The sequence below is a fragment of the Bubalus kerabau genome, chromosome 2 (genome assembly GCF_029407905.1).
Source record: "Bubalus kerabau isolate K-KA32 ecotype Philippines breed swamp buffalo chromosome 2, PCC_UOA_SB_1v2, whole genome shotgun sequence".
Classification (NCBI taxonomy): Eukaryota; Metazoa; Chordata; class Mammalia; order Artiodactyla; family Bovidae; genus Bubalus; species Bubalus kerabau.
Window position 1 is genome coordinate 5802226 of NC_073625.1, and position 144179 is coordinate 5946404.

General features: G+C 42.5%; 3 long non-coding RNA genes across 5 annotated transcripts; 1 reads left to right on the forward strand and 2 right to left on the reverse strand.

Annotated features, from left to right (window-relative positions):
* Window positions 1-200: 200 nt before the first annotated feature.
* Window positions 201-12550, reverse strand: LOC129644589 (uncharacterized). Of its 3 annotated transcripts, none has more exons than XR_008710855.1 (4): window positions 12258-12549; window positions 8765-8969; window positions 3512-3669; window positions 201-599 (listed from the first exon to the last, which is right to left on the reverse strand). It is a non-coding gene; the product is annotated as an uncharacterized LOC129644589 (long non-coding RNA). The 3 variants fall into 3 exon arrangements; XR_008710854.1 differs by lacking the exon at window positions 201-599 and adding an exon at window positions 1466-2462 and having other exon boundaries at window positions 12258-12550; XR_008710853.1 differs by lacking the exon at window positions 201-599 and adding an exon at window positions 1466-1898.
* An 18998-nt stretch (window positions 12551-31548) lies between these two features.
* On the forward strand, window positions 31549-60909 carry LOC129644591 (uncharacterized). The gene is made up of 3 exons (XR_008710857.1): window positions 31549-31750; window positions 36312-36390; window positions 60782-60909. It is a non-coding gene; the product is annotated as an uncharacterized LOC129644591 (long non-coding RNA).
* Window positions 47331-58357, reverse strand: LOC129644590 (uncharacterized). Its single transcript, XR_008710856.1, has 3 exons — window positions 57560-58357; window positions 52029-52116; window positions 47331-48849 (listed from the first exon to the last, which is right to left on the reverse strand). It is a non-coding gene; the product is annotated as an uncharacterized LOC129644590 (long non-coding RNA).
* Window positions 60910-144179: the final 83270 nt, after the last annotated feature.

Below are 144179 nucleotides of genomic sequence, written 5' to 3' on the forward strand. Positions count from 1 at the left end.
TGTCAGCTCAGACAATTTTCCCCACATAGAGAAAAATTAGTTTCTCTTGGTTATAAGTTTTTTTGTCATCCTCTCCCATCTGGAACAACCACTCCTGGCACAGCAGCAAGCCCTCTAGAGGTCTCCAGCCATCTGCCATCCCTCGCCAGGAGGAGCTTTTCCCCGGCTACACCTGCATGTAAGTGGACCAGCAGCAGGTTGTCCACGAGGTGTGTGGAGCCCGTCTCCCTGGGCCTCTGCTGCGGACAGCTGTGGGTACTCCAGCAGCCCTCATATCGCACCAGCAGGTGTCAGACAGAGCCATTCAGGGAAGATCGATTTTATTGTCTGCGGGGTTTATGACTGAGGCATGTGCCTCTCCATCCTGCTCTTCATGAAGTCAAAGAGAAGTGCTCAGAATGTCTTCCTGTTAACTGGGTGGGTCCTTCTGATAAATAGCGAGCCCCATGGTGCAGCAATCACAGCACGCTCTGGGAATAGTCTGCACCTCGGGGCATCGGCATGTGTAAGGGTCAGGCATGACTCCTTCAAGGAACTGGCTTGGTGGGAACAAATAGTGGGAACTGCAGTTAAAGGGAGGCAGGAGATACAGGTCATTCCTTAAAAAAAAAAAAAGCCGATTTTCATCACATAGAATGAGTAAAGGAGCATTGGGGGATATTGTGGTTGGTTCTCCTGGGAGCAGAGCTGAGCTGAAGATGTGAATGTACATGGCTTGTTTCAGAAGCATGGGCAGGGACCCGGGGGAAGTTGGATGGGGAAGGGAAGCAATCCAACGCACAGTGTGGCATCGGGCAGGTGTTTGGGCAGCTGGGGGACGCTAGGAGACAGGGTGGAAGGTGCTTCGGGATTACTGCCTCCCTAGCTCCAGTCCCACCAGGTGAGGAAGCTAGATTACTTATTCCCCAACCCTTCTCTGTCATCAGCTGAGGCTGCTTGCTGGAGCACGGCAGGGGTCATCTCGAGGTGCGACCCAGAGACCCCATTAAGGAAAGACTTGTTGCCCCGTGTCTGGGTGTGTGTCTGTGGGCACCCTTCTACTTCCAGCCCATTAAGTAGCTGCCTCCATGCAGAAGCAGTTTTCCAAAGTCCCGCTGTTCCATGGTGGCCCACATCCAGTGCCAGCATGGAAGAGGGTAACCACGGAAGGGCATGACGATTGAAGCAGGCATAGACAGGACTTGTCATTTAAGCTCATCTCAGGAAAACTCTGATTTAGTGCCCGGGCCCCCTGTAGGCAGGGCTGGGGGAGCTAGCAGAGAGATGATGGGGGTGAAGGGCAGAGGTGGAGAAAGTAATGGAGAAGGTCCAGCCTCATGGAAAGGGAGACAGTGAATTAGGCAGAAAGTGAAGAACTAAAGAGCCTCTTGATGAAACTGAAAAGACGAGAGTGAAGAAGTTGGCTTAAAGCTCAACATTTAGAAAACTAAGATCATGGCATCTGGTCCCATCACTTCATGACAAATAGGTGGGGAAACGGTGGACAACTTTATTTTTTTTGGGCTCCAAAATCATTGCAGGTGGTGACTGCAGCCATGAAATTAAAAGATGCTTACTCCTTGGAAGGAAAGTTATGATCAACCTAGACAGCATATTAAAAAGCAGAGACATTACTTTACCAACAAAGGTCTGTCTAGTCAAGGCTATGGTTTTTCCAGTAGTCATGTATGGATGTGAGAGTTAGACTATAAAGAAAGCTAATTGCCAAAGAATTGATGCTTTTGAACTGTGGTGTTGGAGAAGACTCTTGAGAGTCCCTTGGACTGCCAGGAGATCCAACCAGTCCATCGTAAAGGAGATCAGTCCTGGGTGTTCATTGGAAGGACATGTTGAAGCTGAAACTCCAGTACTTTGGCCTCTTGACGTGAAGAGCTGACTCATTTGAAAATACCCTGATGCTGGAAAAGATTGAAGGCAGGAGGAGAAGGGGATGACAGAGGATGAGATGGTTTGACGGCATCACCGACTCAATGGACATGAATTTGGGTAAACCCTGGGAATTGGTGATGGACAGGGAGGCCTAGTATGCAGCAGTCCATGGGGTTGCAAAGAGTTGGACACGACTAAGCAATTGAACTGAACTGAATTGAGTACGTATTAGCGATCACTATTATTGTTATTGATATTAAGGACTGAATTGCACATCCCCTAAATTAATATGTTGAAGCCCAGGTCCCTAAAACCTCAAAATGTGACTGTGTTTGGACACGGGGCCTTTAAAGAAGTTCTTAAGGTAAAATGTGGCAGTTAGGGTGGGTCCTAATCCAGCCTGCCTGGTGTCTTTATAAAAAGAGATTAGGGACACAGAGACCTAGGAACTGTGTGCCCGGAGGAGAGACCCTGTGAGTACACAGCGTGGATGCAGCTGTCTGCTTCTCTCTTGCTCTACTTCACGGATGGCTGGGAGTGCCGAGCCCTGGGCATGCAGTGGTGCAGAGTGTCTGGTTCCTACCCTTGTCCTTCTGTAAGGAAGAAAGGAAATACGTGAGTGTTGACAACCGACAAAGTGCTATGAAGAAGCAGTGCTGAAGATAGGGAATAAAGGCGGAATCGTGGAGAGATCTATTTAGGTAGAATTTCTTCCAGCCGACAGACCTCTCTCTCCTACGTATCTGCCTCTTTTCTGAAACCCAGTTCAAAAGAGTCACCTTCCCCCAAAGCCTTAGCTCTTCCACATCTTCTGCTTTAGAGCCTCAGGAAGCCACTGCCCCCTCTAGTTCGGAATCTGTGCTCTCCCTTCCAGGGTGCCAGGAGAGCGTGAGTTGACAGCACGGGTCCTTGGAGTCAGTCTCCCTGGGTTCAGATCCCAGCATTGTCCTTTACTGCTTGTGTGGCTTTGGGTAAATGTCTGTGGTTCAGTTTCTCCATCCTTAAAATGAAGATAAAACTGTGCTGTGCTGTGCTTAGTCGCTCAGTCATGTCTGACTCTTTGTGACCCTATAGGCTGTAGCCCGCCAGGCCTTCTGTCTATGGGATTCCCCAGGTAAGAATACTGGAGTGGGTTGCCACGCCCTCCTCCAGGGGATCTTCCCGACCCAGGAATCAAATTGGGATCTCCTGCATTGCAGGCAGAATCTTTACCAGCTGAGCTACCCAGGAAGCCTGAAGATAATACTAGGACCTGTGTTATGGCATGGATGTGGGGATTAAATACATTAAACCAAGTTTAGAACAATGCTGGGTATGTACACAGCATTACAAGGGTCATCATGTGTGCCCTGGTTACACTTGCTTGTGTCCATGTTTTATCTCTCCCTCTAGGCACAAGCCTAAGCACAGTTAAGAACAAGAAATTTGGGGTCAGAGTAGAATAAAATCAAATTCTGGTTGAACAGCTTTTTCAGATGCATGAGCTTGGATACAATCACTTGACCTTTCTGAACCTCATTTTCACTGCCATTTAAATAATGAGAGCAATACCTACATGTTGAGTTATTGAGAGGAGTAAATAGGAACCATACTCCAAATGTCTACAGAGACAGCTCTCAGTGCAGACTGCAGGCATTCTCACCTTGATCCAGGAAAGGAGTCCTTATTTATTATTTGTTTTGGTGTCCTCAGAATTCACCACTCATGAAGTCAATGATACTGGTTGATGCTTTTGGACTGTGGTGCTGGAGAAGACTCTTGAGAGTATCTTGGACAGGAAGGAGATCGAGCCAGTCAATCCTAAAAGAAATCAATCCTGAATATTCATTGGAAGGACTGATGCTGAAAAGCTCCAATACTTTGGCACATGATGTGAACAGCTGACTCATTAGAAAAGACCCTGATGCTGGGAAAGGTTGAAGGCAGGAGGAGAAGGGGATGGCAGAGGATGAGATGGTTGGATGGCATCACCGACTCAACGGATGTGAGTTTGGGTAAACTCTGGGAGTTGGTGATGGACAGGGAAGCCTGGTGTGTTGCAGTCCGTGGGGTCACAAAGAGTTGGACATGACTGAGTGACTGAACTGACTGACTGAGTGTCTGATAACTCACTGTATAACAGAGTGAAGAAGTGAGCAAGCAGCAGTGTCTGCAGCAGACCTGGTCATGGGGATGGGTAGACATGCCACATTCCCATTTTGCTTGTTTTGTGCTATGCAATAGATTCTCATTATTTATGTGTGTGTGTGTGTGCATGCTCTCCAGTAAGTTCTCAGTAGTTATCTGTTTTATACATAGCAGTGTCTATATGTTAATCACAGTCTCCCAGTTTATCTCACCCCATCCCCCTCTTGGTGCTCATACATTTGTTCTCTGTCTGTGTCTCTATTTCTGCTTTGCAAATAGGTTCATCTGTACTCTTTTTCTAGACTCCACATACATGCGTTAATATTTGTTTTTCTCTTTCTAACTTACTTCAGTCTGTGTGACAGTCTCTAGGTCCATCCATGTCTCTGCAAGTAACACAATTTCATTTCTTTTTTTTGGCTGAGTAATATTCCATTGTATATGTGTATATACAGTGCACATATATATGTACCACATACTTTTTTATCCATTCCTCTGTTGATGGACGTTTTAGGGTACCACTTCATACCAGTCAGAATGCCCATCAGCAGAAAATCTACAAACAATAAATGCTGGAGAGGATGTGGAGGAAAGGGAACCCTCCTACACCGTTGGTGGGAATGTAAACTGGTGCAGCCACTGTGGAGAACAGTATGGAGGTTCCTTAGGAAACTGAAATAGAGCTACTGTATGATCCAGCAATCCCGTTTCTGCTTCTTTATTCCCTGGAGACAGATGGCAAAGGGTGTGTGGTCTCTGTGGAGAGGGACTCTCACCATCCTCCCCGTTTCCTTCCAGGCGCCTTGACTTGCCCACCCCCGATGTGCTGATTGCTCTTCCCCACACAGAGTCACCAGCTCACGCTGTTCCGTTACTGTTCTGTTCTGGAAATGAACGAGAGCTTTGGTAGGGGCTTGGGAAGCTGGCCCGCAAGCTTGAAACTTCCGTCAGAGAAAGCAGCTATCAAAATGCAGCCAATTATCTGCTTCTGGCTTTGGTTTTCAAGCTGGAGCTCCAAGGAATTTCATGGAGGACCATATTTCATGATGATAAGCTTTGGAAATTCTGACTGTCAATAAAGCAGGTGTCTGCAGCCCTGACAAGACACAGAACTTGTATTAGCAAATGGGACATTTTAATTCAGAGGGCCCTCAGCTCTTTCATGTTGCTGCTGTCATGCCCCTTGGTGACTCCCCATTATATCTGACATCTGGCTTTCTGTCTTTAATCAGGTACTAATTTATTTTGGACAATTTTCAGGGATAGTCAACCAAAAGTCATGTTCCTGTGGCTCCAGAAAAACATTTCTCTCCTCACCTCGCCTGCATTATATCGTTTAGAATAAAATGCTTCATTAAACTAGTTATCAGCGACAGACTCGTGTCACAAGTTATTCCATCCTGCAGTGCTCTCAAGAGAGCAGTGTAAAATCAAACTGAAGCTAATGTGAAAATGGGTCAGATTGAGCAATGAGTAAAATTTAAAAGTATGGTACACTGTTCCTTTTATGATGTCATTTTCTCCCTCTAGCCATTCTCTTTGACAACAAAAATGTCTCTCTATGATTTAGGGCCCTAGTGAAAAGCAGAATAGGGGATATTACACTAAATATTTGACCAGCCACCCCGCTTCTCCACTCCCTATGATTTGATTAAGCCCAAGTCATCTTCCCTTCCTCGCAGGCTCCACTTTGGATGAGGCTACCATTTTCTCATTTTGCCAACATCTGCTGTATCATTGAAAAAGCAAGAGAGTTCCAGAAAAACATCTATTTCTGCTTTATTGACTATGCCAAAGCCTTTGACTGTGTGGATCACAATAAATTGTGGAAAATTCTGAAAGAGATGGGAATACCAGACCACCTGACCTGCCTCTTGAGAAACCTATATGCAGGTCAGGAAGCAACAGTTAGAACTGGACATGGAACAACAGACTGGTTCCAAATAGGAAAAGGAGGACATCAAGGCTGTATATTGTCACCCTGCTTATTAAACTTCTATGCAGAGTACATCATGAGAAATGCTGGGCTGGAAGAAGCACAAGCTGGAATCAAGATTGCCAGGAGAAATCTCAATAACCTCAGATATGCAGATGACACCACCCTTATGGCAGAAAGTGAAGAGGAACTAAAAAGCCTGTTGATGAAAGTGAAAGAGGAGAGTGAAAAAGTAGGCCTAAAGCTCAACATTCAGAAAACTAAGATCATGGCATCCAGTCCCATCACTTCATGGGAAATAGATGGGTAAACAGTAGAAACAGTGGCTGACTTTATTTTTCTGGGCTCCAAAATCACTGCAGATGGTGATTGTAGCCATGAAATTAAAAGACACTTACTCCCTGGAAGGAAAGTTAAGACCAACCTAGATAGCATATTCAAAAGCAGAGACGTTACTTTGCCAACAAAGGTCTATCTAGTCAGGCTATGGTTTTTCCAGTGGTCATGTATGGATGTGAGAGTTGGACTGTGAAGAAAGCTGAGAGTCGATAAATGGATGCTTTTGAACTGTGGTGTTGGAGAAGACTGCAAGGAGATCCAACCAGTCCATTCTAAAGGAGATCAGTCCTGGGTATTCATTGAAAGGACTGATGCTGAAGCTGAAACTCCAGTACTTTGGCCACCTCATGCAAAGAATTGACTCATTGGAAAAGACTCTGATGCTGGGAGGGATTGGGGGCAGGAGGAGAAGGGGATGACAGAGGATGAGATGGCTGGATGGCATCACCAACTCGATGGACTTGAGTTTGGGTGAACTCCGAGAGTTGGTGATAGACAAGGAGGCCTGGCGTGCTGTGATTCATGGGGTTGCAAAGAGTCGGACATGACTGAGTGACTGAACTGAACTGAACTGACCATTTTGTCACTTGGGTAATTAATGCTGACCTTGTGATGTAAGCTTGGACATGTTCCTTCCTTTTCAGTATCTTTGGGCAAGAGTTTAAGAAGCACTGACATTCATTCTTCTTTCAATGTTTGGTAGAATTTGCAGGTGAAGCTGTTTGGTCCTGGGCTTCTCTTTGTTGGAAGATTTTTGGTTACTGAGTCAATCTCCTTACTCATGTTTTTAAAAATTTATTCATGATTCAGTCTTGGTAGGTTAGATGTTTCTACGGATTTATCCATTTCTTTTAGCTTACCCATTTGTTGGTATATAATTGTTCATTATTGAATTGTCTGTTTTTCCCTTCAGGTCTGTTAATGATGGTTTAAAATATTTGGATGCTCATACGTTGGATGCATATAAATTTATGGTTGTTATATTCTTTTGACGATCTGACTCCTTTATCATCATATAATGATCTTCTTTATCTCTTGCTACAGTTTTTGAGTTAAAATCTCTTTTGTCTGATAATAAGTATAGCTACTTCTGCTCTCTTGGTTTCCAGTTGTATGAATATCTTTTCCCATCTCTTCATTTTGAGCCTATGTGCATTCATGGAGCTGTAGTGAGTCTCTTGTAGGCAAGATATAATCAGGTGTTTCTTTCTTTCTTTTTTTCTTTTTTTTTTTAAATCCAGGGACTTCCCTGGCTGTCCAGTGGTTGAGTCTGCATGCCCCCATTGCAGAGGGCACAGGGCAACTGAGATACTGTGCCAGACAGAAAATAAAAAATAAGAAGTTAAAAAATCTATTCAGCCACTCTTTGTCTTTTGATTAAAGAATTCAATTTATATTTAAATTCATTATTGATAGGTAGGGACTCACTAATGCCATCTTGTGTTTTCTGGCTCTCTTGTAGTTTCCTTGTTCCCTTCTTTTTCTCTGTCTTCCTTTGTATTGATGCTTTTCCACACTAGTATCTTTGCTTCCTTCCCTTCTCCTTATCTTTTGTGTATTTACTCTAGGTTTTGCTTTGTAGTGATCATGAAACTTACATAAAACATCTTAGAGATATAACTGTATGTTTCATCCTGATAAGAAACTTAACTTTGATTGCATACAGTAACTTTATTCTTATCCCTGTTTTAGTTTTTTATATCACAATTTAGCTCTTTATATGTTCTGTATTCACTAACAGGTTATTGCAGTGACAGTTTTTTAAAAAAATGCTTTTGTTCTTTAACCTTTATTAAAGCAGTTTCTTAAAATTAATCTTTTTGTCATAAATTTCTCATGCTCACTCTTCCACTCCTAGGAATCCATCTAAAAGAAGTAAAAATCTGTCTATACACAGACTTTTTCATGAATATTTAAGCGTCATTATTTACAATAATCCAATACTGAATAACCCGAAAGTCTACTAAATGGTGAGTGGATAAATAAAATGTGATGTTTCGAAAGAATGAAGTGCTATTCACCAATCAAAAAAGAATGGGCCCCTGGTACATACTACAACATAAATGAACCCCAAAGTGTTTTGTGAAGAGAAAGAATCCAGGCACAAAATGTCACATCTTATATAATTTTACTTATATGAAATGTCCAGAAAAGAAAACTTTTTAAAGACAGATAGTGACTGCCTGGGGTGTAGGTAGGAATTGAGAGTGATTGCAGATAGGCATGGAGAATCTTTTCTGGCGTGATAGAGATGCTCTGAAATTGGATTACAGTGACAGGTATGCAATTCTATAAAATTTTAAAACTCATTGAATTGTATATGAAAAGAGTGAATTTAATGGTATATAACTTACACCTCAGTACAGCTGTCAAAAAGAATAATAAGAAAAATAGAGTAGTTAAAACATTTCTCCAGTTTTTGTAGTAGAAGAATATAGGGATATACACCATTAATGACAGTATGTAAAAATAAAACAAAATGAGACATCTTACCAGACGAAAACTCTTCTGTCTTTTTGGCTTTCCACTCCTCTCTTCTTGGAATGCAGTCTTGATGCCTGGAGGTGCGACAGCCATCTTGTATTCATTGAAATAAAAGCTGGATACCGAGGACAGTGTAGCAGAAAGGTAGAAAGACCTTGGATGCTTGATGACATCTTTGAGTTACCACAATCCAGAATCATCTCTTTTCAGACTTCTGTAAATTGAGAATAAGAAACTTCTATTTATGTCAGTATTAGCTGGATTTATATCATTTGTAGAAGGAAAAAAGTTACATCTTCAAAGGTTTTTTAAAAACTCATTAACCAGACCTTAGTGGTCTGGCTTTGCCTATAGCTTTAAGAGGCTTGATTGAAGGCCTCTAGGTCAGTGATGGAAATAGATTGTTTTCCCTCCGTCTACATCACTCTCATTCTTCTCCTGGTCTCCTGCCCCACTAAGAGCCAAACCAGTCTGGTCTTCAGGCTTGACCTGCTTCTATAAAGGCTCATCAAGAAATAGCAGCCATCCTATAGAAGATTTAAACACCAGTCTTCCATTCCTGGTGGCTCAGCTGGTAAAGAATCCACCTGTAATGTGGGAGACGTGGGTTCGATCCCTGGGTTGGGAAGATCCCCTGGAGAAGGGAAAGGCTACCCACTCCAGTATTCTGGCCTGGAGAATTCCATGGACTATAGAGTCCATGGGGTCGCAAAGAGTCGGACACGACTGAGCGACTTTCACTTTCACTTTCTTCCGTAGCCTCTAGCCATAGGTCAGCACAGCTCACCTGGCTTCTTCCTTATTCCAAACCCTTGGATATTGGTTTTTTGTTGTTGTTTGTTTGTTTGTTTTGAGGGAATGGACAAGGAAGTGATTAGAGGCCTTGTTTAGCTCTAGTTTCCTGTTTCTAATGATACAAGGAAATCCGAGGTGTTCTCCTGCGTAGTCACCCATTGAAAAAGCCAGGGTTGTCACCTGGCACCTCCCCACTCCCCCAGCCACAGACACTCCTCCCAGTCATCCTGGCTGTGTTGACCCTATACAGTGGTTTATGAGAGACATCAGCGAGGCAACCCACTCACCATGTTGTAGAAAGGACTTGTGAGGCACAGGTCTCTTGTCTGGTATTGCTCAGACCTCTAGAAGACCTCATCACCTTTCCCTTCTATCACTTCTAGGGTTTGGAGAAAGATTGACCGACATCTAAACTTTCTCCTTTCTTGTTATAGTCTTCCACTCAAATAGTTGGGGGCAAAGACCCATTTTGCCTGATAACAAATTCATGACATTCATTTTGGTCTTGTACTGGTTTTTAAATATTTAAAGACAGAGTATTGTATGTGTGGTTATCTTGCCTAGTTTTTTAAAATTCATTTTTATTGGCATATAGTTGCTTTGCAATGTTGTGTTAGTTTCTGCCATACTTGGAGTCTGGCTTATGCTCCTGCTTTTCCATGTCCTGCTTTAATGGAGGTCTTAGAAAGTCCCACCCTGGCAACCAGCATCGACAAGAGCTCTACTCTGCACCCCAAAACAGCGTATTCTATTCCTGCTTATCCTCAGTGATAAACCTGGTTTGATTTTGTCCTGTGTCTGTTCAAATTTGGACTGTTTTTGGATCATCTCCTTCTTGGATCTGCACTTGTGTTTATTCCAGAACCCCCATGAGCCCTGGTTTGTTCCTCCTCTTCATCTCAACAGCCATGCAGCTGGTGCAGCTGGGAAAGTCTGTACCATCTTCCTGCTGAGGGATAATTATAGCAATTGAAGCCTAGACTGGTGTTTCAAGGGAGTAGTATTTCCACATCTTCATTAAAACGGGTTCAATTTGCCGTATGATTTGAGTGGTAAACACTTTCCCCAATATTGTGAATTTTAAAACATTCTATCAGTGCAGAAAATATGCAAAATGCATAGCTTATGATAAAGCATTTGGCTAGGATATGAATACCCAGAAAAGCTCTGGTTTACTATATAAATATTATAAAACAATTCGAGTGTCTTAGGAAAGGGATTTGGTAATTTGAGTCAAGGAATAAGAAATACTTTTATCGGGCCCATTAAAAAAACAAACATACATAATGGGATATAGACTGGAAAGAACATTAGTAACAGGTAAGTCACCATCATTTCTTTCAAATAACTTAAAGGAAGTCAAGTAGGAGTCTTTGGTTCCAACATAATTCAGTTCACCACAGAGTGAATTTCTTAGGTTACATGTGAAACATTCATGGACTACATTTCCCTTCAGCATCTCTCCCTGTGATGACGAATTTAATGGAGAAAACTTAGCTAACAGAATGAGAGTCGCCTGTACTTTGATGACCTCCAGCTAGTTATGATCTCAGGGAGTCAATGAATTCCTAAAAGCATTAAACCTATGAGCTGTGGTAATGGGAAAGGGAGAATTAAGTAAAGTTTTTTTCCCCTCCCTATTGATTTTATACTAACCAGACCAATAGAAACCCTAGAAAAGTAATTGTGTATGAGAGAAAAAGAGGATTTTCTCTTGCATAGCTTCGTGTATGTCTATAATCTATTAAGGTAAGTGGTAAACTGGGATCCACTTTTCCTGCGTTACTTGTTGAGGGTGGTAGCTAGTCACTAATAATAGGATCTAAAAATTTCAGAGTTTAGGAAAATCGATCAAATACTTTCATATTACCTGAAAAAAAATTAGCTACATACTTTTTTCTTTATTTGAGCTAATGTTTAGATTCAAGTACTTAACTGTTCTTCAGCAGAAAGAACACACTCCCCTTTCCTGAACACAGCTAGAATCAATCAACTATCTGTGTAGTAATGTTGACAACAAAAATTGTGAAGTCTCAGCAGGACACGTGACTGAGCATCTATTTAGCTCATGATTCAGTGGACAGTCTGGGAGTCAGCTGATCGAGACTGGGCTTGACTGTGCGCTCAGTCCCGCGTCTCTCAGCCTCCTTGCAGGATGAGCAGACTAGTTTGAACCATTCTTCTCATAGCAGTGGCACCATTGAGAGACAATTTGAGTGAAAACACTGAAGGCCTCTTAAACCTAAGCTTCTATTAGCCAAAGCCTTATGTAGCTAAACCCAATGTCAGGAGATAGGAAACCAAGTCACACGGGAAAAGGCAAGAGTACCGGAAAAGGTGAAAAGGATGGGGCTCATTGTACCACCAGACACACGGCTGCGGAGGCATTCAAGTACCAAAGAGGAGGGAACGAGACTTGATAAATACCAAGGACGTAAAATACAGAAAAATATACTTATTGATGGTTTCATCTATTCACTTACTGTGCTAGTTATTCAGTTCAGTTCAGTTCAGTCTCTCAGTCGTGTCCAACTCTTGCTACATAACAAATTATCCCAAAACTTAGCTGCTAAAAACCCCACACATTTATGATCTCACAGTTTCGATAGGTCAGGAATCACATTTGGCTGGGTCCCCTGGGTCTGAGTCTCTTCCAAGACTATAGTTAACATAAAGTTTGACTGGAAGAATCCACTTTCAAGCTCACCTACATGGTTGTTGGTAAGATTAAATTCCTGTGGTCTGTTAAACTGAGGCTTTTGCTCCTCATGAGTTGTTGGCTGCAGGTCTCTTGAAGTTCCTTGCCACGTAGGTCTATCCATAAAACATCTTACAAAATGGTAGCAAGCAAGCAAGAAGGCAAGAGTAAATTCCAGCAAGAGAGAATGAAAAGTAATGTGGAAGTCACAGTCTTCTGTAGCCTAACTGCAGAATGACATTCCATTTGTTAGAAGTAAGTCATTAGGTCCATCCCATGCTTAAGGGGAGGGGATTATGCAAAGGAGGCTTCCCAGGTGTCTCAGTGGTTAGGAATCTGCCTGCGAATGCAGGAGATGTAGGTTCAGTTTCTGGGTCAGGAAGATCCCCTGGAGAAGGAAATGGCAACCCACTCCAGTATTCGTGCATGGAGAATCCCATGGACAGAGGAACCTGGCAGGCTACAGTCCACGGGGTCGCAAAGAGTCCGACATGACTGAGCAACTAAAAAATAGCAACAGTTATACAAAGGGTGTGAAGTCCGAGAGGGCAGAGATCACTGGGAACCATTTCAAAAGCCACTTAATGCTCTGAATCATTCTTCATTTTATGGAGCCTCTGATAGAATCTTGGGCTTGGAATGTGTGTTTGTATACAGAGATGGAGAAAATCATGCGCCCAGGCTTTGAACAGACAGTCCTGGTAGATTCAGTGACATAATTCTAAAAACAGCCATTCAGGCCCTAAGAGCTTCATTCCTGGATTATCACCCTGTAGTAGCATTTTACAGTTTTTATCCTATTTAGAATCCTTCACTGCCCTGATAACATTCAGGATAAAATTCACATTCTTTAGCATTTATCTATAAATTATTTATTTATAGATAAATTTAGACCCAGGCATTTTCCATCTCTATTCCCTAGCCTGCCTGTTCTGTGAGCTGTTCTTAGGATTTCACGTTGTTTGATTAATCTAGTCATAAAAGGTCAAGCTGCTTTGGTTACCATTGAGTTTCTTAGAACTGTTGGTATGCTAAAATATTATTATAGTTTGCCCAGTATGCTGCTGCTGCTAAGTCACTTGGGTCGTGTCTGACTCTTTGCGACCCCATGGACTGTAGCCCACCAGGCTCCTCTGTCCCCAGGATTCTCCCTCCAGGCAAGAGTACTGGAGTGGGTTGCCATTTCCTTCTCTCCCTAAGATATTATACTTTAAAAAAATTATTTATTTTCAATTGGAGGATCATTGCTTTACAACACTGTTGGTTTCTGACATCCATCAGCGTGAATCAGACACGGGGACACACATGTCCCCTCCTTCATGAACCTCCCTCCCACCTCCCACCCCATCCCACCCCTCTACATTGTCACAGAGCTCCAGGTGTGAGCTCTAGAATGTTCTTTTCTCTCCCATCATCTGTTTGGTTTGGAGTAGATCCTTAAAAACTTAGCTCAAAAAATCACCTCTTCCAAGAATCTTACCCTGCTTTCCCCTTTCCTGAGCTTAAACAGTAACCTCTGTCCTGTGCTTATGTGAAGTTGTTAATTGTTTGGTTGTTTCTCACCTCTCTGCATTTTCCTAAATTGTAATTTCCTTCCAGGAAAGGCTATGGATAGCTCAAGTTCATAGCCCCGGTGCATACAAAGTGTCAGATCTGCAACAGCTAGTAAAGAAAGCAATGCTTTTGAATGCTGCTGCTGCTGCTGCTAAGTTGCTTCAGTCGTGTCCGACTCTGTGCGACCCCATAGACAGCAGCCCAACAGGCTCCCCCATCCCTGGGATTCTCCAGGCAAGAACATTGGAGTGGGTTGCCATTTCCTTCTCCAAAGCATGAAAGTGAAAAGTGAAAGTGAAGTCGCTTCAGCCTTGTCCGACTCTGTGTGACCCCATAGACGGCAGCCCCTAGGCTCCTCTGTCCATGGGATTTTCCAGGGAAGAGTACTGGAGTGGGGTGCCATTGCCTTCTCTAGAACAGATGAATAACACCTGGTTCTTTTCCACCTATGGTTCGTGTTTTTCTCCTGCACCCCCAGCCTCACCAGTAGTGAGGCTGAGGACACGTGACTTGTTGAGGCCAAAGGGCTATGGAGATTTTAAGTTGAGATCATGGAAGAACTGCCTTACATATACATTAGATGAATGAGATAGAGTTTCATCTGTCTTGACTAAGCTGTTACACCAAGGCTAGCAGGAGTCTGATGCAGGCAGGAGGATGTACATGAGACTTAAAATCCAGGAGACCCAGGCGAGTGCTAAGACGTTGCTTTGGAGTTGCCTGAACTCTTTCCAATTTTGGTCACTAAAAAGCTGCCAGATGTATCTCTTTAGTAAAAATGCCTGAGAAAAACTTACAGACATGCTAACGATTACTCGATTTTAAATAGAGAACTGCCTAATTTGAGTTATTTTATGCACAAAAATGGAGAAGGCAATGGCACCCCACTCCAGTACTGTTGCCTGGAAAATCCCATGGATGGAGGAGCCTGGAAGGCTGCAGTCCATGGGGTCGCTGAGGGTTGGACACGACTGAGCGACTTCACTTTCACTTTTCACTTTCATGCTTTGGAGAAGGAAATGGCAACCCACACCAGTGTTCTTGCCTGGAGAATCCCAGGGACGGGGGAGCCTGGTGGGCTGCCGTCTATGGGGTCGCACAGAGTCGGACACGACTGAAGCGACTTAGCAGCAGCAGCATGCAGAAAAAATTAAGTATTCGGAAAAGATGGCAAAATAGCCAAGGAATATGCATTGGTTTTATGAAAGAGAAGCATCTGCTGTAGTGAATGACAGCTTGCTTCCTGCACGGAGCAAATTCAGTGGTGTGTTGCTCACCATAGCCCTGGTTTTGCCTAGGTAGCCTAAACTTGAATCTCCACGAAATTCCTCTTGGATTGATTTGATGATAGCTTGGGTGCCAGACCTATAATTCTAAAAAGGAGGAAACTTCCTTCTTCATTTACGGAGAAGCTGAACATTTTTTCCCCCAGCTTGATTGAAGTATGATTCACGTACAACATTGTACAAATTTAAGATGTACAATGCAATGATTTGACATCTGTATATATAGTAAAATGATTACCACAATAAGGTTAGTTAAAATATCTACACTTCATGTAGTTACAAACTGCTTTTTGTGGTGAGAACTTTAAGAATCCACTCTCAGCAAATTCAGATATACAGTGCCGTATTGCTAACTATAGCTGGCATGCTGTATGTTACACCCCCAAACTCACTCATCTTGTAATGAAATTCGTAACCTTTGACCAGCTTCACCCATTGTCCCCACTCCCCACTGTTAGCCCCTGAGAACCACCAACGTGTTATGTTTCTCTGAATCTGACTTTTTTAGATCTCACATGTAAGTGAGATCACACAGCGTCTGTCTCTCTCCGTCTTATTGTACTTAGCATAATGCCCTCAAGTCTCATCCATATTGTCACAAACGGCAGGATTTTGAGAAGCTGGGAGTTTAGGGCTTTGTTTCATAAGGAAAGTGACTGAGTACAAATCCCAAAGACTTTGTTTCTTAGTCTAGATTCTTTGTTTCAAGTAGCAGAAACTGACTGTGAGCTGGAAGGATTTATTGGGAGGAAATGATGTAGCCCACGGAACCAGTGGGAAGGCTGGCTAGAGGACCAGGCTCCAGGGTGACTGGGAGACCGCAGAGACAATCTGTAAGGATGCTTTGTCACTGTGCCTGGCTGCAAATCCAAAAACAGTGAGGAAAATCAATGTCCTCACCAGGATAAGGAGAGTCTAATGTGATCAACCCGCTACAGGATGGCTAGTTGGCTGCTTTGCCCTTGCCTAAGGAAGCGGTTTTATTTCCCTGAGCTGAGGGCTGGTTCCTGCTGCTGCTGGCAGTGGGAACACTCATTATAAGAAGTGACCAGCATGTCTTCATGCGGATATTTCTTTGTCCCTGTTGTCATAGTCGCTTAGTTCATGAGTTTACTGGTGGCAGACCAAAGCTGACTAACATCTAGAAGGATTTTCTGATTGTTAAGAGTCTCCTCCACGGTGGACTCTCTGGTGAGGAGCCACATGAGTCATAAGTACCTTCCTACCCTGGGTCCCCTCGGAGAGGTGTACACGTACACTCCTCCTCAAGTCTCCTAGTACCAGATCTCTACTCGTGACTCAGCTAAACTGTCAGCTACTCCCCATCAGCTGGCCTTTTTTTTAATTAAAAAAATATTTTTATTGGAGTGTAGTTGATTTACAATGTTGTGTTAGTTTCTGCTGTATAGCAGAGTGATTCAGTTATACACATATCTATCCATTTAAAAAAAAATCATTTATTTATTTGGCTGCACTGGGCCTTAGTTGTGGCACACGGGATCTTTAGTTGCAGCTTCTAAATTCTTAGTTGCAGCATGTGGGATCTAGTTCCCTGACCAGGGGTCAAACCCAGGCCCCCTGCAGTAGCCGTGCAGAGTCTTACCACTGGACCACCAGGGAAGTCTCCACGTATCCATTCTTTTTCAGATTCTTGTCCCATGTGGTCATTATAGAGTGTTGAGCAGAGTTGCCGTGTTATACAGTAGGTCCTTGTTAGATCTATTTTATATACAGTGGTGTGTGTATGTTAATTCCAGTCTCCTAATTTATCATTCCCGCCACAATTTCTCTTTGGTTGCCATTGTTTGGTTTCAAGATTGGTGAGCCGGTTTTGTAAATAAGTTCATTTGTATCATTCTCTGTTAGATTCCTCAACCAGGTGTTCTGGAACCATATCCAGTACCAGTGGACCATGATACGCACTGCTTGTGGTAGATTGTATTGGGTTGGCCATATGTTAATAGTCTGTAATACAATGTTAGGAACTTTTTGGCCAACCCAATACTATTTTCCCTAACTAGTCCTTTCCCGTCCTGTTAAAAGATTATATAAGCTACTCATTGTTAGTGATAAAGTTTCCCCTCGAGAGGCCATTGATTCGGCTTCGCCATGTGACATGTCTTGACCAGTGGCATGTGGCCAGGCACACCTGGCGTGTCCAGATAGGCCGTCAGGATGTTGTCCTGAGCTTTGACACGGTCTCTCTTGTCTGACACAAGAATGCAAGGCCGTAGGGGGGCTGTGCTTCCACTTTGTGCACGAGACTAAGAGAACGTGCAGAGCAGGGCCCCGCGCTCCGTTCACTCAGGGCCAGCGTTCCAGTGAGCGAGAGGCAGTCTTGATTGTAAGCGCTCACGTTTCAAGCTTTCTTGTTACCACACCGACTGAGTGAAAGAAGACTATCCTTTTCCATCTTCCACCGAGGGGAGAACTCTCTCTGCAGCCTTTCATGTTCCCTTACAAGGAGCATCATGAGTTTCTTCACAGCCCACTTCTTGACTCAGAGCTGTCTTGAGTCACGCTTACATCCTGCAGCTTGGACCAGCTGGAGCGCCTCCTTGGCCTCACTCAGTGGACAGCCGCTGTGCTCAGCAGGGTCCGAGAAGCGCACCTAAATGTGCCAGGTGTGCCTCGAAAATCCCAAGAGGACCACCGATCTCGGTGGCTTTTTCTTAGCACTAGGGGGCTCAAGGGACAGCGAGTTCCTGCCACCAGGAGGGGACATCTCATGCTACTCCAGACACTAGCTCCCTGAGCCTTCACTGCAGGGCCAGCCCCTGTCTCCGTGAAACGTGCGGGCCTCAGTCTGGAATGCGTGTGTTCAGCTAAGGAATCTAGGACGCTTTCTACTTTCACTTCTCTGGGCCCCTGTAGAGTGAACCAGAGGCTTATTACGGTTTTAAAAGAATTTTCGGTGAACTTTTTGGCAGATGTTTTGGTATTATCCAATGGTTCTGAGGGTTATAAAGACAACTGTTTAGGAGGTGTAGGCTTCCATTTTTAATTTTCTTTAGGCCATGTGTGATTTCTAATAGGCATGAAATAAAAATGAAAGAGAATGTATTTAGTGTGTAGTGTGACTAATTAATAAGTTGGGAAGAAGAGAGGTATGTTATGTGTGGTTCTGACAGAATTAGTAGCTTTTCTAAGAAGCAGTGTTGGGTGTACAAACTTATGGCTTGGCTTGCCAACACACAATCTCCAAGTAGACTATTTAATTTTTCTGGGGTCTTGGAACCCTATACAAATCTAATGCAATCTGTAAACCCTCAACATAGGAATTTTATAAACATAAAGCTCTTTAAACAGTTACAAGGGTATTATCAACTTGTTGAAGGTCTTCATAGAGGTCTGAGGACCCAAATTAGATTCTGTGCTCCCTGAGGCTAACAGCAGTACCTACATGAATGGGAAAGGCTATGAGTAACTTTATAAAGCTTGACTTAGCAGGCTAGAGAATCAGTCACTTTGTTGATGATTAAGGCTGCTTATTTCTCTCAATGGTATAACTTTTTATCACTGTCAACATTTTGCTTGTGGGTCCTTCTTTCTTTCCCTGAATTTAATTATTGTAATTCTTCATTATATGCACACTCTTCGGGAACCAGAGTGGTTAATTCTTTAAATGAAGCCAGATGCTTTTTATTTAGAACTTGACAAATAAAACAATTTTAGTTCAATGATGGAAAAATAAAATATTTATTTCCCTTTGGGTTAGTTTATATTGAGTATAAGAAGTCATTGTGATTCCTAGAAGCCATGCTGGGTGATAGGATATTAATATTGTTAACAAAATTTTTGAGAAAACTAGGTATGGCTAAAATTGGGTTGGAATTTATCCTAAAGGGACAAAGTGAATACTTTTTCTCTTCTTTTCCGGTAGTCATGCAATAGAAAGGAAATAATACAGAATCCTTGGTGAATAGCAATTTTTAAAAACATTTTATTTATTAGTGGGGATAGTCTGGTTATTCAAATAATTTGATCTAAATATATATTTACTAGGAACTTATGAAATTTATGGTTCAAGTAAGTTCATCAGAATCTTGATGACAAGCAAAATTGATTTTTCAAAAACACAAGGAACTTATGGTCACACAAGTAGCAAATTAAAATGTATCAGGATCTGAACAATTAGGGAAGAAGGGAGGGAGAAGTAAGGACAGAAAACTTGGTTTGGTTGACCTTGTAACTGAGAAATTTGCTCTTGGAGTGTCACAGAGATAATTATGTTGCAATCTCAGGGAAAATTTGTTTTCCTATAATTTAATACTTAGCTGTACCATGAATGGTTGGATAATAGTAATGGAAATACTGTCTGTTGGTTTTCAACATTTAGTTAACCTATAGACTAAGTGCAAAATTATAAGTGTTTTAAGACAGTATGTGAATATTATCAACTTTGGCAATGCAAATGTCAAAGTATTCCTAATTGAAGTTGAGAAAAAGACAAAGGGAGAAGATGTTGAAGGAAGATGGGTTGGTAAGATCCACTCCCAAATGTAGGAAGTAAAGAGATTCTATCTCAAGTTGGTGGAAAAAGAACTATCTTGTATTACTGAGCTAAACTCATAAAGGTAACCCAGAAGGAAAAAAAAATAAAACACTAAAAATAATGACATAAACATCAACATTCCTGAGTTTTGGGATCAAATAATAAAATAAATCTTCATCTATCTTTGCAGTAAGGAAATAATGAGATTTTCAGATTTGATAAATGAAGATTTAGTGGTATTAATATATTATTTAAAATGTGGAGACAATCTTTAGAAGAACCCAAAGCATACACTGTTGAAGTAGCTGACTCTGAGGGTTGGGACAATGGACTATTCCTTTTTTGGACATTAACATTTGGGATGTGCTTAACTTTATGCATGCTTTAGTTTGGCTTCCCAGGTGGTGCTAGTGTAAAGAACCTGCCTGACAATGCATGAGACTTAAGAACGTGGGTCTGATCTCTAAGGCAGGAAGGTCCCCTGGAGGAGGGCATGGCAACCTACTCTAGTATTCTTGGACAGAGGAGCCTGTCCATAGGGTCGCAGAGATGGACACGACTGAAGCGACCTGGCACACATGCATACATGCTTTAATTTGATGAGATTAGAATATATGTTTTTAAAGTTTGTATTCCAGAACTTAATCTCTTTTAAATTCATTAATTAATTTAATTTTGGTTGTGTTGGGGCTTTGTTGTTGCTCATGATCGAACAAGTGAACGAGTGAAGTCACTCAGTCGTGTCCGACACTTTGCGACCCCATGGACTGTAGCCTACCAGGCTCCTCTGTCCATGCAATTTTCCAGCAAGAGTGCTGGAGTGGATTGCCATTTCCTTCTCCAGGGGATCTTCCCGACCCAGGGATTGAACCTGGGTATCCTGCTTTGCAGGCAGACGCTTTACCATCTGAGCCACCAGGGAAGCCCATGGTGTTGCTTGTTGCTCATGGGCTTTCTCTAATTGTGATGAGTGGGGGTTATTCTTTGTTGTGGTGCATGGGTTTCTCATTGCATTGGCTTCTCTTATCGCAGAGCACAGTCTCTAGGTGCTTGGGTTTCAGTAGTTGTGGCATATGGGCCTAGCTTCTCCATGGCATGTGGAATCTTCTTGAACCAGGGATCGAACCCAGGTCCCCTGCATTGGTAGGTGGGTTCTTATCCACTGTACTGCCAGGGAAGTCCTAGAATATTTTTTAAATGAACTGGAAGAAAGAACAGATATGAACTAGGTTTTTATAATTTAAAATATTAATTGTAATCACCAGAGCAACCACTAAGAAAATAACATAGGTACAAATCTTTGCATCCTTGGATTAGGCAATGGTTTCTTAAGGTGGCTCAGATGGTAAAAAATCCACCTGCAATGTGAGAAACCTGGGTTTGATCCCTGGGTTCAGAAGATCCCCTGGAGAAGGGAAAAGCTACTCACTCCAGTATTCTGGCCTGGAGAATTCCACGGACAGAGGAGCCTGGCAGGTTACAGGTCAGTCTCTGGGGTTGCACAGAGTTGGACATGACTGAGCGACTTTCACTTTTCTTAGATATGTTATCCAAAGCATATGCAGCGAAAGAAAAAAATCTGTAAATCTGACTTTACCATAATTAAAAATGTTTATACTTCAAAGGATACTATCAAGAAAGTAGAAAGATAATCCACAGAATGGGAGAATATACCTGCAAATTACGTATCTATGAGGGACTAGCATTTTAAATATTTGAATAACTCTTACAACTCAAAAAGACAAACAAAATCCAGCTAAAATCTAGGCAAATGATTTAAATCAACATTTCTAAAGAAGATGTAAAAGTGGAGCTCAACATCATTTATTATTAAAGAAAGGCAAATGAAAGCGAAAACGAGATGCTGCTTCACATCCCCTAGTCCCACACATGTCCATATGAATTTTATGTTCTACTTGACCATTTCTGAAGAAGAAAAACTATGATTTTAACAGGGATGTAGGCTGTCATTTTAAAAGATGGAACAATAGCAAGTGTTGGTGAGGATGTGGAGCCATAGGTGCCAGGATTAGTGGACTGATGAGAATTTATTTTCTTTTTCTGTTCCTGGCATTGTAAGGAGGGCCAGTCCCCTTTGGCTACTAAGATAGCTCTGGATGGTGATGGGGGACCCTTATCACCTCCTGATAGCAGGTGAGGTTTTGACTGATTATTTATAGGAACAAAAGATGTCCTAATTGTAGTCCAAGTTGATGAATAGGGTCGAAGTGATTGCAGGCAGTAGAATTGGGAGGCTGAGAGGTGGTGTTATCGTTGTTCAGTCGCTCAGTCGTGTCTGACCCTCTGCAGCCCCGTGGATCGCAGCACACCAGGCTTCCCTGTCCTTTACTACCTCCTGGAATTTGCTCAAATTCATGTCGTTTGAGCCAGTGGAATATGAATAAACCCTCTGCTCAGAAAACTTCAGCCTACCAAATGGCACAAAACACAGGATGTTAAATGGCTCAATACCCTTTACATATAGCTCAGGTTCTGGGTTGTGTTGGTTTATTCAAACAAAGGAAGGGGTGGCACAGGGTTTTGCTATGGAAGTTGGTGAGGGCATCATTTCTGGTCTGACTTCCATGGTCGCTGGCTGTCATGCTGTCCCTAGAATGTTCCTTTTACTTCTCATAATGTCAGGGCTAGACATACCATCTGAGTGCAAATGTAAGCACGCACGCAGACCACTTCCGCTGGCAAAGGTATGATGGATCAGAGGACAGTAATAGCTTCGGAGAATATTCTTTTCTTTTCCTACAGAGGTCCTTCCGTTTGAGAAACTGCAAATGATTTTGAAATGAGAAGACTGTCCCATAACACAAGCACCTCAGCGCCTTTTCCTGGCAGACAAACCCAGAGCCCTGGGGCCCCTGCGTTTATGGTGCAATCAGAATCACAGCAGATCCATCTCGTGCAGGAGGGAAACGCTCGGCCGTGAACAAAGACCTCTGATGGTGTGGGTGAAAAACAGTGCTGCAGTTTTATCTTTTCTAAAGGCCAGTGATAAGGTCTTTTGTTCTTTTGTTGTTTCTAGAGGTTCTCTGCGGGGAGAATTTATGGACTATGGGACATTTTAAGGACACAGAGATTTCACATAGGCCTGTAAGTGGGTGGGAAAGTTTTTGCACAAATCTTTTCAAGTACTTATAATTAATTTTTTAAAGTCTATTTTCAATACTGACTTACCCTGGCTCTTTTCCAGCTCTAGAACAGTATCAGAAGGAATATGGATCTACAGCAAAGTTTTTTACATAATTAAACAATGGGGGAACTTGAAACAGATTGATTAAACAGGAGTGATCAGCATGCTTGCTTTTCTAACCATTTTTGAACTGAGTTTAATGCCTGTAACCTTTGCTAAAACTGTGGCATGTTTTCCTTTGTGGAAAGCTGCAGTGCCTGAGTTCCCTGAGGTCACGTCCCATGGTGTGAAAGTGGAGAGGGGCTTTGCCCTTCCACCAGGATTGGTGATCCCAGCCTGTCACGGGATATGCCAGTTTAGACGAGCTCTCCCTCAGGGCTGTCCGAACGGGGGACTGAGTGCTTAGCTAGTAAGGACCAGTAAGAGCTCTTTCCCCTCCCCCTCCCCCTCCCTTTGTCATTCTGCCAGTCATCACCACTGTACACTATTTATTTTTAGAATCTCATTCTATAAATTGATGCCTTGCTGCTGCCTTTATCTCCTGCATGTCATTTGTAAAAAAGACAAGCAGTAGATTTCTGATCAGAGGAGTGGCCAGAATGTTTATTGTGGATGGTTTTGTAGCTTGTCCTTCAGATGACCCAAAATTAATAATGTACACAGGCAGAACCCAGCTTCAGTACATATCCTTCTACCTGAGGCATCTCTCGAAGGGGTCCTCAGCTTCTGTTGACCAGGATGCTGCGTGTGTGACTGTCAGATAGCAACTGGAGTCTTCCTCCTCCTTCAGATCCAGGAGATATTGGTCCAGCTCTTAAATAGTTATCCTGGGGAAGTTTACAGGACTCCTGCAAAGCTCCAGAGGGTCTTTCACTCTGTAAAAATCCCAACTTTGAGAAAGAGAAAAACAAATATTGTATATTAAGGCATATATATGGAATCGAGAAAGATGGTGCTGAGGAACCTATTTGCAGGGCAGCAATGGAGACGAAGACATAGAGAACAGACTTATGGACATGGTAGGAGGTGGGGAGGGAGAGGGTGGGACGAGTGGAGAGAGTAGCATGGAAACATATACTGCCGTATGTAAGATAGAGAGCTCGTGGGAATTTGCTTCATGACTCAGGAAACTCAAACAGGGGCTCTGTAATAACCCAGAGGGGTGGGAAGGGGTGGGAGGTGGGAGGGACGTTCAAGAGGGAGGGGACATATGTGTACCTGTGGCTGATTCATGTTGATGGATGGCAGAAACCAATACAATGTTGTAAAGCAATTACCCTTCAATTAAAAATAAATAAATTTTAAAATATCCTGATTTTGAATGTCTCCGACCCTCTCTCCTTGGGCAGCGTGCCATCCGATAAGATCCTCCTTATTTTCTCTACACACGGACCCAGGCATGGACTTCTGTGCTTTTCTTGGTTTCCACAAAAGCTTCTGTCCACGAGGCAATTTCTGTGCCCGTAGACTTAGTGAGGCTTCGAGCATGAGAATGATGGTGGGGATTCTGAATTGGGATAGATGTCTCAAAAACACAACTCCAAGTTGAACATTACCCATTGGGGGGCTTTCCTCCTCCTCCTCTGCCCTCCCTACTTCCGTCTTGTCCCTGTCCTCTCCAGGCAGGAGCAAAACCAGTTTCTTCCCATCTCCTCCACAGCAGGTCAGCCACGCTGTCCCTTGCAGATATTCATAACTTGAGGTGTCACCTATTTCTCCAAGTGGCATATTGCAAATAAAAACACTTTCCTTCTTGAAAATAGTTTTTGTATCAGCTATTAAGACATTGTGCAAAACATATCTGCAAAATATATCACCCAGGTTTCCTGGGAGGTTATTAGCAGAGGGGTAATGCACTCTGAGTGGTGACTGTGTAACCTTGGTGAGCATCAGAATTCCTTGGGGAGGCTGTAAACGTACTGATTCCCCGGTACAGTCAGACACACCCATCATTTCTGAGCAAGATGTGCAGTACAGTTTCATAGAAGGTCAAGTGCCAGTGAACCTGCTATGATGTCTTCCAGCTCACTTTCCTTTCTTCCTCCAAATAGGAAGTTATTTGAAATCTAATCTTCTGGTTGATCAATTTACTGAATTTTTCCCCCCTGTGAAATATATTCTCAAGACCCTCTCCAAACCCTGCTCACCCTTAATTTGTCCAAGGTTCCTAAATTATATTGACTGGCATAGCTATCAGCCTTTAAATCAACCTAGTGATGCTTCACATGGGAACCCACATCCCCTTAGAGTTTAGACTGTATTTGTTGTCTCTGAAGGAAAGTTTATAAAAGGGAATCCTGCATGGAGCTGACCTATGACTTTTTGCTCAATGATCCTGTGAAATAAATCTTTTATTTTTCAGGGACTGTGCTACATACTTTTTTTTTTTTTTTTTTTGAGAAGGTTTAGATTCATAGCAAAACTGAAGGGAAAATAGAGCGTTTCTGTCTGCCCCTTCCGCCACACAGATCGAGCCTCTCCGACCATGAGCAGTTGACACCAAAGTAGCACGTCTCTTACAATCGCTGAACCTGCCCTGACATGTCATTATTACTCAAAGCCCACCATTTGCATTAGAATTTGCTTTCAGTGTACATTTGATGGTTTTGATAAATGTATAATTAAAGCACATATTCACCATCAGAGTATCACACGGAATAGTCTCACAGCCCTCAAAGTCCTTGTGCTCCGCCTTTTTATCCTCCCTCCTTTCAGATCTGACGAGCACTCATCTTTTCAGTCTCCATAGTTTTGCTTTTTCCAGTGTCATGTAGTTGAAATCACACAGAATGTAGCTTTTACAGATTGATTTCTTTCACTTAGTAATGCGCATTTAACTGTCCTGGGTGTCTTTTTGTGGCAATATATTTCTGTTTTAGCTCTGAAGAGTGTTGTTCGGATGTATCACTGCTTATTTATCCATTCACTGAATGGGACGAAGACTCACCTAAAGAAGGGCATTTTGGTTGCTTCCAAGTTTTGGCAACTCTGAATAAATCTACTGTAAACAACTGTGTGCTGATTTTTGTATGGATTTTAATGTCTGATTTCTTTGGGTAAATGCCAAGTAGCATTGCTCATTATTGCTTTTCTGTGTCCTACTTAAGAAAACTTAATCTACCTCAGCCAAGTATTCTCCCATGTAATCTAGAATTTTCATAGTTTTAGCTTTTTCATCTAGGCTTATGATCCCTTTTGAGTTAAGCTTTTGTATAGGATGAGGTAGGGATTAAAATAACAAAGGTTTATTTCTTCCATATGGATATATGTAGATGTGGGAAAATTTCCTACCTTCATTAGATTGATTAGGTGCTTTTGCCAAAAATTAACTGACTGTATACTTGTGAAGTTTTGTCCAGGCTCTCCATTCTGTTTTATGAACCTATTTGTCTATCTTTAAAAAAGTTACTCAGTCACGGCTACACTGGGTCTTCTTTGCTGCACGCGGGCTTTCTCTAGCCGTGGTGTACGGCCTCCTCACTGTGGCGGTTTCTCTTGTGGAGCAGGCTTTAGGCGTGAGGGCTCAGTAGTTGTGGCTGGCGGGCCTAGGTGCCCTGCAGCATGTGGGATCTTTCCAGATCAGGGATCAAACCTGTGTCCCCTGCTTTGGCAGACAGTTCTTAATCACTGGACCATGGGGGAAGGCCAGAACAACTGGTTTGATTAAAGATCACTGAGTAATATGTCTTGTTCCACCCTAAGTAAATTTCACTTTCAGAGTTGTCTTTTTTTTTCTTTTTTAATTTTTGCAAGGATGGTGAAAAGGGATCAAGACCTTAGAAAAAGGAGTCATAAAAAAGGGATTTAAATGAAGAATTTCTCTAAGAGTCATGAGAGGCAACTAATTTCTTTATTAGTTTGAGCAGTAGATATAATTAAAGGACTCCGAAGAAAGGTGACATTACATTCTCAAACTGTTTGGCAGGTTGAATCTTTAACCCAGGGAGCTATGTGTATTTTTTTTTTTACACATTCCATATTTGGTTAATTTGACACCAATTAGCACTTCCAGTTCTAGAAAGGCCTACATACTCTGTTGCTCAGTCGTGTCTGACTCTTTGTGGCCCCATGGACCGTAGCCCACCAGGCTCCTCTGTCCATGGAATTTTCCAGGCAAGAATACTGGAGTGGTTTGCCATTTCCTTCTCCAGGGCATCTTTCTGACTCAGGGATCGAATCTGGGTCTCCTGCATTGCAGGCAGATGCTTTACCATTGGAGGCATCAGTGATTTAGTCTGAAGATATCATCTTAAAACACAGGCTGAGAGCATCACTTTTTCCTCAAAAGCTTTGGAATGCTCCACAATTGTCCCCAAGATGGAGTATAAACTCTTGCTCCTAGATGTGTCTCTTGCTTTAGCTCCACCTGAAAATACGATTCTTCTGTCATACTTGGCTTTCTTTGATACCACGTTACCCCTTTCTCTTTTTACTTTTATCTACTCAAAGTGAGTAGGCTTCCTAGGTGGCTCAGTAGCAAAGAATCACCTGCCAATGCAGGAGACGCAGGTTTGATCCCCGGGTTGGGAAGATCCCCTGGAGGAGGAAGTGGCCACCCGCTCCAGTATTCCTGCCTGGAGAACCCCATAGACAGAGGAGCCTGGCGAGCTACAGTCCATGGGGTTGTAAAACAGTCGGACTTGACTTAGCAACTAAACTAAGTCTAAACCAAGTCTAAGTCTAGTGACTAAACAACACAAGAGTGAGTTGCATTTCACAATTGATCTGTACATTGAATGTGTTACTTTGAGCTCCTATTCTATTGCTAGTGTATCTAACATTAAAGATGAGAAGAAATTTAACACTTGGCCTTCCTGGTGTACGGTGAGTACATCCACAAACCTGTGAGGTTTCGCTAAACCACTTCGTCAATGAGGAATGTCTCTTTTACCTATGTGTCTGTCAAAATTCTGTTCATTCTTCAAGGATCCTTCAAGGTCATAGTTTTTTCTAAAGTCACTGTTTATTCTGGTAGGTTGGAATTAATCTCCTGTTCCCCTACCTTCTGATAATCATTCTTTTTACGTTATTGTAATACTTACCAATTTTGCTTTGCAAACATTGTGTTATGTGTCTTATTGATCTCTGTATCCTTGCTGGTATCTGGCATAGCACATATAGATAGTAGGTTATTGCTTCCTGAATTCCCATGTCACCCATTCATTTATTTCAGTGTCTGATGATGAATAGTTTTAATGTTAATATATTGACCTATTGTGTTAATGAATTGGGTGTGTGAGGCCATTTAATCAAATGATCATTTGAATTACTAATTATCTCTAGCTCCAGAGGATCCAATTGACCATGACAGGAACTTGGGGGTGATCCTTGACTCCTCTTTTTCCCTTAGTTCCTTATCCAATCAGTCTTAAATTTTAATTCCTGTCTCTCAAATCTATCCCTTTCTCTTCATTTTATAGCACCTTATTCATTGCCCTGGATTATTATAACAGAAGCTCTGCTTTCAGGCTAATCCTTCTTCAATCCCTTTCCCCATGCTTCCAGGTGGATGTTTCTATAATTCAAATCTGACCATGTCACTCTCTCGCTTAAAGCCACTTAGTGCGTCTGGGTCCCAAGGGCCATTTTGACAATTGCTTTCCAGCCATGGAGACACTATAAAAGACCCACTAGTCCCAAATTTCTTGCTTCATTTTGGGTACAAGGTGGAATTTTTTCTTTTGTAGTGACAGAGAGATTGGGTGATGGAGATACGGAAGCAGGAGGAAGAGACCCGAGGGGGAAGAGGGAGACTGTCAGTGCTGCGGTGTCTGCCCTGCAGAATGTAGTTTCTGGTGAGGTGATTAGCATGCAGATCAGCTGCATGAGTCCTGCAGGCATTAGCTCTTGAACAGCAGCTTTTCAAGCCCTTCTCCACTTCTGCTTCTTCACAAATTCACATCCCTTCTGGCTGCTCTACCATAGCCCTGGTTCAGAATCCATTAACTGAAGATTTAGTCCATGAACAAAAAATGATTCTGCATGCTTATGATTAATGAGGAAGCTGTTTCAAAATCACAAGGCGCCATACTGGCTAACTACTATTCATTACTTTTATCCTCATAATACTGAGAAACTGTTTCATCATACCAGAAACAATTGTTCAGATTGATCTGCTTGGATAGAAATTGCACTTGCTTTTGAAAGGCAAGTATTTTCTGATGTCTTAGATTTATGAAAATAATAATAATCATAGACAACTATGTGGGCTTATAGTAAGTACTGCATTGCAGTTAAGTTATTTGTTATGTCTTAATTTATTTAATCCTCACAACCACTTTATGAAATATATATAGTTACTATCTCTAGTTTATAGATGAGAAAACTAATGTTCAGAGGTTAGATCCTGCATAGGCGGTAAGAGGTAGACCCTAGATTAAAACAGGTAATCTCATGCCAGAACCCACACTTGGCTCTTAGCCTATGCTGTGTTAGGAGAGGAGGCTACTTGTTCAGTTCAGTTCACTCGCTCAGTTGTGTCCAACTCTTTGCGACCCCATGGACTGCAGCACACCAGGCTTCCCTGTCCATCACCAACTCCCAGAGTTTACTAAAACTCATGTCGCTTGAGTTGGCTGCTTGTTGAGAATGCTTTTTGCTTCATAGTCAGGAACACTTTGGGCTAAGCTGTATCTTGAGACCTTCTAGTGGGGTAGATGAATTGACTGGAACATTTCATGCAAAGATGGGCTCGATAAAGGACAGAAATGGTATGGACCTAACAGAAGCAGAAGATATTAAGAAGAGGTGGAAAGAATATACAAAAGAACTGTACAAAAAAGATCTTCACGACCCAGATAATCACGATGGTGTGATCACTGACCTAGAGCCAGACATCCTGGAATGTGAAGTCCAGTGGGCCTTAGAAAGCATCACTACGAACAAAGCTAGTGGAGGTGATGAAATTCCAGTTGAACTATTTCAAATCCTGAAAGATGATGCTGTGAAAGTGCTGCATTCAATATGCCAGCAAATTTGGAAAACTCAGCAGTGGCCACAGGACTGGAAAAGGTATGTTTTCATTCCAATCCCAAAGAAAGGCAATGCCAAAGAATGCTCAAACTACCGCACAGTTGCACTCATCTCACATGCTAGTAAAGTAATGCTCAAAATTCTCCAAGCCAGGCTTCAGCAATACGTGAACCGTGAACTTCCAGATGTTCAAGCTGGTTTTAGAAAAGGCAGAGGAAGCAGAGATCAAATTTCCAACATCCGATGGATCATGGAAAAAGCAAGAGAGTTCCAGAAAAACATCTATTTCTGCTTTATTGACTATGCCAAAGCCTTTGACTGTGTGGGTCACAATAAACTGTGGAAATATCTGAAAGAAATGGGAATACCAGACCACCTGATCTGCCTCTTGAGAAATCTGTATGCAGGTCAGGAATCAACAGTTAGAACTGGACATGGAATAACAGACTGGTTCCAAATAGGAAAAGGAGTACGTCAAGGCTGTATATTGTCACCCTGTTTATTAAACTTCTATGCAGAGTACATCATGAGAAACTCTGGACTGGAAGAAACACAAGCTGGAATCAAGATTGCCGGGAGAAATATCAATAAGCTCAGATATGCAGATGACATCACCCTTATGGCAGAAAGTGAAGAGGAACGAAAAAGCCCCTTGATGAGAGTGAAAATGAATAGTGAAAAAGTGGGCTTAAAGCTCAACATTCAGAAAACGAAGATCATGGCATCTGGTCCCATCACTTCATGGGAAATAGATGGGGAAACAGTGGAAACAGTGTCAGGCTTTATTTTTCTGGGCTCCAAAATCACTGCAGATGGTGACTGCAGCAATGAAATTAAAAGATGCTTACTCCTTGGAAGGAAAGTTATGACCAACCTAGACATCATATTCAAAAGCAGAGACATTACTTTACCAACAAAGGTCCGTCTAGTCAAGGCTATGGTTTTTCCTGTGGTCATGTATGGATGTGAGAGTTGGACTGTGAAGAAGGCTGAGCACTGAAGAATTGATGCTTTTGAACTGTGGTGTTGGAGAAGACTCTTGAGAGTCCCTTGAACTGCAAGGAGATCCAACCAGTCCATTCTGAAGGAGATCAGCCCTAGGATTTCTTTGGAGGGAATGATGCTGAAGCTGAAACTCCAGTACTTTGGCCACCTCATGTGAAGAGCTGACTCATTGGAAAAGACTCTGATGCTGGGAGTGATTGGGGGCAGGAGGAGAAGGGGACGACAGAGGATGAGATGGCTGGATGGCATCACTGACTCGATGGACGTGAGTCTGAGTGAACTCTGGGAGTCTGTGATGCACAGGGAGGCCTGGCATGCTGCGATTCATGGGGTTGCAAAGAGTCGGACATGACTGAGTGACTGAACTGAACTGAACTGATGCTGTGCAGGAAAGAACCAGGACAATGTATCCTACCCCCATCTGGGGTGAAATCAGCAGTTAATATTATGATCAGGAAAGTTTAGTGAAATCTAGTTAAATTTAGAACTCTCCAAAGGTCTCATTTGCAGGAGGGAGAATGGAAGTATGGTTGTGAGTAAATTAGATTACCTGCAAACAAAGGGTTCTGCCAGAGGGAAGGGAAGGGTTCTAGAAGCAGGGTCTGAGAGGAGCCTGGCTTGGCAGATGGCACCGTGATCTGTGAGCTGGGGCTGGGAGTCACACGGAACAGACATCTGTGCCTTGGCTCAGCCATTCACGCTGTGAAGTTGAACAAGTTCCTTCACTGCTTCACACTTTAGTTTCCTCATCTATAAAAAGAAGTTAAATCTCCCATCCTGAAAGGATTATTGAGTGGATTAAGGGAGACAAGTTTACAAAGTATGCAGCACAGCGCCAAAGCAGGAAGTGGGAACGTTTTAGGTGGAAGTGACTTAATGATGATGGGTTAGAGTTTACTGCCAGGAAGAACTTGCTGAGATTTGGAAAGAAAAGTGAAGGGAGAAGCTCTCACTTTTGGTTCTCAGGAGATTCTCTGACTGGCTTGGAGGATGTGGCAGCTCTGTAGACCTTTCTACCTGCTCCCGCTCCGAGGCCCTGATCCAGGTAGTGGTTCCTCAGAGACCCACATGCACTCTGCTCTCTCCACCCACTCCGGTGCCTCAAGCTGAAGTCAGTAGTGGATGTTCCCTTCATCTTCCGGCTATACCTTCCAGATCTTATGTCTCTTGGCTCCTTCCTCATTCTTGAAAGCCTCGATCCATGTGTCAAATGTTCTATCATCACAGCATTGCAGTGCTTCATTTTGTTGATCAGACTCAGAATAATAACAGCTGGTGTCCTCTTACTGCCTTGGTGTTGCTTGATTACCTAGAGGAGAGGTTGGAAAACCTTACCTAAATGACAATAGTAAGTAGTTTTTGCTTTTGTGGGCCATTTGGACTCCATTGCAACTACTCAATCCTCTGTTAAGAGAATGAATGCAGTCATAGGACATGCATGCTGGAACCGGCATGGCTGCGGTCCAATACAACTTCACTGGTGTTGAAATTTGAATGCTCTGTGATTTTTTTAAAATTATTTTTTAAATTGAAGAATAATTGCTTCACAGAATTTTGTTGTTTTCTGGCAAACCTTAACATGAATCAGCCATAGGTGTACATGTGTCCCCTCCCTTCTGAACCTCCTTCCCATCTCCCGCCCCATCCCACCCTTCTAGGTTGATACAGAGCCCCTGTTTGAGTTTCCTGAGCCATACGGCAAATTCCCGTTGGCTATCTATTTTACATATGGTAATGTAAGTTTCCATGTTACTCTTTCCATACATCTCAGCCTCTCCTCCCCTCTCCCCATGTTCATAAGTCTATTCTCTATTTCTGTTTCTCCATTGCTGCCTTGTAAATAAATTCTTCAGTACCATGTTTCAAGATTCCGTATATGTGCATTAGAATACGACATTTATCTTTCTCTTTCTGACTCCCTTTACTCTGTATAGTAGGTTCTAGGTTCATCCACCTCATCAGAACTGACTCAAATGCATTCCTTTTTATGGCTGAGCAATATTCCATCATGTATATGTACTACAACTTCTTTATCCATTCATCTCTTGATGGACATCTCTCTAGGTTGCTTCCATGTTCTGGCTATTGTAAATAGTGCTATAATGAACAATGGGATACATGTGTCTTTTTCAATTTTGGTTTCCTCAGGGTGGTGGCTTTATTCCTAGATTTTAAGGAATCTCCATATTGTCTACCATAGTGGTTGTATCAATTTACATTCCCACCAACAGTGCAAAAGCGTTCCCTTTTCTCCACACCCTCTCCAGCATTTCTTGTTTGTAGACTTTTTGATGATGGTCGTTCTGACTAGTGTGATATCTCACTGTGGTTTTGATTTGCATTTCTCTAATAAAGAGTGATGTTGAGCATCTTTTCATGTGTTTGTTAGCCATCTGTATGTCTTCTTTGGAGAAATGTCTGTTTAGGTCTTTTCCCCACTTTTGGATTGGGCTGTTTGGTTTTCTGGCATTGAGATGTATGAGCTGCTTGTATATTTTGGAAATTAATCTTATGTCAGTTGTTTCACTTGCTATTATTTTCTCCCATTCTGAGAATTGTCTTTTCACCTTGCTTGTAGTTTCCTTTGCTGTACAAAATCTTTTAAGTTTAATCAGGTCCCACTTGTTTACTTTTGTTTTTACTTCCATTACTCTAGAAGGTGGGTCATAGAGGATCTTGCTTTGATTTATGTCATCAAGTGTTCTGCCTATGTTTTCCTCTAAGAGTTTTATAGTTTCTGGTCTTACATTTAGGTCTTTAATCCATTTTGAGTTGATCTTTGTGTATGGTGTTAGGAAGTGTTCTAATTTTATTCTTTTACATGTAGCTGTCCAGTTTTCCCAGCACCATTTATTGAAGAGGCTGTCTTTGCCCCATTGTATATTCTTGTCTCCTTTGTCAAAAATAAGGGACGCATAGATGCATGGGTTTATTTCTGGGCTTCCTATCTTGTTCCATTGGTTTATATTTCTGTTTTTGTGCCACTATCATACTGTCTTGATGACTGTAGCTTTGTAGTATAATATGAAGTCAGGAAGGTCGATTCCTCCAACTCCATTCTTCTTTCACAAAACTGCTTTGGCTATTTGGGGTCTTTTATGCAAAGATGGGCTCGATAAAGGACAGAAATGGTATGGACCTAACAGAAGCAGAAGATATTAAGAAGAGGTGGCAGGAATACACAGAAGAACTGTACAAAAAAGATCTTCACGGCCAAGATAATGATGATGGTGTGATCACTCACCTAGAGCCAGACATTCTGGAATGTGAAGTCAAGTGGGCCTTAGAAAGCATCACTACGAACAAAGCAAGTGGAGGTGATGGAATTCCAGTAGAGCTATTTCAAATCCTGAAAGATGATGCTGTGAAAGTGCTGCACTCAATATGCCAGCAAATTTGGAAAACTCAGCAGTGGCCACAGGACTGGAAAAGGTATGTTTTCATTCCAATCCCAAAGAAAGGCAATGCCAAAGAATGCTCAAACTACCGCACAGTTGCACTCATCTCACACGCTAGTAAAGTAATGCTCAAAATTCTCCAAGCCAGGCTTCAGCAATACATGAACCATGAGCTTCCAGATGTTCATGCTGGTTTTAGAAAAGGCAGAGGAAGCAGAGATCAAATTTCCAACATCCACTGAATCATGGAAAAAGCAAGAGAGTTCCAGAAAAGCATCTATTTCTGCTTTCTTGACTATGCCAAAGCCTTTGACTGTGTGGATCACAATGAACTGTGCAAAATTCTGAAAGAGATGGGAATACCAGACCACCTGATTTGCCTCTTGAGAAATCTGTATGCAGGTCAGGAAGCAACAGTTAGAACTGGACATGGAACAACAGACTGGTTCCGAATAGGAAAAGGAGTACGTCAAGGCTGTATACTGTCACCCTGCTTATTTAACTTTTATGCAGAGTACATCATGAGAAATGCTGGACTGGAAGAAGCACAAGCTGGAATCAAGATTGCTGGGAGAAATCTCAATAACCCCAGATATGCAGATGACATCACCCTTATGGCACAAAGTGAAGAGGAACGGAAAAGCCTCTTGATGAAAGTGAAAGTTGAGAGTGAAAAAGTTGGCTTAAAGCTCAACATTCAGAAAACGAAGATCATGGCATCTTGTCCCATCACTTCATGGGAAATAGATGGGGAAACAGTGTCAGACTTTATTTTTCTGGGCTCCAAAATCACTGCAGATGGTGACTGCAGCCATGAAATTAAAAGACGTTTAGTCCTTGAAAGAAAAGTTATGACTAACCTAGACATCATATTGAAAAGCAGAGAGATTACTTTGCCAACAAAGGTTCATCTAGTCAAGGCTATGGTTTTTCCTGTGGTCATGTATGGATGTGAGAGTTGGACTGTGAAGAAAGCTGAGTGCTGAGGAATTGATGCTTTTGAACTGTGGTGTTGGAGAAGACTCTTGAGAGTCCCTTGGACTGCAAAGAGATCCAACCAGTCCATTCTGAAGGAGATCAGCCCTGGGATTTCCTTGGAAGCAATGATGCTAAAGCTGAAACTCCAGTACTTTGGCCACCTCATGTGAAGAGCTGACTCATTGGAAAAGACTCTGATGCTGGGAGGGATTGGGGGCAAGAGGAGAAGGGGACGACAGAGGATGAGATGGCTGGATGGCATCACTGACTTGATGGACGTGAAAGGAAAGTGAAGTAGCTCAGTTGTGTCTGACTCTTTGCGACCCCATGGATTGTAGCCTACCAGGCTCTTCCCTCCATGGGATTCTCCAGGCAAGAATACTGGAATGGGTTGCCAATTCCTTCTCCAGGGGATCTTCCCAGTTCAGGGATCGAACCCACATCTACCGCATTGCAGGCAGATGCTTTAACCTCTGAGTCACGTGAGTCTGAGTGAACTCCGGGAGTTGGTGATAGACAGGGAGGCCTGGAGTGCTGCGATTCATGGGGTCGCAAAGAGTCGGACACGACTAAGGGACTGAACTGAACTGTGTTTCCACATGAATTGTGAAATTTTTTGTTCTAGCTTTGTGAAAAATGCCATTGGTAATTTGATATGGATTGCATGGAATCTGCAGGCTGCATTTGGTAGTATAGTCATTTTCACAATATTGATTCTTCCTACCCAGGAGCATAGGATATCTCTCCATCTGTTTGTCATCTTTGGTTTCTTTCATCAGTGTCTTATAATTTTCTATGTACAGTTCTTTTGTCTCCTTACGTAGGTTTATTCCTAGATATTTAATTCTTTTTGTTGTAATGGTGAATGGGATTGATTCCTTAATTTCTCTTTCTGATTTTTCATTGTTAGTATATAGAACTGCAAGCAATTTCTCAGTGTTGGTTTTGTATCCTGCAACTTTCCTAAATTCACTGAATAGCTCTAGTACTAATTTTCTGATACTGTCTTTAGGATTTTCTGTGTACAGTATCATGTCCTCTGCAAACAGTGAGAGCTTTACTTCTTTTCCGATCTGGATTCCTTTTATTTCTTTTTCTTCTCTGATTGCTGTAGCTAGGAATCGAGAAATATGTTGAATAATATTGGTAAAAGTAGACACCCTTGTTTTGTTCCTGATCTTAGGAGGAATGCTTTCAGTTTTTCACCATTGAGAATAATGTTTGCTGTAGGTTCCAAATATAGCTCAACAAGTGGCCTGTCACCCCGTGAACAGCTCGAGAGGCAAGCGGAGTTCCTTACTATGTTGAGGTAGGTTCCTTCTGTGCCCATTTTTTGAAGAGTTATAATGATAAATGGGTGCTGAATTTTGTCAAAGGCTTTTTTGCATCTATTGAGATTATCATATGGTTTTTATCTTTTAATTTGTTAATATGGTGTATCACATTGATTGATTTGCATATATTGAAGAATCCTTGCATTCCTGGAATAAACCCAATTTGATCATGGTGTATGAGCCTTTTGATGTGTTGCTGAATTCTGTTTGCTAAAATTTTGTTGAGGATTTTTGCATCTATGTTCATCACCTGTAGTTTTCTTATTTTGTGTTGTCTTTGTCTGGTTTTGGTATCAGGGTGATGGTGGCCTCATAAAATGAGTTTGGAAATGTTCCTTCCTCTGCAATTTTTTTTATTTTTTTATTTTTATTTTTTTAATTTAATTTTATTTTTAAACTTTACATAATTGTATTAGTTTTGCCAAATATCAAAATGAATCCACCACAGGTATACATGTGTTCTGCAATTTTTTGAAAGAGTTTTAGAAGGATAGGCATTAGCTCTTCTCTAAATGTTTTATAGAATTCTCCTGTGAAGCCATCTGGTCCTGGGCTTCTGTTTTTTGGGAGATTTTTGACCACAGCTTCAATTTCAGTGCTTGTAATTGAGTTGTTCATAATTTCTATTTCTTCCTGGTTCAGTCTTGGAAGATTGAACTTTTCTAAGAATCTGTCCATTTCTTCCAGCTTATCCATTTTATTGCTATATAGTTGTTCATAATAGTCTCTTATAATCCTTTGTATTTCTGCATTGTCTGTTGTAACCTCTCCTTTTTCATTACTAATTTTGTTGATTTGATTCTTCTCTCTTTTTTTCTTGATGAGTCTGGCTAAAGGTTTGTCAATTTTGTTTATTTTCTCAAAGAACCAGCTTTTAGTTTTATTAATCTTTACTATTATTTCTTTCATTTCTTTTTCATTTATTTCTGCTCAGATTTTTATGATTTATTTCTGTCTACTAATTTTTTTTTGTTCTTCTTTGTCCAGTTGTTGTAGGCATAAAGTTAGGTTATCTATTCAGTGCTTTTCTTGTTTCTTGAGGTAGGATTGTATTGCTATAGACTTAGAACTGCTTTTCTGCATCCCATAGGTTTTGAGTTGTTGTGTTTTCATTGTCATTTGTTTCTAGACATTTTTTGATTTCCCTTTTGATCTCTTCAGTAACCTGTTGGTTATTTAGAAACGTGTTGCTTAATCTTCATGTGTTTGTGTTTCTTTCAGTTTTGTTCTTGTAACTGATATCTAATCTCATAGCCTTGTGGTCAGAGAAGATGCTTGACACGATTTCAATTTTCTAAAGTTTACTGAGGTTTGATTTGTGACCCAAGATGTGGTCTATCCTGGAGAATGTTCCATATGCACTTGAGAAGATGTATTCTTCTGCATTTGGATGGAATGCCCTGAAGATATCAATAAGATCCATCTCATCTAATATATCCTTTAAGACTTGTGTTTCCTTATTAATTTTCTGTTTTAATGATCTGTCTATTGGTGTGAGTGGGGTGTTAAAGTCTCCTACTATTATTGTGTTACTGTCAGTTTCTCCTTTTTTGTCTGTTAGTGTTTGTCTGATGTATTAAAGTGTTTCTCTGTTGGGTGCATATTTACAATTGTTATGTCTTCCTCTTGGATTGATCCCTTGATCATTATGTAGTGTCCTTCCTTATCTCTCGTAATCTTCTTTATTTTAATGTCTGTTTTTTCTGATATGAGGATTGCTACTCCAGCTTTCTTTTGCTTCCCATTTGCATGGAATATATTTTTGCATCCTCTCACTTTCAGTCTATATGTGTCTTTAGGTCTGAAGTGGGTTTCTTGTAGACGGCATATATATGGGTCTTGTTTTTGTATCTATTCAGTCAGTCTGTGTCTTTTGGTTGGAGCATTTAATCCATTTACATTTAAAGTAATTATTGATATATATGTTCCTATTGCCATTTTCTTAATTGTTTGGGGTTGCTTTTGTAGATCTTTTTCTTCTCTGTATTTCTTGAGTATGTAAGTCCCTTTAACATTTATTGTAAAGCTGGTTTGATGGTACTGAATTCTCTAAACTTTTGCTTGTCTGAAAAGCTTTTTATTTTTCCATCAATTTTGAATGAGATCCTTGCCAGGTACAGTAATCTTGGTTGTAGATTTTTTCCTTTTAGTACTTTAACTATATCCTGTCATCCCCTTCTGGCCTGCAGAGTTTCTGCTGAAAGATCAGTTGTTAAGCATATGGGGTTTCCCTAGTATGTTACTTGTTGCTTCTCCCTTGCTGCTTTTAATATTCTTTTTTTTTTGTTTAGTCTTTGTTAGTTTGATTAGTGTGTGTCTTGGCATGTTTCTCCTTGGGTTTTATCCTGTATGGGACTCTTTGTGCCTCTTGCAATTGACTGACTATTTCCTTTTCTATGTTGGGGAAATTTTCAACTATAATCTCTTCAAAAATTTTCTTGTACCCTTTCTCTTTCTCTTCTTCTTCTGGGACCCTTATAATTGGAATGTTAGTGCATTTGATATTGCCCCAGAGGTCTCTGAAACAATCCTCAGCTCTTTTCATTCTTTTTACTTTATTCTGCTCTTCAGAAGTTATTTCCACCATTTTATCTTCCAGCTCACTGATGCATTCTTCTGCTTCAGCTATTCTGCTATTGATTCCTTCTAGAGTATTTTTGATTTCAGTAGCTGTGTTATTTGTCTCTGCATGCTTATTGTTTAATTCTTCTAGGTCTTTGTTAATTGATTCTTGCATTTTCTCCATTTTGTTTTCAAGGTTTTGATCATCTTTACTATTTTTATTCTGAGTTCTTTTTCAGGTAGTTTGCCTATTTCCTCTTCATTTGTTTGGATTTCTGTGTTTCTAGTTTGTTCCTTCATTTGTGTAGCATTTCTCTGCCTTTTCATTATTTATTTATTTTTTTAATGTATTGTGTTTGAGATCTCCTTTTCCCAGGCTTCAAGGCTGAATTCTTTCTTCCTTTTGGTTTCTGCCCTCCTAAGGTTGGTCCAGTGGTTTGTGTAAGCTATAGAGTGAGATTTGTGCTGAGTTTTTGTTTGTTTTTCCTCTGATGGGCAAGGCTGAGTGAAGGGTAATCCTGTCAGCTGATGGTTGGGCTTGTATTTTTGTTTTGTTTGTTGTTGAGCTGAGGCGTCCTGCACAGGGTGCTACTCATGGTTCAGTGGTGCTGGGTCTCATATTCCAGTGGCTTCCTCGTGTGAGTTCTCACTATCTGACACTCCCTATGGTTAGTTCTCTGGTGGCCTAGGGTCTTGGAGTCAGTGCTCCCACTCCAAAGGCCTAGGGCTTGATCTCCTCCACTTGGTGCTGGGACGGTGCTGGCCGGGCTCAGTGGCCTATGTGATCTTTTATGTGTGACAAAAGACTATTCTTTTTTTCCCCTTCTACTACTTAAAAATATAAGCCCCATTCTCAACTTCTGACCTATATAAAAACAAGTTGAGAGCTGGATTGGGCTGGAGTTTGCCAACCCTGGCTCAGGAGGATGGGGATGGAGTCAGCCAGACCTGCTCATAAACCTTTGCTTGCCACTCACTGTGTGACTTTGGGGAATACGTTTAATCTCCAAGCCTCACTTTCAAAATGGGGACATTTACACTGACATTGTAGAGTAGGGGTGTTGTGAAGATTAAATAAGGTTGGGATTAGGAGATCAAACTATTACATAAAGGATGAATTAACAAGAAGGTTCCATTATATAGCACAGGTAACTATATTCAATATTCTATAGTAAACCATAATACAAAAGAATATGAAAAAGAATATATATATATATATTTGTATAATGGAATCACTTTGCTGTATAGTAGAAATTAACAGAACATTCTAAATCAACTGTATTTCAGTTTTTAAGACAAAATAATGCATGTAAAATTTTTAGTTGACTGCTGGGCATGTAGCTCATGGTCAGTCATTTGTCACCTTTTGTTGTTCTGGGAGTCGTTATTTGATGTTTGCAGTTCAGTCACACAGTTATGGGGAAACTGAGGGGTTTTTCAGCCAATGGGACTTGTACTGGTTTTTCCACCAGTAAGATAAAATGATGTCTGGGTAAAAGAGAGACTTCCTCACACTTTGCAAATTATCCACCATACTTGAATTGAGACTATAAGAATATTGCTAAAGAGTCAGTAATGAAATCATCAGTCAGGTTGTTACCAGTGATCCTCTCTGATGCAGTAGTGGGAATTAGCCACAGGAACACAGAGATGGGAAAGATGGTACGAACAGAAAAATGGAGAACTTGAGCTTTGTTGCAGGATTGTGTGTAAGTGCTGTGATATGGGTGAGATTTAACTTCTTAGTGTGCTTCTTTCTCTTCAAATAAAATGTTGAAATTATGCTATGGGCAAGTATTTAAAAACAGAAATACCTTTATAACAGATTGAGTAAATATCATGTTGTAAAATTAAAAAAGTATAAAAAACATTCTAAGGTCTTCAAAGTAGTTTGGCTACTAATCTTTCATTTTCATCTCAAATGTCACCTTCCATAAGGGGATTTTCTTGATCTAGCAGCAACATGGATACAGCTCGAGATTATCATACTAAGTGAAGTAGGTCAGATAGAGAAAAACAAATGCCATGTGATATCACTTATATGTGGAATCTAAAATATGACACAAATGAGCCTGTCTATGACACAGAATGGAGAAGGCAATGGCAACCCACTCCAGTACTCTTGCCTGGAGACTCTATTAGACAGAGGAGCCTGGCGGGCTACAGTCCATGGGGTTGCAGAGTCAGACACAACTGAGCGACTGACACACACACACACACACACAACACAGAAACAGACTCACAGGGAACAGAGTAGTGCCTACCAAGTGAGAGGTTGTTGGAGAAGGATGTGCTGCTGCTGCTGCTGAGTCGTGTCAGTCGTGTCCGACTTTGTGCGACCCCATAGACGGCAGCCCACCAGGCTCCCCCGTCCCTGGGATTCTCCAGGCAAGAACACTGGAGTGGGCTGCCATTTCCTTCTCCAATGAATGAAAGTGAAAAGTGAAAGTGAAGTTGCTCAGTTGTGTCTGACTCTTAGCGACCCCATGGACTATAGCCTACCAGGCTCCTCTGCCCATGGGATTTTCCAGGCAAGAGTACTGGAGTGGGGTGCCATTGCTTTCTCTGCAGGATGTACTAGGAGGTTAGAATTAGCAGATGCAATCTTTTAAAAATAGGATGGGTAAACCACAAGGTCCTGCTGTATAGCATGTGTGTGTGTGGGAATTTGCTTCAGTTGTGTTCTCCTGGCAGGACTGTAGCCTGCCAGGCTCCTCTGTCCAATTCTCCAGGCAAGAATACTGGAGTGGGTTGACATTTCCTTCTCCGGGGATTTTCCCAATCTAGAGATCAAACCCACATCTCTTATGTCTCCTGCATTGGCAGGTGGGTTCTTTACCAAGGACCACCTGGGAAGCCCCCTGTATAGCACAGAGAACTATATTCAATATCTTATGATAAACCATAATGGGGAATGATATATATATATATATATATATTTATATAAAGAATGTATATGTGTATATATGTGTGTGTGTGTGAGTGTATACCTGTGTCACTTTGCTGTATAGCAGTAATTAACACAACATTGCAAATCAACTGTACTTCAATGACAAAATAGAATGAAGAGGATTTTCTTGATCTAAAATATCTGAAATAGCCATCCAACTCCATCCCTTGATTACTGTGCCTCATTGCTCTATGTTTTTCTCTTCGTAACACTTTTTGCAGTCAGACATCGATTTGTTGACCTGTTGATCATCTATATTTCTCCCACTAAAATGTGAATTCCGCAAGAGCCACCCTCTCTCTGTCTCCTGGGAACTCAGAATGGCATTTTTGACAGAGAGGCTGCCTGTCTGTCTGCCTTTACTAGGAAAGGAGGAAAGTAGAGCATCAGTGTTCTGGGAGGTCAGATTCCTGCTGGGCCAACAGTCTTCTCAGGGCCTGGCTGTATTTTTTTTTTTTTTCCCCTCAACTAACTTTTAAAGTGGAGGAAACATCTGGAAAACTATCCTGGCCACAGAAAATAAAAAATAAAACTCAGGGCAGATGATACTGTCTAGTAACAACATCTGGAGGTGAAAATTCAGCTGGCAACAGGGGTAATTGTCAAAATATTTAGCAACTGCCCAAATTGTTCATGTTATATTGTTTATCTCAACCCCTGACAAATTTATAATTCGGCCTGGCAGATAACTGATTGACTTTCCCCAAGTGCATATGGAGAGTGGAGCCCTTTTTTCCCACCAGCATGAGAGCCAGTCTCACTGCTAGATCCTGTTCCAGGTCCAAAATAGGAAGGTTTCCTGAAAAGTCCTTTTAAGATCAGCCTCTACCTTAGGGAGGAAAATACTCTTAAGATATAGGCTTCAGTGAGCATCTTTAGCAATGAACCTGCTGAAAACCCTAATCTTTTTCTCCAAGGAGATGTATCTTATTATCTTTAAAATCATCTTCAAATGTCCTGTTAAAGAGGAAATGAGGGAGAGTGGTGAGGAACGTGAAGCGTTTCCCCTTGCAAGGCTGTACCTTGCTGACTAGTGTATTTAGTTGTTGAATTACTGGAAGGAAGGTGGTTCCAGATTCAATTCTTAACATAGATCAGCTCACAGGTATAAAGGGCTTCCCCCGTGTCTCAGTGGGTAAAGAATCTGCCTGCAATGCAGGAGATGTGAGTTCTATCCTTGGGCCAGGAAGACTCTCTGGAGGAGGGCATGGCAACCCACCTCAGTATTCTTGCCTAGAGAATCCCATGGACAGAGGAGCCCTGGGGGGCTACATAGGGTTGATAAAGAGTCGGATGTGACTGAGCATGCGTAGGTATACATAAGTCTCAGTTGCTGCCCAACAAAACACACACATTTCTGGGTTGTGGACATTTCTCTGGTGTCTATAAGCTGATTACTGGTTTTTGCTCAGATAAAATGGGCTTACATTTTATCTGCTGTTCCTTGCAAATAATAAATATCTTCTGAAGTCCCAAAGGTACTCCTGTCCCATAAGGGAGTGATATTGGGTAAAGAGGAAGTTATAAGGGAAGTTGATTTTTTGAGGCTGATTAACAAGAACTGGTTCAGACTATATTTTACTGTATGACCAAGGGCAAGCAAGAGCACAGTTTGAAAATGGAGCTATTAGACTATCTCTTGGAAAAGTCTTAATTTACAGAATTCTCCAGCTCCCAAAGCCTAGGAAATGATACTTTCCTCTCAGACTGGTTTCAGCTGAGTAAGTGGCACTTTAGGAACCGAAGTCCAGGGTCAGGCTGCCTGGGCCTAAAGCAATCCCATTTCCTAATGGCTGTAGCGATGGTCTCTTTTTCAAAAGTCTCCTCTTTTTGTACTAAGAAGTGTTACTTAAAAAGACTGTGGTGTTAGTGTTATACAGTTTCCTGTGGGAATTTTCTTCACGGTGGTCTCTGAAGCTGGATATCTGTGTTTGTTCCACTGCTTTGCTTTTGGTGTTGCTTTTCCCCTACCTGTCTGATGTGGCTGGTAGAAAGCGGGAACCCTGAGAAGCCAGCAAGTTTGTAAAACCACATTATCCAAAGAGTCTCAAACCAAAGGTTGGTCTCATGGCTCCACAGTCTACCGACCCTGTCTGTTTTGTGCAAACACTCTAAAGATACAGTTTACCCTAGAAAAATATGAAGTCAAAAGTGTGCTTTCCAATCAATATTTGTTGTATTTTTTTTAAAAACCCTTAATTTAATTTTCCCTTTTACAATATTCTCAGTCATTAAAAATGGCATTTTGTTTTGTTTTGATGTAAATAATGATGAAAGGATGCTTTGAAAATATCAAAAGCTCCTACATGTCCATCGCCTGATGAATAAATAAAGAAGCTGTTGTGTGTGTGTGTGTGTATATATATATATATATATATATATATATATATACACAATGGAATGTTATGCACCATAATAAAGAATGAATCTGAGTCAGATCTAGTGAGACAGATGAACCTGGAGACTGTTATACAGAGTGAAGTGAGTCAGAAACAGAAAGACAAATATCGTATAGTAACACATACACATGAGATCTAGAAAAATGATACTGATGAGCCTGTTTTCAGGGAAGCAGTAGAGATGCAGACGTAGAAACTAGACTTGCAGATGCAGCAGGGGAAGGAGAGGGCGGGAGGGACTGACAGAGCAGCGTGGAAGCGTGCACACTGCCATATGTGGAACGGAGAGCCAGTGGGGAGTTGCTGTATGATGCAGGGAACTCAGCCTGGTACTTTGTGACAACCGAGAGGGGAGGGATAGGGTTGGAGGTGGGAGGGAGGTTCAAGAGGGAGGGGACAAACGTATACCTATGGCTGATTCATGTTGATGTATGGCAGAAGTCAACACAGCATTGCAAAGCACTTGTCCTCCAGTTAATTGTTTTTTTTTTTTTAATGAGAAAAGAAAAGAAAATGCCCAGAGCTCACTGAAGTTTGATAATGCTCAAAGGAAAGTGAAGGACTCGAGCTGAAGGCATTTAGGTTGGAAGATTGCCGTCTGTGAGCTGGGGACCAGTGGAGTCTGCAGCTCCCAGCTTGAGGGACATGGGACACGAAGCCTTCATCATGGTGGATGAGGGACCCCAATTTGCCTTTTCTGTGGCATGAAAACTCCTAGCTGGGTGATTTATTCATAAACTAATCAGACATTTAGAACACCCTTAGACAATGGTAGAGATAAGCATGAAACTTACATACAGGGAAACTCCTCAGCCCAGGCTCTGGAGAACCCTTGGAAATCAACTTCTACTTCCATGTTTGAAAGTTAGAAGTCATAAGAATCAGAAAATCAGACTGCGAAACTCACAACTCAATAATTGTGAACTATAGAACAATGAAGGAGACATTCCAAAGAAAGAATAACTATTATAAAAAACATAAAAAAAAATTTGGGAAAGAATGAATAGACTATTTTAGAGATGCTAAATATACATCCCTGAAATAGCTTTCATGTACAGTTTACATAGAAGAGTATACAGAACTGAAACTAGATTCAGAAGATGTATCTTGGAAAACACTCAGAAGACACACAGCGAGAAGGGAAATAAAAGCCAAAGGAGGGCCTAGAGATGTGAAGGTAACATGAGACATTCCAGCAGGAGAATCACACAGGACAGAACAGAAAGGATGCTAGAGAGGCCAGACTTGAAGGCCTTGGGACAGAACTTCCCAGACTTGAGGAAGATTCAGTTACTATTGAGATTAAAGAACCTAAATAAAAATGATAAGACTTACTGTATAGCACAGGGAACTTTACTTAAAACTCTGTAATAACCTATATGGGAAAAGAATCTGAAAAAGAATGGATACATATGTATGTATAACTGAATCACTTTGCTGTACAGCAGAAATTAAGACATTGTAAATCTACTATACCTAGTAGAAGTAAAAACTTAAAAAGAAAGTAGCATGAGAATTCTTGCATAGGCAAAACAGACAAGCAAAAATTCACACCCACAGGTATATCATAATGAAAAAGGAAAACTTCAAAGACAAAGATTGAAAAAGAAACTCTCACTAAGCCAGATAACCTATGAAATCTTAGTAAACATATTGAGAACAAAGCACTCATCATCAGAAATGTAGCTGTAAGACTGTAAAATAACTTCTGAGTTATGAAGGAGAATAACATGTGTCTAGAATTCTATGATAAGCTAAACTGTCATTCAAACTATAAAGATTGGCAAGATTGAAATTTACATACCTATAAATTTGATTCCTGAAGCAAAGCAAAATAAGACAAGCAAAATGACAAAAACTAATAATGGAGGTATTTTCCTAAGAAGGAAATTAAACCCCGAAGAAGGTATATGATGCAAATAGCAATGGTGAATAGCAAGTTGATAAACATGTTGGTTCAGTTCAGTTCAGTCGCTCAGTTGTGTCTGACTCCTTGCGACCCCATGGACTGCAGCATGCCAGGCCTCCCTGTCCATCACCAACTCCCGGAGTTTACTCATACTCATGCCATTGAGTCGGTGATGCCATCCAACCATCTCATCCTCTGTTGTCCCCTTCTTCTCCCGCCTTCAATCTTTCCCAGCCTCAGGGTCTTTTCAAATGAGTCAGCTCTTCTCATCAGGTGGCCAAAGTATTGGAGTTTCAGCTTCAGCATCAGTCCTTCCAATGAATATTCAGGACTGATTTCCTTTAGGATTGACTGATTCAGTCTCCTTGCAGTCCAAGGGACTCTCAAGAGTCTTCTTCAACACCACAGTTCTGAAGCATCAATTCTTGGGCACTCAGCTAAATATTAGCTATACAAATAATTGGGCTTCCCTGGTGGCTCAGCCCTATTACTGATTTTGAGACTTTTCCTTCTTAGCACTGAGCCTGGAACAGAATTCAGACTCAGTGTGAGTACATCAGTAGAGGATGCATTGCTCGACTCGGGTGCCTGCCAGAGTCCGCAGAAGCAAGAGAGTTGCAGAACCTGGGAGATCTCAGCCCTGCTGTAAGGGGACATTTTTGTACTCAGGTTAGGCTCTCACCCTATTTTGGCAACATTCCTTCCCTAGTAGCGTGAACCCCTTCCATATTTCCTCCAAAGGAAAGCTAACCGTGTGAACCAGCCCCTAAAGACTCTTATCGATATGTTTTACATTACAACGCCATTTCCACAAGGTGAGGATCCTATCACAGTGACAGCTGGAAAATGAATCTACCTGGAGCACTTTAACTTCACTGGGTGATTGCCTTGTGGTTCAGGTGATGTCCTTTTTCTTTCCTTGTTTTGCCTCTTTTCTGCCACCAGGTCTAGCTCACTTTAATAATATTTTCTTTCAAATTTAGTCATTTAAATTCACTTCTTTTATTTATTTTTATTTAAAAAAATTTTTATTGGAGTATGGTTGCTTTACAGTGCTGTTTCTGCTGTACTGCAAAATGAATCAGTTATCTGTATGCATATATCCCATCTTAGATTTCCCTCCTATTTAGGTCACCATTTATTTTAGCTAGACTTATACCCTTTTTCACATTCTCTTTCTGATCTACATCTCACTCTTCTCTTAAATTTTTGCTTTATAAAAAGGATCCAATTTGTGATTTTTTTTCCCCATCTGTTTTTCTTGTTTCATTTTTCCTTTGTATTACTTTGCCACTTTAATACACAACTATCACAGGAACAGCTATGTCCTCTATTATTAAAACTTCCCACACTAAACCATGTAAACCTATACCCTCTAATCCTTTCTTTCCAAGGTAATCTTCTCTTAGCCGGGCCCAGGTGCTGGATTCAGAAATAACCTTGTCCCACTGCCAGACAGAGCTGTGACCTATTTCCTCTTCCCATTGTTCCAAGGGTTGCCATGTTACCGTGTCCTTTGTGATTCATTGGCTGCTCTAATTATAAATCCATGCGATTCCTGTAATAGCCACCAAGTCTCAGGGTAGATTTCCATATGCCACATCCCGCATATCTCTTCTTTCAGGGACCACTTCTCTTCTCTTCTCTCCAACCTGGGAACGTGGACATGGGGAAGCACCCATCCCAGGAGGGCTTGTTCTCTATACCCCTGCCTTGGCTGAAAGAATTGCATGTGCAGTTTTACAATGTGTCCTTTCTAGGGTGGTCCAAGACCTGTCATTCAAAATTCTTACTCTAATTTCCAGCCGAAGGACTTTCTTTCTCTCTCTTTATTTTGGCCATGCTGTGCGACTTGTGGGATCTTAGTTCTCCTACCAACCAGGGATTGCACCCACATCTCCTACCATGGATGCACAGAGTTGTAACCACCTGACCACCAGGAAAGACCCCCTTTTCTCTCTCTATTGTAAGCCACATTACAACACATTCCTGATGATTGGACCCTTTGCCACTTCACTATATTTCTTTTCTTTTTCATTGAATTATAGTTGACTTACAATATTGTGTTAATTTCTGCTGTACAGCAGTGACTGAGCCACACACAAACATACATTCTTTTTTATATTCTTTTCCATTATGATGCCACTACCCTATATTTCCTTTTGATCCCAGACAACTCAATACATAACATATATGAACAGGACCCTACAGCCCTGTGGACAAGAGTCCTCATGGGGCTCCCACAGCTTTGCAGATCATGCACCCAAAGTACATAGGAGCCTGGGCTACCATGGTTCTCTTCTAGAAAACATGACCAGAACCAAACACACTACTCATTAGCTCTGAGAGCCTTTTTACACTGCATGTCACCACCATGGGCAGAGGCAGAAGCAAAGTCCCGCCAATACCAGAGAAGAAGTAAAGAGATTTTAAAAAATATTAATGTTACATGGCATCTTGAATGCATTTCCTGTATAGATGAGGTGAAATTCCCCTTCAACCTCCATTCCCAGTGCCGCAGTAACTCCCCAACTTTAACTGTGGTCATCTTCTTTTTCTTTTGTTGTATATTTCCAGATCTCTGTCTATGCATTTTCATACTTCAGCATATGACCTGTAAATAATAAATACACCACCGTGCATTTAGGTGTTTTTCCTTTAACCTAATAACACGCTTAGTTTGCTAGGGCTGCTGTAACAAAATACTGCAGACTGGGTGCCTTAAACAACAGATTTATTTCCTCAAAGTTTTGGAGGATTGACGTCTGAGATCAAGGACTGTTTTCTCCTGAGGCCTCTCTCCTTGGCCCTTCTTCTTCCTGGTCCTCACATGGCCCCTCTCTGTGTGCGTGCATCCCTGGTGTCTGTGCCCTCATCTCCCTTGCTTGTAAAGACACCAGTCAGCATGGATTTGGGTCCATCCTGACAGCCTCCTTTCAACTTAATCACACCTTTAAAGGCTCTATTCCAAACACTCATCTTCTGAGGTATTAGGGGTAAGGTCTTGGTTTTTAAAAAAGTTATTTTGGTTTTCAATTTAATTTTTATTTTATATTTACAGTTGATTTACAATGTTGTGTTAGTATCAGGTGTACAGCATAGTGATTACATTATACGTATACACGTTTCCATTCTTTTTCAGATTCTTTTCCATACAGCTTATTACAGGATGTTGGGTAGAGTTCTCTGTGCTAAACAGTGGATTCTTTCAGGTTATTTCTTTGATAAATAGTATGCTAAGAGTCGGACACGACTGAGCAACTTCACTTTCACTTCTTACTTTCATGCATTGAAGAAGGAAATGGCAACCCACTCCAGTGTTCTTGCCTGGAGAATCCCAGGGACAGGGGAGCCTGGTGGGCTGCCATCTCTGGGGTCACACAGAGTTGGACACGACTGAAGTGACTTAGCAGCAGCAGCAGCAGCAGTATGCATTTATTAATCCCAGACTGCTAATTTATCCCTCCCCCCACCTTTCCTCTTTGGTAACCATATGTTTGTTTGGAAGTCCATGAATCTGTTTCTATTTTGTAAAGAAGTTCATTTGTATCATTTTTTAGATTCCACATATGTGATATCATATTTCTCTTTCTGATTTACTTCACTTAGTATGCTAATCTCTAGTTGCATCTACTTTGCTGCAAATGACAAATTCTGTCCTTTTTCTGGCTGAGTAATATTACATTGTATAGATGTACCACATCTTCTTTGTCCATTCATCTGTTTATGGACACTGAGGTTTCTTCCATGTCCTGGATTGTAAATAGTGCTACAGTTAATAAAGGGGTACATGTATCTTTTTGAATTCTAATTTTCTATGGATATATGCCCAGGAGTGGGATTGCTGGATCATATGGTAATTCTATTTTTAGTTTACTGGGGGTTAAGGTTTTTTTATATGAATTTAGGTGAGTGGTGATGGTACAGTTGAACTCATAGTGCAAACCGCTGCTGATCTTTCCATGTTATAACATAAAGATTATGTTAGTTATAATTATATTCAAGTGATAAGAACTACCAAATAACTGGTTTAAAAATATAAGAATTTTTTCTCTCACCCACTTACAAATTAGAGAGAGAGTCAACGTAGGGCTGGTCTTGTGTTCCCTGGTGTCAGAAGTGCAGCCCGTTTCTAGCCTGTTGCCTCGTGGTGTGTCACTTCTTCTCAAAACCAACTATGATCCAAGACAGCTCAAAATGCATTCACTTTGCCTGAATTCAGAGTCAGCTGGAAAGAGTTGCCTTAAGAACAATCCTTGCAGTTAAGGACATAGCTCATTCTTGTGTACCATTGGCTAGAAGCTAGATACATTGTCTAGCCAACTGCACATAGCTCTGGGAAACTTATCTTTCAGGTGTGATGATCACATTCCCAGCTAAATCTAGGAATTCTGTTATTCATAAAGAAAGTGCTGAGTCATGTCTGACCCTATGGACTGTAGACCTCCAGGCACCTCTGTCCATGGGGATTCTACAGGCAAGAATACTGGAGTGGTTACCAGGCCCTCTTCCAGGGGATCTTTCCAACTCAGGGATCAAACCCTCATCTCCCGCATTGCAGGCAGATTTTTTAACCAACTGAGATGAAATATACCGATTTTTTGACTACTGAGTGGTTTGGCTATTTTGATAACTTCTTTGGAAGAAAGCAGATGGAGCACAGGAGAGGTGGATGAATCCTAGTGTTTGTTGTGATTTCTAGAAATCACTGGCATTCTACATTTTTTTTTTCTTTCTTACGGGTGTTCTTCATTATGTGGGATCTTAGCTCCCCAGTCAGGGATCGAACCTGAGTCCCCTGCAGTGGGAGTGTGGAGTCTTAACCATTGGACCACCAAGGAAGTCCCTTGCTGGCCACTTTTGTCTGTCTGTGGTTTCAAGCATCTCCTAATGTCCTTGCAAGTTCACCTCCATCCTTTCCCTCACCTTGCTCTCTACCAGATGAGGTGTTCTGTATAGATTGTACTCACAAGCTCCTTTGCCTTCTAGCTTTCAATTTGGTTCACCCCAGAGGAAGCCCTGATACAATCAGAGGAAGGTGGAGAGTGAGGTCAGAGATTTTTGACCCTTGGATTCCTCCCTGCGAAGTGGCCTCAGGCTGGCTGTGTCCCATGAGTAAAGTCCACTGCACTTTGCTTTTTTTCCTTTTCCAATCTGGACATCTTTTATTTCTTTTTCCTTCCTGATTGCATTGGCTGAAATCTCTAGTACAGTGCTTTTGTTATTTCAGCTTTTTTTTTGCTGTTGTTGAAGAGCAGTTGACTTACAGTGTTGTCGCTACACTTTTTAAGGCTTCCTTTTCTATTTGGCTTTTTCTCTTTGCCCCTTTTCTCCTTTAGACTGATGAGTGGTACCTGTTCTTCCAGTGTTACCAGCTATAAGTTATTACACAACCTCTTGATGTCTCCTTATGCTTCAACACATATCTGTATGTATGGTGGTGGTGGTTTAGTCACTAAGTCGTGTCTTACTCTTTTGACCCCATGGACTGTAGCCTACCAGGATCCTCTGTCCTTAGGATTTCCCAGGCAAGAATACTGAAGTGGGTTGCCATTTCCTTCTCCAGGGGATCTTCCCAACCCAGGAAGCCCCAACCTGGGGCTCCTGCATTGCAGGCAGATTCTTTACCAAATGAGCTACAAGGGACGCCCCATCTGTATGTATAAATACACATACAAATTTTCCAGTTTGAGTGGGTCAAGTAATTCCTGTGATTAATAATAAAACCTGATTAATAATAATAACACTGAGGTCTGAGGGTGTGGTTCTCTAGTATTCCAGTAGCAACCTTACTTTGTTCCATGTGAGATTTCCACCCTGTTCTAGTCCTTGTCATTCTTTTTGATCAACTTGCTTTACTTCTGGAGATCAGTTTGTTCATCTGTAAAATAAGAAAACATCTAGATCAGTGGTTCTCAAACTTGAATGCTCACCAAAATCACCTGGAGGGCTGTTGATTGATGAACCACACCCCAAAGTTTTAAATTCAGTGGGTCTGAGATAGGGCCAAGAATGTACATTTATAACAAACTCCCAGGGGATGCACTGCCACGGCTGGTGCCAGGACCTCACTCTGTGGGGCCCTGGTCTAGAAGATGACTTCTAAGACCTCATCCACTTCAGTGTTCAGTGACCTAAGTCAGCCGATGTGGCATAACTATGCTTTCTGTTCTCATAGAACAAAAATGATGATGTTGAAATGATTCTACTGTTGTCTTTTGGAAGAATACATCCAGTAATAGTTACCACAGATGCTGTGCTATAGCCATCTGGATAAGATGGCCATCATGTTGAATTATTTGGCAAATAATAAAAACTGAGTCAAAGCATACACACTTGAAGAAAAAAAATCATCAACGCCAAGTCTGCATTTACAGCACACATTCAGGGGTTTCCCATGTGTGTCATTCCTTAGTAGATTTCAGTGTCCAAATGTTTTCCTTTGTCTCTCATTTTCAGAGACATTTGGCTTGCCTCTGAAATTTTACATTTGGTCAAAAGCACATGGCAATTGGTGAATATGTCTTTGCCATCTGCTACAGCCCTAGTTTGCAGACTGAGGTATGTACCCAATTTTTCTTCTTTGCTCAGCAATTCCTATCATTAGCTCCTAGCCTGTGTTAGGTAGTCAATAAATGTTAAAGAATAAAACATATATAATACCTTTCAAATAATCTTTTTAGGCCAGTTGGATAAACTGTCACAGTTCTGACAGTCAGAGAGGCAATCTTTTATTTTGTTTTAATATACTGATGTCACAAGCTGTCATGCACATGGAGTTATATTGTGCAATTTTTCAATAATAATGTGATTCTCAGTAAGCTGTGTGTTTCATATCCACTGGGGTGTTTGCAGGCTGTTCAATCCTTGGACATTACATCAAAGCACTGCCAATCTGAGCTCATTAATGTGAGTTTCCTATTGACAATGTGTTCAATGCCAGCCTCTTAGATTTCCACCAGTTTCTAACTGGCCGGCCAGTTATTTATATGTTGGTTCATTAAAGGAAAAATAAGAAGACAAATATGTAGAGGAGGGATGGAAGCAGGCAAACAACAAATTGTCTTTTGATTTCCAGTTTCTAAAATCTTCAGTCTTGGAGACAAAATAACCAGACTTGTGTTTTATTAAACCAGACTAAATCCTACACGAGAGGGTTTAATAACCCAAACTCAAAATCTCTCTGAGTTTGTGCTGGACAGCACTCTGACAGGATCTGGTCTGGAAGAGCCATCATCCTAGGGGCACAGGATAACAATCTGAGGTCTCTATCCTTACTCCTTGCCTCCCTTGCTCTTTCCTTCTGAGGTAGGATTGTAAAAAATTCCACTTTCCCAAGACTAATTCTAGATTTGGTCACAAGAATAACATTTTAACTTGCTTAGAAAAAAAAGGGGTATATTACAACCTCTTATTCATTAATCTGGGAGATATACAGCGTATGTCTACTTTGTATCAGGCGCTGTAAAAACACGTATGTTGGCAATTCCCTGGTGGTCCAGTGGTTAGGACTCAATGCTTTCACTGCTGAGGGGCCAGGTTCAATTCCCAATGAGGGGAACTAAGATCCTTCAAGCCATGCAGCATGCTCCCCTCTACCCCCCAAAACACATAGAATCCCTACTGTCATAGAGTTAATGATATCCCATGCCATCACCGAAAGGCAGGGTTGAGGCTGGGCCTCTGGAATCGGGAGTCTAATCTCATCCTGCCTTTCTTTGTTCTGGCTCCACTCTCATCACCGTACTCCTGAAAACAGCACCCAAGCCTCTCATCTCATGCCTTCACCCTTAGAGAAGGTCTCCCCTTTCCCTTCATTCTTAGTGTGAGATGGTCTCTGATTGGCCAGGCTGGGGTCACGTGACTAAGCCACATGCATTTCCTGACCTATCAGCTGTGGCCAGTTGATATCCATAGTTGGCTGTCTTCACATTTACGCAGGGATTAGAAAAGGAACAGTTCTTCCAAAGAAAGGAGGTGCTATTTCTTAAAGAAGGGTAGTGCTCGCTGGTGAAATTAGTAGCAGTCCATATGACATTCTCTTATGATACTTGTGTAATCCTTTTTTATTCAAGTTAGTCTGAACATGATTTATATTACCAGAAATATTCCCAAGACCCTGAAGACAGAGATTGCTTCATTCATGTGTGTTTTCCTCAAATCAGGTAGCATGAAACCTTCTCCACATAACAGATGTTTTGTAGATTTTTGATGTTAGTAAATGGCCTTGAGTTGTTAAAATATCTCTGCCATCTTGGGATACATTAGGAATTATAATGGAAGCTAATATTTATTGAGCATTTATGTTGTGTCAGGTGGTATGCTAAGTATATACTTTTGTCACTATTCTATCATTTAATCTGTACAACAAGATACAATCTGTATCTATATGCTGTAGATACATTTAAAAATTATTTCCACATTGTGGTGTTGAAACTAAGGCTTGGAAAAGTTAAGTACATTTTAAAAGTTGCACAAAGTTATAGTCCTCTGTGTTAGTATATCTAGAGATGCCTCATTAAAAAAAATCAGTTACATAGCATTCTTTAGGTGTTTTATTATATATTTTGCCATTCCCATGGATGGACATGGACTGTTTCCAATTTGGATCTGGGACTGTGATCTGAAATCAAGAATCATAACTCTGTGTACATCAGCCATGCCCGACTCTTTGCAACCTAGCTTTCCAGGCTCCTCTGTCCATGGGATTCTCCAGGCAGGAATACTGGAGTGGGTTGCCATGCCTCTTTTCCAGGGAGTCCTCCTGACCTAGGGGTCACATCTGTGTCACATGTCTCCTGCATTGGCGGGCAGGCTGTTCATCACCAGCACCACCTCTGCTCCAAATCAATCTGCTGTCACTTTCTGATTCTCTTTGGGAAAGTTGTAGTTTCATTTCTTGTATTCTAACAGGTGCATACATGCCATTCTTTATTCCTTGCCATTTTAGCACAGTGATTAAAAAGCTTAAGACATTTTTCTTGTCTGTTTGTACTCAGGAAGAAACATTTGAGGAGTGCCCAATGAGACATATGAAAAGATACTCATTGAAGAGTTTTTATAAAAGCAGATAACTATAAAAAACCTAAGGGTCTACCAATGGAGAACAGCAAAATACATTGTAAAATCCATAAGAAATACTATGTGTTGGTGAAAAAGACTGAAGCAGGTCTGTTTCTATGAGCATGGAAAGTTCCATGTGCCATGACTAATGAGAAATATTCAGAAAGGTCTGTATAATGAGATTCTACTTATGAAACACAAATACCACAGAATACATGTGTGTAATATACACGCTCTGGAGACAAGGGATTGGAGAACCCAGGCAAGCAAGCAGGAATTGGCAGGAGCCTGGTTTGAGTCAAAGAGAACTTTAGGGGTTTATATAATGATCCAGTCCATTCTGAAGGCGATCGGCCCTGGGATTTCTTTGGAAGGAATGATGCTAAAGCTGAAACTCCAGTACTTTGGCCACCTCATGTGAAGAGCTGACTCATTGGAAAAGACTCTGATGCTGGGAGGGATTGGGGGCAGGAGGAGAAGAGGACGACAGAGGATGAGATGGCTGGATGGCATCACTGACTTGATGGACGTGAGTCTGAGTGAACTCCGGGAGTTGGTGAGGGACAGGGAGGCCTGGAGTGCTGCGATTCATGGGGTCGCAAAGAGTCAGACACGACTGAGTGACTGATCTGATCTGATCTGATAATGATCTAATTTTCTAGCAAAGAAAATTTGCAACTGTTCCTGTTACTTTTTAAAAATAATGCAGGATTTCACAAGCTTTGTCAGAGTTTTGTTAATGAGCATGTTTACCAGGGAGACCTTTGTTGTCGTTCAGTTGCCAAGTCGTGTCCAACTCATTGACACTCCGTGGACTGCAGCACACCAGGCTTCCCTGTCCTTCACTATCTCCTGGAGTATGCTCAAACTCATGTCCATTGAGTCGGTGATGCCACCCAACCATCTTATCTTCTGTCATCCTCTTCTTCTGCCTTTAATCAAGGTCTTTTCCAGTGAGTCTGCTCTTCGCATCAGGTGGCCAAAGTATTAGAGCTTCAGCTTCAGCATCAGTCCTTTCAGTGAATATTCAGGACTGATTTCCTTTAGGATGTACTGATTGGATCTCCTTGCAGTCCAAGGGACTCTCAAGAGTCTTCTCCAACACCACATTTTGAAAGCATCAGTTCTTCGGTGCTCAGCCTTCTTTATGATCCAGCTGTCATATCTACACATGACTACTGGAAAAACCATGGGTCTGTATGAGCAAGAATTAGTTAAGACAGGTATTGGTTGAATCAGAGTTTCCCTTCTGAATCAGGTTGCCACTTGGAAAACTACACCAATCTCACATTCTTAGGTTAAAACAGCTGATCAAAGGTAATGAAAGAAAAGGCAGTTTTCCTCTGTTGAACAATATAGATCTGTCATTCATAAACATATGGCTCTCTTGGAGTTTCTGTAACCCAGTGGAATGGATGAGTGTCATTGTGAAAGTGAAAGTGTTAGTCACTCAGTTGTGTTTGACTCTGCTGTAGCCCACCAGGCTCCTCTGTCCATGGGATCCTCCAGGCAACAATACTGGAGTGGATAGCCATTCCCTCTCCAGGGGATCTTCCCAAGCCAGGGATCAACCTCTGGGCTCTCCTGCATTGCAGGCATATTCTTTACCGCCTGGGCCACCAGGGAAGCATGAGTGTCATTAGGAAACATGTAATGTTCAGTTGTGACATTTTCTCCAGCCAGAGTCATAGTTTTAACCCCTGTGGACAGATTCACATTCTAAAGAGCTTTTTTTTTTTTTTCAATAAAAGCTGAAATTTAGTTTAGGAATGTTTCCTTTTAATTATCAGTTTAATTTATTGGTTATCCACTGGCTTCTCTCCTTGCCTAGGATCTGTAGTTTTCTCTAGTACATCTGGGAATTTTAATCTAATTTTTTCATCTGCTCCAATTTGTATTTCCCAAAGCTTATGTCTCTAATTGATTTTTGCACCTCTGTGATTTTTGCACTCGGTTTTCTTAGTGTGCCCGTTAAAGATATTGGCAAAGTTGCCTCATGAAGAATTGAATAAAAACAGACACATTAACTGAGTGTGGCTTTTTTCTCAATTCAACGCAATTGACTAGCAGGCCTGCTTGGCATTTTAAAACCACCTGATGATGCAAAGACCCTTTGAAGTGAACTGAAATCATTAAACTAAATTTAAAAATCTCTTGGCAATTTCCACAACAGTTTCTTAACTGTCCTGTGCAGTTCCAATCCATCACCCCGACCTCAACTCTAGCTACAATTTTCTAGGCAAGATCAACCCTGAAATTACCTGTTTGAGGAGGAGGATGCTGAGGTGGGAAGGAGCTGCCTGCAGCTGCCACCTCCAGCTGTGACTGCTTGCAGAGGCCTCACATTTCCTGTTCACAGCTCCATCCTTCGCCTCATGTTGGCTCCGCCGTGTGAAAATCGAAGCAGGCCAACACTGCAGGACTCTAATAAGCTTCTCAGTTTTGCAAGCAGTGTGGCTTTTCTTACCGTGGAACAAGATAGCAGAACGAAGCTAAACAACAAACACATTTCCATCAACGAAAGCTGTAAAACTGTGGTGTAAACGGCAGCTGCGGCAGCCTTAATTTAGCCGCTTGAGAAACAGCTCCTGTTTCTTTATCAGGAGACAAATTTATTTCACTTTATTCAATTTCTCTAACTTGCTAAAAAGGCTGTTGGGTTTCTGGGAGGGAAAGTATTTTAATGGCCTGTGATGTAAGATTGACTTTATCTGGGTGCTGTTGTGGAGAAGTGGCTTCTACCATGGAGACCATAACCTGAGGAGGTGAACGTAAAGGTTCTTCACAGAAAGAACTTGACCCCTTTTTCCTTCTTAGGACTTAACATGGCTAATGGGCTTTAGGCAGAAGAATGAACAAAATGAACACAGCTCAAAATATGTTTCATAAGAATGTCTATCCTTGGAGAGTTTTCCTCCCAAAGAACACACTCATAACTGTTACTTTATAAAAGAGGTGGATTCGGTGATCACTGAATTAACTGAACTTTAAAGAGATGCTGCAATGTTTATTGAATAAAAAGAGATGTGAAAATATATAAATGGAGCCAGATGTGGGGTGGATTCTGTGCGTTCATGAAAAGAATGTATAAAATAAAAATTAAAAATATATAGGTAAGAATGTCACCATTTTGAAGAACAACAAACTTGCATTAAGCAACCGCAGCCAGAACTTCCATGAAAGGATAGAACTTTACTTAAGAGACAAAAGTGATGAAGAGCACTGGCTAAAGGTCATCTTCTTTGGGAGGTTTTTCTCCACTTCTCTACGTCACCTGGAATTGACGTCTGCCTGGAATGCGGGAGACCCATTTTGATCCCTGGGTAGGGAAGATCCCCTGGAGAAGGCAATGGCACCCCACTCCAGTACTCTTGCCTGGAGAATCCCATGGAGGGAGGAGCCTGGTAGACTACAGTCCATGGGGTCGCAAAGAGTCAGACACGACTGAGCGACTTCACTTTCACTTTCACCTTTGGTATTTCCTTAACATCTGTGTTAGGCCATTATAACAAATGTCACAGGCTGTGTGGCTTAAGCAACAGATTATTTATTCTATTCTCACAATTCTGAGGGTCAGAGTCCAAGATCAGACACCACTGATTTGGTTCTTGGTGAAGGATCTACCCTTCTCCTTGCTCATTCAGCTCCAGATTTCAAAGCTGTCCTGATTATTCCTTAAATACATCAAATGGGATATGCCCCAGGGCCTTTGCACTTGCTTCCCCCCCTCCCTGGTCTGGGTGCTATGCTTTAGGGCCTTTGCACTTACTGTCCCCCTTGTCTGGGTGCTCTTTGCCTGAGCACTGCCTTCTCGTTCACTTTTTCAAAGCAGATAAGCACTGGTTTTGAACTGACATTCATTTCTAGAAACCGAAATTATCATTGTAAGCTAAGTGGGGCTCATAATGGTCACATGATAAATAGAATTTTACATCAGCTTTGAATTACAGAGGGCCCAGCTAGGCTTTGGACCTGCTGCTGCTGCTGCTGCGTTGCTTCAGTCGTGTCCGACTCTGTGCGACCCCATAGACGGAAGCCCACCAGGCTCCCCCGTCCCTGGGATTCTCCAGGCAAGAACACTGGAGTGGGTTACCATTTCCTTCTCCAATGCCTGAAAGTGAAACGTGAAAGGGAAGTCGCTCAGTCGTGTCTGACTCTTTGCAACCCCATGGACTGCAGCCTACCAGGCTCCTCCGTCCATGGGATTTTCCAGACAAGAGTACTGGAGTGGGGGGCCATTGCCTTCTCCGAGGCTTTGGACCTACCTTGCAGTTATTCCCCAGTTTCCATTCAAATGGCACCTCTTAGGCCTCCCTGATCATTCTGTCTCCTTATCCTCCCAGGATTCTCTAGTTCCTTTCCCTGACTGTTTTCTTTCCACAGCATAGATCAAACGATGCTCACTACTTACTCATACAGGTGCTGTCTGTCTGTCTTATTGGAACGTCAGCTCCATGAGGGCAAGGTTTTTGTCCTATTCACCATGGTATTCTCAGAATCTAGACCAGCGCCTGGCACTGTTATGAAAAGGAAAAGAAGAGAGGGAGGAAGGAGGGACAGAAGGAAGGAAGGAAGGAAAGAAGAAAAGAAAGCAGGCAAATTTCCAGCCTCCTTAGAATGACCCGTGACTCGACCTGATAAACATCAGCCAGTAGAAATGATGGTCATTTGGATGATGAAGGAAAAAGAAGTGCTTCTATGTTAAGAGATTCTTTCTGGGATCTTGTGAAAAACTCAGAAACTTCCATTTCCTCGAGTGGAGTTTCTTGCTTCAGGGGAATGAGCAGCATGAATTTCATTGGTATAGTGCTCTGGAGGAGAATACATGTTTCTTTTACATAATAAAAGACGCCTCTTGAGCATTTTGTGTTTTAATTGCTTGTGTCTTGCCATGTGTCTTTGCCTGACCTCCTATGTAGGGTGGTGGTGATTACGATTAGGAGGACTGGCCGCATGGCCTGACCATAACTTTGTAGAGGAACGAAGTCCTGTGCAGAGAGCCACTGTCCTTAGGGGTTTCCGATGTGGGTGTGGGGAATGGACGTTCACCTGAGGCCTCTATGAGTGCATGTAGGATTCAGATCAAAGATGAACCCTGCAGTTTAAAAAGATGGTAGAGGTTTATAGGAAAGTGATGCTTGTGGGCCAGGAAGTTAAGAGAGCCTCGTAAGGAAGACAGGATTTGCACCAAGTCAGGAAGGAAAGAGAGGACCGTGCCGGCCCAGAGGCACGGAGTGCGGCTGGCACGATTCAATTGCTGATGTGTTTGAGGACCAGGAGGCTGGACTGCTGTGTCCACGGCTGCTACATCAGAGTGGAAGTGACGGCTTCTCCATCAACTTGTAGAAGGGCCACTTTGCACAGTGGGCCTTGCCATCTGATTTTCAACTTTGGGTATTAAGTTGGAGCATTTCTAGTCTGAGATGTTTTTTGCCCTTGAGCGAGAGCACTCACTCTAAATCACATGTCCCTCCCCTTTCCAGGTGCCGACCGTCTCAGGTATGTGATATTGGCTCCATCAGCCATATTTACTTTGGAACTTTACTGCCACTGATGGAAAAAGGAAAATAACAACGTCCTTTATCCCTGTCTCTAGAAGGAAGATGTCAGGAACGTGCTCAGCCAGCGAGGTCATCTAGGGTGGGAGGGGTGATGCAACACCTCAAAAGCCGTGGGGAGCCCTGGAACCCAGGGAGTCTCAGGAGCTGCTGCCGTACTGAGGTCCAGGGCCTCCTGCAGGGCTCTCGAGCCGGCTAGAGCAAGCTCGCTGTCACGCGCCTCTTCTGCCCCCGAGAGTTAAAGCATTTCTGAGCCAGACGTTGCAGTTTCTCTGATGAGGTTCTGGGTGACAGATGTTCCCCAAATTAGAAAATAGTATCACCGTGCCTATTTGCTATTTCATCTTTTCAAGGAAGTAAGGAGGACAATTACTTAATGTATTTTTAAAGCAAAATCACTAACTCTGCACGTTGTCATCTGGGATACAAGTTGGGTGATTTAGGAGTAATCTTGGCTTCAGTGATGATGTTGGAACCATAAAGAGGATTCGATTTCAGATTTACAGCTTTGAGAGGGAGGCGCAGGAAACTCTGTCATATATCCTGACTTCCCTTCATCGGGCACCCAGGGAAGTTTTTCTGCTTACTCGGGCATCTTTGCACTCTTGCTCCTCACTTCCCAGCTTTCAGGGAGAGGTGAGTGGTGCCCCTGAGACATGGCTTCTCTGGGCACCAATGCCTCTGAATGCCGCTGAAAAAGGCGGTGGGTGGGATAGGATTTTGAGATCACATAGAATATGCTGTGTCACGGTCACCTGTATCTGCTTAGTCAGGGGCAAGTTGGGGGTTGAAAACGTCGTTTCAGGCTTGCAGTGATGTCAGAAATGATCCAGTCTTTTTGTTAACTCTTCTGCAGTGATGTCATTTTGTGTAAGAAGTACCCATGTCTTAAGCTCGGGGCTTGTCAGCAGTAATTGAGCACAAAGAAAAGATTTGTGAGCGAGGACAGGAGAGACATTATAAAGATCACAATGATGCAACTGTAAAAAGCAAACACACACACACACACACAAAACTCCTGAAGAAAAATCCTCATTTCATATAATGACTCTGTCGTATGTGGGGACCTTTGCCTGGAGACAGAGATGAAGAAAGCAAAGATCTAAGAACAGACTTAATTGGAATTCTTTTTACTTGAAGCTGTGGAAAGCTGTTGCAGAAACGATCACTTTTGGGAGAAAGGTCTGAGTCTTTGGGAAGGGGACAGTATTACAGACAGGTCGTGTCATGTTGAAGATCATTTCCTCTTTCCTGAACACTTCTATAATTTTTTCGGCACTGTGCTATCTCAGTTCTCTTCCTGTTTCTCCATCCACTTCTCACCTCCTCTTTCTTACTCATCCTCAAGGCCCCCGAGAGGGATGCCTCTATTCTCTTTCCACCCTCTCCCCTTGCTTTTCTCATCTTCTTCCACAGCCTTGGCGATTATCAACACATGGGTGAATTTATGATCCTTCAATCCCAAGATTCTATCATTTATCTCTTATTTCCCAAATCAAGACTCATGCCTTCCTCTCCTGAGTTCCCCTTGTGTTCACCTTGGTTGGGTGGACTCTACTGAGATGAGCCATAAGCACGTACGTACATGCAAAGTTGCTTCGGTTGTGCCTGACTCTCTGTGACCCCATGGACTGTAGCCCATCAGGCCCCTCTGTCCATGGGATTCTCCAGGCAAGAATACTGGGGTGGGTTGCCATGTCCTTCTCCAGGGGATCTTCCTGACCCACGTCTCTTACATCTCATGCATTGGCAGGCGGGTTCTTTACCACTAGCGCCACCTGGGAAGCTGAGCCCATAAGCATGCACTTCCTTTTTTCCCCAGCAGAATTCTTTTCTCCTTTTTAAAGTTGAGATACATTTAATTTACAATATTATAAAAGTTCAGGTGTACAACATAGTGATTCATTTTTAGAAGTTATACCCCATTTGAAGTTGTTATAAACTATTGGCTATATTCCCTGTGCTGTACAATATATCTCTGTTGCTTATCTGTTTCATGTATAGCAGTCTGTGCCTCTCAATCCCGTGCATCTATCAAGCCCCTCCCACCTCCCCCTCCCCCTCCTGGAACCACTAGCTTCTTCTCTGTATCTGTGTGTCCATTTCTGTTTTGTTATATTCACTAGTTTGTTGTATTTTTCAGATTCCACATATAAGTGATAATATTTAGGGTACTGGTCTTTCTCTGTCTGACACATTTCACTTAGCGTACCTCCTAGTCCATCCACATTGTTGTAAATGGTAAAATTTCCTTCTTTTTTATGGCTTAGTAATATTCCATTGCGTGCACCACATCTTCTTTATCTGTTCGTCTGTAGACGAGCACTTAGTTTGCTTCCGTAGCTTGGTTGTTATAAATGGTGCTGCAGTGAGCACTGTGATGTGTATGTCTTTTCAAATTAATGTGTTTGTTTTTTCTGGATACATGCCCAGGAGTGGAATTGCTGGATCATATGATGTTGGAGAAGACTCTCGAGAGTCCCTGGGACTGCAAGGAGATCCAACCAGTCCATTCTAAAGGAGATCAGTCCTGGGTGTTCTTTGGAAGGACTGATGCTAAAGCTGAAACTCCAATACCTTGGCCACCTCATGTGAAGAGTTGACTCATTGGAAAAGACTCTGATGCTGGGAGGGATTGGGGGCAGGAGGAGAAGGGGACGACAGAGGATAAGATGGCTGGATGGCATCACCAACTTGATGGACATGAGTTTGAGTGAACTCCGGGAGTTGGTGATGGACAGGGAGGCCTGGCGTGCTGTGATTCATGGGGTCACAAAGAGTCGGACACAACTGAGCGACTGAACTGAACTGAACTGATGGTAGCTCTATTTTTAGTTTTTTGAGGAAACTTCACACTGTTTTCCATAGTGGCCTCACCAGTTGACATTCCCATCAGCAGTGCACGTGATTTCCCGATTCTCCACAGCCTCGCCGGCATTTGTTATTTGTGTTCTGTTTGATAATGGCCATCTTGATAGGAGTGAGGTGCCGTCTCACTGTGGTTATGCTTGGCTTTTCATTTCTCTTAACCAGTTTCGAGATTCGTGGCAGGCAGCTGCCAATTCTGTTGCATTGACATGATTTGTTTAATGGGTACACTGCTTTTTTGTTTGATTCTATAAATTGATTTTGAATACACATTTCCCCAGTTCATCAAAGTCTGCACCGACTGACCTGGGATTTTTTTTTTTCTACCTGACTCTTACATTTCTGTTACACGCTTGTCCCTGAAGGACTTTGAGCTTGGGACTCCAGCCACAGAGGCATTCGATGGCTTTTTTTTTCTCCCCATCCATTTCACTCATTCCCTGTCTCACTATCTCAGTAATCCTGATTCATACCATCTGCTTAGTGCCCACTAAATCTGTGTCCATCTTGCCACTCCTTCCACACTTAACTACCTGAATGTCTACAATGGAATCCTCTGCTCACCTCTGATTTGTTGTTTTGGAAGCTTCCTCATGGTGGCAGTTCTCTGACAGACTATTCTAGTTGACTTCACATTTTGACCATGTGTGAGTGCTAAGTCGCTTCAGCCATGTCCAACTCTACAGCACTTTGGACTATGGCCCACCAGGCTCCTCTGTCTGTGGGATTCTCCAGACAAGAATACTGGAGTGGGTTGCCATGCTCTCCTCCAGGGGATCTTCCCAACCCAGGATCGAACCTGCATCTCCTGCATCTCTTGCATGGAGAGGTGGGTTCTTTACCATTAGGGCCACCTGGGAAACTTTTTAAGTTTATCTGATTTTTAAGCCCAGGAAGATTGCTCACAGCTTCCTGAGCATAAGCTGAACTTTTCTGCCTCTGGGCCTTCGCTCGGGTCTTCCCTCTTCAGCTCTGGTTGACATCCTGTCTGTCCTTTAAGGTAGGTTCACACACATATAGTGCAGGACAGACAAAAGAAAGGAATGAAGCAGGCCTGGTGTTGGGTGCAACAGGGCATGGCAGGGACTGCGGCAAGCTGGGGAGCCTGTGTCTGCTGTAAACCCTATCCTGCTCTCAGTAATTACTGCTCGGGTGGAAAGGGAGCTCAGAGTTTGAAAAAGAAGCCAGAATTCCAGCTAAGCAATATTCCAAAGGTTTTCAATGTTGACAACAAATTCACAGAAAATATTTTTAAAAATATCATGTGAGCTGAACAAACCCCAGGGCCCCCACTCAGCCACCAAGATTCCATCAGGAGCTCAGAATCCAGCCAGCCCTGTTCCGCCTCCTCACCGGGCCTCTTTTCTTCCGTCAACAACATGGAGCCCTTTACCCGTCTTGCCACTGTACATGGGTGAGGACTATGCTGGTTCACCTTATTGTTCAGCCTCCCTGAAAACCAAGGCTGACTTTGCTCAGCTCTGTAAGTCTCAGAGTTGGCCAGAAATTGCTTTGTATAAGGTAGGTATGTTTAAAAGGTACATTAAAAAATGTATTAGACAGTTGTAACCTTGCATTGTAGACTCCTCATAATTGAGACTTCCTAACAGGGTAATGAGACATATTAGGGGATGAACATGCGCCTACATGTCCAAAACCTTTGCCCTCCACCAACATGGTGTACTTGCTTTTGGGGTTCCCTTGGCCCAGGAATGCCCCCTCACTTAGGCTGAAGTTCTACTACTCACACTCATTGTTTTTCCCCAAGTCTGCATTTTTTTTCTAGTTTACTTAAATTCCAGATCCCTATAAAAGAAAAGTAGGTTTGGAAATTTCCATTTTTCAGCCTTACATTTTAGGGAGGGCTTGCTCTCTGCTTCATGGTATATTTTCTGGTGGGGAGGGAGAGACTTTAAGGACAATATTTTTTAAGACAGTCTTAAAATATGTTTCTTATTATGGGCTTATATTTGGTACTTTTTCCCCCTGTTCAGTTCAGTTCAGTCACTCTGTCGTGTCTGACTCTTTGTGACCCCATGGACTGCAGCACGCCAGGCCTCCCTGTCCATCACCAACTCCCGGAGCTTACTCAGACTCATGTCCATTGAGTCAGTGATGCCATCCAACCATCTCATCCTCTGTCATCCCCTCCTCCTCCCATCTTCAATCCCTCCCAGCGTCAGGGTCTTTTCAAATGAGTCAACTCTTCGCATCAGGTGGCCAAAGTATTGGAGCTCCAGCTTCAGCATCCATCCTTCCAATGAATATTCAGGATTGATTTTCTTTAGGATGGACTGGGTCCCCCTGTTAGCTTTGTGTATTTAATGCATTTCAGGATCCTGAAACTCAGATCTGAGTTTCTGGAGGTGTTTTGAGGAAAGCCTACTAAGAATCCATTTTCTGTTTCTTCTGCTCTATTTTTCATGCAATGAAAAATGAGAACGTAAGGTCAAACCTGAGTGCTTTGTATTAACATTAACAGTCAGTAAAACCTCATGCCTTATAAATACGAGGAGCGATCTCTGTGGCAAAGGAAGGATAGGCAGCAGGTGGCGGCCGCTGCGCCTGCAGAATGAATGGCCGGGCGCTCTCACGGAGCCCCACATCCATCGCCTGCCACGCTTGAGAAATGGAGACAACATGCAGGCCGCTGTGTTGGCCTGGGTCGCGAAATTACACACAGTTAGCCCACAGCCAAGGGTAATAGCTGAGAGAAACCCGAAGAGAATGACATGTGATGGATCACACCTGGGAAATGTAGCAAGGTGTGTGGAAACTAGTATAAAAATACCATATAACAGCCCCAGAAATAATCACAGTGTTGAGCCCAGGTCACACTGTGTAAAATAACTCAGGGATTTCTGATTAATTTGGTCTCTGGCTGCATTTGCTGGGAAGTCTTGCTGTGTGAGTGTGTGCGTGTGTGTGTGTGCGTGTGTATGCGTGTGTGTGTGCGCGTGTCCGTGTGTGCGTGTGCATGTGCGTGTGTGTGCATGCGTGTGTGCGCGTGTGTGCGTGTGTGCACGTGTGTGTGTGCATGTGTGTGTGTGTGCATGTACGCTATGCATACTTATTAAGGATTTGGTTACTTTGGTTGGCAAGCAGAGAGCTGAGGTCTGTGACTGATTTGTGGAGTTTTTCTTTCTCTTAATTGACCAGCCGTGGTACAAATCCCATTCTGTGAATACAGAGGCTTATGCATAAGCCTTAAGCATGACGGATCTTCTGGTGAAGGTCAAAGTCTGTTCCTTTTACATTCTACACTCCATCCCCTTCCCCCGGGGCACTTGATAAAGGCTGAATTTTTAACATCCAGCACCTTTTTCTTTTTTTCTCCAGAGCTTCCTCCTTCTGAATCAGGCTGTTTTTGCTTCAGGGGGATTAGATGTCGATTTCTTTCAATAGACAGATGTATTCCAAATATCCCAGTCATGTTTCTTTCACTATACAAGCAACTGTACTTTAGTTGGAAACAATAGATACTGATACAAAAAAGGGATTTTTGGAAAGGCTAGAAAGTGCTGGGTTGAATTACAGGGAAGTCAGCCTAACCATGGAGAAGACAATGGCACCCCACTCCAGTACTCTTGCCTGGAAAATCCCATGGGTGGAGGAGCCTGTTGGGCTGCAGTCCATGGGGTCACTAAGAGTCGGACACAACTGAAGTGACTTAGCAGCAGCAGCAGCCTATCCAACTATAAGACAGAAAGCAGAGGTTTCCTGGAAATGTAGGAAGTGAAAGCAAACGTTCTTTTTTGGGTACCACGGACAGGGTAGGTGGACCATGGCGGTTTTCTCTTATGAGCTTCACCACTTGAGGGAAGCCCGTAATGATGACATGGGTGACGGGTGGCTGGAAAGTGCTGCTGCTTAGAACGCAGGCTCAGGCCAGCGCTCTGCCACCTTCACTCACACATATCGGCCACAGAAAACCACACAGCCAAGCCCTCGACTCACGAGACTGGGAAACATTTCTCGCAGGCAGCAGGAGGAACACCACAAAGGGCATGGATGTAGGGAGGGGCAGAGAGTTGTGGCTAATCATTCAATTTATCTGGAGGTCATTTCCTAAAGAGAATGTGGAGTAATGCTATTGAGAGAGGGAGCAGATGCAAGGCAGGTAAGTGAAGGTCTTCAGTGGGATGGAGGGGCTACTTCTAACTTGTCTAGGTAGATCTCTCTTGATCACGTGGGTATGAGCAGAAGTTTTGGGTGATTTCGGAGAGCAGAGTGTCCAGCCCCTACACGTGTCTGTGGAGAACCGCTCCTCAGGCTGGACAGTGGGCAGTGGTCCTGGAGTTGCACTTCCCACCTTTGGAAATGGTAAGAAAGAGCTTGTTCTGCCCATCGCATTTGTTCTTGCGGGAGACAGAGAATCGAATGTGCAGCTGGCTCTTGGAAATGCACTCATGCCCTCGGGTGGCCATTCGATACAGCTCTCACCTCCAAGGTTGCTCTTGGTGTTCATTTTAAGTCTCATTTGCAAAAAGATGTTGAAATGATAAGGAGGGTTACACCCTGGGCACCATCATCCTTTGTGGATGTTCTGTTTACTTATAAACGTGCAACAAATTACCCCAAGCTTAGTGGCCCAGAGCAGCCATATGTTCTGCTTACAGATTCTGTGGGTCAGAAATTCAGACAGGAAACAGCTTGGGGGGGCGGGGGTTGCCTGTGCTCCATGAAATCTGGGGTTCAGAGAGAAGACTCAAGAACTGGGGGAGGTTGACAGCTGGGGATGAGAATCATCTGAAGTTTGCATCCCTCACAGGCTTGGTGGCTGCTGAGACCTTACCTGCTGGGACTGTTGGCAGGGACATCTACACACTCCTTTTCCTCATGGTCTGGACAGTCCCTGCACACAGTGGCTGGGTTCGAGGCTGAACAGCCCAAGATACCAGGTGGAAGCAGTCCTGCCTTTGTAAATCCACCTTTCGAAGTTGACAACACAGTGGTGTTTCTACAGGGTTCTATCCATTGAGACAATTGCAAAGGCTTTCTGAGTTTCAGAGGGGGGAGGAATAAATTTTACTTCTTGATGGCAAGGTAATTAAAGAACATTTGGAATCCAAATACTGATGTAGCTTTTGTATTTTTAAGTTCTTTAAGGTTTTCATTAAAATATTTATTTCCTATTGTGAAAAAGCTCCTTGATGTAGCATTTTTATCATATTTATTTATTTATTACTTTTTGGCCATGCTGTGCAGCATGTGGGGCTTAGCTCCCTGACTAGGGATAGAACCTGTATCCCCTGCATTGGAGGGTGAAGTCTCAGCCACTGGACCACTAGGAAAGCCCCAGACGCAGTGTTTTTAGACAGTGCAATTTGCTACTATAGTCTGCCTGCTGTCTGGTTGCAAATGTGTACATCCCTTCCACATACTCAGTTTTCTCTCAAAACCCCTAACGTTTCATCTGATTATGGCATCGGGTCTGAGACCCAGGACCCTGCCATCTAAAGCAGGTCCGCGGTTGGGAAGGGCACGAGACAGGAGCAGCCATGCTGGGCCTACCTGGGGTCCAGGCACGGATCAGTCGGTGGCCAGATCTAAACCAAGGGTGGCATCTGTCAGAGTTCAATATGGGTACCCAGTGAGCTGCAGACCCAGACTTCCTCTGAGAGATGGTGGTGGTTTAGCCACTAAGTCACGTCCAACTCTTGCGACCCCATTGATTGTAGCCCGCCAGGCTCCTCTGTCCATGGGATTCTCCAGGCAAGAACGCTGGAGTGGGTTGTCATTTCCTTCTCCAGGGGATCTTCCCAACCCAGAGATCAAACCCAGGTCTCCTGCATTGCAGGCAGATCTTTTACCAACTGAGCTACTAGGGAAGCCCTCTGAAAATGTGAAAATGTGGTACAGGGCCAAAAACCAGCCAGAGGAGGCCATGGGTGTCAGGGTTGTGAGCCACAGGTCGCACGGTCTTGTGCTTGCCTCAGGGACTTCGGAGCTATGGACATATTAAGCACAGGAGTGGGGGCACAGAGGCCAGGCTGGGCTGGGCGTGCCCAGGGCCCACCCCTGTGGGAAGGAGGGTGAGTCCTGAGCACACGGAGGCTGATGCTTTGCTTGGATTGCCCTCACCAGTCATTTTACCTGCTCTGTGTTTTCATGTGGGCTTCCTAGGTGTGTCCTTACTCGAGCCTGTAAGTAGAGTTTCCTAGGTGAAGGAACTGTGTGGAGATGCCTTTACAAGGCATAGAAGTATTTCCCTGACTTGCGCATAGCAGTAAAGATGTCACTTCCCCTTCAAATAAATGATTCTGCTCTCACCCTTTTTTTGGATCCTACCCACTTCTCTAACTTCTCCAAAATCAAACTTACCCAGAACCACTTAACTCAGACTGAAGAATCTCAACATGAGCTGGGACACTGTTGAGCTCAGATAAGAAGTTGCTTGTAACAGTGGCTGTGTTCCCCAAGAAACTCTGCGGGCTTACAGGTATGAATGCATGTAACAGATGAGTAGACGCTTTGAATCAGATTTATGAAGGGCGTATAGACACATTATCACTCATTATTAGTCATTCGGGGAACATAAGTCAGAACCACAATGAGCTACCAATTTACACTCACTAGGATGGCTATAGTCAAAACCACAGCCAGAACATGTCTTGGTGGGGATGTGGAGAAACTAGAACTCTTGTACATTGCTGGTGGGAGTGTGAAATGGCACACCACTTTCGAAAACAGTGGCAGTTCCTCAAAAGGGTGAACATACAGTGTCTGAGAAGTTCTACTACCTAGTAATGTACCCAAGAGAAATGAAGCATGTCTACTGATGTTCTCAGCAGCATCATTTACATTAATAATAGCTAAAAAGTGGAAACACGGGGAATGTCCATCAACTGATGAATGGATAAACAAATGTGGTCTCTCCACATGATGGAACATCATTTGGCAATGAAAAGAAATGAAGTCATGAGACGTGATTCAACATGAATGAACCTTGAACACACTGTGAAATGTTTGAAAGAGGTCAGACATTTTTTTAATGTTTGAAAAAGGCCGCATGTTATGTGATTTCCATTTGTGTGAAATGTCCATAATGGACAAGTCTACAGAGACAGAAAGTAAGTTAGCAGTTGTGTAGGGCCAGGGGTGGGTAGAGGAAAGCAAAGTGATTACTGATGAGCATGAGTTTTTTGGGGGCTGTTGGGTAAATGGAAGCGTTCTAAAATTGATTGTAGTGTTGGTCACACAACTTGAAACATTGAATTGTACACTATAAATAGGTAAATTGTGTGGTGTATAAATTATATCCCAATTAAGGTGTTTTTTTTAGGATAAAAAATGATTTCAAAGTTGTTCAGTCATTGTGCATGCATGCATGCTAAGTCGCTTCAGTCGTGTCCAACTCTTTGCGACCCTATGGACTGCGTGCACCAGGCTTCCCTGTCCTTCACTGTCTCGTCAAGTTTGTTAAAACTCATGTCCATTGAGTTGGTAATACTATGCAACAATCTCATCCTCTGCTGCCCCCTTCTCCTGCCTTCAATCTTTTCCAGCGTCAGTGTCTTTTCCAGCGAGGTGCTCTTCACATCAGATGGCCACAGTATTGGAGCTTCAAACTAGGTAATGATTTTACTATATTTCTGTGTCTGCAGCAAGGCCAGCTGCCTGCCTCCTCCCTTTCGGTTGCTCTGTCTGAACTGGAGGTTGTCAGGGGTTGGAGGAGGGGAAGGCACTTCAGCTTTGGTAATGTCTTCCAACAAAATCACGATAGAGTCAGGTTTTCTTTGTTTTAAAAACTGTCCCACTCTGTTCCTTATCATGTTCTGTGTTCATCCAGCTCAGGAACCCTAAATGCCAAGACTCTCTTATTTCACTGAAACTCAACTCTCTTGTCATAGAGAAAAACGAATGCTATTCCTGACTGTGCTCAGTAAAGTTAACACATTAATGGAAGCATACAAAGAGGGGGCCCTGCGGAAGAACTTGATGTATTTGTTAAAAACGCAGTTTTAGGACACAAGCAAAGAAGAGTTTTTAGTGTTGTCTTCAAATCACAGTCTACAGGTCGTATGCTGCGCCCTGAGGTGCTTGCTTTTCCATATTTTCCCTCTCCTATTCCCTCTCCACCCTCCTTTTTCACCAAACATATTGGGCAAAAAAAAAAAAAAATATTAAAGCTTTCTGGTACCCCTTTTGTCATCAACCTTTTTGAGGCTTTGGGAATATTTGTCATAAAAAAGATTACAAGTGTACCATAACTCTCTGTCACAAATTCAAGCAGGCGTGAAACATCACATTTCTCTCCTTCCTTGTGGCCAGCACTGTCTGGTGACGAGCAGACTGGCAGAGAGGGAGGTCCGCTCTGTCCTCCCATGCCTCCCCAGCCAGGGTCACGCTAAGTCTCCCATGTCATATGTGCTTTTATATATATTATATATATCATATAATATAAATACTATATAATTATATAAATATAATATATAATCATATATATAGAATATAATATATAGTTAATTATATATAATACATATGATTATATAATACATTATAATATATTATAATTATACTATATATTATGATTATATTATATAATAATATATATTATAATTATATTATAATTTATAATATATAATTATATAATATAGAATATTATATAATTATATAATAATTGTAATTATAGAAGTTAATGTATTCTATTATAAATATATAATATATATTATAGTTATTATATATTATATTTATGGCTTATTGTTATATTGTTATTATATATTATATAATAATATATGATATATATTAATTATAATTTATATAAATATAATTAAATAAATATTTTATATAAATTATATGATATATTATTATAATATATTAATATAATAATATATAGTATATATGTATTGTATTATATATATTTATATTTCATATATTTAAATATATATAAATTATATATAATTTATAAATTTATAAAATTTATATATGAAATATAAATATATATTTATATGAATATTTATAATTTATATATTTATATTAACATATATATCATAATAATATACTATATAATTATAAATATATAATAAATATAATAATATAAGATATATAATATATCTAAATATGTGTATTTACATATTATATATAATATAATAATATAGTATATATATAATATATAATACTAATATGTAATACATGAACATTCTGCTCACGCTTGCCCTTCCCATCTCGGTAGGAGCATCTTCCTGCATCTCCTGATGGAAATGGCTCTTGTGGGGAGCCCATCTTCTCTGGCTCTGAACGTCTTTTTGCTCTTCAGGGTCTGTGTGGCCTTGCTTTGTGAAGCCTCTGTTTTCCCAAGCTCACGGGTACTCACGCACCTCGTGAATCCTGATAACGTTGAAACAAGAAGGAACGTGGCGTTATGCGTTGGCCCTTGTTTCCTCTCCCTTGTTTTATCATCAGTGGTGTGTTTGTACTTCTCTGTTGGAGACCATGCTGTCAATTTTCTTTTCTTCTTTTTTTTTTAACTTTTTAGTTTGTATTGAAGTGTAGTTGATGAACACTGTTGTGTTGGTTTCAGGTGTACAGCACAGTGAATCAGTCACTCACATACACATATCCACTCTTCTTCAGATTCCTTTCCCATGTAGGTTATTACAGAGTATTGAGTGGAGTTCTCTGTGCTGTACAGTAGGGCCTTGTTCCCTGTTTTAAATATGGCGGTGTGTACACGTCACTCCCAAAGTCTGTAATTGCCCCTCCCCACATGCAGTCATTGTGGCCGTGTTGTCACACTTTTATGTAGTATATGTGGCTTGTGTATATGTACTTTATTTCCACCGAGCTCGGACGTCATGATGCTTTGCTCCACCTGCTTCAGAACGCCATGCCTGAAGACAGGGCCAGATGCTCTCAGAATCGTCACGGCCCTTGCGTCATCAATGTGATTCCCCAGTGTCACCTAAGACACAGTCCAAACTCTGCCTGGTGGAAGGAGACCATGTCTTCATGCCTAGTTACATCATCGTGGAGAATATCGCTTTCAGTCAAGAAGCTGAGGCTGCTCATGTCACTGGGAGCCATTTGCTTCCAGAAAGTAGCCCCCCTTTTTTCTGTTACATTCTGAGTCATGTTTCTCCAGGTCTTTCTAATCTTAGCTTTCATCCTCTATCTTCCCCCCTCAACAATCTGATGCTATGGGAAAGAGATTCGATAGTTGCCTTTAGAGACGGGGATTTTAGTAAGATTGAGTTGCATTTTATTTCTACTGGCACGGCAATCTCGTTCACTTTGCTGAGAGTTCTAGTGTTTTTTTCTAAAATCCTGGAAGCTATGACAATATCATCAGCTCTGATCTGGGGATTGGTTGTTGAGCCGGTGGGTTATGTATAGATTTTGCTTCTCCTGTGTTTTTCTGTCTGATCCAGGCCATTTCACTGAACTCAAGTATTTTCCTGACAGTGAAAATCAAAGGAAAGGAAACTGAATACGCATTTTCTTACCTTTTTTTTTTTTTTTAACAACTCTGGCTAAAGAGTTGGTAGTGACTGAATTTCAGGCTAAATTTAGGTTTATGGATTATGACTGAATTTCCTTTCTCAGAATCTCCTTGTCTCCTTTAGTGAGAAGAATCAAGAGTTACTTTAAAAACTAAAGTGCACTGAGGAATTTAAAGACTTTGTGTCAGTACAAGAGTAATTTTTATAAGAACTGTCAGTCAGAAGCTAATATTGCCACTAATGAGAAAGAAACAGTCTGTCAGGATTCAGAGACATTCTTCCTATTTGATGTGTCAGAGAGAAATCCACTGCTTTAGTTATGATTATAATTCATTTCTCTTTCACCATTTTGCTTTTTCTTTTTCATGTCTTTGTGACTTTGTATGAAGTGCTTAAGTACTATATCCAAAATATATTAGAACTATTAAAAACATACATTTATATCTTCCTGGGTATCTTAATAAAAATGGATTTTTTTGTTATGTTATATTATTTGAAAAAGCTTGCAACCAAGCTTTTACACTATTGAATTATTTACTCTAAAACCCCTGTCTTATTAATAGTTTACTAAAATATGAATTCTGGCATGAAAAGTACTAAAGTACTTTGAGATTAATTTAGATCCATAGACAATCCATCTCAGTCAGAAGAAATATGTTTATTTAACTCAGAAAAGTTAAATGCATGGCTAAAATGGCAAGAAAGGGAAATGGCAGTAGAAAGAAACATGACAAAACCCAGCATTTGTTCCATAAAAGTGTATTTACTGATTAAATATAGATGAAAAATACATGGGCTCCCCAGGTGGTGTTAGTGGTGGAGAATCCATTACCAATGCAGGAGATGCAAGAGAGCCTGGGTCCCTGGGTTGGGAAGATCCCCCAAAGAATGCCTGAGTGACTGAGCACAGCACAAAAATAGATGCCTTGTCGCATGATACTGTTTTGTTGTCCTTAGTGCTCTTTTCAAGAAAAGAAAGGTAGCATTCATTGATTGGTAATATGCCCATTGTCTGTCTTCTCAAAATTTGTTCTTTGAATTTCTTTGAATTTTAACATTGTCTATTTCTACCACACAGTAGGAAGGGGTAAGAACTTGAGTGTCTCATGAACTATTAGAGAAACACTGAGGAATTCTCCCACTGTTTCCTAATTGGACCTTCCTAATTAAAAGACACTTACTTCTTGGAAGGAAAGTTATGACCAACCCAGACATCTTGGAATGTGAAGTCAACTGGGCCTTAGAAAGCATCACTATGAACAAAGCTAGTGGAGGTGATGGAATTCCAGTGGAGCTCTTTCAAATCCTGAAAGATGATGCTGTGAAAGTGCTGCACTTAATATGCCAGCAACTTTGGAAAACTCAGCAGTGGCCACAGGACTGGAAAAGGTCAGTTTTCATTCCAATCCCAAAGAAAGGCAATGCCAAAGAATGCTCAAACTACCACACAATTGCACTCAATTTCATACGCTAGTCAAGTAATGCTCAAAATTCTCCAAGCCAGGCTTCAGCAATGTTCAAGCTGGTTTTAGAAAAGGCAGAGGAACCAGAGATCAAATTGCCAACATCCACTGGTTCATCAAAAAAGCAAGAAAGTTCCAGAAAAACATCTATTTCTGCTTTATTGACTATGCCAAAGCCTTTGACTGTGTGGATCACAATAAACTGTGGAAAATTCTTCAAGAGATGGCAATACCAGACCACCTGATTTGCCTCTTGAGAAACCTGTATGCAGGTCAGGAAGCAACAGTTAGAACTGGACATGGAACAACAGACTGGTGCCAAATAGGAAAAGGGGGATGTCAAGGCTATATATCATCACCCTGCTTATTTAACTTCTATGCAGAGTACATCATGAGAAACGCTGGGCTGGAAGAAGCACAAGCTGGAATCAAGATTGCTGGGAGAAATCTCAATCACCTCAGATATGCAGATGACACCACCCTTATGGCAGAAAGTGAAGAGGAACTAAAAAGCCTCTTGATGAAAGTGAAAGAGGAGAGTGAAAAAGTTGGCTTAAACCTCAACATTCAGAAAACGAAGATCATGGCATCTGGTCCCATCACTTCATGGGAAATAGATGGGGAAACAGTGGAAACAGTGTCAGACTTTATTTATTTGGGCTCCAGAATCACTGCAGATAGTGATTGCAGCCATGAAATTAAAAGACGCTTACTTCTTGGAAGGAAAGTTATGACTAACCTAGATAGCATATTCAAAAGCAGAGACATTACTTTGCCAACAAAGGTCTGTCTAGTCAGGCTATGGTTTTTCCAGTGGTCATGTATGGATGTGAGAGTTGGACTATGAAGAAAGCTGAGTGCCGAAGAATTGATGGTTTTGAACTGTGGTGTTGGAGAAGACTCTTGAGAGTCCCTTGGACTCCAAGGAGATCCAACCAGTCCATCCTAAAGGAGATCAGTCCTGGGTGTTCTTTGGAAGGACTGATGCTGAGGCTGAAACTCCAATCCTTTGGCCACCTGATGCGAAGAGTTGATTCATTGTAAAAGACCCTGATGCTGGGAGAGATTGGGGGCAGGAGGAGAAGGGGATGACAAAGGATGAGATGGCTGGATGGCATCACCGACTCGATGGACATGAGTTTGAGTGAACTCCAGGAGTTGGTGATGGACAGGGAGGGCTGGCGTGCTGTAATTCATGGGGTTGCAAAGAGTAGGACATGACTGAGCGACTGAACTGAACTGAATGGAGCTTAATCACAATGTCTGTAATAGTTGGTATATCAAGCACACCACTTGAGTTGTGATCTTAATTTCAAGTGTTCCTGAAAAAATAGTAGTGATCCAATTTACAGTTCCTCCCTACCTACAATGTGTGTTGTGTTTTAGTTGCTCAGTCATGTCCGACTCCTGGCAGTCCCATGGGCTGTAGCTTGCCAGACTCCTCAGTCCATGGAATTCTCCAGGTAAGAATACTGGAGAGGGTTGCCATGGGCTCCTCCAGGGGATCTTCCTGACCCAGGGATGATAACCCATGTCTCTTGCATTGCAGGCAGATTCTTTACTGTCTGAGCCACCAGGGAAGCCCTACCTACAATTCTCATTATTAAAAAAAGAATTGTGATGTCTCTGAGCTTGGAGGAAACTTGAGTCCAGGTTTATTAATTTTTAATTCACAAGAAAGGAAAAAGTCTAGGTTATTTCTCCAAAGGCCTGTCCTAGGGACACAAAACATGTACTGAGCTCTGATGATGGTCATAAAATAAAATATTCGCATGAATTTTGCTTTGAGGTTTCCCCTCCCCACACAAAACTGTGGTTCCTCCTTTTAAAAACTCCATCCTCACCTACAGAAGCATTCAGCTTTTTGTCCAGGGCTGATGATTTCTAGGGTCGCCTTCATCTTTGTTCATGTCAGCAGCCTCCTTATTCTTTCAGCAACGAACTATTTTCAGCTATTACTGTGAAAGCCTGACCTTGGGAATGACAGGAATGAACTTAGTGGTTTCTTCAGCTCTTAATCTCATGGCTGAGATCTCATATTTGAACCCAAGTGACTATCACTGTTCCAGCGATGTCTGGTCCTGTGAATGCCACTGGGCACAGGATTGATGGGGTCAACTCTAAAGGTATGATTTCTCCAGAGTTTATTTTTTATGTTAAATCCAAGTAGTGCTTTAAAGATGACAAGTCCCCTCCTAGATTTCAGAACCAAGGAAGCTCCAAGAGAGAAACCTGATCTCTTGAGAATGGCATTCTCTTACTGACACCCCACCTGCCACCCCTAACCTTCACCGTTACACGATTCTTCTTTTTTCTTTTGTTAAAACAGCACATCAGGATACTTGAGGCTGGTGCACTGGGCTGACCCAGAGGGATGGTACGGGGAGGAAGGTGGGAGGGGGGTTCAGGATGGGGAACACGTGTACACTCGTGGTGGATTCATGTTGATGTATGGCAAAACCAATACAATATTGTAAAGTAATTAGTCAACAACTAAAATAAATAAATTTAAATTAAAAAAATAGCACATGCCTTTGTATCTGCTCCTTTCCATAGTCTTTAAGACTCCGAATTAGGAAGAGCATCGGATCCCTAGCTCATAAGCTTTCCTTCTGAGACTTGTCCAGGTCGCCTTTGAGCAGGGAGCAGCGTGTGGGAACTGTGGTTTGTTTTCCTTTCCGGAAAGGGAGACCTCTTGTGTGCATCGCCTACCCTCACACACAAGAGCTGGGCTGCTGCCTCCCGTGTGACGGGGCCGTGCTGACCACGTCTGGGTTTCATAAGGAAAATAAGAGCCCAGGCTTTTAATTCCGCTCAGACCCTCAAGCCATGTATGGTCCAGGCAGATGAATTTGGAGAATGACAGATAGGTGCCTGTTCCCCTGGAAGGGGAAGGGGAGTCAGAATGTGTCCTGGCTTGCTTCTGTATCTTTTTGGTTTGTTTGCACCAACAAGAACTTATTCAGCTACTGCTCTATCTCTGGCCCTGGGCTCTGTTCCTTGTCAGTTTTGCTAAAGACAGTGAGGCCCAGCAGCAACCCTAACCTGCCTCCCGTCTCCCTTTCAGCCCTCAAGGAAGGTGCTCCAGCCGTGTGTGAGGACGACCTGGGTCTCAATCTTGTTTCCGCCATGTTGGGACATCCAGGCCTCGGACTGCATTTTTTCCCCACTCTCCTTCCCCCTCTCTCCCTTGAGGAAACATCTTCCCTCTTCTCTGTTCTTTCTTGGTGGCACTAAAGGTAGGCAAGCTGCGCTTTCCTGGCTAGGCCACTGCTCCCTTAGGACCTGAGTCCTGAGAAAGGTTTGATAAAAACCGTGGTGCCCACTTATCACAATAGAAGCACCGGACAACTCTGTGAGTGATTCCTGAGCTGGGAGTCGCCTGTTCCGGTCTTGTTTCCTGGTTCTCTGTCAATGCAGGCGGCTGCTACCTTCCTGTCCGCAGACACCCCCTTCTGCTTGTTAGCCAGAGTTGGTTCCTGTGGCCTGGAGTCAAAGGAGTCCTGACCCACACGACTTGGAATCTCTCAGTCTTAGTTTCTGCGTTTCTAAACTAGAGAAATAATACCTACCTGTCAGAGTGGGTGTGGATGGAATGAGAGGGCATAGAAAAGAGCTCAGCCCTAGGCTGGGCACATGGGGGGCTTGAAATGGATGGCGGTTGGGGTCATGATGAACATCTGTCATGTTGGTGGCAACCTGAAGTGGTTCAGCCTCTGTGGCAGAGAGTATGGAGGATCCTCAGAAAAAGAGAAAATAGAATTCCCATATGATCCGGCAATCCGACTCCTGGGCGTATGTCTGGAGAAAGCCATGGTTTGAAAAGACACATGCAGCCCAGTGTTCACTGAAGCACTGTTTACAACAGCCTGGACATGGGGGCAACCTAAACATCCATGGACAGGAACGCATGAAGAGGAAGTGGTGCATATATACAACGGAATATCGCACTGGAACTGCAGAGGATTGGTCACTTAGTCATGTCCGACCCTTTGCGACTCTATGGACTGTAGCCCGCCAGGCTCCTCTGCCCATGGGATTCTCCAGGCAAGAATACTGAAGTGGGTTGCCATTTCCTTCTCCAGGGGATCTTCCCAACCCAGGGATCAATCCTGTGTCTCCTGCCATGGCAGGCAGATTCTTTACCACTGAGCCACCAGGGAATAGAATATTGCTCAACCATAAAAAAGAATGCAATAATGCCACTTTGAGCAACATGGATGGACCTTGAGATTACTGTACTAAATGAAGTCAATCAGACAGAGACAAATACTATGAGATATCACTTAGATGTGGAATCTAAAATATGACACAAATGAACACATCCACAAAATGGAAACAGACTCAGAGACATAGTTACTAAGTGGGAGGGGGCGGGTGGGATGGTGGGTGGGGGAGGAGTGGAGTGGGAGGTTGGGGTTAGCCGATGTACACTATTATATATAGAATGGATAAACAACAAGGTCCTTCTGTATCACACAGGGAACTCTAATCAGTATCCTGTGGTAAACATAATGGAGGAGAATATAAAATAACAAAATGTATATATGTGTTTAACTGAATCACTTTGGTATATGGCGGTAGTTAGCACAACATTGTATATCAACTATACGTCAATTTAAAAAAGTCCCCAGAAAACGTTTGTCACATTCTCGACTTAGGAGCCCTGTCTTGGAGTGGTCCCAGTCCAAATCCCTCTGAGGGGACGTTCCTCCTTCAGGGGTGACCTGGCCACCTGGATCCACCGAGGAGAGAGAGGCTCAGATACATAAAGAGTGAAGATAAGTCAGAACCTCGAAAGCAATGAAGAGACCAAAAGAGAGGAGAGGTGTGAGGAGGCAGGAAGAAGCATCTGGAGTTGGGAGGGGACAGAGTCGGGGTGGGGAAGGAGGCAGCTGAAACTGGTGCCCCCTTCCTCGCCTCGCTCTCGTACTTGGAATCCCGAGACTTCTGCCACTTCCGGCTCATTCTTGATTCTGCTGGCACAGAGTCAGCTGTGTTCTGCCCAAGTCCTGTCCATGGACATGGATGCTTTCACTTCTCAAAGAAGCACTTGTCCCCTCATTATTTTTGATCTTTTTGTTTTTGAACCATTGAAAATAACATCTTTTCAGTCTTTCCTACCAAGAAGCACATCACTCACACCTCAATCACTTTAATGTCACCTGTCTCTACAGGGATAACAAGTATCAGTGTGCTTTTTCCCAGAGGAATCACTCCAGGGGACATGGGGGTCACTGCAGGCATGTTCAAGCTAGTCTGTGTGGGTTCAAACTACAGTTTTTCTATGCTGTGTAACTTGCGGAAAGTCATGTGACCTCTCTCTGCCTCAGCTTCCCCATCTGTAAAATACAGGCTGATAATAGGAGTACTGTATCATGAAGATTCGGAGATAAAAAAGCACGTGGCCCCGGGTTAGACTTGAAGTAAGTGCTCCATAAATATATTTGCTAAGATGACGTTTGTTGCAAGCATCAGAAATAAACATTGCTCAATTTGAGAAAAAAGGAAGAATGTATTGGAAAGATGCGAGGGGCATTCACAGAATTTAAGACAGAGCTCGTATGGAATGTAATTTAAAAAGTGATACAAATGAACTTATTTACAAAAAGAAATGGACTTAAAAAACTCAAAATCAAACAAATGTATGGTTATCAAAGAGAAAACATGGGGAGAAATGATAAATTAGGAATTTGGGATTGACATATACACACTGCTGCTGCTGCTGCTGCTGCTAAGTCACTTCAGTCGTGTCTGACTCTGTGCGACCCCATAGACGGCAGCCCGCCAGGCTCCCCCGTCCCTGGGATTCTCCAGGCAAGAACACCGGAGTGGGTTGCTGTTCCCTTCTCCAATGCATGAAAGTGAAAGGTGAAAGTGAAGTCGCTCAGTTGTGTCCAACCCTCAGCGACCCCATGGACTGCAGTCTTCCAGGCTCCACCATTCATGGGATTTTCCAGGCAAGAGTACTGGAGTGGGATGCCATTGCCTTCTCCGATATACACACTACTATACATAAAATAGATAATCAACAAGGACCTACTGTGGAGCACAGGGAACTCAATATTCTGTAATGACCTATATGGGAAAAGAATCTGAAAACGAATGGCTATGTGTATATGCATAACTGAGTCACTTTGCTGTACACCTGAAACTAATACAATATTTTAACTACACTCCAATAGTAAAAAAAAAAAAAAAAGAGAGAGAGAGCACAGGGCAGGGCTGGGCTCTGGATCTCTCCACAAGTCTGTTGGGGTCGCTGCCTCTCCGTTCATGCATGGTGCCTTAAAGACCAAGCAGTGGGAAGAACCAAGTTGTGTCCTATGGGGAAACTGCTTCAGGCTGGATGCTGCTTAAGCCTTTTGAAGAAGCATAATCTTTGCCTCTCTTTTCCTGCTTATCCAAAATGAATTTGATGTTCGTAAAGGGCAAGGCTCAGATTGAGCCTGGAAAGAGAGGAGCCCTAGAAAGCCAGGCTCCTTTTAAATCCTCACCCAAGACAGAATCCCTGTGGAGAAAAGGATTTTATCAGCCTTGAAATTAAGGTAGGAACACTCAGAAAGCTGCAGATCACCATTCATCCCAAAGGCCTTGACCTAACAAAAAGGTTTCATATTTTCTCCACAATACTGCTAAGCAGTTGTGTCAATTATTGAAATAACCTTTGTTGGGTTCTGTGTGGTTTTAAATACTATCTGTACTCCGGGGGGTGGAAATTTAGATGGAAGGGGCAGATATGTTAAAAAAAAAATGTTCTAAATTGCTTTGGAATTTAGAAATAATCAAGTAGATGCTTTTAGTGGGTGATCTGCAGCTATAACTTAGAGCCTTTTAGGGGGAAACTTTTTGAAGAAAGGGACTGACTCGATCCTTTATTGAATAGCACAGTGAATACCCCAGTGGCGATCACGGTAGACAACTTCCGTAAGTGTCAAGTGTCAGTCTAGAGTCGTGACGAGGACGAGGACTGCAGACCCTTCCCGATGCACTTGCTCTGCGTTGTGCCTCGTGCACCGCTCGTATTAATACATTGGCTTCTCCCAGCAGCCCTGTGAAGTAGCTGCTGTTATTATCTCCATTTACAGGTCAGGGAACTGAAGCCCAGAAAGGTGCTTAACTCACCCCAAATCACACAGTGAGCAGCAGCCGTAGATGTAACCGTGGGTCATCTAAGACCTTAGCCCAGGCTCTCAGCCAGCACATAATACAGTAGTTTGTAGCTGGGAACTTCACATGTCGTGCACACCATGCACCGATATACACCAACTCTACATTGTCTTGTTATCACTCCCAGAAGCCTTTATTCCACAGAGGGTGTCAAAAAATAAACTGAGGCATGTTAAAAATTCTAGAAGTTTATCTGAGCAAACATTCATTCAAATCAGACCGCATCCAGTCTGTCAGATAGAAAGGAGCTCCAAGAAGTTGTTCAAGATGGAAGACTTTGTTAGGGAGCCAGAACAAGGATGTTATACCAGACAGAAAGTGGGTTCCTGACTGCAAGAGTACTTTCCTTCAGGGGCTCCCAGGGGTCCATCAGGCAGATCAAATGGTTGGTGTTGATCAGGTGATTCCTGATTGACTGGTTCAAGATTCCATTTCCTGGAGAGCTGAGACTGTAAGGGAAGCTAAGTCTCAGTTTGATGAGGTGGGGCTTAGCATAAGTGACCCCATTTGGGAATTGTCCTTTTGTTTCTAACAAGGATCAGCAGAAGCTGCTCAAGGCTATGCAGTCAGTGTATGAAGCAAAGTCTGGAGCACAAACCCAGGCATCCCCAAATCTGTTGCCCTTCAGTTTTTTTTTAGAATTAATTAACTATTTATTTTTGTCTGTGTTGGGTCTTTGTTGCTGCACGGGCTTCCTCTGGTTGTGGCGAGTGGGGGCTACTTTCTTAGCTGCAGTGGGCAACCTTCTCATCATGGTGGCTTCTCATGTTGCAGAGCACTGGTTCTAGGATGTGGGCTCAGTCGCTGGGGCACAAGGGCTTTGCTGCTCTGCAGCATGTGAAATGTGCCTGGACCAGAGTTCAAACTGTCTCCTGCATTGGCAGGGGGATTCTTCACCTCTGAACCACCTGGGAAGCCCAGTCTGTGCTTTTTTCCTGTTGTTGTTGTTGTTTTTAAGATTATTACAATCTGGGTAAAACTGATGCATATGTTTTCTACCTTCAGCTTCTCTGTGTTCTCCACACTATATTCTGATGCTTGTTATGGATAATACATCGATACGCAGTAGACCCTTGAACGACATGGGTTTGACCTGTGTGGGTCCTCTTATACACAGATATTTTTTCAGTAAATATGTACTATGGTACTACATGGTCCGAAGTTAGTTGACTCCAAAGATGCAGAACCCTGAACAGAAGGGCCGACTGTATAGTTAGTTATACATGGATTTTCAACTGCATGGCAGCTGGCACTCCCTAGCCCCCACATGGTCTGTGGGTCAACTGTGATAAAAAGAAGACTCTGAGAAGTGGGGTCTCAGAATTATGCAACACAGGTGTAGGCAGAGAATCTGAAATACTAAATTCTCCTAATGGCTTCAACTTGAATTTCTGAGAATGATTCTTCACAGATTGTGTACAGAATAAAGTCTATCCATGGGGACTTTTGGAAGAGGAAATGGCAACCCACTCTAGTATTCTTGCCTGGAAAGTTTCACGCACAGAGCAGCCTGGCAGGCTACAGTCCACGCAGTCACTTAGAGTTGGACACGGCCAAGAAGCACAGCCCCACAATACGGGGACTTCGAGCCCCTGTCACTGACTATGCGAGTGAAGGCACTTGCCAGTTCAGTGGTAAGAGGAACAAAATGGTACACGGATAAGATCTGCCCTCGAAAATATCTTAGTACACATTCATCCATTTTCTTTAAAAACAAAACAAAGAAACAACACACGAAAGCTTTTGAGATTAGAAACGGAACCTTTACATGTCTGCACAAATGGCGTGGGACTGAAGAACAGGAAGCTTGCTGACTCAAATGGTACTTGGCCTCAAGACACTGCCTAAATTCTTCCATCTGAAAAATGGAGTCATAAAACTAGCTCATTTTATATGAGAAAGATGATTAATGAGATGCAGTATCCCTCTGCTTCATGAACTAAACGTTTGGTATTTCAGGATAGATTATCAACTTCTAAAAATAGCCAAAGGAAACTTCAGAAATGACCAAAGCCAGTCATAGATTTCTTGGGGCAGAATTTGTCATTTTATGACCGAGAGCATGATAAAACACAGAAACCACCTGCCTGCCAGGGGCTTGCATCATGAAAAGGCCAACTATGCTCAAAGGTTTTTTCTAGACACCCAATAACATTATTTACAGGTGAGGCCTGGGTTGCTCTAACCTCAGGATTTTCTTAAGAGTGTTTCCATCACTGTGAGCAAGCTCAGAAATGCCAGTGTGGACCATCAATGCCTGCAAACATCTTCTTTGATCTCACTTGATCGTGGTTTTGTATGAACTCAGATCCAAGCACAAATAAAGCAGCATTAAGTGTACAAGAGAGATATTTAGTCTTTAAGCATGCCTCCTCCAAGTTAAGTCAACAGGCAGGCTTTGCGGGAAATTAAAAAAAGAGACACCCAGGCAAATCAGCATAGCCAGCACAGCCAGAAAAGCCAGATAGGTTTTAGTTTATTTATTCATCCTTTTATCTATTCACTCTGTCCACTTTTCAACATCATTTCTTGAATGTCTGTCTTATGGTAAGCGAGAACATCACATCATAGGGTACTTTGTTCATCCTCCGCAACTGACGAGACATGAAGGTGAGTGGCCCCACCTTATACATAAGACATTGGAGGCCCGGGGAGTGTAAGAGACTCAGTGAAGGTCACTCAGCCAGGATGCGGAAGGGTCTGGATCGGAACGCAGGGCAGTTTGGTTTCCTGCCAGGCCAGGTTCAAACCTTCCAGTGTCTGCGTTCTCTATGAGGACATCTTATGTGCAGGCGCCAGGGCTCCGTCTCCAGATATTTTGATTTGGTTGGCCTGGCAAGGGGAACAGGGGTCTCCATGATTCTGAAAGGAATTTCATCAGCCAACTGTACTTTGATAAGCACTGTGTATTATGTTGTCATTCAATAGACTGTAGTATTTTTCAGAACAATTCTGAGATCTTCACCCAAAAATGAAAATAATAATGTCTACCTTGATTCCTGATGGGAAGATGAAAGATGCTGCATTGACAGCCGTGTCCCTGACACACAGAAACTGCTTTGTAAATGATACATCTCTTTCCTAGCAAAGCTGGGAAGACCAGGATATTCAACACTGAGCGCTTTAGAGATCGGCCAGCTGATGAGATGAATGGCTGCCTGCCCTAAATCACGGCTAAGGGACCGCGGAGAGGTACAGGAGTGGAGGTTCCCTAAGCAAGGAAGGGAAGTATTATAGAATGAATGATGTATGTGCTGTGTGCTCAGTCACGTCCGACTTTTTGTGACCCCATGGGCTGTAGCCACCAGTTTCCTCTGTCCATGGAATTTTCCAGGCAAGAGTACTGGAGGGGGTTGCTATTTCCTTCTCCAGGGGATCTTCCCAACCCAGGGATCAAAGCTGAGTCTCTTGCATCTCCTGCATTGGTGCAACACCACCTGGGAAGCCCCTAGATAGAATCACAATTGAGAAGTAAGGTCGTCTCCACTGCTGAAGTGCTCCAGGGAGGCCTCCCCACTGCCAACAGCACCGCGGGCCACGGTGTGACTGTGCAGTTACGGCTCTCAAAACATCCCTGCTTCCCCCCTAAAGCTGAGATGGTAAAAGCTTCTTCACAGCACTGTTGTGAAGATTAAATGAAATAAGAGTATACAGAGGAGTCCGCCTGAAAGGAAAATGTTGTCTGACATGGAGTGGACGTGAAAATGGTAGCTCTGGAGACTACAGTCACATTATGATGAGACTTGCTGTTGTTACCGTGTTACTGACCCTGAAGAAGAAATAATAAAGCCCATAATCCTTTCTAGAAAATGCTTGCATCCTGAGCTTTTAGATTTTGGAAGGTAATGTGGGTAATATGCCACATACTACCTCACACATCAGAGACTGGACAGCATCCTGCAGTCAACACACTTATCTTTCTGCAGTGATTCAGAGGAATATTCACACCAAGTGGCAAAGGTAGCCCCTGATCAGTTCTGGTCAGATTTTGCCATCAGATGCTTTGCCAAATGCTTTTAGTCTTCAGACCATTTTGGATTTCAGAATTGCAGGTAAAGGATTGTGGACCTGACTCTTCCATGAACATTATTCTCCCTGGGTGCCATCTCCCAAGTCTACCAAGTGGGCAGAATGTTGGTAGCATGTTATGTCTAGATTCATTCAATACATTTTTGTAAGACTGGAGTTTTCAGATAGTTTACCAAGTTGGTAAATTGGAGGCTTAGTTTGTACTTTCTTTTCTCTTCTGTGCAAATTTTAAAAAGTAAGAAAGAGTCAGAGAAAGTTTAGAAATCAAACAGAAAAAACCCTCCATCTGCAAGCACTATGAAAACACAATCACTATCATTTTTTTTGTGCATTCATTTATAGCTTTTATGTAAATCTTTGCCTAAATGTAAATATATTGATCATATAATTTTGTATCTTTCTTTAAAAAAAAAATTCCTACAATACCTCACACTGGCCATTTTAAACTTTGCATCCTCAGCCTGTCACTCTGTGATGACCTAGAGGGGTGGGGTGGGGTGCTGGGAGGGAGGCTCAAGAGGAAGAGGATATGTGTGTACATATAGCTGATTCACATTGTGCAGCAGAAACTAACACAACATTGTAAAGAACTATCCTTCTGTTAAAAATTTTAAAAGTTTGCATTCTATGACAGATTCCCTTACCGATGAAGGTTTTCACTGTTATAAAAGCTCTGATGAACCACACTTGCTCTTAGCTAAGTTTGTTCGTTCCTGGGATTCATCTTCTCATGATGATGTGAAATTTTGGTATGAAAGATGTAAAGATCTTGGACCATCCATTCCTTCTGGTTGCTGCAGTTGGGGTGGAAATAATTTCATTTACATATTTTATGACCAGTATCAGCTTTCCTCTGTGGGCATTGCTGGTTGAGAATTGATGGATGCTCAAACATATGTTAGCACATTCATTTATTTATTCAACAGACATTTATTGAGGACCAACTATTATTTCAGAACTTATGAATACAGTCACAAATCTATATGCAAAGGAGAGAAATCTAGAAAAAAGTGTCTGTTGAGAAAACCTCAGCATATGAATGCACTTGTTGAAATACTGTTAATGTCTGATTTTCTTTTCAAAGAACAAAAAGATCCATTACTGAGATTTATAAAATATGCTTTCTATACATATAAGCTATTGAAGAGGAGGTTGAACCACACTGTCGAAATGAAAAATTAAACCTTCCGCTGAAATATGAAGAGGAATATTAGAACTGAGGAGGGAGAGAGAAATACGCTTCAATGTAAATGATTCTTCCTGCTGCTGTAAAAAAATTTACGTTTGTCTGCTCTGCGAGTACTCCTATAGTTCTGAAATAATGACTCTTTCATTTTGAATAGGCTCAAACCTTACGTGAAGGCCAGCCCCAGAATCACAAGAAGTTTCAAAATTTATGGAGGAACCGCAGGAAGTTCCCTTCCCAGGTACACAGGAAAGGCAGTAAACTTAGGTCGGCAGAGGCTCTGTGGTCCTGGTTCCCGGCTCACCACAGTCACCTGAGGGCAGCAGGTTCATAGGGCTGCAAGGCTTCACCCTCCCCTCTCTCTGCACCTTCCCTCACCCCAACATGGGCAGCGTGACCTGCTCGGCCCCATGACACTAGGGCTGGTCAGTCACGGAGTGTGCTTTGTCCAACAGAATGTTAGCCCCCTGTGCAAGAAGAGGTTGACTCATGCATGTGTATAGAGACTTACCCTCTCTACTGAACCTCTGCCGTCACCATGGAAACAAGTCCAGGAGAGCTTGCTGGTGTCAGGGGAAAGAGGAAGACCAGGTGGAGCAGTGGACCATCAGGTGGGTTTAGCCGAGATGAGTTAATAGACAAGCATGCCCAGAAGAGTGATGTATCTATGTATCAAGATTGTCGGGAGAAATATCAACAACCTCAGATATGCAGATGATACCACTCTAATGGCAGAAAGTGAAGAAGAACTAAAGAGCCTCTTGAAGGTGAAAAAAAGAGAGTGAAAAAGCTGGCTTGAACTGAAAGGGCAAAGTGGAATCAGTGGCGGATTTTATTTTCTTGGGCTTCAAAATCACTTCAGACAGTGACTGTAGTCATGAAATTCAAAGATGCTTCTTCCGTGGAAGGAAAGCGATAACAACCCTAGAAAGTGTATTTAAAAGTAGAGAAATCACTTTGCTGACAAAGGTCCATAGAATCAAAGCTATGGTTTTTCCAGTAGTCATGTATGGATGTGAGAGTTGGACCATAAAGAAGGTTGAGCAATGAAGAATTGATGCTTTTGAACTGTGGTGCTGGAGAAGATTCTTGAGAGTCTCTTGGACAGCAAGGAGATCAAGCCAGTCAATCCTAAAGGCAGTCAACTCTGAATATTCATTGGAAGAACTGTTGCTGACTCTGAAGCTCCAATACTTTGGCCACCTGATGTAAAGAGCCAACTCATTGGAAAAGACCCTGTTGCTGGGAGAGACTGACGGCAAAAGAAGGGGCCAGCAGAGGATGAGATGATTAGATAGCATCTCTGACTCAAAGGATTTGAATTTGAGCAAATTCTGGGAGACAGAGGAGGACAGAGGAGACTAGCATGCTATAATCCATGGGGTCACAAAGAGTTGGACACAGCTAGACAGCAACAAATGTGTGTGTGTGTGTGTGTGTGTGTGTGTGTGTGATGATGTCTTAAGTTCAAAAGCATTCTAACAACCCTACATTTTAATACCCTCACACACATTAAATGTTTTGACACCGTATTTTACTTTATTTTTTGTCTCCCTTCACTACTTATTGTAGATGTAAATGATTTTACTACTTTTGTCTTTTAACCTTCCTATTAGCTTTATAAGTGGTTGATCTAGCGTATGTTTGCCTTTGCCAATGAGGTTTTTCATTTTGTAATATTCATATTTCTAGTTGAGGACTTTTCTGCTCATAAAGAAAGAAAGTGAAGTCACTAGTCATGTCCGACTCTTTGCGATCCCATGGACTGTAGCCTACCAGGCTCCTCCATCCATGGAATTTTCCAGGCAAGAATACTGGTGTGGTTTTCCATTTTCTTCTCCAGGGGATCTTCCCAACCCAGGGATTGAACCCGGGTCTCCAGCATTGCAGGCAGACGCTTTACCGCCTGAACCACCAGGGAAGCCTCATCAGTTCAGTTCAGTTCAGTCGCTCAGTCATGTCCGACTTTTTGCGATCCCTTGAATCGCAGCACGCCAGGCCTCCCTGTCCATCACCAACTCTCGGAGTTCACTCAAACTCAAGTCCATCGAGTCGGTGATGCCCTCCAGCCATCTCATCCTCTGTTGTCCCCTTATCCTCCTGCCCCCAATCCCTCCCAGCATCAGAGTCTTTTCCAGTGAGTCAACTCTTCACATGAGGTCTCCTAGAAGCTCCTTTTAACATTCTTGTGAAGACTATTCAGTGGTACTGAATGCTTAGCTTTTGCTTATCTGTAAAACTCTTCTTTCCTTCAGATCTAAATGATAGCATTGCCAGGTAGAAAGCTCTTGTTTGTAGGTTTTTCCCTCTCACCACTTTGATGACATCGTGCGACTCCCTTCTGGTTTGGAGAGTTTTGCTGAAAAGTCAGTTGACAATCTTATGGGAATTTATTTGCATGTAACTGGTCACTTTGTCTCTGCTACTTTTAACATTTTCTGTTTCTTTTAAATTTTTACGGTTTTAATTATGTGTTTTGGGCTGACTTCTTTCAGTTCATCTTACTCAGGACTCTCTGTGCTTTCTGGACCTGGATGTCTGTATCCTTTCACAGGTTAGGAAATTTTCTAGCTGTTATGTCTTCATGTATGTCCCTGCCCCTTCTTTCTCTCTTCTCTGCGACCCCTATAATGCAACTATTAGTACAGTTGATATTGTTCCAGAGGTCTCTTAAAATGTCCTCATTTTTTTTCTGTTCTCTCATTTATTCATTAGTCAAGATTTTTTTTTTTAAATGAAGTGTGTGTCATATGCCAGGTACTGGGGATAAAAGGCATTGACAAGAGTTCTCATTTGAGGAGCTTAGCAGAGGACAAGCATTAATCAGTAAATTGTACAAATAAATGTTTAATTACAAACTGAAAGAAAAGGAGCACAGAGTATACATGCAAGAAGTAGTGAGAAAGGGAACAAGAAAAAAGCTTAAAGCTTTTTTTAAAAGCTTCAGTGAAGGAGCTATAAACATTTTTAAACTACAAAACTAACATCATAAGCATATTATAAGAACATTGGAAAACAAGGGAAAAAGAAATCAAGATTCCAAAACCTTAACAACTATTTTGTCTCCTAGTCTTATTTCCTATGCATTTTCTCCTCTGATACTATGTTAGAAAAAACTGTCCTATTTTTAAAAAAAAATTTCTTTTTCTGATATTTCCTGAAGTGTCAGTAATAGTCTAGTGGATTCTTTTTTCTTAAAAATTTTTTTCATTTTATTTTTTTAAGTCTAGTTGATTTACAATGTTGTGTTAGTTTCAGGAGTAGAGCAGAGTGATTTGGTTATACATATACATGTATTCTTTTTCAAATTCTTTTCCAGTTTAGGTTATTATAGGATATTGAGCAGAGTTCCGTGTCCTATACAGTAGGACTTTGTTGGTTATCCATTTAAAATATATTAGTGTGTACATATCAGTCCCAACCTCCCTACTATCCCTTCCCATCTTCCTCCCCTCTGGTAACCATACGTTTGTCTTCTATGTCTGTGAATCTGTTTCTCTTTTTAAACAAGTCCATTTGTATCATTTGTTTTAGATTCCACATAAAGTGATATCATATGTATTTGTCTGTGACAGGAATTTTTTATCCATAATTCAAGCCATTCAGACACCTGTATCCGTTTCCAGTGCCAAAGACCCACAACATATCCTCCTCATATCCCACTACCGATGCAGAGAAGGTGGTCATTAGATAGTGTCTAATGTTGAAGGACTGCCCCAGTGGCCCTTACTGGATGGTTTTGCTTTAGCTCACCAGCATGAAATGGAAACCGTTGCACCTTATGTTTATTTCCACAAGCACAGTAAAGCAGATGGCTAAAACAATCATCTGGATAATTCGGAGCAATGGGAAAATGCAGCTGTTGAAGTGAAAGAAAATTCAGAGTTACCTAAATCAATACAGATTGGCCTTTGGTTTGATGAAATTGCAATATCTGCTCTAGTTAATCTGTATATGCAGTCTCTCTCCCATATGCCACATCCATTGGAAAGAACATTTATGTTTCCTTCAGCTGTTTTTTCCTTTCTGCAACTTATATTTTTAGAAAACATTTGTATCACCCATAATTCAAGTAATTATCATTTTTAGTAGACTTGTTGATTTTCTTAATTAAACTTAGCTAACACATCATTTAAAAAAGAAAGAAAAATGCAACAGTTTTTCCTAGTCTAATGAATTCTTTGTTATTTTATTTTCTACCCCCAGAAGAGAAAGTAAATTGTACATGAATCAACACTTCTGGTTTCACCACTGACATCTCAGGCTTAAGGCTCAGAGTTGCAAAGGAAAAAGCCAAAAAGCAAGCAAACAAACAAAAACTTGGAATACTACTGCTTATTGAGAAGAGCATAGCCAGCATGTGCCTTGAGGCAGATGAAAAAAGGAAGCCATAAAAGAGAAGCAACTTGCAAAGTTTCACAAAAGGAAGTGCAAACTTTCAGAAACGTCTCAAGCTATTTCATGGAGGTGCAATTTGTTATAATGATAATGGGAATTAAAAAAATCTCATCATGTTGCCTCACTCATTTTCTGACTTGAATACTGGGGCAGTTCAAGAAATTGTCTCTCTGTTTTCAAATATTTTTTAATGACCAAAAGATCCTTCCTTTTTCTTAAACAAATAATTCTTGCCTTGGTCATATTTCTCAAGGAAACCTATTTTATTCAGTTTTACAGATACCGGTCTAATACAGGTCTTTACCTCCTGGCCTGTGGACGGTTATGGAAATCTTCACGATGGACTCCCCACCTCCACTTTCCTCCCGAACCCAGTGCAGCATATTGTGAGTGGGCAGGAGCCCGGGGGCAAACTGCACTGCAGGTTCGAATCTCAGGCCCGGCCGACTGGCCTTAGGCACGTGGCTTTATCCCTCGGGTCCTCAGCCTTTTACCTTGGAAGTGAGGTGGAAGTGGTACCAGCCTGCCTGCCGCCGGAGCCGCTGACTCTGCTCTGCTCTGCTCTGCTCTGGGCGGCACAGGGCGTGCCCTTCCGCCTCCGACTCAGTCCAGCCAGCAGGTGGCGGGACGGGGTGGGGTCGGGGAAGGAGACCGCCGGGCAGGTCTCTTCCCGCCGCGCCCGTCTGGGCAGGCTCCCTTCCGTTCCCCACAGCTCCAGCTCGCTTGCTGCAGCCTGCCGCGGCTCCGTCCTGACCCTGACCCCCGACCCCTGCCCCCGGCTGGCTCCGTCCTGACCCTGACCCCCGACCCCTGCCCCCGGCCGCTTGCAGCACTGCCTCCTCCCTTTGTCCTTCCGGCCCAGGGATGACAGCAGCTTCCTTTCTTTTTTTAAATAACTATTGGAGTATAGTTTCTTTACAGCTGTGTTAGTTTCTGCTGTACAGAAAGTGAATCAGCTATACATGTACACATAGCCACTCTTTTTGGATTTCCTTCCCATCTAGGTCACCACAGACCCTTGTCTATACAACAGGCTCTCCTTAGTTATCTGTTCTCTACATAGTCGTGTCTAGGTCAGCTCCAGTCTCCCAGTTCATCCCATGCCCCCGTGCCCCCTTGGTGTCCATACGTTTGTTCTCTACGTCTGTGTCTCTGTTTCTCCTTTGCAGATAGACTCATCTGTACCACTTTCCTAGATTTCACATATATGTGTTAATATATGATATATTTTTTTTGTCTTTCTGACTTAAGTCACTCTGTATGATGGTCTCTAGGTCCATCCATGTCTCCGCAAATGGCACAGTTTGTTCCTTTTAATGGCTGAGTAGTATTCCACTGTTTACATGGACCGCATCTTCTTTCTCCATGCATCTATCCATGGATGTTTAGGCTGCTTCCGTGTCCTGGCTATTGTAAACAGTGCCGCAGTGAACACTGGGGTACACGTATCTGTGTATCTTTTTAAGTTATGGTTTTCTCCAGATATATACCCAGGAGTGGGATTGCTGGGTCACATGGTGGTTCTATTGTTAGTTTCTTAAGGAACCTCTATAGTGTTCTCCATAGTGGCTGTACTAATTTACATTCCCACTGACTTCCATCCTGATGCTGTGACTCCAGAGTGTTTCAGCATCCCTTGTTGGCCTCCTATCTGTTCTGTTTTAAATATTCAAGATAGTGTTTTCCTGGTCAGACCTGGTTAAGCCCGGAGTGATCCAGTACTTCACAGTGTTCTTGGAATTTTAACTAATTTAAACTTCTAAAGAACACTAAAAACACCATGGACGGTACTTAGAATTCAATAAATAGCAGTGATTATTAGATATTTTATATATTATGGCTCCACTGAGTAAAGAAAAATCTCCTGAACTTTATTCAGGAGATTACAGTTGGGTTCAAGTTAATGAAGTGAAATCAAGTTAATACTAATACTCAAACTATACAAGCTTAGTTATTCCACCTGTGGAAAAACTGTTCGTATTCCCCAGATTTTCTGAAGTCCCTGAAGGTGGCTCATTTATACTCATGATTAAGTTGACTCTTTCTTGCAAAATTCAGCACAATACCTATTACCTCCATCCCTGAAGCTACCTTGACAAAGTACAATAAACCGAGTGGCTTAAAACAACAGAAGCTTGTCTGTTCACAGCTCTGGAAGCTGAGAGCCTAAGATCAAGTTGTCTATAGGGTCACACGCCCTCTGAAGGCTCTAGGGAAGGACCTTTCCTTGCCTTTTCCAGGCTTCTGGTACCTACCAGCCATTCTTAGTAGCAGGTGGTCTTAGCATCAGTGGTCTATAGTTTGTTGTTGCTCAGTTGCTAAGTCCTATTCAATTCTTTGTGATCCCATGGACTGCAGAACACCTGGCTTCCTTGTCCTTCACTATCTCCCAGAGTTTGCTCAAACTCATGTCCACTGAGGCTTCCCTGGTGGCTCAGCTGGTAAAGAATCCGCCTGCAATGTGGGAGACCTGGGTTTGATCCTTGGGTTGGGAAGATCACTTGGAGAGGGGATGGCTATCCACTGCAATATTCTGGCCTAGAGAATTCCATGGACTGTATAGTCCATGGGGTTGCAAACAGTTGGACATGACTGAGTGACTCACTTCACTTTCATGTCCTTTGAGTTGGTGATGCCATCCAACCATCCCATCCTCTGCTGCCGTCTTCTCCTGCTCTCAGTCTTTTCCAGCATTAGGGTCTTTTCAAATGAGTCAGTTCTTGGCATCAGGTGGCCAAAGTATTGGTGATTCAGCTTTAACATCAGTCCTTCCAGTGAATATTCAGGGTTGATTTCGTTTAGGATTGACTGGTTGGATCTCCTTGCAGTCCAAGGGACTCTCAATAGTCTTCTCCAGCACCACAATTTGAAGGCATCAATTCTTTGGCCCTCGGCCTTCTTTATGGCCCAACTCTCACATCCATACATGACTACTGGAAAAAACCATAGCTTTGACTATGTCGACCTTTGTTGGCAAAGTGATGTCTCCACTTTTTAATAATGCTGCCTAGGTTTGCCAAGGAGCAAGCATCTTTGAATTTCATGGCTGCTGTTACTGTCTACAGTGATTTTCAAGCCCAAGAAAAGAAGCTCGTTCACTGTTTCCACTTTTTCACCTTCTATTTGCCATGAAGTGATGGGACCGGATGCCATGATCTTAGTTTTTTGAATGGGGAGTTTCAAGCTAGCTTTTTTTTACTCTCCTCTTTCATCTTCATCAAGAGGCTCTTTAGTTCTTCTTCACTTTCTGCCATTAGAGTGGTATCATCTACATATCTGAGGCTGTTGATATTTCTCCTGGGAATCTTGATTACTGCTTGTGTTTCATCCAGCCCAACATTTTCCATTATGTACTGTGCATATAAGTTAAATAAGCAGGGTGACATATAAATTAAATAAGCAGCTTTATTGTCTATGCATAACTGCAGTGTCTGTCTTCATAGTCACATGACCTTCTTCCCTTTGTATGTCTCCAAATCTACCTCTACTATAGGGACACCAGTCATTGAATTAGAACCTACCTAATTGTAACTCAATTGCATTGGAAAATCGTTTTTCCAAATGAGGTCATATTCAAAGCTATCTGGGGTTAGCATTTCAGCACATCTCTCTGGGTAATACAGTTTGACTCACAACACATATGTTTGGCTTTAGACGTACATCTTACCTGTGCGGTGCTCGTTAATCACCGTAGAATGCCTGAAGCAAGTGCTGCCATCCCCATTTTAGAAACAGGGAGCCTGAAGTGAGAGAAGCTCAAGAGTTGTCCAAGTGTAGCACATAGCCAGTCTGTCACAAAATCAGAACCTGAATTCAGTTTCTGGATCCCAGACCATTTTTCTTCAAATTATTCCATCTAACCCTTGAAATCAGGGAGAACACTGATCCTGATACCTAAGCAGGTTGAAATTTCTGAGTGTCCCTCCAAACCCTAGACAAAATTTCCAGGTCCAATCAGGCAGCCAAATGATGGTCCAGAACTGTCTGGTGTGAGCTGGCATTACTTACTGCGTGGCAACTATAACCTCAGGTAGCACACAGTAGGCATTTACTGCTCATGCCTCTGGGGTCGACTGGGAGTTAGACACACTCTCTCTCTCTCTCTCTCTCTCTCTCTCTCTCACACACACACACACACACACACAAACAGGAAGATGTGAACACTCAGCCATAAAATATGAAATCTTGTCATTTGCAATAACATGGATGAGTCTAGTGGGTATTATGCTAAGTGAAATAAGTCAGACAGAGAAAGACAACTACTGCATGATCTCACATATACGTGGAATCAAAAAAATAAACAAACAAGACAAAGTGAAAATAGGTTCATAGTTACAGAGAACAAATGGGTATTTACCAGAAGGAAGAGGTGTGAGGGAGTAGGAGAAATAGATGAAGGGATTGAAGAGCACAAATGAAGAGCACAAACCTCCAGTTATATAATTAAGTAGTTACTGAATGTAATAGACAGCATAGAAGTATGGTGAATAATATTTTAATAACTTTGTGTAGGAACAGATGGCTATTAGAGCTATTGCGGTGATCACTTCATAATGTATGCAAATATCAAATAATTATGTAGTACCCCTGAAACTAACACAATATTGAATGTCAACTGTAGTTCAATTAAAAAATAAACTTTTCACAAGAGAACTTTCTTAAGGAGAAACATTAAATCCAGGAAGTTCTCTTATCTGCAGTAACATATGAATTTATTCAGGGCAATTTACATGCATGAAAATATTTTATCATAAGCATATTCAAAATTATATCTTCCACTATTATCAAAACTCATCTTCAATAGATGAGTCATTTCAAAGCAAAGGTGCAGTTTGCACGTGGTAAACCTGTGTATATTCCTTTGTATATGGTTACCTATTATAGATAAAATTTTGAGTGAATGAGGTTGGTAGAAGCTACAAAGATAATATGAAGTCAGATAACCTGTTATAGTGAAACTGTAAAGGTTAGAAAGATTGTACAGAAAATAAGCTCTGAAGCTCTAGATTGAAGAAATGGATAATTGAGGAAAATTATCTACATAAAGTGGTTTATATTATAGAAACTGTGTAAGTAATGATAAACAGAATATTTAGATTACTTGAATACTTTCAAGGTGCTTTATTTCATCTAATCTGAGACATTATGTTAGGCAAGGTTCATATAATGAAGGGTGAAGCATACCAGGTATTTCCAGATGAGGTGATGTAATACAGGAATTGATGAAGAAGGTGTTAGAAGGCTAAATGTGCAAAACTTAGATGCTGAAGTTACCTAGATATATATAGTAGAGTTAGTGGTTACCACCGTAGGGGATAAAAAGAGGTAGGTTCACCAAACCTAGGAGCTCAGTCCTGTGTGGCTGGTGCTTGAGCTTAGGGGTTACAATGTGGCCGAGGTGAGCGTAGCGTGGCTCATAGTGTGGCATCTCTCTAGGGGCCCAGTCTATGGCTGGTTCTGGAATTGCCAAAATAATCTGAAGGCTAAGCCCATGAAAATATGCTTAGTATCACTAATTTATTAGAGAAATGCAAATCAAAACTGCAATGAGATGTCACCTCACATTGGTTAGAAAGGCCATTATCAAAATCTTCAGATATAGAGGGTGCAGGAGAGGGTGTGGAGGAAGGGGAACCCTTCTACACTGTTGATGGGAATGTGAGTTTGTGCAGCCACTATAGAGAACAGGATGGAGATTCCCTATAAAACTAAAAATAGAGCTTCCATATGACCCAGCAGTCCCACTCCTGGGTATATATTCAGAGAATACTGTGGTTTAAAAGGATATATGCACCCCAGTGTTCATAGCAGCACTGTTTACAATGACCAAGACATGGAAGCAACCTAAATGTCCATCAACAGATGCGCAGATAACAAAGAGGTGGTATACATATACAGTGCATGGTTGGTTGGTTAGTTGCCAAGTCGTGTCTGACTCTTTTGTGACCCCATCGACTGTAGACCATCAGGCTTCTCTGTCCATGGGATTTCCAGGCAAGACTACTGGAATGGGCTGCCGTTTCCTTCTCCTGGGGATCTTCCCAACCCAGAGATCGAACCTGCATCTCCTGCATTTTGCAAGCAGATTGCGATGCATTCAGTAGTGTCTTTACCACTGAGACACCAGGGGAACTAGATACAATGGAATATAAGCCATAAAGTAGAATGAAATATTACCATTTGCAGCAACATGGATGAGCCTAGAGATTATATTAAGTGAAATCAGAAAGAGAAAAACAAATATGATATCACTTATATGGGGTATCTAAAAAAATGGTACAAATTAACTTATTTACAAAACAGAATTAGAGTCACAGATGTAAAAAGAAAACTTATGGTTATCAGGGGAGAAAGGTGGAGAAGGTAAGGATAAATTGCGAGATTGGGATGGTTGTATACACACTGCTGTATATAAAATAGATTAACCAACAAGGGCATCTATATAGCACAGGGAACTCAATACTCTGTGATGACCTACATGGGAAAATAAAAAAGAGTGGCTATATGTATATGGATAGCTGATTCGCCTGAAACTAATACAAAATCAACTATACTCCAATAAAAATTAAAAACAAAAAAGGAATCTGGAGGCAGAGGCTACTACTGTCTGCTGTTATCTAAGCAATGCTGTCAAGAACTGGAAAGTAATTCCTCTCTCTGTTTCCCCACCTGTCTCCCTGTCAGCCTCCCACTGGCAGAGCTGACCAGGATACCCTGGACCATGGGCGTGTGGGGTCTGGGGTTCCCACAGCTAGTTCAAGCATCCCAAAGTGCTGAAGGGTGGGTTTGATGCTGAGAAGAATAGATCAGTTAACTGAACAGATACCATTGATTGTAAGACAGCTCACTATCTACCCCTTAGCATGAAAATCTGACAAACCACAGCACAAAGGCTTAACATCTTTGCATTTTCCCCAGATTATTACCCTCTGCGCCATCAAAGTAAAGCAGTATTTCTTAAAGAGCACTTTGCTTTTGTCTCTTGGATTTTTCTTTCACGTAAGATACACATTCGGCAAGCTTTGATGCTGGTGCTCTTGTAATCTTACCAAAAGATGTCCACTGAAAGGTTTCAGACAACAAACAGTCTGATGGGCTGAACTGCACGCCCCCAAAACGTGGGTGTTGGAGTCGTTCAGAATGTAGTCAGTTTGGAGATAAGACCTTTAAACAGTTGATTAAGGCAAAACAAAGCTGTTTGGATGAGAAGAAAGATAGCAGGGGAGCGGGTGCACAGGAAAAAGCCATGTGAGGATGCAGACAGAGCTGTCTGCAGTCAGGGGCCAAGGCGCAGGAGAACCAGCCCTGCTGGCACCTTGATCTTGGACTTCCAGCCTCCAGAACTGTGGGAAATAAGTATCTGTTCTTCAAGCCACCCACTCTGTGGTGGTTTGTTATGGCAGCCCTAGCAGACTGGCACAACCAGGAAGACGTCTTAAACGGCATTTAAACTGAAAACACGAAGGACCATCAATTCACATAACTTGATGACGTGTCCACGATGCGGTCAGGCAGGCAATCAGATCTCTGTCATCACCATAGCCTGGCCAGTTATAAGATGCACTGGATTACTGAAATCTGAAATGAGAAATAAACGTGCATTTTCATGGTAAGAAATGCCGTCATTCCTTCAGTGTTTGACCTGTCAAGTGTTACAATTCCCTGTCTGGTCTGTTCTCAACAATTTGCTCTTTGTTTTCCATAAAGACTCTTAGGTGAGTTCTGAACACATGAATTGAGGTGAACCTAAGAGCTGTCATTTTTATGTGGTCATTGATTCAGGAAATGTGAAAAAGAAGAAATAGATAATTCAGTTGTTGTTCAGTTGACTAGTCATGTCCAACCTTGTGACCCCACGAACTTTGTGACCCCATGAACTGCAGCACGCCAGGCCTCCCTGTCCCTCACCATCTCCTGGAGTTTCCCCAAGTTCATGTTCATTGCGTCGGTGATGCCATCCAGCCGTCTCATCCTCTGATGCCCTCTTCTCCTTCTGCCTTTAATCTTTCCCAGCATCAGGGACTTTTCCAGCGAGTCAGCTGTTCGCATCAGATGACCAAGATGCTGGAGCTTCAGCTTTCGCATCAGCCCTTAAAATGAGTATTCAGGGCTGATTTCACTTAAGATTGACTGGTTTGATCTTCTTGCAGTTCAAGGGACTCCTAGGAGTCTTCTCCAGCAACACAGTTCGAAGGCATCAATTCTGCAATTCTTTGGCATTCTGCCTTCTTTACCATCCAGCTCTCACAACCGTACGTGACCACTGGGACGACTGTAGACTTGACTATCTGGACCTTTGTTGGCACAGTAATATCTCTGCTTTTCAATGCACTCTCTAGGTTTGCCGTAGCTTTCCTGCGAAGAAGCAACCTCTCCTGATTTCTGCAGTGATTCTGAGCCCACGAAGAGGAGCTCCGTCACTACGTTCACCTTTTCCCTTTTATTTGCCGTGAAGTAATGGTGCCAGATGCCATGATCTTAGATTTTTTATTTAGTGTTAAGCCAGCTCTTTCACTCTCCTCCTTCACCCTCATCAAGAGGCTCTTTAGTTCCTCTTTGCTTTCTGTCATTAGAGTGATATCATCTGCACATCTGAGGTTGTTAATGTTTCTCCTGCCTATCTTGATTCCAGCTTGTAACTCATCCAGCCCAACATTTCTCATGATGTGCTCAGCATATAGGTTAAACAAGCAGGGTGACAGGAGACAGCCCTGTCGTACTCCTTTCTCAATCTTGAACCAGTCAGTTGTTCCATACAGGGTTCTAACTGCTGCTTCTTGACCTGCATACAGTTTTCTCAGGAGACAGGTGAGATGGTCTGGTGCTCTCATCTGTTTAAGAGCTTTTCACAGTTTATTATGATTCACACAGTCAAAGGCTTTAACATAGTCAACAAAATAGAAGTAGATGTTCTTCTGGAATTCCCTTGCTTACTCTATGATCCAGCGAATGTTGGCAATTTGATCTCTGATTTCTATTCCTTTTCTAAATCCAGCTTGGACATCTGGAAGTTCTTGGCTCACATAATACTGAAGCCTAGCATGCAACATCTTAAACATGACCTTACTAGTATGAGAGGTGAGTGCAATTGTCCAATGGTTAGCACATTCTTTAGTACTACCCTTCTTGGGAATTTGGATGACCTTTTGCAGTCCTGGGGTCACTGCTGGGTCTTCCAGATTTGCTGACGTATTGAATGCAACACCTTGATGGCATCATCCTTTAGGGTTTTGAATAGTTCTCCTGGAATTCCGTAGCATCCACTGGCTTTATTGACAGCAGTACTTCCTAAGGCACACTTGAATAATTTAGCATTGAATGGCAAATTAGAAGCAACCTGTGTGGGTGTAACTTTAATACACAAGTTGGTAATCCTTTTACCATAGAATAATCTAATCTGTGCAAACCAATGGGATCCTAAGGGTGCCAAGTGAGGGATAGCTGTGGCTGAGGAGGGCAAAGTGCGAAGACCCAGTCCCTGCACTGATCTGACTTCTGTATGCAGGAAGATGGCTGGAGTGGGGAGTTTTGCTGGATGGAATCTAGCAGCTATTTGGGTTGTATTCTTTAATCTAGTAGTTCAAACATTAATGTTTAAAATGACTATTGCAAATATCAGATTCTGCCAAATCCAGAATGTGTATGAAAATATGTGCTTCGTTTCTTTCATTAAGCTGCCACCTTTGTATCTCCTGGATGTCCTTATTCATTGCCTCTAAGGCTCCTAGAGAAAAATACACCTTTGAAAAATATGTACGCAAGTTAGCAGAATATTATGGAGCTATCACAGAGAACAATAACCCTTAGACAAGGGATTTCAGCTTTTGCCAGTTGGAGAACAGTGAGTCATTTTCTTCTTTGCAATCTCATTGGGGTGAAATGTTCCCCGTACAAATGCTGTCCCCAAACTCTAATTAAGCAAATGACTTCTCATTTCCCACACTGAATTTTTTCTTTAATTGTCTTCTGGACTCTGTTTCAATGAGATTATTTTCAGACGCATTCAAGGCTCTGTCCCAGTTCCCAAAACTCCATCGCCCTTTGGCTTCTTCAGGCATTAACCCATTCAGGTAGTGTGTCAGTTAGGAGCTTTTGGTTGCAAATAAGAACATGGGAGTCAGAGGGCTTTAACAATAGAAGGGATTTATTGGCTCACATTACCGAAAAGCACAGAGGTGAGGCAGGTCTCAAGCATGGTTTATTGAGGGTTCTCCTTTCTTTTTGCTTTGCTTTCCTAGCTTAGCTTTCTGATCCCTCACAAGATGGTAGCCAGCAGAGTACAATTTTCCCATAATTCAGTTCAGTTCAGTTCAGTCGCTCAGTCGTGTCCAACTCTTTGCGACCCCATGAATCGCAGCACACCAGGCCTCCCTGTCCATCACCAACTCCCGGAGTTCACCCAGACTCACGTCCATTGAGTCGGTGATGCCATCCAGCAATCTCATCCTCTGTCATCCCCTTCTCCTCCTGCCCCCAATCCCTCCCAGCATCAGAGTCTTTTCCAATGAGTCAACTCTTCGCATGAGTTGACAAAGTACTGGAGTTTCAGCTTTAGCATCATTCCTTCCAAAGAAATCCCAGGGCTGATCTCCTTCAGAATGGACTGGTTGGATCTCCTTGCAGTCCATGGGACTCTCAAGAGTCTTCTCCAACACCACAGTTCAAAAGCATCAATTCTTCGGCACTCAGCCTTCTTCACAGTCCAACTCTCACATCCATACATGACCACAGGAAAAACCATAGCCTTGACTAGATGGACCTTTGTTGGCAAAGTAATGTCTCTGCTTTTGAATATGCTATCTAGATTGGTCATAACTTTTCTTCCAAGGAGTAAGCGTCTTTTAATTTCATGGCTGCAGTCACCATCTGCAGTGATTTTGGAGCCCAAAATAATAAAGTCTGACACTGTTTCCACTGTTTCCCCATCTATTTCCCATGAAGTGATGGGACCAGATGCCATGATCTTCGTTTTCTGAATGTTGAGCTTTAAGCCAACTTTTTCACTCTCCTCTTTCACTTTCATCAAGAGGCTTTTGAGTTCCTCTTCACTTTCTGCCATAAGAGTGGTTTCATCTGCATATCTGAGGTTATTGATATTTCTCCCGGCAATCTTGATTCCAGCTTGTGCTTCTTTCAGCCCAGCGTTTCTCATGATGTACTGTGCATATAAGTTAAATAAGCAGGGTGACAGTATACAGCCTTGACGTACTCCTTTTCCTATTTGGAACCAGTCTGTTGTTCCATGTCCAGTTCTAACTGTTGCTTCCTGACCTGCATACAAATTTCTCAAGAGGCAAATCAGGTGGTCTGGTATTCCCATTTCTTTCAGAATTTTCCAGTTTATTGTGATCTACACAGTCAAAGGCTTTGGCATAGTCAATAAAGCAGAAATAGATGTTTTTCTGGAACTCTCTTCCTTTTTCCATGATCCAGCGGATGTTGGCAATTTGATCTCTGGTTCCTCTGCCTTTTCTAAAACCAGCTTGAACATCTGGAAGTTCACGGTTCACATATTGCTGAAGCCTGACTTGGAGAATTTTGAGCATTACTTTACTAGCGTGTGAGATGAGTGCAATTGTGCAGTATTTGGAGCATTCTTTGGCATTGCCTTTCTTTGGGATTGGAAGGAAAACTGACCTTTTCCAGTCCTGTGGCCACTGCTGAGTTTTCCAAATTTGCTGGCATATTGAGTGCAGCACTTTCACAGCATCATCTTTCAGGATTTGAAAGAGCTCCACTGGAATTCCATCACCTCCACTAGCTTTGTTCGTAGTGATGCTTTCTAAGGCCCACTGGACTTCACATTCCAGGATGTCTGGCTCTAGGTCAGTGATCACACCATCGTGATTATCTGGGTCATGAAGATCTTTTTTGTACAGTTCTTCTGTGTATTCTTGCCATCTCTTCTTAATATCTTCTGCTTCTGTTAGGTCTATACCATATCTGTCCTTTATTGAGCCCATCTTTGCATGAAATGTTTCCTTGGTATCTCTAATTTTCTTGAAGAGATCTCTAGTCTTTCCCATTTTGTTGTTTTCCTCTATTTCTTTGCACTGATTGCTGAGGAAGGCTTTCTTATCTCTTCTTGCTATTCTTTGGAACTCTGCATTCAGATGCTTATATCTTTCCTTTTCTCCTTTGCTTTTTGCTTCTCTTCCTTTCCCATAATTACTGGGCAGAGTTGCTGAATACTACACAGAGGGGACGACCCTAAAGCAAATCCTTTGTCTAAGATAAATAAATATCTACTTGCAACAGCCAAGATAGGTTAACAACTTAAGTGTCCATCAGTGGAAGAATGGATAAGGAAGATGTGGTACACACAAACGCACAAATACACACACACACACACACACACACATAAACACACAATGGAAAATGCTTCAGCCATGAGAAAGGATGATTCTGCCATTTGCCACCATGTGTATGGAGCTAGCAGGTAGCATGCTCAATGAAATAAGCCAAATGGAGAGAGATAAATACTGCATGGTCTCACTTAGATGTGGAATCTGGGGAAAAAGAGGCAAACTCATAGAAACAGAGAAGAAAAGTGGTTGGCATGGGCTGGCAGGAGGTGAATGAAAGAGGGAGATCTTGGGAGAGTACAAACTTTCAGCTGTAAGATGAGCAAATCTGAGGCTCTAATGTAAAACATGGTGACGACAGTTGATAACACTCTATTATAATAATGAAATTTAATGAGACAGTAGAACTTAAATATTCTTACCAAAACAAAAAGGTAAGTGATTTGATGGTTGTGTAACGAGGTGGGAAAAATCCTTCCACAATGTATACTTACAACAAATCACCGCAGTGTACATATCATTTATTGTTTTTTAAATTGAAATATATAACTGACAGTTTTGTGTTAATTGCTGTGGTATAGCAAAGCATTTCAGCCATATATATATATATATATATATTTATATATAGTCTTTTTAAAATATTCTTTTCCATTGTGGTTTACCACAGGATACTGAGTGTAGTTTCCTGTACTGGACAGTGGAACCTTGTTGTTCATTCATCTTATATACAATAGCTTACATCTGCTAACCCCAAACTCCCACTCTCCCCCTGTCCCAACTCTCTCCCTCTTGGCAAGCACCAGTTTATTCTCTATGTTCCTGATTCTGTTTTCTGGGTAAGTTCGTTTGTGTCATATTTTAGATTTCACATATAAGTGATGTAATACAGCATGTATTTTTTTCTGTCTAACTCACTTGACTTAGTATGATAATCTCCAGGTCCATGCATGTTGCTGCAAATGGCGTTATTTCATCCTTTTTGTGGCTGAGTAACATCCCACTGCATACGGGCGCCACGTCTTCCTTATCCACGCGTCTGTCGAGGGACATCTGGGTTGTCTCCATGTCCTGGTTGTTGCCAATAGTGCAGCTATAAACACAGGGCTGCGTGTGTCTTTTTGAATTAGAGTTTTGTCCAGTATATGCCCAGGAGTGAGATTGCTGGACCATGTTGTAACTCTATATTTAGTTTTTTAAGGCACCTCCATACCATTCTCCATCGTGGCTGCACCAATTTTACATTTTAAATATCAATGTCTTAAAATTTTGCTTGTCAATTATGCCTCAATAAAACTGAAATTAAAAAAGAAAAATATTATTGATTTATCTGGAAAATGGCCTTTAACAAAGGATTTGGGAATTCTGTGATTAGTTTGCCCCATGAGACTGTGCTCTGGACCTGGGGCGGGGGGAGTGTAGTAGACATTTGGGGTTCCCAACAATGCAGCCTCATGATGACTTTACTTTTCCTCTTGGTGGTTTTTTTTTTCCCCCTACTCTGCCGGGTTTTTTTCCTGATTTTTTTTCACATAACTAAGATCTTTAACTTCTCTCCAAGTTTCATTCATTAAATGTCTTGCCACTTGGTCTTGCAGCATAAAGAGCGTGCTGGCAAAGACTCCCTCATCCCAAGCGGACAGTGGCCTGCGGATTTTGTACGCTGCTTCTTCAGCCTCATTACCAGCTGAATCAGCGGCTTTCAGTGGAAGGTAGGTTCCTTTTCTCCTGCCAAGTAAAACACAAGGAATGAGAAGAGCAAAATCAGGTTTTCTCTGCTTTCTCCTGATGCTCCTTCTCACGCTGCCCAGAAGTAGTGGGGAAGCAGAAGGTGGTGTGATGGGCTGGGGTCTGCAGCTGCTCTTCACCCTCAGGGACCAGGGGCACCTTGGCCCGAGCCAGTGGGCTTCCAGGGCCTGGGGACCAGGCCCACCTCCCTCAGGTGGTGGGAGGCCGAGCCCGCGCGGGGCAGGCCTGGGGTTACCATCGCACAGGAGAGAGCCAAGTAAAGCCCAGATTAAGAATGGTCAAGAACTCAGGGGCTACTCTGGGAAAGCAGTCACCCAACAATCCTGTCAGATTGTATTACTGAGAGCCAATATAGTCTTAAATGTTTGAATATGTCATTTGTCTTTGAATAAAAACATGTTGCTCCCTTCTTACGTCTTCATTTTGGCAGGCTTTGGCCAACTAAGGACCATCTGATGACCATGATTTTCTGAGTATCCCATAAAGCATCCAGTGGACCTGGGTGGTTATTTTTAAGCTATTAACACATTGAATTTATGCATTGCTGTATTTTATTATAAATACTACCAGCTGTGTTGTTCTTTTTAGACTAAAGACCCATTGAGTCCAAAGATTAACCCCTTTTTAATTTAGTTTTTTTTTTTGATCAGAGTAATATAGGTACATAATTTTAAAATTGAATAGTAGTGATTTTAGCAGTATCACTGATGCTTACCTGTCCATTGACTGGAGTGCTTATAGGAAGTTCACCCCAAGCTGAATTGTCCTGAGAATACCTGAAATATGCCAGTGCATGTACATGTACGCGCTAAGTCGCTTCATTCACGACTGACTCCTTGAGACCCAATGGACTACAGCCCTCTAGGCTCCTCTGTCCATGGGATTCTCCAGGCAAGAATACTGGAGTGAGTTGCCATTTCCTCCTTCAGGGAATCTTCCTGACCCTGGGACTGAACCTGTGTCTCAGGTGGCTCCTGCGTTGGCAGGTGGGTTCTTTACTTCTAGAGCCACCGGGGAAGCCTGCATACTGGTGTGTAACTATGGAGAGAGCCTTGATAGGGGTCACCCTGATGGAGCGTTTACTAGGTGCTGGGCACTGTTCTAGCTGCTGTGTCTATGTTAACGTTATGAGCTCTTATGAAATTAGCATCGTGATGACCTCCTTTCAAAGACAGGAAAACTGATGCTTAAATGATGTGTCCAAAGCCACATAGCTCATAAATGGGGCCACTCTTCTAAGGGGGCTCTGAGTAGATGACACCCCAGAGAAGATGTCTGTCTGAGGGAGAGGGACCACTGACTGGCTCTCCTATGTGATAAGTCAGTTTTCAAGCACCACATTATGACCCAGGTATATATGAACACTCTTTTGCATGTCAAGTTTGTGAGCACACATTTCTGCTGGGCATACCAGACAGTGAAATTGTTAGGTCACATAGTAAGAGTTGGACTTCCCTGATGGCTCAGACGGTAAAAGCGTCTGCCTACAATGAGGGAGACCCAGGTTCGATCCCTGGGTCAGGAAGATCCCCTGGAGAGGGAAATGGCAACCTACTCCAGTATTCTGGCCTGGAGAATCCCATGGACAGAGGAGCCTGGGGGGCTATAGTCCATGGGGTTGCAGAGTCAGACATGACTGAGTGACTTCACTTCACTATAGTAAAAGTACATTCAAATTGGGTACATGCTGCTCAAGACTATCCTAAAAGACCAACTTATACTCCTTTCATCAGCAATATTTGACATTTCCAGCCAGGCCCCACACATGTCAGCAATTGAGTTACAATGTCAGTGTAAAATGTCTTTCTCATTTTAGCCATTTTGGTGGATTGTCAATGGCATCTCTTTGGAGTTTTAGTTTACATTTCTCTGACGCCCTAATGAAGTTGAATGTCTTTTCATATGTCTATTGGACACTTGGATTCCTGCTTTTGTGAAGTGATTGTTCTGATCTCTTGCCTATTTCTCAGTTTGGTCGTATGGATGATATTTAATAGACTAGATTATAATCTGGGGCCATATTTTTAAGAGCATGGCACAATCTCACCACTGTTTGGCTATACATTTTCCCTGTATATGGTAGCTGCAGCTTATTGAGTAGAATTGAGTGCTTCTAGAAAGTTGCCTCAGGAAAAACTCTTTCTCTACTTTCCTCCAGAAATTAAAAAGCTGTCGTAAATAACATATATTTTTTGGCAAATGGTATTGAACACCTGGCATGTTAGTGGGGCATTTTATTCTATCCCAAGGGCCATATGCTCCCAGGTGACAACTTTGAGAATGCTCACCTCTTAGACAAATGCTGACCTGTCCCCACTTGACATATGGCGAGTGTAGGTGGACCCTTGCTGCCCTAGAGGGCCTCTGCTCCCCGCTGCTTTCCTGGAGCAGTCAGCAGGCCTCTGGGCACATGCATATGGAAGCCTTGCGGCAGTGACGCGTGCCTTCCTAAGAGGGCAGGGAGCCCAGCTCTTGTCAGTGTCTGGGCCGGAATCTCTTTCTGTGGCACGCTTTGGGAAGTGACCTTAAAAACTCAGAGGTTCAAGTGTTGCTTTATCATTAAAAGGCAAGAGTAGAGATAACAGGGACATTCGTGGTAAATACGTATGAGTTGCTCAACCTCTGTGAAACTCAGTTTCCTTATCTGTGAAATAGGATGATTCTACAAGACTGACTTCAAGGTTGGGGTGAAGCTAGAGAGTGCATGCGGCATACTTAATCTGGGCAAGTGCTCCTGTGTGAAAAAGGGCATAAGGCCTTGTTTCAGTGAGCTGTGCTGCATGGCAAGCCTCACCAATGCTCGGCGGCCTGAAAAGTCCTCAAGAAGCCAGCGTCAAGGTGTTGGCTAGCTGGCACATCTCTGGAGGCTCGGGGGAAAAAAATCTACATCCAAGCTCACGCGGGTTGTTGGCAGAATCTTGTTTTCCTTTTCCCTGCTGGCTGTCAGTAGGGGGCCCCACACGGCTTGGCTTCTAGAGGCAGCTGCCCCGGCTCAGTCGGTCTTTAAACCAGCAAGAGCTCACTGAGCCCTGCTCAGACCTCACATCGCTCTTGTTCTGTCTAGAGCGGTGGACTCTATCTTGCAGGCAACACGGAGGTGAAGCTCAGCTCTGACCTCTCAGACTATGTCCGCGTGTTCCCAGCACACCTCCCATGTGGGGGTCTCTACACGGAGGACTCTTCTGGAGCCTAGAAAGGCTGCTCTGTCTGTGTCTGAAAGTCCAGAAGAACTGTGGGCGTGGCTTTCCTTAGCCATTAGTCGAACAGCCCTCAACCCCTGACAGACGGTGGTGGATAAATAGCCCAGATCCTTACCGAGTGTCCCTAGGAACTTCCACAACAAAATGCAGTATGCTGATGGCCTTAAAACAGCAGAAATGTATTCTTTCACGATTCTGGAGGCTAGAAGTTCAAGATCAAGGTGTTGTCATGAGGAGCATGCTCTCGCTGAGACTCTAACTAGAAACCTTGGTTGCTGGCAGTCCTTGGTGTTCAGCTGTGTTGCTCCATCTCTGCTCCGTCTTCACAAGGCGTACTTCCCAGTGTCTTCCCGTCGTCTTCTTGTAATGACACCTCTGTACTGGATGAATGGCCCGCTCTGTTCTAATAGGACCACATCTCCATGTAATTAATTCCATCTGCAGTGACGCTATTCCCAGATAAGACCACAGTCTCAGGTCTTGAGGGTTTGGACTTCAGCATTTCTTTGGGGATGTAATTCAGCCCATAACGCTAACATGGGAACGTGCTTTGGTGCGAATGTTATACTGCTTCCCAGAGTCTCCACAGGGGTGAGCTCCAGTCGCCCCTCGGGTGCCTTGCTCCATAACTCTTGTTGGCCACCTTCTCTCCCCGCCACCCCCCATCACTTCCTACTCCCATTCTGGTGTTTTCTTTATGTCCTAAATAAACTTTCTATACTGGAGTCCTTGTCTCTGAGGACCTGCCCCCAAATAATTTGTTTCTGTGGAGCCCCAAATAAAAGTAATGAAGAAATTTTATGGTGGATTGACCCACTCAAACACTCTCCTTTTGGACTTTAATTGACCCTGTGATGATGTTTAGGGCCTTATGGGCAGCACCTGAGAATTTACTGGCATTAAAAAGAAGCAGAGTGATGTTGGATTTATTTCCATTCTGGACTGGAGAGAAAAGAAACAGGTCCTGTTGGTACATGGGAGGGAGTCTTGCTCTCTGTAAATCCTGTTGGTACCTGCTTCTCCAGTTGTAATTAGAACCAGAAGGTTGCATATCTCCATCAAGCACCCTGACAGATGGTTTTGAGCCCTTCATTGTATTATCCGAGATTTATTCTGTTTATAAAATGAGTCCTGTAGAGGTTCAGCTGTGGTCAATTTAAGGATCATGCCTTCCTGTGAATTAGCCTCAGAATTTGTTATCCTCTTAGCCTACCTACAGATTCCTAAACATGTAATTTACAAAAAAAAAAAAAGAAAATTCTTTGCTGCAAGCCCTCCATCCATTTAATTTGGCGTTTATGAAATACAATGCAAGGAGCTGTTATTTCACAGCAAGAAAGCAGAAAGCAAATTCTTATTCCTTAAAAATAAGAACAAGAATAAAAATAACAGGAATAACGATCACTCCATCAGAGACTGGCCATGGTGTGGATCCAGGTGGGGAAAGGGGGTGGCGGATTGGGGGTGCAGGAGGTGATTTCCACAGCTCAGTCTCTGTCTCCTGGGCCTGTCAGAGAATTACCTGGGAGTCCTCATGAATGAATGGCCAAAAACCCCTTTTGCATATGAGGAATCATTTCTGACAACCTTGAAACCAAGATCTAGAGGAGTGAAGAAATATGTAGTCAACCCTTTGACCCCGTGTGACGGTTCTTTCTGCTTCGTTTAGCAGCAGAATCCTTGAGACACTGACCCCCTGTTTTCTTAGCCAACTCTCCTCCCACAGATGGAGCCCTGCGCCTGAGGGTCACGTCTGGCTGGGCAGGACATCTGAGATCATGGCTCTCCCCCATTTTCCCTGGTGTGCAGCCTTACTGTTGGAGCATGGGGGAGGGACCTGCTCAGAAGGTTCAGTTTCTGATGAGATGTGCTGTTTTCATGCTGCCCCAGGGCTTACAGCCGTGCACTTCCATCAGCTGTTGTATCTGATGTCGTGTTCCTGTGTGGCTCATTTATACATGTATCCTCAACTCCTAGCGGGAACTCTCCCTCTTAGGTTTACTAAAGGAATGAGTTGCTTAGAAATTTCCTAAGAGGAGCTACATGACAGAGGCTAAAACCCCAAGGGATGAGCTTAAAGCAGAACATACACGTTAAAGATGAGACTGACCAGCCAGGAAAACAAGCCCCATAATCAGATGCTAAGGAGTCTGAGTATGCAGTAAGGAAATATGCAGAGTCCCTCAAAAGCCGTTGCTTTACCTAGGTCTCTGTTACCAGAGATGTGCTTATGAACTGGTTCTGTTTCCTTCAGCTGGGCAGATGATAGCATCCTCTGAACAAGCAATCTGGGAGTAATGACGAAGTGAGAAAAGGAACCTAGGGTGAACAGGTCTCAGCAAATGTGTTTTGCCCAGTAGTAAGCGATGCTTTGTATCAAATAGAGCTCAATTCCTAGTGAAGGTTATTTTCACAAAAGCGTCTGTTTTACCCCCTGAGACGTATGTGTGTTTAATTGACTGTTATCCTCACAGCAAACAATTCCATAGCCAACACGGCATCAGGCTTGGGATGGCTGTCATGCCTCTGGCGTGCTCTTCTGGTGGGATGCTAATGGTGTTACCCGTGGAGCATCACTAAGTGGTCCAAGTCAGAGCCATCCTGGGCCTGGAAGAGTGCTCTTGTGTACTGGCTGCAGACCAAGCAGAGAGGTTTATTTTTTTCTGGGTTAATAAATAAAACAGGTGGCTAGCATTTTGCCTTGAGGGTTAGAAGGGGAAAGCCTCTGTAAAGATGAGAGTGAAAGAAAATATTATGTGGTCACTAACACAGAAACCAAGAATTATTTCAAGTGGTGAACAGAAATCCTGAAACAATTCAACTGCCACTGTGGGTAGAGCTCCCATTTTGCCCAACGCTGCACAACTCACAGGTATACTTCAGCACAATGCTGTTAAAGAGCCGTGCCCACATTTCAGAGACAAGAAAATAAATGTGAAATATGTTTTGGATCTCAGACTCGTGAGAGTCAAAACAAAGATTCAAAACGAGACTCTGCAGATCTGAAGTCTTTGCAGGACACTGCCATGCAGTGCCTTAGTACAGAAAAGAGCAGGACAGAGCTTTATGTGATGCGTTGGCAAGCTTGCAGAGCGGAAGAGGACTCCAAACCAGAAAATTATCACAGTAGAAGTGGAGGCTTGTTATCAGGTTCTGAATGAGAAGCAACCTGGACTGGTATTCCAATCCACTGAATATTCTTATGCTTGTAAATGAACAACTCTCTTGTTATCACTTAGGAATGCACATATCACTTAGGAAAGTGTCCCTTTCAGGTCCATCCCAGACGCTGGGACTCCTAGACTGCTGGTTGCAGAGCAGGTGAATCCTGGGCCAGCAGACACTGATGGAGATGTCGTCAGCACAGGCTCGCTCCTCTACAGATGCTCTGCTGTCTTCGATGAGCAAAAGTTGCCGTCCTCAAGGAGCTTTCACTTTAGGCAAAACAGCTGTAAACCTACAAGAACAGACCAACCTCTGCGTTTTCACACGAGCCCCTGCAGTTTGTCACATGGTGAGATCAGAAGGGTGCAGGTTTACAAGGGACACGCAGCTGCTCTTCTCATATCTGAACAGCGTGTCACCTGAGATGGATGTGACAAGACAGAGTCTGCAGAGAAACCCTCAGAAGGACTTTGTAAAAGGAGTCAGCATTTCAACAAGTGAAAATCACACCTACGGTCTCATTAGGGAGATCGTACTTTGAAAACTTCATCCTTAATTAGATAGAGGGTCATTGCAGATGTACACTGGAGTCAGGATGGCCCCGAATCCAGTGTGACCGATGTCCTTATTGAAAGAGAATCTGTGGACACTGGGCACAGACCAGCACACAGGGAGAATGCAACGTGAAGATGAAGGCAGAAGTCATGAAAAGCATAGTTTCTGGATGTAAATTAGTGGCTCAGACTGTAAAGAATTTGCTGGCAATGCAGGAGACCCAGGTTCAATCCCTGGGTTGGGAAGCTCCTCTGAAGAAGGGAATGGCAACCCACTCCAGTGTTCTTACCTGGAGAATGCCATGGACAGTGGATCCTGATAGGCTATAGTCCTTAGGGAGAGTGGGGCATAACTGAGTAACACTTCTTTTTCTTTTCTGGACATCAATTGCTTACTAGCTAAGTCAGGAAGAAATATGCTCCTCCCCACTGCCTGGCCAAGAAATTATAAATCTTCCTCCCTTTCCTCAACCTGGCAGTTAGCAGACCCCACTGGGTCACCATCCATCAGTGTGTGAGCAGCAGAAAACAGAAATTGTCTGTAATCAAGCGAGAAGGCACCGGTCCAAGTCTGAATTTACCCCAGGGGATCTTCGGAAAGGGCAGAATGATGGCAAAGGTATGCAAATAGAACCAGGCAGGGGGAAAGATTAAACGCTGTTATTTGAATGCATAAAACTCTTCATGTTTAATAAATGCTCACAGATCTGGGAAGGAAAGTTTGAGAGAAAACAGTTATAAATAGTGTTCCATCTGAGCAGCGTATGCCCAGAGGCCAGCACTGGGTCTCTGTGTTTATATCAGAACAAGAGCCCTTACTTTGATTTTTGGTGTAGTGTCTTGGCTTTTCTAGGCGCACACTGCTAACTTACTCTGTTGTGCCTGCCCAGTGCCCCTTTCTGGTACTAGCTTCTTGAGAGTTTCTTTTGGGAACTGTTCCAACTGCCAGTGATAATCTAGGTACCTTGGGTGAAACTCCAAATCCAGGAGAGACATGTGACTCAGAGCTGATCACTTGGCATATTCCACAACTCATCAGTTTCCTAACTTTGATCGGCCTGAGATGAGACACAATGGTCCAAAGAGACCCAATTGTGATATTTTTAAAAAAATATGTATTTATTTTTTAATTGAAAGATAATTGCTTTACAGAATTGTGCTGGTTTCTGCCAAACATCAAGGTGAATCAGCCATTAGCATACAATATTTTTTTATACCTAGAATATTGGAAAAGAGAAGCTCTCTTCGTGTCGGGGCTGATTTCTGAGCTGGTGGGGCTTTGCCACCATGAGAAGGGGCCATATAATATAGGAAAGCAGACAGCAGCAGTGGAGAGAAACTGAGTCCTGATGTTGCAGGAAGGGAGACCCCTTCCAGAGTCTGAGAGCAGGCTCTTGTCTAACACTCAGAAATGAATTGTCCGAGGAGACACAGGGGATGACAAAGCAAGAGAATTTATTGGGAAAGGGTGCCTGGGCAGAGAGCAGTGGGTGAGGGAACCCAGGAGGACTGCTCTGCCACGTGGCTTGCAGTCTTGGGTTCATGGTAATGGGGTTAGTGCCTGGTTGTCTCTTGCCAGTCATCTTGCTTGGTCCATGTTTGTTCTGACTCAGGGTCCTTCCTGGTGGCAAGTATATCTCTCAGCCGAGATGGACTCCAGTGCAAAGGATTCTGGGAGATTGACAAGACATTTTATGGGCTGGCATCTTCTCCCTGATTTTGGTCCCTCCCAGATTCTCTCAGTTAGTTTTCTGGAGCAGCACCACATTCCTTGTGGAGGCCTCCTATTGTGAGACAACTCATGCAAGTGGTCGTCATCATGCCTATCAAGGCAGGCGATTTTGGTCAGTGGGTCCCTGACATTGATGAAGTTAGCTTATCTCTGGACTTTTTAGGTCCTATTCTAGTAGATAATCTTTGATTGCTCAAGCCACTTCGGGTGAGGCCATTTTCAGCAATCGGAATCCTGATGGATATACACCCCACATCTTTTCTAGAGACTAGAGTTGTCCCTGAACTTCAACCAGCCTGCCTGAGGTCTCTACTGTCAGACCTCTGTGGTTCTGGGGGCCTCCCTAAATCTCCTACCCTGGTCCTTTAGGTAAGTGGTCTCAACTGAGGGTGACTGTGCCCTTGAGGGGACCTCTGGCAATATCTGAGGACATTTTTGGTTGTCATAAAGGGGGTTAGGTGGATAGAGGCTAGGAATGTTACTAAACATATTACAATGCACAAGATAGCCACTGCAACGGAGAATTATCCAGCCACAATGTCAGCAGGGCCTGTGGTTTATAGTGGGAAATATATATTTGGTTTTTGTTCCCATCCCAGTGCAGATCTCTTGGAATTTCTTTTTTTAAAAAAAATTTTATTGAAGTAGAGTTGATTTACAATGTTGTGTTTATTTCTTCTGCACAGCAGGGTGACTCAGTTTATATATATATATCTATCTTCTTTCTTAAAATTTATTTATTTATTTATTGTTTTTGATTGTACTGCGTCTTTGTTGTTGCACGCGGGGTTTCTCTAGTTGCCCCAAGAGGGGGGCTTTTGGTCTCTGCTTTGGGCTAGTGGTGGGGGGCTAGTGGGGGACTCTCTAGTTGTGCTGTGCAGGCTTCTCTTTGCAGCTGTTTCTCTTGTTGTGGAGCACGGGCTCTGGGGTGAGTGAGCTTCAGTAGTTGTGGTTCCCGGGTTCTAGAGCACAGGCTCAACAGTTGTGATGCATGGGCTTAGTTGCTCCACAGCCTGTGGGGTCTTCCTGGACCAGGGATTGAACCCATTTCTCCTGTATCGACAGGGTTCTAACCCTGGGTTGGGAAGATCCCCTGGAGGAGAAAATGGCTACCCACTCCAGTATTCTTGCCTGGAGAATCCCATGGACAGAGCAGCCTGGTGGGCTGCAGTCCATGGGGTCGCCGAGGGTCAGACACGACTGAGCAGGCACACCAGACACCGTCTCTCTGCTGCAGGTGGCACTGCTTCCTTCTTTCAGATGCTGAGTAACACGCGGGGCTTCTTAAAAGCTGGGAATGGGGAAGTTGTCTTTCGTTATGTTAATGAGGTGACTTTTGGAAAGCCCTGAGGTAACCAAAGGCTGGAGGCGCTGGTTGTTAGGGAGACCCCCCCAGGTTTAGAGAGCTGAAACCTTCAGCCCCACCCCTACCTCCTGGGGAGGGGGGAAGTGGTGGGAGATTGAGCTCAGTCACCAATGGCCAAGGATTAATCAATCATGCCTGCAAATGTAGCCTTCATAACACCTGAAAGGACAGATATGGAGAGTTTCTTTCTTTTTTTTTCTTGTTTATTTACACATTTATTTTTAATAGAAGGATAATTGCTTTGCAGTATTGTGTTGGTTTCTGCCATCCATCAACACGAAGTCATAGGTATATGTATGTCCCCTCCCTCTTGAACCTGCCTCCTGCCTCCCTGGAGCGTTTCTTTTGGTAAACATGTGGGCATGCTGCCAGAGTGTTGGTGCCCAGAGCATGGAAACCTGGCCCTGCACCCACAAATCTTGCCCTTTTTATCTCTTCCATCGGCTGTTCCTGGTTATGTCCTTTTGTAATCAATCTGTGATCTAGTAACTGTTCCTGAGTTCTGTGAGCCACTCTAGCAAAGTAGTAGATCATCCGGAGGGGATTTGAGGAAGTTTGAGCTGTGTAGTCAGTTGGTTAGAAGCACAGAAGACAACCTGGATTTTTGATCTACATCAAAGGGTATATGGGGGTGTTGGATATGGTCCAGAATGAACCGGAGCCTCTCGAGTTGGTTCATGACAAGTAACATTCATCATCCCAAACAGCCATTTCTAGCACAGCAATGCACCATTATTTATAAGGGCAGTGGAGAATTTGTATCAGATTCTGTATGGTCTGAAAGAACTTGAGCTTCTCCCGCCTTTCAGGTCTGTGTGTGCATGTCTCTGTCGCTTACAGAGCTCTTCCCCTGGAGAAACAGACCATGGTCATGTCTTTTTGGCTCCATGATGTGGTGGGTGTGGACACTGGCTGACAGGAGGCTGATCACAAATGGAGGGGAGTGAACGCAGATCGATGCTCTGGCTAGAGAATCCTTGCTACGTGATTTTGGAACCGCTTGCCCATGTCTGGTAGATAACCTCTCAAGATGTCCCTTTAACATTATCAGGCAGGCAGCGTATTTCCAAGCCTAGAAATTTAATCGAAAGAATGGATTTCTCTGTGTGTGAACAAAGGGCAGGGAAGGATTACGGGGGAGTGTGTGGGTCACAGGTGAGTCAGATGGAATGCTTTGTGGCTGCTATTTTGGAAGGCTGGTCATGTATTTTTGCCTTGGGAAACCTCGTTCTGACACGATTTCCCTGAAGGACACATTGCAGGTGCTGGGAGAAGGGAAGTCCCAGCTCTGATTTCTCATCAGGTCACCGCAGGCCATACAGGCGGGCAGGAAAGACCTTTCAAATTCTAGTTGTCATAATCTAGAGTTCATGTGGCCAAGGATTCCAGCTTTGTAAACTTAGTTTTTTAGCCTTAAACGTGTTTTGGGGGGCTTAGCAGGTGGCGCTAGTGTGAAGAACCTGCTTGCCGATGCAGAAGACATAAGAGATTTGGGTTTGATCCCTGGGTCAGGAAGATCCCCTGGAGGAGGAAGTGGGAACCCATTACAGTATTCTTGCCTGGAGAATCCCATGGACAGAGGAGCCTGGCGGGCTACAGTCCATAGGGTTGCAAAGAGTCAGACGTGACTGAGGTGACTTAGCATGTCTTGGGGTCAGACTGGAGTCTAAGAAGGAGCCGGCAGTGCAGACTGAGGTCCGGAGGCCGTGGGGGCTGCAGGCTAAGCGGGCAGGTCAGCATCACCGCTTCTGGGCAGCACGTTGTGATCCAAGCGGACAGCAGGCGCTGAGGCACTGGGCTTCTTAATTTGTCGTCATTAAATATCCCCACTGCCAGTGAAACCAGAGAAACAGTTCAGCCTCCCCTGATTTCCGCAGAGCTGTGGGAGGGAGGAAAACGGTCTCCCAGGCCCTTCTTTGAGGGATTCTTTGTTATCAGTAAAACTGGGATGCGTCCTATTGCTTTGGTCATTTACGAGCTCCGAAAGCTTCCAGATTTTAAATATCTTCCCTTTTCTTTCCTTTTATTTTATGCTAGTGTACAGAAGTCGATTAAAATGGAGTCCAGTTTTCTCTTCTTAAACCAGGAACATGAGGAACGTGTGCAAGTCGTGGAAGGCACACACAATGACTGAATATGTCTCAGGGCCTTCCCTGTGGTCCAGTGGTTAGGACTCCGTGCTTCCGCTGCACGGTTCCATTGCTAGTGGGGAGATAAGATCCTCAAGCTGTGAGGCTGGAAAAAAAATACATGGACTGCAACTTTTAGGTACGTGGAAGTGAACGTGAAACTCTTTTGCAACCCCATGAACTGTAGCCCTCCAGGCTCCTCTGTCCATGGGATTTTCCAGGCAAGAATACTGGAGTGGGTTGCCATTTCCTTCTCCAGGGGATCTTCCCGACCCAGGATTGAACCACGTCTCCTGCAGGACATCCTGCATTGGCAGGCAGGTTCTTTACCACTGAGCCACTTGGGAAGCCCTTAGGTACATGGGAGATAGCAAATGGTAGTTTCATGGCTAGCACAAATTTCAAAATGACACCATCCAGGTAGAACCAACTGTAACCCAACCATATCCACAGCGCAGGGACATCTATAAAACATCCACACTTTTCATTTTGCTCCTTATAGCACCAGGCTGTCGTTGAACAGTACAGCTTGCTATCCTGATGTCAGACACTAATGCTTGGCAGACAGAGTCATTGTGTTCCAGAAGACACGCCGTTGACCCGCTTGACAGGTCCCCAGCCTCTGCCTCTGAAATCACAACAATTGTATATATGCCCAAAGAAAGAAAAATAAGATTTTATTTGTTGATCAAAAGAACAGTATGCTGGTAAAAACCTCTCACTGAAGTGTTGTTGTTTAGTCGCTAAGTCGTGTCTTTTTTTTTTTTTTTAACATGTACCGACTCTTTATGACCCTGTGGACTGTGGAGTGTGTAGCTTGCCAGGCTCCTTTGTCCGTGGGATTTTCCAGGCAAGATTACTGGAGTGAGTTGCTGTGTCCATCCCCAAGGTATCTTTCTGACCCAGAGATCGAACCCATCTCCTATTTACCGCTGAGCCACCAGGGAAGTCCAGCTAAAGTATTATACATGGAGTTTTCGTTGACCATGTTTAATTTTGCAGGGAAACTCTGCGATTGCATATGAATTCTTGTCCCTGCTCCATCTCTCTTCCTTTAACCATCCTGGTTAGTATCAACTTGTTTATTTTCACAGATGAAAGAGGGAATGAGGGAAGAGAATGACTTCCTGAGCTGTCTGGTTGTTAAAAATGGATAAGCATTGTGTTTAATAGGTCTGAACAGCAACAACATACCTAGTAATGTACGCATCACATTTAAAAATCCGCTACAAAGAGCAGTATACATGGTCAGCCCTAGTTTTTCGTTATTTCACTAAATGTATCCTGGAGCGAATCTGTTTTAGTACATGTAACATCACCTTAGTTTTTTTTTTTTTTTCCTGATTAAAAAAAAAAATCTGAGGCTAATTGCTTTACAATATTGTGTTGTTTTCTGCCATCCATCAACACGAATCAGCCACAGGTATGCACATGTCCTCTCCCTCCCGAACCTCCTCCCATCTCCTTTCCCGCCCCAGCCCTCTAGGTTGTCACAGAGCACTGTGTTGAGTTCCCTTTGTCACACAGCAAATCCCCACTTGCTATCTATTTACACAGGGTAATGATACACCCACATTGGGCTTCCCCGGTGGCTCAGCAGTAAAGCATCTGCCTGCAGTGCAGGAGCTGCAGGACATGCAAGTTCGATCCCTGGGTCAGGAAGATCCCCTGGAGGAGTTCATAGCAACCCACCCCAGCATTCTTGCCTGGAGAATCCCATGGACAGAGGAGCCTGGTGGGCTGCAGTCTATAGGATTGCAAAGAGTCGGACACGACTGAAGTGACTTGGCACACACAGCCACTATGGAGCACAGTATGGAGATTCCTTAAAAATCTACAAATAGAAGTACCATATGACCCAATGATCCCACTATTTAGCATATACCCTGAGAAAACCGTAACTGAAAGAGACACGTGTACCCCAATGTTCGTTGCAGCACTTGTTACTACCTTAGTTTTTAAAATAATTTCATACTGTTACATATCATGGAGCTATCATAATGTGCGTAATCAGACTCAAAGCAGTGAGCCTCTAGGTTGCTTCCACACTTTACCCACTGCAAACAGCTCTGTAAGGCATGTTTATAGGTTAATTTACAGTCTGCAAACTACCTGTAAATACAATATTTGAATTTCCCCAAGTCCCGTGAAATTCTCCTGGGTTTATAACACAGATTCCTGGGTAAATGAGGAGAAACTAAGAAGGTAGACTGGCGGGGATGTGGGGGGTTGACTTCTCTGCCATCCCTGCCATTCCAAGCACCACCGCTCAGGGTTATTTTTCTTTAAAGTCTCACTATTAGGTATTTCCCTTAACACAGCAGAGTGGCTCAGTCCTCTGCCTGCTGCCAGAAGTTCTTCTCTGCACTGAGCACCTAACAAATTTCAACTCACTTTTTTAAATTGGGTTGACCAAGAAGTTTGTTTGGGTTTTTCCAAAAGAAGTTATAGCAGAGAATCTCGGGTCCCAGGTCCCAGCCTGTCTCAGAATCACCTCCTTCTTCAGTATCCTCTACTTTACATATTTTATCACACTTACGTGTGTCCCTGGCTATCTCCCCACTTGGACTCTGAGCTCCTGGCAGGTTGGGACTGGGGCTGACTTGTTTTCCCCTCTTTAATGCGAAGCAGTCTCTGACATATAGTCCCTCAACTAATGTTTGCTAAATGGCATGGGGAAAAAAATTCTAAGTCAATTTGTTTGTATTTAAACGAGAAAACCATTAGGGGTCTGAAGTCAAGTGTTAGTCTTAGGTCTTTAGGAGTCAGTGGGAGTGTCTTTAGTAGAAAAAGCCTGGGAGAGATGATAAGATGAGCTTTCCATCCTGTCTACTGTGTAGGTTTTGACATTTTATTTTCTCTGACAGTCTTCAGCTCCTTGGTGCTGTGGCTTCGGAAGTTTTGTTAACCGGAAATTTTCAGGTTTTGAGGAGACATAATAAAATTAACAGAGAATATAACATTGACACTAAAGTAAAAAAAAAAAAAAATCCCAGGCAGGAAAGAAAGGGCTACCAAAAAAAGGCTTAAGAGACCTAAAATACTTGGTGTGATGAGGTTTGATAAGGAACATGTGTCTATACGAGACCATCCAGGGGGAAAACCTTGCTTCAAGGATGCTGAATTACCATTAACTCTAGGAGAGCAGGAGTAAATGATTTCTGCTCTCAAAGTGTGTGTCAAAGAAGCTGTTTTTTTTTTTTTTTCTTTTTTTAGCATAATTATCCTCTGAACTTGCAGTAGTCTGAAATAATATTCTGAAATTAATTTTTTTACAACCATGGATTATAGGAAAATAAACCCTCAATTTAAAAAAGTTACCTTAAAATGGAATATTTTATTTTTCAAAAACTAATTCCACCATACAAAAAGTCAAACTTGAATTAAATAACTTTTCTAGTACTTAAATAGAAATTTCTCCCAAATAGAAGTATTTTAAAGTCCAAATTTATAGTTTTTGCTATAGTGACAAGCAAGGACTTGTAAACCAGGATATTAATGAGTGTCTCAATGTTTTAGATTAATAGTCAGAATGGAAATATTCTATCCCATTTAGCATGGGCCCAGTACTCTCTTGAAATCCCTTTTAAGCTTATTCAAAGCCCCTTTGTAAAGATAATTATCATGCTGTTATTGCTTTTGATATTTTGCACATGATACGAAATTTCAAAAGTACAAAAAAGTAGACTGTGAAAATGAAGGTTTATTATTTCCCTGTTTTTAAGGAGCTCATCTTCTTTCCCTGAACACAAGCACAGAACATATCATTACTGCTTTTACTGCATAATCTTCTACTTACTCCTACTTCACAAATGGCAGCTTACTCTATACACACTGTCCTGCTTTTACTTTTGGGCACTAGAGATTGCAAATCTTTTCCAAATACCTCACATAAAGCTGCACAGTTTTACAAATATGTTAGATTCTACTCATTGGTTATGCCATAATTTATCTTAGTCTACTGTGGATGATGGACTTTTGGATTGTTTGCAATCTTTTGCTTGTAGCAAATGGAATGTAAATTCATTATTTGGCATTAGTGGGAGTAGGATGTAATTAGTGAGTCAAGGAACATGTAATTTAAAATTTTGATAGATAAAGCCAAACCACTTCCCATGGAAGAGACACCAGATCAACATTGCTCCCAGCCATAAAGAAGGCTGCCTACTGCCTGTGTACTTATCAGTCAGGTGTATTACAGACTTCAATCTTAGCAAAACTGCACTGTAAAACTGTATCTCAAATACACTTTTAATTTGCATTTTCTCTTTATAATGAGGTCAAGCATTTTCAGCCAAACAGAGTCACTTATTTTTATTTTTCATATTATTTATTAGCCATTTAAAACCTCACAACTTTATTGAAATATAGTTTGAGTTGGTTGGTAATGCTGTTTAAGTCTTCTGTATCCTTGCTGATTTTTTATAAAGCAGCTCTATCAGTTATTGGATCTTGGTTATTGAAATCTCCAAGAGTTTCTGTTGAATTGCCTATTTATTCCTCTCTTCTTTTACCGCCTTCTTTTTTGTTAAGAAAAATATTTTCAAAGTACTGTTTTAATTCCTTTGTTGATTTTCTAAACTTATAAAAAAGTGATTCCCTCAGTGGTTTTTCTAGGAGTTATAAAATGTATCTTAATTTATCACAATCTCCTATAGATTAAGACTAACTAAATTTTCATAAAACACAGAAACTTTGCTCCAGTGTAGCTCTGTTCCTTTCCTCTTCTTTATCTTATTATTCTTATACTGCTGCTGCTGCTGCTGCTAAGTCGCTTCAGTTGTGTCCAACTCTATGCGACCCCATAGACAGCAGCCCACAAGGCTCCTCTGTCCCTGGGATTCTCCAGGCAAGAATACTGGAGTGGGTTGCCATTTCATTCTCCAATGCATGAAAGTGAAAAGTGAAAGTGAAGTCGCTTAGTCGTGTCCGACTCTTTGTGACCCCATGGACTGTAGCCCACCAGGCTCCTCCGTCCATGGGATTTTCCAGGCAAGAGTACTGGAGTGGGGTGCCATTTCCTTCTCCAATTATTCTTACACTATAATTGTTATATCATTATATGTTACATTTCTTATTAGAAATCTGACAACACAGTGTTAATAATTATTACTTTATACAATCTGTGTGTAAGAAGTTAAGGGAAGGGGACTTCCTTGCCAATCCAGTGGTTAAAACTTTGAGCTTCCAATGCAGGGGATGAGTTTGATCCCTGAGCTGTAAACTAAGATCCCACATGCTGCAAGAATATGCTTTTGAAGTGTTTACTGTTTACCTACATATTTACCATTCTGGCTCTTCATTTCCTCTCGTATGTTTGAGTTATTATCTTGTGTCAATACACTTTAGGCTGAAGGATTTCCTTTTAGCCTTTTAAAGGCTCTTTTCCTTTCTGCCCAAGAACTCCAAACAGATGAATAAGTTCTTCAAGAACCTTTCACCAGGGATAAATAGAGAGGCTTGGCCAGGAAGACAGGCCAGCTCTTAGCCTGGAAATTAAGGTTGTTCCCTGTTTAAAGGGAGCTTGATTATGACCAGATGGGAGGATCTTTAACTCGAATACAAAGTAGGAACCTGACTGAGGCAAGAGGTGGATGCCCCCCTCCATTGGCAGGTTAAAGTGATCGGAGAGTCGTCCCCTGTGGACTGAAACTCCAAAATATTCACAGCAGGACAATTGAGAGAGGAGGCTGGCCCTTGCCCAGATAGAAGATAAGAGACCACTTTCAAAATCAGAAGACTTCCTTGACCACACATGCACAAAAAGGCTCCATGGTGGTCAAAGTGGAATGATATAACTGATGCTCACTACCCATAAGCCTCTTGGGTGGAATCCATCTTGACTCACAAGGGAGGACCCTGAGATAAACCAAATATGGACTGTGAACCAGGCAAATCAAAATGATTGGCCAAAGGAAACCTGGAAGAAACGCCCCACAGAAGTGATTTAAACTGCCACGAGGGTGAGACTAGGTCTAGAGTCTGCCTGTGTGTTTATCTACCCGTATTGTACTCTTTTGGCTCACTACTTTCCATCTTTGTAGAAATTCATTTTCTGCCAAGAAAAGGGCCAGGGCCCTTGTCGCTGGCCACTGGTCTAATGGCTAGGATTTGGTTCTCTCACTGCCAAGACCTGGCTTCATCTCTGGCTGGGAACCGAAGCCCTGCTTCAAGCCACTGCAGGCTGAGGTCACCAGAGATCATGACCAAAAACCTGTATCCTAGGCCTGGGGGTGCTAAATTCAGTGTGACTCTAGTCATGCTGCAATGGAATGTTCTTGCTTGTATAACTTGTTTCAAGAAAATAAATGATTCCCTGTGATTGATGATGGTTTTACCTATTAGATAAATAGGAGCAGACAGCCCATGGTTCACTGGCTCATTTGTACTGTAGGTTGGAATCTCAAACACATGACTAAATTTTATAAGAATGTTATCAAAGTATTTGATCCAAACATGTAAGGAACCAAAACTGTTTTTCAAAAAGCATACTTTATCAAATTTGTCTATGTGAAGGTTTGAACTAAATCATGTATTAACCAAAAAGAGACAGTATAACAAAGAAAAACAAAAACACAGTTTAACAGTGCGCAGCTTCACTTCTGCATTGTTTACAATAAACAAAGCTACGAATGAAAAGAGAGGACAATTGTCTTGACAAGACACAGGGTTGATTTTCCTATATGGTTTTCCTCTTTAAAAGAAGTATTCAAATTCTGCCTCCGCTAATGGGTGGCATAATCCCTGAATGCCTTGCTGGTAAGCACGCTCTCTGAGTGCTGAGTCTATTATTAATCATCTTGAATATCATCATTACTGTTACCAAGGCCCACAAAGGGTTTGTTTTTCAGTTTCAGGAGTTCTATTTTAAATCTTTTGCTCTACATTTTTCTTGGTGACACTTTCTTATTTGTTTGAAATTTATATTCCTCTCTTTTATTTTCTGAGAAATGTCATAATGTATTTTATATCTGCTAACTTTTCCATGATGTTGGAAAGCTGTAAAGATTTTTGATGCTGAAATGAATCCCTTCTTAATCATTTTAGACATTTCTGTAATAACATGTATACATAATTTCTCACTCGTCTGACTCATGGTACTTTAGAAATATTCCTTTAAGATTCGTGGGTGTTAGTCTCATTTTGTGGTAGGAGAAAAGCATACAGAGGACTTTTACAGCTATTTTAAGAGATGGGAGAATTGTGTGTGTGTGTGTGGGGTGAGCTTAATGGAGGATTTTCATGCATTCAGCTTCATGAGGAGGCAGGCCTACCAAAAATGATGGATCACAGGCTGACAACTTTTACTACTTGTGAAAGTGGCTTCAGGAGCCCTGGGGTTGGATGGATATTTGTTGAGGGCAGGATTCATTCTCTTTTCCTAGGGACTCTGTCGGATTTTGCACTAAGAGTTCCCCAGAGTCTTGGTGCCCAGATCAGCTACACTGATTCCTCTCCCCATATCTGAGAGGGATATGCTGTCGTGTGGTAGAACACTACTACAGAAGGGAGCAACCTATACAACAGCTGATTCATTAGTGCTCTGTTTGAAGCTCTAATGCCCTGTGCTAAAAGCCGCAGGGTCCTGACCCCATGGCTCCACCAAATATACGTCATCAAACAAAGATATATTGAGCAAGGGATTGAGGTAGGGTGTATGTGATGTATTACCTCAAAGGGCTTAATAGACAGTCTTTTGTAGACTGTTCATTTTTTGATAAGGCTGGTATAGCTAAAATGGCATTGGTCTTTCTCTCTGAGAAAATGCTAGACTATTGATGACTTTTCCAAAGCTTGAAAAAATATTTTTTCAATTTACAGTGTTGTACTCCTTTCTTCTGTACAGCAAAGTGACTCATTTTTACACATACATATACATTATTTTTCACATTCTTTTCAATCAAAGTTTATCATCAGTTCAGTTCAGTTGGTGATTCGTGTTTAACTCTTTGCGACCCCATGGATTTCAGCATACCAGGCTTCCCTGACCATCACCAACTCCCGGAGCGTACTCAAACTCATGTCCATTGAGTCAGTGATGCCATCCAACATCCTCAATCTTTGTTTTCCCCTTTTCCTCCTGCCTTCAATCTTCCCAGCATCAGGGTCTTTTCAAATGAATCAGTTCTTCACATCAGGTGGCCAAAGTATTGGAGTTTCAGCTTCAGCATCAGTCCTTCCAATGAATATTCAGGACTGATTTCCTTTAGGATGGAGTGGTTGGATCTCCCTACAGTCCAAGGGACTCTCAAGAGTCTCTTCCAACACCACAGTTCAGAAGCATCAATTCTTCACTGTTCAGCTTTCTTTATAGTCCAACTCTCACATCCGTATATGACTACTGGAAAAATATCTTTGACTAGACGGACCTTTGTTGGCCAAGTAATGTCTCTGCTTTTTAATATGCTGTGTAGGTTGGTCATAGCTTTTCTTCCAAGGAGTAAATGTCTTTTAATTTCATGGCTGCAGTCACCATCTGCAGTGATTTTGGAGTCCAAAAAATAAAGTCTCTCACTGTTTCCATTGTTTCCCCATCTATTTGCCATGAAGTGATGGGACCAGATGCCATGATCTTAGTTTTCTGACTGTTGAATTTTAAGCCAACTTTCTCACTCTCCTCTCTCACTTTCATCAAGAGGCTCTTTAGTTCTTCTTTGCTTTCTGCCATAAGGGTGGTGTCACCTGCATATCTGAGGTGATTGATATTTCTCCCAGCAATCTTGATTCCAGCTTGTGCTTTATCCATCCTGGCATTTTTTGCGATGTACTCTGCATATAAGTTAAATAAGCAGGGTGACGATATATAGCCTTGATGTACTCCTTTCCTGATTTGGAACCAGTCTATTGTTCCATGTCCAGTTCTAACTGTTGTTTCTTGACCTGCATACAGATTTCTCAGGAGGCAGATCAGGTGGTCTGGTATTCCCATCTCTTGAAGAATTTTCTACAGTTGGTTGTGATCCACACAGTCAAAGGCTTTAGCATAGTCAATAAAGCAGAAGTAGATATTTTTCTGGGACTCTCTTACTTTTTTGATGATCCAATGGATGTTGGCAATTTGATCTCTAGTTTCACTGCCTTTTCTAGATCCAGCTTGAACATCTGGAAGTTCACGTACTGTTGAAGCCTGGCTTGGAGAATTTTGAGCATTACTTTGCTACTGTGTGAGATGAGTGCAATTGTATGATAGTCTCAACATTCTTTGGCATTGCTTTTCTTTGAGATAGGAATGAAAACTGACCTTTTCCAGTATTCCCCTACAAGATGACAGAGTAGAAGGACACGTGCTCATCTTCTTCTGTGAGAACTCCAAAATTACAACTCACTGCTGAACAACCGTCGAGAGGAGCAGGTCTTCTGCACCCAGGCCACTGCTGACTCATACCTCCATAGGAGACACTCAAACACTCAAAGGCAGGTCTGGCTCAGTCTCTGTTGGGTCTCCTGGTGTGTGCAAGGTTTTGTTTGAGCACTCTGAGCATCTCTGGAAGGTATGGGGTTTGATTCTAAATGCAATTTTCCCCCTTCTACCATCTTTCTTGGGCTTCTCCTTTGCCCTTGGACATGGCGTATCTTTTTGGTGGCATCCAACATTCTCCTGAGGTCACCATTAACCCCACCATAGAGCCACCAGAACTTACACAGGACTGGGAAACAGACTCTTGGAGGGCACAAACAAAACCTTGTGCACACCAGGACTCAGGAGAAAGGAGCAGTGACCCCACAAGAGACTGACCCAGACTTGCCCATGAGTGTCTAGGAGTGTCTGGCAGAGGTGTGGGTTGGTGGTGGCCTGCTGCAGGGTTGGGGGCACTGAGTGTAGCAGTGTGTGCATGGGACCTTTTGAAAGAGGTCGCCATTATCTTCATTACCTCCACCATTGTTTGGCTTCAGGTCAAACAACAGGAAGGGAACACAGCCCTGTACATCAACAGAAAATTGGATTAAAGATTTACTGAGCACGGCCCCGTCCATCAGAACAAGACCCAGTTTCCCCCATAGTCAGTCTCTCCCATCAGGAAGCTTCCATAAGCCTCTTTTCCTTATCCATCAGAAGGCAGACAGAATGAAAACCATGATCACAGAAAGCTAATCAAACTGATCACATGGACCACAGCCTTCTCTAACTCAATGAAACTATAAGCCATGCTGTATAGGGCCACGCAAGACGGACAGGTCATGGTGGAGAGTCCTGACAAAACGTGGTCCACTGGAGAAGGGAATAGCAAACCACTTCAGCATTCTTGCCTTGAGAACCCCATGAATAGTAAGAAAAAGTAAAAAGATAAGACACTGAAAGATGAACTCCCCAGGTCAGTAGGTGCCCAATATGCTACCAGAGAAGAGAGGAGAAATAATTCCAGACAGAATGAAGAGACAGAGCCAAAGCAAAAACAACACCCAGTTGTGGATGTAACTGGTGATGAAAGTAAAGTGCGATGCTGTAAAGAAAAATATTGCATGGGAACCTGGAATGTTAGGTCCATGAATTGGAAGTGGTTAAACAGGAGATGCCAATAGTGAACATCGACAGTTTAGGAATCAGTGAACTAAAATGGACTGGAATGGGTGAAATTAACTCAGATGACCATTATATCTACTACTGCGGGCAAGAATCCCTTAGAAGAAATGGAGTAGCCATCATAGTCAACAAAAGAGTCTGAAATGCAGTACTTGGATACAATCTCAAAAACGACAGAATGATCTCTGTTCATTTTCAAGGCAAACCATTCAATATCACATTAATCCAAGTCTACGCCCCAAACCGGAGAAGGCAATGGCACCCCGCTTCAGTACTTTTGCTTGGAAAATCCCATGGATGGAGGAGCCTGGTAGGCTGCAGTCCATGGGGTCACTAGAATCAGACACGACTGAGTGACTTCACTTTCACTTTTCACTTTCATGTACTGGAGAAGAAAATGGCAACCCACTCCAGCGTTCTTGCCTGGAGAATCCCAGGGACGGGGAAGCCTGGTGGGCTGCCATCTCTGGGGTTGCACAGAGTTGAACACGATTGAAGTGACTTAGCAGCAGCATGCCCCAAACAGTAATGCTGAAAAAGCAGAATTCGAATGGTTCTATGAAGACCTACAAGACCTTCTAGAACTAACACCCAAAAAAGATGTCCTTTACATCATAGGGGACTGGAATGCAAAAGTGGGTAGTCAATAAACACCTGGAATAACAGACAAATTTGGCCTTGGTGTACCAAATTATGCAAGGTAAAGGGTAACAGAGTTTTAGAAAGAGAACACACTGGTCATAGCAAACACACTCTTCCAACAACACAAGAGAAGACTCTATGCATGGAGATCACTAGATGGTCAACACCGAAATCAGATTGATTATATCCTTTGCAGCCAAAGATGGAGAAGCTCTATACAGTCAGCAAAAACAAGACTGGGAGTGGACTGTGGCCCAGATCATGAACTTCTTATTGCCAAATTCAGACTTACATTGAAGAAAGTAGGGAAAAATCACAAGACCATTCAGGTATGACCTAAATCAAATCCCTTATGATTGTACAGTGGAAATGACAAACAGATTCATGGGATTAAATCTGATAGACAGAATGCCTAAAGAACTATGGGCGGAGGTTTGTGACATTGTACAGGAAGCAGGGATCAATACCATTCCCAAGAAAAAGAAATGCAAAAAGGTGAAATGGTTGTCTGAGGAGGCCTTACAAATAGCTGAGAAAAGAAGAGAAGTGAAAGGCAAAGGAGAAAAGAAAAGATATACTCTTTGCAGAGTTCCAAAGAATAGCAAGGAGAGATAAAAAAGCCTTCCTCAGTGATCAATGAAAAGAAATAGAGGAAAATAATAGAATGGGAAAGACTAGAGATCTCTTCAGGAGAATTAGAGATACCAAGGGAACATTTCATACAAAGACAGGCACAATAAATGACAGGAATGGTATGGACCTAACAAAAGCAGAAGATAGATGAAATGGCAAGAATACACAAAAGAACTATACAAAAAAGATCTTCACGACCCAGAGAACCACGATGGTGTGATCACTCACCTAGAGCCAGATATCCTGGAATGCAAAGTCAAGTGGGCATTAGGAAGCATGACTACAAACAAAGCTAGTGGAGGTGATGGGATTCCAGTTGAGCTATTTCAAATTCTAAAAGTTATCATAGGATACTGAATATAGTCCTCTGTGCTATACAGCAGGACCATGATGCTTATTCATCCTGTGTATAATAGCCTGCATCTGCTAATCTCAACCTCCCATTTCTTTCCTCCTCTTACCCTTGGCAACTACGAGCCTCATTTAACAATTTTTATTGAGAAGACCAGTTTTAATTCCTGGGTCAGGAAGATCCACTGGAGAAGAGAATGGCTATCCACTCTAGTATTCTTGCCTGGAGAATCCCATGGATAGAGGAGCCTGGCAGGCTATAGTCCATGGGGTCTCAAAGAGTCAGACATGACTGAGCAACTAACACACACACACACACACACACACACACAGAGGCATAAAATCAATACTGCTGGTCTGGTCTAGAGGCTAAGGGGAGACTTCACTGCCTAGGAGGGGTCTGTGGAGGAAGCACATGGTCAGGAGGAGAGAGTGGCTGCAGGGACCTCACAGTGGAAGTGAAATCACATGGCCCAGGACCCCACCCCACCCCCCACCCCCAAAAATGCCCAAGATTGCAAAGTGGGAAATACAAGGGGGAAGAAATGTGAGAAATGAGGCCAGAAATTAAGTGGATAAAGGATATTAAAGGTATAAAAGAGATTGGTCTTGAATAGAACTCCCAGTCTCTACAATTGAAGAAAATAGTTTTGATTTCTGAATCACTAGTTTGGTAGACAAATTCAGCATGATTTTCAATAATTGAGACTGTCTCTTGAGGGAATACTAATCTCAGTGATTTGTACATTGTTGTACATGACTCGAGAAATGTCCCTAATATCCACTTCAGGGTAAAAAAGAACAATTTTGCCTTTTGGTGTGGTGTTTTATTATCCATTTCTGGATGCAAAGCCAATTATTTGTCAAATTAAAGCCTATTATTATCAGCGGTATTATTACCACTTGAAAATAATCTATCACCTTGGTTGTAGGGCTCTGATGTACCACTACAAAATACAGTTTTTCAGATTTGAAAGGCTTGTGATAAAAATAGATTGGTAGTTTTAAATATTAGCCTGAGAATTAGAAGTATAAAGAGGGAAAATAAACTATTTGTCTTTTGTTCTTTCCTGCTGTGGCTATTAGCTAGCATTAATGTTAGAAAAGTCTGAACACATATATTCCAGGAGGCAGAGCTTAGTGATGTCCTCTTGCTCTGCATAACAAAAGAAAAATTCAGGCTTCCCTGGTGGCTCGGTGGTAAAGAATATACTCGCCAATGCAGGAGACACAAATTCTATCCCTGGGTCAGGAAGATCACCTGGAGAAAGAAATCGCAGCCCACTCCAGTATTCTTGCCTGGGAAGTCCCATGGACAGAGGAGCTTGGCGGGCTACAGTCCATGGGGTCACAAGAGTCAGACAGGGTTTAGTGACTAGACAACAGCAACGTACAAAATGAATTTTTGTTGATTGATGGGGTGAAACTAAGGCAACTTCTGTGGGAGTCCTGAACCCATCATTTGCCCAGACAAGGTAGTTAAAGATGATTTTTGTTTTCTTTCATTTCTTATAATAATTCAATGGAAGTAGTAAAGAAACTTAAATGTGACTCATAATATTGCATCATTACATGGCAGTTTGCCCTGATGTCCTTGATAAATTTGTTTCATCTTTAATGTTAAGCAAACCTTATCCTTCGTCTCTCCTGTTAGGGAAGTTCAGAAGAGACTCCTCTCTTCCACCCATTCCCCAACATCACACATGGAAGAATGATTTCATGCACAAGGATGGGAGGAAGTGAAATGTGCCATTTTCAGGAAGCCATTCCTGGTTGCAAGACTCTCAGTTTAACCTGGATAGAAGATAAACCAAGTGCTGCATAAAAGTCCCTGACTTTCCCCTGTGATGGACTGTGTCCCACTGGATTGGTCCTGACCCTTTAGAGGCTTTTGCCTATTTTGGGGCCAGTGTTTTCAAGTGTCCCCTTTGTGGGTCACAAATCTCCACCAGGAGACCTTGGGGGCACTGGCTGAATGGTGATGTCTGGCACCAGGCCCATTGTGGGTGTGGCTGAGCTCTTTGAGGTGGAATCTCACTCTTGCATTCACCACCACCCTCAGCCACCTTCCCTTCCAATCCCAACATTTAGTAGCCAAGGAAGCTCATTTTCTGGTTTCACGTCTTATGTGTGGATGCTGGGATTTGTTGCAGCCCACACAATGCACTATGTACCTACTTCATAATAAAAAAGATTATTGAGCACATAGGTGCCATGTATTTGGACAAGATTTCACAAGCATGTTCATTTGATGCTCTCAATAACTCCACAAGGCAATATTATTATCCCCCTTTTACAGATAAGGAAACTTAGACAAGAGAGATGAAACAGCTTGTCCATTACAAGGAAGGAGGAGAACCCAGAGCTGAACCCAGACAGGCCAAACTCAGAGCCCGCAGCTCTCAACCACTTGCAATGTGGCCACACCGAGCAGACTCTCTACTACAGCAACATCAATACTTACTGAGCATCTTAGATTCTGCTTAGTGGAAAAACAGATCTCTCTCAGCGTAAAATCTCTCAGGAACTCAGATCTGGACTTCCTGCAATAGACCCAAGGAGAAGGCAGGGCTGGCAGGATGAAGGAGCCTTGTCTCCAGCTTACTTTCCACGAGGTAAGAGAAGTGTAGGGCAGAGTGGTGCTGCAGAGAAGCTGATGAGAGGAGCTGTGAGATGAAACACCAAACGTTGGCTTCACTTTTCTGCCATGCTGAGATATGGTACCCAAGCAAACAGAGAAGAAGAAGAAGGTTCTGGATCAGAGTGAATGGATCCAGATGGGATTGTTGTGAAGAAGAATCCACAAAGAGGGAGGAAGGATCGAATGTCTAGGATCTGGTCTCCATTCTGCTGGCCACCAGTACAGCCTTAAGCAGTTCAAGACCTGCCCCCCACCACTTTGAATTTGGATAACAAAATAAGTAAGCAGCAAGAACCTTGTATCTGTACCAGACCAGCTTTTGAGGCCTCTCTAAGCCTACGAGTCTATGAATTTTAAAAGCAGACAGGACAGCCTTTGAACACATTTGTAAAGGCCAAAGACCAAGCCTGATGCACAAAAGGCAGAGAGAACAAAGTATTCCTGTCGCCCCATAGTGCATTATCCCTTTTCCATATGCATGTTCAATTAAGATCAAATTAGTTTTTTAAAAAATGGCATCAATCTTTTATATAGTTTTAAAAAAATAGCATCAATCATTTATAAAGAATTCAGGCACAATAACTTTGCCTGATAGAGTGGCTGGGTGTTTGCTGCAGCTCATGAGGGAAGCAAGCTGTGTTTGTCCCTGACGCTATGCCTATTTGCCTGCCTGAATATTCCTCCTGCTATCTCCCGATTGCTCGTCTGTGATTTCAAATATCATTAAGCTTTCCACGGTAAATTAGCTTCCAATTATTCTTGGTCTGTCTGAGGCCACAGCGAGTCTGCTCACACAGGGCTGTCAGCACCCTTTGATGGAACAACACACAAACAAGCCATTGAATGGAATTGGCTCTCACTGCCTTTCTTAGGAACAGAACACAAAGGTGGTCAACAATGTATATCCTCCCATGACTGTTCTTGGCATATGCCCTAAAGGATCTGGTAAGTGATATTTTTGGTAGCATTGAGCATTTCTGGGCTTGATCCCTCCTGTGGTGAAGCCATCTTTTGATCTGATTACACATTTAGAGCTTACACTGCTTTGTGAAAAGTAAGGCTCAAGATATGTAGGGCAACTCTCCTAAGTCAGTTTCTGTAATTTCCTCAAAGTAACAGCAATTTTAGGACTTCAGCAAAAAGAACCAGCAATGAATTGAAGCTTATTTCATGAGTAACTCCCCTTCATGGCTCACAGCCTTGTCGTGGCAAAGAGGCTTGCAAAACTCGAGAAAGTCATGAGCCATGCCATGCAGTCCCCCCACCTCCCACCAAGATGGGCAAGTCATAGTGAAGAGTTCTGAGAAAACATGGTCCATGGGAGGAGGAAATGGCAACCTGCTCCAATATCCTTGCCTTGAAAGTCCTATGAACAGTATGAAAATGCAAAATGATATGACACCAGAAGATGAGCTCCCCAGGTTGGAAGGTATCCGATATGCTACTACAGAAGAGCAGAGCAATTACTAATAGCTCCAGAAAGAATAGAGTGACTAGGCTAAAGCAGAAATGACACTCAGTTGTTGATGTGTCTAGTGGTGAAAGAAAAGTCGGTTCTGTAAAGAACAATATCGCATCAGAACGTGGAATGTTAGGTCCATGAATCAAGGTAAATTGGATGCGAGCAAGCAGGAGATGGCAAGATTGAACATCGACATCTTATGAATCAGTGAACTGAAATGGACAGGAATGGGCTAATTTAATTCAGATGACTATTATATCTACTACTGTGAGCAAGAATCCCTTTGAGAAAAAGGAGTATCCCTCATAGTCAACAAAGAGTCTGAAATGTAGTACTTGGGTACAATCTCAAAAACAACAGAATGGTCTCAGTTCATGTCCAAGGCAAACCATTCAACACCACAGTAATCCAAGTCTATGCCCCTACCACTGAGGCCGAAGAAACTGAAGTCGACCAGTTCTATGAAGATCTACAAGACCTTCTAGAATCAACACCAAAAAAAGATATCCTTTTCTTCATAGGCGATTGGAATGCAAATGTAGGGAGAGACACCCAGAATAACAGGCAAGTTTGGCCTTGGAGTACAAAATGAAGCAGGGCAAAGGCTAACAGAGTTTTGTCAGAGAACATGCTGGTCATAGCAAGCCTCCTTTCCCAACAACCCAAGAGATGACTCTACACATGGACATCACCAGATGGTCAATACCAAAGTCAAATTGATTATGTTCTTTGCAGCCAAAAATGGAGAGGCTTTGTACAGCAAAAACAAGACCTGGAATGACTGGCTCAGATCATTAGCTCCTTATTGCAAAATTCAGGTTTAAATGGAAGTAGGGAAAACCACAAAGCCTTTCGGGTATAACCCAAATCAAATTCTTTATGACTACACGGTGGGGGTGATAAATAACATTCAAGGGATTAGATCTGATAGACAGAGTGCCAAAAGAACTATGGATGAAAATTTGTAACATTGTACAAAAGGCAGTGACCAAAATCATCCCCACGAAAAAAGGAATGAAAGAAGGCAAAGTGGTTGTCTGAGGAGGCTTTACATATAACTGAGGAAAGTAGAAGCAAAAAGCAAGGGAGAAAGGGAAAGATATACTCAATAGAATGCAGAGTTCCAGAGAATAGGAAGGAGAGATAAGAAGGCCTTCTTAAATGAACAGTGCAGAGAAGTAGAGGGAAACAATAGGATGGGAAAGACTAGAGAGCTCTTCAAGAAAATTGAAGATATTAAGGGAAACTTTCATGCAAGGACAGGTGCAATAAAGGACAGATATGGCAAGGACCTAAGAGAAACAGAAGAGATTAAGAAGAGGTGGCAAGAATACACAGAAAAACTGTACAAGAAAGATCTTAATGACCCCAATAACCACGATGATGTGGTCACTCACCTAGAGCCGGACATCCTGGAGTATGAAGTTAAATGGGCATTAGAAACCATTACTATGAACAAAACTAGTGAAGTGATGGAATTCCAGCTGAACTATTGCAAATCCTAAAAGATGATGCTATAAAAGTGTTGCACTCAATATGTCAGCAAATTTGGAAAACTCAGCAGTGGGTCACAAGATTGGAAAAGGTCAGTTTTAATTTTAGTCCCAAAGAAGGGCAGTGTTAAAGAATGTTCAAGGTACGGTATGATTGTGCTCAGTTCACATGCTAGCACGTTTATGCTCAGAACCCTTCAAGCCAGGCTTCAGCAGTACGTGAACCAAGAACTTCCAGATGTACAAGTTGCATTTAAAAAGGCAATGTCACCAGAGATCAATTGGCAACATTTATCGGTTCCAGAAAAATATCTACTTCTGCTTCATTGACTACACTAAAGCCTTTGAGTATGTGAATCACAACAAACTGTGGAAAATTCTAAAAGAGAAGGGAGTACCAGACTACCTTACCTGTCTCCTAAGAAAGCTGTTTGTGGATCAAGAAGCAACAGTTAGAACTGGACATGGAACAATTTACTGGTTCAAAATTGGGGAAAGAGTGCCTCAAGGCTATGTATTGTCACCCTGCTTATTTAACTTATATGCAGAGTACCTCATGCAAAATGCCAGGCTGAATGAATCATAAACTGAAATCAAGATTGCTGTGAGAAATATCAGCAACCTCAGATATGCAGATGATACCACTCTAATGGCAGAAAGCGAAGAGAATCTAAGAGCTTCTTGATGAGGGTGAAAGAGGAGAGTGAAAAAGCTGGCTTAAAACTCCACATTCAAAAAACTAAGATCACGGCATCCAGTCCCATCACTTCATGGCAAATAGAATGTGAAAAAGCGGCAGCAGTGACAGATTTTCTTTCCTTGGGCTTCAGAATCACTGCAGACACTGACTGCAGCCTTGAAATTCAAAGACACTTGCTCCTGGGAAGGAAAGCTATGACACACCTAGGCAATATAATAAAAAAGTGGAGACATCACTTTGCAAGCAAAGATTCATATAGTCAAAGCTGTGGTTTCTCCAGTAGTCATGTATGGATGTGAGAGTTGGACCACAAAGATGGCTGAGTGCTGAAGAATTGATGCTTTTGAACTGTGGTACTCTGGAGATGACTCCTGAGATTCTCTTGGACTGCAAGGAAATCAAATCAGTAAATCCTAAGGGAAATCAGCCCTGAATATTCATTGGAAGGACTGATGCTGAAGCCCCAATACTATGGTCACCTAATGTGAAGAGCCAACTCATTGGAAAAGGTCTTGATGCTGGGAAAGATTGAAGGTAAAAGGAGAAGGGGACAGCAGAAGATGAGATAGTTAGATAGCATTACTATCTCAGTGGACATGAATTTCAGCAAACTTTGAGAGATACTGGATGGCAGAGGAGCCTGGTGTGCTACAATCCACGGGCTGCAAAAAGTCAGGCATGACTTAACGATTGAGCAACAACAACATGAGTAACAGCAAGAAAGCAGCTCTGCTGATCTCCACCACTTCACTCAGGTTCTACCATCTGGCTGGACAGTTAGGGGACTAGGCCACAGGAGACCTGCTCTGAGCACTGTTCCCTGCTTTATGTATTCAGCTAAGCTGGGATTGTCCCATGTTGGGCTGGCCTATATTTTGTATATCATGACAATTTTATGTGTTCCAAACAATGGCTGAATATAAACATATCACTGACAGTGAGACATATTGTCACAGGCAAGAAGAATGAAAGGAAGGAAGGAAGGAAGGATGAAAAAAGGATAAAAGCATCACTTAGTCAATATGCAATGGAAATGTATGAGCATGCTGCTGTTACAGAAGATTTATAAACCTGCTCTTATTTGCTGTCAATGCTTTTTAAGGCTGGATTTGAAATTTTACATAAACACTTATACTATAATTAATTCAGTATGAAAAGTGGAATTTATCCTTTTGCCACATACTGGAAAGCAAATATCGTTATGTGCATGAATATACACTTATCTATTTAGAATTTGTGAAGGGTTAGGAACTGGCCTGAAATTTTGCTCTGTTGCGGGATAAACAGATCCTTCGTTCTGCATAAGCTCTTGAATATTACTTTTTCTGTCTGCACAAGATCACTGGCGGTAGTCTCAGAAAACGGATGTGTTTGCTTTGGCTTATTTGTAGTGAATAATCCATCTGTCAGCATCTTGGGTGATGAGGTACTGAAAAGATGTGGAGAAAATGGTGAGATCAAAAAGAGAAGGGGGTAGAAATGAGTCAGCTATCAGGCAGCAGTAGATGTGAGAAAGCAGTGGAGACTCTGTCTTGTAAGGATCATTGTGGCTTGTAGTACTGATGCTCTGAAACTCAGCCTCTGTGAACCAGTGCTGAATTGAATCTTGGTTACAGAGTTTTGGGTGAAGTAGAGAAGAATAGCTTTATTGCTTTGCCAGGCAAAAGGGGACATAGTCGGCCTGTACCCCAAAAACTCTGTGTCCCAACCCGGGAGGATTTGGTGAGTGGTTTTGCAGCAATGGTTCAAGGGTGGAGTTGCTGTTAAGGATCAGGGTGTGTGCATGACCTGTACTCCTTTAATTTGGCCTCAGGTGGTCTCCCGATGAGCTCCTCTGGTTATCATTCTGTGACCTTCTCTGGAACAAAGAATGCCGACACCTTCCATTTGTTGGTGTTTTCAGTTCTGCAGAAGAGCTCAAAGGTCTGTGCATCCCTCGCGGGGGAGCCCGGACCTGCCCGAGGCTGCACTGGTGTTTCCTGGCTGCTGTCCTTCAAACTAGAAATGGGGGACAGGAAGGCTTCCTTCCCCAGGAACCCCACAGGATCCTGCTCAGTTTCACTCTCCCGGGTTCTAGAGAGGGGTGAGAGAAAAATATGCTCATCTGAGCGCTGACTACAGTTGGACTGCTTGGTGTATATCTTCTTATTTAATTTTATCAACAGACCATAAAAGGTAGCAAGGTTTTTTGTTGTTGTTGTTAATCTTATTTCATTTACAGGAAATAAACTCTGTGAGATTATGTAACTTTCCAGGAGTTGCACAGTTAGGAAGGAAAATTTGAACTCAGTCCTACCTGACTTCAACTCTGTGCTCCTATGGCAGAGGGTATTGTCCAAAGATGTCCAAAGTTCACCTCAGGAGCTCATCTGCAGTGTGACCTTGCAACTTTCTTACTTAGAGGGGGAGCCCAGTTCCTGCCCTCTAGAATCTGGCCTAGGACTCTCATGTCACCACTAGACTAGGACAGACGTGGCTCTGAGGGACTTCCAAGGCTGGGTCAGAAAAGGCCCCCAAACCGTGCTGCTTCAGCCTGGTTCTCTTTGAAACCATGCAAGACCATGTGGGACTTCAGGGCACAGAAGACTTTCAAACAATTTCAGATCATAGAAGGGAGGGGATGCAGAGACAACAGAAGAGCAGCCAAGAAACAATAATGCAGCCTTGGGAGATGGTCCTGGTTGCTCCCTCAAGGGACACACATAACAATACCTCTGAGCTTTTCTGCAGGACTAACACCCACAATGAGATGACCAGCTGAGACCATAGTAAAGGACAGCAGGCTCTACACACACCCTAATCTTATTAGCAACCCCACCCTTGAACCATTGCCTTAGACTCCTCACCAAATCCTCACTTGGTTGAGACACAGTTTTTGACGCACAAGCCCACCATGTTCCCCTTTGGTTGGCAAAGCAATAAAGCTATTCTTTTCTACTTTTCCCAAAACTCTGTCTCTAAGATTTGATTTGGCACTGGTGTGCAGAGGCTGAGTTTTCAGCATCATCTTGAGACAAAGTCAGCTGCTAAGGTTCAAGTCCTGACTACCCGGAGACACTGTGTTGAGAGGCTGTGTAGGACGCTCCTGTCAACAGTTCTAGCCAAGCCCAGGCCACTGGCTGTGCCTACCAAGGCACACAGGTGTATATTTGAAACCATCTTAGATTCTCCAGACCAGCGTAGCTACCCTCTGAGTACCACTGAGTGAACCCAATCAACACTCCCAGGAGCAGAAGAGCATAGCCAAGCCCCACTCACATTCTTGACCACAGAATCCTGAGGAGTAATAAATGTAGGGTGGTTTGGTACAGAGCAGTAGTGACTGGAACACCCTTTGCCCTAAGACAAGACACACAGAGAAACAGAAGGAAAGATCGGTACCTTAGTGCCTGGGGAAACTTTGATAGCTTCCTGAGGCCAGTCAGAAGCGGGTTGAAACTGATAAAAAGAGCTTTCAGGAGGCTGCATAGGAAAGGACTTGAGCTGAGTTCAAGCTGGTGGGAAAATTTAGACTAAAAGTCAGCGTTGCCTCTTTACATTAACTCCAAATCCTGTCTCCAGTCACTTCTCCTCTCTAATAATCTCCCCCAGTTCCAAACTACTCTATTACATAAAATCAGCTCAGTCATTTCCCTCATTCCTTTAAAATACTCTGCTCACTCACCCATCTCAATAGAATACAGTCTAAAGTTCTCACTTTGCCAGCTTAGACTCTTCAGTCTAATAAAAAAGCTAAAAGTTAGGGGTTTGGAATCAGAGAGGTCTGGGATGGCTAAATTTATAAGCAGAAAACCTTGTTATCTGTTAATATTTTTGTGTGGTCTATTTCTGGATATGTGGCATTTAATATGCCTAAGATAATGTTTTCTGGAATAATGCGATTTTTCTATGCAAGGCATCCTTATAGAAAGAAAACATGTTGACGCCTTATAAATGTTCTTGAATTTCTCAGTAAATTTCACTATTTGTCACCCTCTCCACACTTTATTTAAGGCCTAGCTGAGATCTCAAACAGTTATTTACAGAATTTGCTCAACAAAAAATTAAGTGAGAGGGTTTTGGGGGGAAGGATGGAATATGAGGTTGGGGTTAGCAGATGTAAGCTTCTATATATAGGATAGATAAACAAGGTCCTACTGTATAGCACAGAATGATATCCAATATCCTATGATAAACCATAATGGAAAAGAATATTTAAAAGAATTATGTATATATATATATATATATATATATATGTGTGTGTGTGTATATATATATGTGTGTGTATATATATATATATATATAATATGTATAACTGAATCACTTTTCTGTACAGCAGTAATTAACACAATATTGTAAATCAACTGCACTTCCATTAAAAAATAATAGTAAAAAAATTAAAAATTGCTAGAGAAAGTTTCCTGCCTGATTCGGGGTTATGTTTCTCTTCCGTGTTCCTTGGAGAAGTGCACTATCCAAAGCACTGGGGAAAGTCCTCAGGCCTGCAAATGCTATGATATTTAAGGGTGAGGAATTTTGTCCCCCAAGTTATTATTACAGACTTATTATTGGTAGAATGTGAAGTCAAGTGGGCCTTAGAGAGCATCACTACGAACAAAGCTAGTGGAGGTGATGGAAATCCAGTTGAGTTCTTTCAAATCCTGAAAGATGATGCTGTGAAAGTGCTGCACTCAATATGCCAGCAAATTTGGAAAACTCAGCAGTGGCCACAGGACTGGAAAAGGTCAGTTTTCATTCCAATCCCAAGGAAAGGCAATGCCAAAGAATGCTCCAACTACCACACAATTGCACTCATCTCACACGCTAGTAAAGTAATGCTCAAAATTCTCCAAGCCAGGCTTCAGCAATACGTGAACCATGAACTTCCTGATGTTCAAGCTGGTTTTAGAAAAGGCAGAGGAACCAGAGATCAAATTGCCAACATCTGCTGGATCATGGAAAAAGCAAGAGAGTTCCAGAAAAACATCTATTTCTGCTTTATTGACTATGCCAAAGCCTTTGACTGTGTGAATCACAATAAACTGTGGAAAATTCTGAAAGAGATGGGAATACCAGACCACCTGATCTGCCTCTTGAGAAATTTGTATGCAGGTCAGGAAGCAACAGTTAGAACTGGACATGGAACAACAGACTGGTTCCAAATAGGAAAAGGAGGACGTCAAGGCTGTATATTGTCACCCTGTTTATTTAACTTATATGCAGAGTACATCATGAGAAACACTGGACTGGAAGAAACACAGGCTGGAATCAAGATTGCTGGGAGAAATATCAATAACCTCAGATATGCAGATGACACCATCCTTATGGCAGAAAGTGAAGAGGAACTCAAAAGCCTCTTGATGAAAGTGAAAGAGGAGAGTGAAAAAGTTGGCTTAAAGCTCAACATTCAGAAAACGAAGATCATGGCATCTGGTCCCATCACTTCATGGGAAATAGATGGGGAAACAGTGGAAACAGTGTCAGACTTTATTATTTTGGGCTCCAAAATCACTGCAGATGGTGACTGCAGCCATGAAATTAAAAGACACTTACTCCTTGGAAGGAAAGTTATGACCAACCTAGATAGCATATTCAAAAGCAGAGACATTACTTTGCCAACAAAGGTTTGTCTAGTCAAGGCTATTGTTTTTCCTGTGGTCATGTATGGATGTGAGAGTTGGACTGTGAAGAAAGCTGAGTGCCGAAGAATTGATGCTTTTGAACTGTGGTGTTGGAGAAGACTCTTGAGAGTCCCTTGGACTGCAAGGAGATCCAACCAGTCTATTCTGAAGGAGATCAGCCCTGGTATTTCTTTGGAAGGAATGATGCTAAAGCTGAAACTCCAGTACTTTGGCCACCTCATGCGAAGAATTGACTCATTGGAAACGACTTTGATGCTGGGAGGGATTGGGGGCAGGAGGAGAAGGGGACAACAGAGGATGAGATGGCTGGATGGCATCACTGACTCAATGGACTTGAGTCTGAGTGAACTCCGGGAGTTGGTGATGGACAGGGAGGCCTGGCGTGCTGCGATTCATGGGGTTGCAAAGAGTCGGACACGACTGAGTGACTGAACTGAACTGATTATTGGTAGAGATGGAAAGGACAGTGGTCAAATTTGTCAGGGCGCCTCCTCAACTTTCACCATAATAGAAAAGTTCACTGGTGCCTGCTGCATTTGGTAAGTGGCACTTCTCTAGAGGAAGTGGTGGCTACTTCAGTGCTGATAGACTTTGCTCAGTGGCAGTATCTCAAGGTGAAACAGCAGTGGTGAGAAAGGATCTTTCAGACATGGGGCAGGAATGTTCAGCCCTGGCAATGATTTGAGATTCATGCTCAGGTTGACACCATCCATCTTCTGCGGGGACCCCAGCAGAGGATGTTCACTCAAGAGCATGTGCCTGGACCCTTGGTTTGCTGTTCACCTCACCTCTTTCTCCATCCTTCATCTTTACAATTTTGGATTAACTTTAAGTATCTGATGTTTTATTCTCAACTACACTTCAACTTGGCATCTTCTTTTTATTGATTATAGGTGACTTTGTCCCATATTCTCCTTTTCTCTCACATATGCCAAAATTTGAGAGGTCAGCATATCATGGTATTTGATCATTTGTCTTTGGACTAGAACACTTGGGTTTGGTCTCAGCAGTGGCTTTTGTTTTACTATCTTGGGCAAATTATTTACCCTCTGAGAGCATCATTTTGTAGCACTTGGAAGTGATTTTAATAATTATACTTTCACAAGGAGTTGTCATGGAAGTTAAAGATAGATACTGTGTGTAAAGTGCTAAAATAGCCTTTATTATTGTTGTTGTTGTTAAGTGCTTTTAAGCACCTCATATTGGCCCATCTTCTATGTTCAACTTGCTATTCTAACTCTGCCTCACCAACCTCAAGTGCTTCCAGACCCTTTCCCCACTAATTGCCCAAGACGGGATAGTTTTTAATAGTTATACCCTACTGCAAATGTAATATTTAGTATTTTCTACTCTTGTAAGGATTTATAGAAGAGGTCCTTCATAAAAGAAAAGAATGATAGAAAGTAAAAAGCCTAGGAAGATTAAAGTAGCATTAAAAAATAGTTGATTTCAGGCACACGTGTCCACGTCAGGTCCTCACGAGGCGGAGGAGGCAGAGCACTTTC